The 101099-nt window shown below is 40.7% G+C and overlaps 1 protein-coding gene and 1 long non-coding RNA gene across 4 annotated transcripts; both read left to right on the top strand.

Moving 5' to 3' along the window:
- The first annotated feature begins 3638 nt into the window (after window positions 1-3638).
- LOC144464535 (uncharacterized) lies at window positions 3639-8689 on the top strand. 2 transcript variants are annotated; one of them, XR_013492240.1, is made up of 6 exons: window positions 3639-4329; window positions 4445-4526; window positions 4621-4686; window positions 4905-6888; window positions 7046-7103; window positions 7425-8689. It is a non-coding gene; the product is annotated as an uncharacterized LOC144464535 (long non-coding RNA). The 2 variants fall into 2 exon arrangements; XR_013492239.1 differs by having other exon boundaries at window positions 4905-7103.
- Window positions 8690-12286: 3597 nt separating this feature from the next.
- hace1 (HECT domain and ankyrin repeat containing E3 ubiquitin protein ligase 1) lies at window positions 12287-64822 on the top strand. Of its 2 annotated transcripts, XM_033640136.2 has the most exons (25): window positions 12288-12618; window positions 17211-17265; window positions 17490-17579; window positions 19644-19748; window positions 25717-25792; window positions 26634-26765; window positions 28999-29081; window positions 29340-29436; window positions 29536-29637; window positions 29746-29852; window positions 32056-32206; window positions 34939-35013; window positions 38307-38611; window positions 43125-43193; window positions 43370-43457; window positions 45386-45497; window positions 47464-47561; window positions 47703-47790; window positions 47945-48094; window positions 50564-50760; window positions 53346-53477; window positions 57740-57838; window positions 60978-61048; window positions 61136-61249; window positions 62855-64822. In XM_033640136.2, exons 1-25 carry the CDS (start codon window positions 12528-12530, stop codon window positions 62955-62957), a joined length of 2790 nt encoding a protein of 929 aa, XP_033496027.1. In that variant the 5' UTR covers window positions 12288-12527; the 3' UTR covers window positions 62958-64822. The 2 variants fall into 2 exon arrangements, with proteins under 2 accessions (XP_033496028.1, XP_033496027.1); XM_033640137.2 differs by lacking the exon at window positions 34939-35013 and having other exon boundaries at window positions 12287-12618.
- The last annotated feature ends 36277 nt before the right edge of the window (window positions 64823-101099 follow it).

The raw sequence follows: 101099 nt of genomic DNA, 5'->3' as shown, positions 1-101099 counted from the left end.
GCAAAAGTGGCAAAGCATCCCTGCTTTAGCATAATTATGACAGCATGTTGTCTATGCAAAAGCAGTAGCAGTCTTTCATTATCTTTGTCAGTTACCTTAGAACAACACACATGAACAATATGTATGATAGACTCTTGCAGTGGGTGAGTGTTAAATATATGCCTATATGTAACATCTTCTGTTCTTTAGCTGTAGGAATATGAACATGGTTAACATAGTACATGTTTACTGTACTGTTTTTATTACATGCTTTCATTTTATAATTGTATGGTTGTTGTGATTTTATTAAGTTTTACTTACTTACTTACTTACTTACTTCCCACTTCATTAGTGCCAAATAACCTGCATGTGGTAGCAAAGTCTTTTACAGATGGACAATGCAGCCATCCAACCAGACCAGACTGTGTTGGCTCATTTGCACAACTTTCCCAGCTATTTGATTTACCAAATTCTCAATTATTTTTGATCTTTTCAAATTAGGCATTTGTCTGGAAAAGTATTACCTCCTTCCCTGACTTTCCAACACATAACACAGTATATCCTATTCTCTCACAATCCCCACATTGCAGGGGTCTAATCTCTACTCTTCATAACACAATACGTGATACTGTCCCTCACTCACCCCAAGAAGCCGGTGACAGATGACCTACGGGAGGATGTACTTCATTTAGTACATACCTCCTCTCCTTGTGCTAGGCACAGTCTGGTTGCTGTGATCATAGCATTCACCTCATTGATTGCCAGACATCTCATTTTCCTTTCTTGGAGCACCTCCTAACTTCACGAGAGTCTATGTATTTCCTCAAACTTCAGAAAATCAGTTACACTCTTAAAGGCACTCGCAAAAGATTTTGGATTTTACGATGTTTGTTTTTCTTCCTTTCTCTCTCTCTTGCTGCTTTTCAACTCATCTATTCATGATCATTATGCAATATTGTATGTACCTCTTTTGTAATAGTTGCCAAATTAATCCCCCAAAGATCTGGACTCAACAGTACAAGTGGGATGGGCGGTAGGCTTGGGCTGGGCCGGAAAGGAGCCAGTTATCCTCACAGTTATACTCATTTGTCAAGTGCATCTGTTTGTCAAGTGCATCTGTCCTATGCTCAGCAGTACATTGGTTGCCAATGTACACTGCATACAAATATGCTGTCAAATGAAATGATTAATTCTGGTACCACTACCATCATTTAAGCAGACTAAATTTTTACTCTCCATTAATTCCTCAATCACCATACCATTAACATCATTACAACTACCCCATACTGTACTGTGAACATTAAAATCTCCACAGCATATCACTTTCCCTCCTAAATGTACAGCTAATTCATCCATTAACTCTATTGATGACCTATTACATGGACTGTAAAAGTTAACAATTTTGATATTTCCTTCTTTTGTCCAAATTTCAATTATTAAATACTCCAACTCTGAACCTTTCCCCAAAACTCTGTACTGTATCCCTTGCTTCACAAATATTACACATCCTCCTCCACTTCCCTCCCCTCTATCTCTGCGGATAATTGTAGCCTTTAATTACAAAATTCAATGATGGCTGAAGACAGGTTTCTTGAACACATATTATTTCTGTTTGTTTTTTTATATCTTTAATGAATCCTTTCATTTCATTCATTGGCCATTTGCTATGAGACTTCTTGTGTTCCATTGTAGAATAATCAGCTTGCTTTATCACCTGAGCCTCCTGGTTTCCCATCTGTTTCAAGTCTTTTGTTAATATGCTCCCAAGATACACCTTTCATACCAAAAAAAAAATAAAAATATTTTAATCTTCTCTGTTTTGTGTTTGACTTGATCAGTACAATTAATTACATAGGCCATGAACAAAATCAGTTTATCGACTGCCAGTGTGTTAGCTTTCTCTGTTTGATCTTCCTCTGATCTAGGGAACAGGTTCACTCTGTCAGTGTCACCCCTTCCCCTTTGTCCTTGTACCCTCTTCACTGCTTCTGCATAGCTTATGTTGTTAACTGCTTTGACTTGCTCAATTTCCACAGCCCTCTTCCTGACTTCACAGCCACCAAATGTAACCCTGTGTTGCCTACCCAGGGGCGCCGCCAGGGATTTTGGGCCCCATGAAAAGAATTTTTACTGGGCCCTATACATAGAGTATTTTTGACTATCATTCCCATATTTGTGAAAAAAGAACAATCTCTTCCTCCACTTTCATATTCCTCCCTGAAAAACTTGAAGAGGATCCTGGACCTGGCTCTGTAGAGTGTACGTTATAGGGCTGACCCAAAAAATTCGAAGTTTCGTTCGATGGCAAGGGATTCGATTGTGAAAAAAAAAAAAAAAAAAATCGAATATTCAGCCTTTTTTTTTTTCTCCCGTTTTTTGGGGGGGACGTTGAACGCAACACCATCTCCGAAAAGGAAATAGAAAGCCCGACGTGCAATGAATGGAGAACTATTATCCTGCTTGAACACAGACAACTAAATTCTTTCAACAATGTGACTCAAAATAATGATAAAATAGATTTTATTGATCTAAGATAATATGCTGATGGTGACATTTTCCACCGGTCCGATGCGCACTGAGTCTGGTGTCAGTGACATGTTGCTCTGATTGATCTGATTGCTATGATTAAATTCTAGGGTTGCAAGAAACGACCTTTTTGCCATAATTTGTAAGTTATTAGTTAGTTATTTAGTTTTCACTCAGCAAAAAAAAAAAAAAAAAAATGTTGTTTGCTTGCGCATCCCTAACTAAAATGATCACCTTCTTCTGAACATTAACTTTGTCCCTGGTCTATAAAAAACAAAGTTAATATTCCATAACTTTCCACCACGTGAACCACTAACAAACCCACCTTGCTTTTTGACATACTGGGAGACATAATGTTGACCCTTTGCTTCTTTCTCCTCTCTTAGCTTCCTTCCTTTCTTTCCGTTTTTGGCTACCTTATTTTTGAGGCATATTGCTGCTCCGCCTCCTTACCCGCTGTCTGTGACAAATTACCAGCACACTGCAGCTGATCCAGTCGGACTGAACCATTTTATGTAAATTGGGGGGGGGGGGTTAATGTTTCCAAAACAAATAAAGTTATTGTTACCAGTACATTGTAAATAAAATATATTTGTGATTATAAGTTAGTTAATAACTTAGTGTCATATTATTTTTTTGTCAGTATTATAATTTTATTAGGGGTCTCTCTGGGCCCCTCTTAATCATGGGCCCCTAGAATCCTTCTCCTTTTTCCCCCCTTTTCGGCCCCCAGTGCCCACCACAATTTAAACATTTATTTTGTACATCAGATCTGCATTCCTTAACTCTATGTTCACCTCCACATTTGGGACACTTCTGTTTTCCTTTACAAACTGCTATGCCCATACCTCTGGCATTTATAACAGTGAAGTGGGGCAGGGATATAGGGCCTAACTGGGAAGCTCATACATCCTATTTTCACTTTTTCTGGAAGTACAGAGCCCTGAAACTCCAGAAGCACAGACATACTGTCCACCCCTTTTTTTTTTTTTTTTTTAAAAAAAGATATTTTAAGGATATTTTTGGCCTTTAATTGATAGGACAGACAAGTGTAAAAGGGGGAGAGAGAGAGAGAGACATGCAGCAAAGGGCCACAGGCTGGAGTCGAACCCAGGCTGCTGCAACAACAGTCTTGCGATTTGTGTTACTTTGTAGTGTGGACCACAAAGGAAGCAATCATCATCCCCATTCCCAAAGACCCTGCATGGTGTGGAAATCTCCAGGTCCTGGAAAGCCTCTACACCCAGCACATGCTCCCTGTGTTGGTCAGCAGAGAGGAGGACATGTAAATAGTGTTTTTTTTATGAAATCAGTTCTTTGTTCCATGTTTCAGTTCCATGTTCTTTGGGAGACACCGGATCAGCGTTCTTGTCGCATCTCCTGTCAGTACCTGTCAACAAAACAGGGAAGCTAATGATCCTATTGGTTGCACTGAGGTGGACACCATCAGGGAAAAGGAAGCAAGGGCAGTCCAACACAACTTGGTGGTAAACTATGACAGCCGAGTTAAAGGCGATGGACATAACATGGGGTGTCTCTGCCAACATTCCTACCCCTTGTAGAGCATTCTGAGGAATCTAAGAAGCGGAATTCTTTCAGAAACATTATGTTGGAGTCTAAACAGAACATATCTGTGAGTATACAAGAGCACATGGACCCATGTTTACACTGACCTCAATGCATAAAAGTGTCAGAAGAAACATGGAACAAAACTGCAAACCCAGCTCTCACCACCAGTCATGAAGGACTGAATGGACTGTTTTCAACACACTCTCATAAAAAATAATCAGTTCGAGGAAGCACCCAGATGTTTCATTTACACAGGTGAGCAGAGATTACATCATGCCCTTTTTACACTTAACTATGAAGTCTTTAAAATATGAGCTTTTGATGCCCTGTGACTGAGGTTTGATGTGTATTATGTTTGTTTTCTGTTCAGTTTTAGCCCTGAATGAGCAAACTTGATGATGATGTCCAGTGTCTTCAGAAGGTCATTGCCTGACATCCTAGTCACAGCCATGGTGAGAGACTCATAAATGAAATACAACACTTTGAACTAGATTTCTCAGATTTTTAAAGGAATTGTGCAAGCTTCTAATACTTTGTCATTTGCAGTAAATCACCGAGAAGAGAGCAGCAGATCTTTTGGAGGCCCTGTATAAACATCTCCACAATAACCAGGTAAGTGGCTGCAACTGCTTTGACAGTTTTTCCTTCACTCATTTATTGTTGATTTTGCCTTTTTTAAGAAATTGACTGACAATAAAAATGTAGACCTCTAAATTTTAAATAAATACACCTAAAGTAACATAATAAGAATACTGACTATTCTGCTAGCCTTAACATAAGTGGATAATATTTTTCAAAATCGCATGTATGTAAATGTATTCTTTTAACAGACGAAATGTGTGGAGTCGCCTCTTTCAGTCACCAGCATCTCCAGCACCGTTGGATTCAACAGGAGCATCTTCCTACCCCGATCCCCCTCATTGTCTTCCTCTCCTCTTACGTCCATCGGCACCCTCCTTTAACCATCCCTCACCACCCTCCTTTAACCATCCCTCACCATTCCACCTCCCACCCTCAGAATTCCCCTCACTACTCCACCTACTCCTGAGCAAACTTGACGATGGTGTCCAGTGTCTTCAGAAAGTCATTGCCTCACATCCTAGCCATGGTGAGAGACTCATAAATGAAACACAACACTTTGAACTAGATTTCTCAGATTTTTAAAGGAACTGTGCAAGCTAACAACAACAACAAATTATTGAACATTGTTGAGAAGTAATCATCAGAATGTGTATATGTGTATATAATGACTAAGAGGATAAAAGTAAATGGTAGAACAACTAGAATATTCTGGTAAGTTCAGAAAATTGCATCACTTTACTGTAATGAAACCTTTAAAACCAGGAAAAGACAACACCTATGCCATATCACAATATTAAAATAGAATTTGATCTGTATTAATCTATGTGCCTTTCTGAGTTTTTCAGGGAACTGTATGTGGAAAAGAGAGGGACAGAGGGGCTAAAGCATGACTGGTAAAGTGTAAACACACACACACACACACAGAGGACACCAGAACTGAAGTACTGATCCCTGATCTTGTGACCCCAGAAATTAGACAGCTGTCAAGTTATCATTTAAACTTCAGCATGACGTGTTTTAATCATACTGTTATCTGTTATGTTTGCAGCATCGATCTGACTGTTTGAAGAAAAAAACTGAGAATTGAATCGAGGATTTGGAGAATTGTGACACCCCTAATATACATACATATACATACACACTCGTAGACTCACACACATATATACACTCTCACACACAGGGTGCTGGCGACTTCTTTGATTAGTGGACTTTGCAAGTTCACCAAGGCACAACAGAGCTGCACTAGCACATTTGCAGAGTTCTTGAGGTGAGAGGGAATGAGATCCAGAATCCTGAACTCTTTCAGCCTGGCATTTGCCCTCTCAATGTGTATGCGGTTCCTAGCAATCTCCTGTGTTGCTCTTGCCTCACTCTCACTGAACTTTGCCTTGTTTAGGAATGGTGGAATGTTGACGATGACTTCTGCAGGCACAATGCCTGAGATGAGGAACCCCTTATCGGCCAGAATAAGGTCACCAGCAACCAGGTGCTCCAGAATGCCTGACTGCTGCATGATGGCCTTATCAGAAACAGACCCTGGAAAAAGTGGACTGCAAAAATGAATGACGCCATTTGGGGCAACAGAGATTAGCACTTTGAATGAGTGCATCCCTCTGTATGACGAGTACGTCAAGTTTGCCTGATCCATCTGACTGGGGGCGGCAATTTTGATGTCAGTGCAGTCGACAATCATTCGACAGTTGAAGGCCGAAGACTGGAAGAAAGCAGGCATGCTCCTCTGATTTTTTTGCCGACTGGGCATGATGGACATCATTTCACTGAACAGCAGTTTGTGGAGGACATGGACCATTGTGGTCACCACATTGCTGACAGTGGCAGTACTGCACTTGAAGAGTTGTGCCAGATGTAGATGGGGATAATCTTGGCGAATCTTCATCAATGCCATGAAGACCTGGTCCTCCAGCAGGATGCCCTCCACTTTCCATCCGCTGTAGTAAGTGATGGAGCCCTCAAAGCATTTCACCAACCCTGCCACCCTATCAAACATGGCCTTGTTGGGAAGCCCTGTTTCCATCCTAATGACCTCATCTGACAGCCATGCTGCACTGTATACTGTGGCTCTTGGTACAGGCCCTGACTGCACACTGTCATCCCCTGCCTGGTCTTGCAACAGTCCAGACTGTATGCCACAGGGTTCGGGGTCTGTGTCAGGCACCTTCGTGTAGTTGTGGTCAAGCAGAGATGTTGGGTCAACTGACTGGTTTGCTGACGGTAAGGTGACACAGCTCTTTGTCCACTGAAAAAGACATGGCCCTTTGTCTTTTCCATGAGGAAAATGGCAGCTGCATGTGCGGGCATTTGCATCAGGCTCCCTGTCTGCTCGTCTGCAATGAGAAAATCATATAATGTGTCACTACCTGTTTTTCAGATACCTGGTGGGTGGGGCAGTGAATTATCAGTGCTGACAAAGAGCTCCTATGTTCTCGGTATGGTATATAAAGTTCTGGTTGCTACTGTGTCTCTCTCTCTCTCTATCTCTTTCTTTCTTTCCTTCCTTCCTCCTTTCTTTCTTTTAATTGATTGATGTATAAAACCAATAATACTAAAAATAAATAAATAAATATTGCAGTGGCAGCAGGGTTAGTGCATGTTGGTGTTCCACAAAGCCATAACCTTGCTGAACACAAACATGTACTAACCCTGCTGCCACTGCAATATTTATTTATTTATTTTTAGTATTGTTGGTTTTATTCTGGTTTTATTCACAACAGTGCAATTCTATGTATGAATGTTGAATGTGCTCCCAGGACACAGCCCCCCTGCCATTGAGGTACCCAGCATTGCAGCAAAACAGCTAAGCAACAGCCCCAAACCACGACCCTGGCCCCCACCAGGCCTGGAACATCACCTCAAATGCCCTGCAACACCCGCCAGCCCCCCATTACACAACATTGAGTGCACGCCACCACGCCAACGCCAGAGAGCAGCCGCAGAGTGCAGGAAGCCTCACACCACTGCCCACAGAGGCATCTGGGCCCCGGTGCCTACTTACTTTGTTCAACTTTTGAAAATTCTAAATTCAAGTTCAAGTTCATAATTCATAGTTCATATTTTTATTTAATGTGAGTGGAGGCCTCAGATAGGCCCATGCGGGTCTCTTGCCTCTACTCTTCACAAATTTTGTTTTTTGTTTTCTGTCAATAGTTTTTTGTTGTGTGCTGAATAAATAAACTAAAAAAATGTTTTGTTTTGTTTTTAGTTTTTTTTTTTTAAATGTTGTCTCCCACTTTGTCAAGGCCTTATGAGCCAGGTTGTGACATATTAGTATTAATAATAAAATTAGTGGTAATATTTGAATTAGTAGCAGTAATATTAGTTTTAGTATTAGTGTTAAAGTTCTTTTGAAAGAAGTGTTTACCTGAAAAAGTTTATTTTCTGATCTTCACACCTTGAGTAGCGCGTTGGTTTCCATCATCATAGTGTTTGGCTGGATTGGTTTTTATTTTATTTATTTACAACACACATACAATACTTACACAAAAGAAAAAACATAAATAACAAAACCACAGTCAGAAACATAATTAAACAAATTACAACAGACATTACATATACACAAATACAAACACACATATACTGTATGTACATACAGATATTATATGTAATTGTAATACATAAATAAATCACTACTACCCAATTCAAAATGTACTTTCATCCGAGAGCAGAAAATATTAACCCAAATATTAAGCTGTGATCTAAAAATCACTGCTCTGTATCTCAAGTTTTTGATATTGTCAGGATCTCCTATTTATTTATGCCTGAGCTTTTAACTCTAGCTTTCAAAAATGTTCTCCTGCAAATAGAATTGTTCGAGAAATCATATAAAGGAACTCCGAAGGTGATTTTTGGGAGCATCAATTTTGCTAAGTAGCACAATAGTGTTCGTCTTGATAATCCGACACAATATTGAGAGGTGATTAAGGTAAAAGGATTGCTTGTTCAGATAACCACCTCACCACCTGCTGCCAAAAGAGAGAAATGGTTTACATTTGTTGAGCTGCAATAAAACAGAGAAGTGATGCTTCACTTGTCTCTGCTCCTACACTTTACTATAGAGGCTTTGTGAGATCTGGCAATATAAAACATTGGATCTGCTTGAAACATTTCTTAGCACTGATAAGTCTGCTTAAAAATATGAACAATACAAGGCAAAGAGTCTAAAGGCCCTGCCAGGGACCATACTGCTCCTAACAGGAGATTCAATGGTTCTAGCAACCATATATTCATCGTTATCTTTTAAAAGTTCTACATTAAATCAAATATCTGAAACTCAAATAGTAAACAATTATAATTTGGGGACCACAGCTTGTTTGTGTTAAGGTCAGGTAATAAAAAAAAGTTTGGGAACCACTGTTGAACAGTAATATTTAGTGAATGTGCTTGTTTCATAATTTATATGTAAGACAACAGTGAATGGACTTTCATGCATTGGAATTAATTAATTCAAATGAATTGACACTTATATTGATTTGAGATAAAATATTGGACATCATGCCATTTCTCTGATGTCCAATAGAGGTTAACTGATCTCCACTGTGCATAGCATTAGTTTAAGGCTCTTATCTTCATGGACTCCTTATTTTCTGTGGCACATGTACAGGCAAGGTCGACAGCCAGGAATGTTGTTGCTGTGCTGTTGTGTTGTCGTCCTCCACTCCGTGGCCATCACATGTATTTTGTTTTATTGAATGTAATACACTTTAAATGTCAAACTTCAATAAATGTTGGTAACACAAATATTGGTTGTAGACTCAGACTTTATTGCTACTAAACTGTATTGATAAATTTCATAACTTAATGAAACACAACTTCATGTCATACAATAACATGAATTTGTAATTACTTAAAATAAGAGCATTGATGAGCAAGCTGGACATGAATGGAGCTGAGAAGAGAGAAGAACAAGGAAAACATTAGATATATTTCTGTCATATATAAATTAGTGATTCCATTTCAAAACAAGGTGCAGCTCTTACAGTGTTTAAAGATGATTTCATATGACTTGTGCTAGATGTTACACTCATTACATGTCTATATACGGGGTGCATTGTGCCTTTGAGGTATATATGATGTAAGCACATCAAATACATACAGTGGTAATCAGGTTTCCAGAGCTGGTCAGTCCAGTGTGCAGGTTCCTCAAGGTCTCAACAGAGTTTCAGGTGAAGTTAAAAAAAGAAAATAAAAAAGATCAGTTAATACACCTTCAACACTTTCCATAATGCCTCCCTAGCATACAGTATCTCACATAAGTAAGTACACCCCTCCCATTTTTGCAAATATTTCATTATATCTTTTCATGGGACAACACTATAGAAATGACACTTTGATATAACTTAAAGTAGTTTGTGTGTTTCAGCGTGTGTGGCACCTTGATGAAGAGCACCAAGACAGCTGTCCCTTGCCTACAGTCAAGTATAGTGGTGGCAGCATCATGGTTTGGGGCTGCATGAGTGCTGCCAGCTCTGGGGAGCTCGGTTCATTTAGGGAAACATGAATTCCAAGCAGAGCATGATCGCCCCTCTTCAGAAACTGAGCTGCAGTGCAGTTTTCCAACATGATAATGACCCAAAACACACCTAGGAGATGACAACTGCCTTGCTGAGGAAGCTGAAGGTGAAGGTGATGGACTGGCCAAGTATGTATCCAGCCCTAAACTCACCTGTGCACCTGTGGGGCATCCTCAAGCTGAAGGTGGAAGAGCGCAAGGTGTCTTCACATCCATCTGCTCCATGATGTCATCATGGAGGAGTGGGAGAGGATTCCTGAAGCAACCTGTGAGCTCTGGTGAATTCCATGCCCAAAAGGGTTAAGGCAGTGCTAGATAATAATGGTTGGCACACAAAATATTGACACTTTAGGCACAATTTGGACATGTTCACTGTGGGGTGTACTCACTTATGTTGCCAGCTGTTTAGATGTTGATGGCTGTGTTTTGAGTAATTTTCAGAGGGAGGTAAATCTATACTACTATACAAGCTGTACACTGACTACTTTAAGTCATATCAAAGTGTCATTTCTATAGTGTTGTCCCATGAAAAGATATAATGAAATATTTGCAAAAATGGGAGGGGTGTACTCACTTATGTGAGATACTGTACTCATTCAGTAGTATGATAATTATAAATTAATTATCATACTACAATATTGCCATAAATGAGACTGACTCACCGTAATTAAAGACGTCCAGAATATGTCATGCAAGGAAATCCCTGAAATGCCTTGTCTTTTTAAGGTCGAATGAACTCTCTCTCACACACACACACACACACACACACACACACACACACACACAGACAATGCTTTTCACATTAACCTTTTCATTCAACTGTATGTGACCCTAACACTCTTCCTACATTCATGACAAACATTACGGATAGGGGTAATAATACTGTTACAATATATTAGGCCTATATATGACATGATATCGCTAAATGATAACGTTATCATTAACTAGGTTTTACCATAGACTGTATATAAGAAGGGGTTTTACTCACAAATATAGCTTAACAGTTACCTGATTAGTTCTATCCAGCAAGTCCTCGTCTTTTTATCAGTTGGGAACAGATAAAAAGAACAATTCCCTCTGCTGGAGTGACTGCAATATTTTTTCCGATCTAAGGTCCCATGAGCTCTACAGGAAGGGGCGTGACTTCGGCACTCTATGCAGCTATAGAGCTGAATGAGTGAGCACCACTGGTGAGCCAATGCACCAATCTTTTCTTAAGACAGGGAATGTGGGGTTCCAAGAAGTGAAGAAAGAAAAGGGAAAGGAAAAAATGAGAGAAAAGGAAAAGAGAGAATGAATAAGAGACAGAAAAGGGAAAGACTTTTAGATCTTTATTAAAAACATGTCCACTAAGCACTAATTACAGCACTCTACACCAAAAACCCTGCCCCACCACCACCACACATGCACACACCTTAAAACTCCTTACACTGACATCTTCTCATATCCAGATAAACAGTTTAGTCCCTTGCAGACTACAAACAGCCCTGTCTACACACTGCATCCTCTTAAACATGTCCGGGTTGTTAACGACAACATAGTATTGATACTCGGCTCTAAGGCGTGCAGGGACCAGCCCTCTGAACAATAACTCAGGGTTCACTTGCCCTGAACCCTGCAATCTGTTACGCCTTGTGAGCCAAGCGGCCAATTTAACACCTGGGCCTAGAGCCCCATAGAGAACGCCAGGCCCATCTTCCCACAGGCAGCTCCAAGTACAAACAGCAGAGATGACACAAGACATTCCACAAACACATGAACAGACTCAGGCAAGAGAGAGGAAATAAAGAAAGAAATAAAGACACAGAAAGAATTAGATAAAAGGGAAGTAAATTAAGAATGAAAGAAAAAAAAGGGGAAAGAAAGAAAGGCAAAGAAAGACTTTGTCAAACAAAAAAAAAAAAATCCAATGCTGCTCGAGGGTGACATGGTTGAAGAGAGGAAGGGGAGGGGGTCCAGAGAGACTGCTCGTGGATAAGGCCCAGAATTTGGTGTTACGCCCCTGCGTCCATGACTACAATGTGCAAAAACTGCTGGTCTTGTTCTTTAAGCCCAATGGCCTTTGAAACTACATCACCCACACTGCACAGCGCTCAACGTCATCACAACAGGAAGTACAAGACGCTGGGCAGTAACGTTGTTGGTGTCTGAGCAGAGCAGTGTGGCAGGGAAAAAAAACTGTAACGTTAACGTTACTGTAAATCTGTGAGTCTGTCGGAGAATCGGTTCCTCTTCAGCCAGCGCCCATGGACGACGCCCAGGAACAACACACCCCCATCAGGAACAAATAAACCGTCAGGGCGAGGCTTTGTTCCCTCGGTTTATCCCAGTGGACCGTTCACCTATGATGGAACGGGCGATGGAGCAGCTCAACGTACAGCTCAACCGGCTGACCCGTTCCCTCCGCCGGGCCAGGACCGTAGAACTCCCGGAAGGTAATTATTTCAAAGGCTCGAGCCAAAACAGCGTAAGCAGGCACTTTAAACAACAGTGTTCACGTGCTAACACCGTCATACAGAGGTGTCATAGCACCCTGCCTCGGCCTCTGCCAGACACACACTGATTTTATTCTACAGTCTGTAGGTACACTCATGTCAGTACACACCTGGTTTGTGTTTAGTTTGACTGTTAGCTGTGACAGCCTAGCATACAGGAGCAGGTAGAGAGTGTTTCACTGTTTGTTTCATTCAGTCTGACCTGCAGCAACTGAGGCTGAATTTAAATAAATAAATGTAACTTTATATAGTTTGCAATATGACGAGCTCGTGTCCATATATGGTGTCTTATTACTTCTGACTTGATACGAGGAGCCAGGGATATCTGACCTGTAGTCACAAAGGTGCCACTGAAATACATATATAAGGACTGGACAAAATATTGATACCATATTGTGAAATGAGACCAGATACCGTCTTACATTTTGGATATGATAATATCATACGGGACTGTTCTTTACTGATCAGAGGAGGGGATGGCTGGGGTGTGGCTTTTTTTTTTTTAACCCTCTCCTAAGCTAAAAATATATTTTTGAGCCTCCCTAAATTACCAGTGAAAAAAGCATAATCCTCCCTCCACCATAAATGAGTTATTAGGGTCCGGGCAGCTAAGCTGCCAGGACACTATTGTAATCCTAGGTATTCTTCTTCTTCTTCTTCTTCTTCTTCTTCTTCTTCTGAGGAAATCATACTTCCCATGGGTGAAAACTCACCAAACAGCACAAAGGTCCAGTCTCATGCCAGATATCCTCAGCTGTAAACTCAAGCCAATAGTCCTGATGGTGGCGCCACAGCAAGCGTCTAAAGTTCAAAACTTTGAAAATTCATAACAAATCAACCATACATGCTACAACTTCACAACTTTCATCAAACTGTAGCCCCAATACTGAAGAAACTTTGGTACACACAAACCTATTAAAAATTATTAAGTTCATCACTCTGTTTTTTTCAAAAACTGTAAAACTTCTTAAACCTATCTCCTCCCACAATTTTTGCTCAATTGACACCAAACTTGCTACAGAGCATCTTCAGACTGTCCTGCAAAAACTATGTTTCTCAGATTTTTGATTTATCAAAAATTGAGCCTACAGTGCATCAAAATGTTTGACTGTAAACGGTACTGTAAACATATACATGCAAATTCTTGCTAAATAAATCTTCAATGTTCATGAAAAAATGACAAAATTCTAGAGTCATGGTAGATGATGTGTGGCAAATTTCAGAATTTTATTTCAAAACTGAATTTTTGACAGCATTTTGAATTTTGCTCAAATTCACAACATTGGAGTCAATGTAAAAATGGCAATTTTAAACATCAATTTTTCACTTATGGAGCAAATCAATCAATGTTACAAACACATTACCAACATCTCCATACTGTCTAGATGCAATATGTGTATTTTCAGATTTGTCTTAATAACTGAATTTTTTACAGTGGTTTCAAGTCTGCCTTTCCATGCACGGATGGCTGCTTTCCTACACAACAGTGAATGGCTTACTTAGTTTGTGAAGCCACTGTTGAGTTGCTACTTGTCAATTAGCTCAGAGCGGTAGATGACCGGCTTAGATTCCAGAGGTTGCGTGTTCGAGCCTCAACTGGTGCAGAATCCACATTGTAATGTAAACATCTTAATCATCTTCCTGTGCTCCAGTTTATTGCTTAGAATTGCCTGAGCCTGACTCATCAATTTTCAGCATTTACAAGTCTATTTTCTGCTAGAAAAAATGCTTGAAAATAAACCAAACTTTGCACAAAGATCCAGTGTCAATACTTCAGTGTGAAACCATCTGAGGCTTCTCACTTTGCACATAGCTCAACTAGTTAAACATCAGTTTTTCACTTATGAAGCAAATCAATCATTGTTAAAATAAATGACCAACATCTCCATGCTGTCTAGATGCAATATGTGTATTTTCAGATTTCTGTTTCGATAACTTAATTTTTTTTTACAGTGGTTTGAAATCTGCTTTTCCATGCATGGACGGCTGCTAAACCTGCAGTTCGTGCATACGATATTTTTGGCCAAATTTGGAATGTGACTTAGAATAGTAGTAATATTAGTATTTTGATGAAATGTCACTATTGTGATGTTAAAGGTTTTTTTGGGGGGAGTTTTTCCTTATCTGCTGTGAGTGACAGAGGGATGTCGTATGCTGTAAAGCCCTCTGAGGCAAACTGTGATTTGTGATATTGGGCTTAATGAATAAAAAAGAATTGAAATTGAATTGAATTAAACTGATTTGGCAATGTTTTTTTTCTGACAGAAGCGTTCATCACACGATGTATCTGAGGACTGTCGGAAATTTGAAAATCCATCAATCTTTGCCGTTCTTGGCCATAACAAATGGTGTAGTTTTGGTGATTTTTAAAGAAAACATGCAAAATATAAGTTCCTCCACAGCATTTTAAAAAAATATTTAAAACACACCTCCCCTTTTTGCACCACCCCTCCCCCCTTAATGTTAACGAACAGTCCCTAAGTGTCACCTTTCCTGGTCTCAAAGGCTGTCACACATGATGTGTTCAAGGACCGTCCAATATTTGAAAATCGAATAATAATTTTTGTTTTTACTAAGGCCAACTGTTTTCATGTTTTCTTTGATTTTTAAAGAAAATATGAAGGCATTTTTTTTTTGATAAATCAGTGGTAGAGTAAATACAAAATACAACCATTTAGGCCAAATTCATATGCCCCTCCTCTAAGCCAAAATAAAAACATAAATCCCTTCTTAGTACCCAATAGTAACTAACAGTCCCTAAGTATTGTCTTTTCCTGGTGTTAAAGGCCATATTACAATAAATTATGTAATTTTCTAAAATTACCAAACTGTTGTAACTGTTCTATTATTTATCTTTACCCACTTACTCATTATATCCAAATTGCTAATGATTACTATTTAAAAATCTCATTGTGTAAATATTTTGTCAAAGCACCAATCATCAACCCTACAAAATCCTCACAATATTATAATTGAGGTATCTGGTCAAAAATATTGTGGTATTTGATTTGTTTCATATCGTCCAGCCCTAGGATTTACATGAACATACAGTTACCCATGTTAGTTTGTGTAGGGTTAGTGTTTGGGAATGGTAGAGCATCTTACATAAAGCCTGTTTAACTGATGTTGTGAATATAACATAGAAAAGTGCCATCATCCTATAAATAATGAAGTTTGCTATAAATATGCATTTGTGCATTTGATACATTTTTTTGTCAGTGTGCATAAATTAACTCAGACAGGAACACTGGGTAAATAGAACTCAGCGCATCCTCTTTGACCCCCACCTCCTATTGCTTTGTTGCTGTACCTCCATTTCTTCACTATGTTGTTTCTAACAACAAATTCATCTATAATCTCAAACATCACTGAAAGAGCAACAGTCTCCTTACCTGCAGTTTTTGAGACCTTAACATTACACACATAGCACTCACCATAGCAAATGACATTGATCACCCCCTCAATCCACAGTTCACATCCATCAGTCAGGTCACAGATACAGAACTTATATATAGGGTAATCAGTTTATATGTTATGGAGGTCCTAAGGGGACATGGGGGAGAACAAAAGTAGATGGGTGAAAAAAAGATGAGAAAGAAAGAAAAAAAAATAGAGTGGAGAAACTTTTGCGTTTCTTGAGTCATGAGTTATTTTGAGCCTCCATGCATATCTTCTGCAGCAGCACAACATGCAAAGGGCTTGATAAAGGTGAATATCACCAGTGCATATGGTGGTGATTATTAAATAATCTCTCAGTCAGTCACATCACTGGCCTTTGCACTGCAGTGTGTTTCATTGATGAAACATTAGACAGTAAGTTTGCTCAAAAGAAAGATGGAAAAGAGGTTGTGATGAGCTCTGGTAACTGGACGTCTTCTCCATTTAAAAAAAAAAGCAGAATATCATGTTATAACTGATGAGTCTGGTGTGTGTAGAGGTCTGTATGGTTATACTTTAGCAGCGTGGTTTAATTTCCAAGTGATTTAATGAAGGTAAACAGTGAATAGACTTGTGTAACGACCTTGCATCAGTCAGAACGGCATCTGTTTTTGTGAGCAACACATAGACTGTTGACAGATTGCTATCAGGTACCTGTGCTTCAAACAAAATATTTGCAGAAGACAACAGATCAGTGCTTGAAATATGAATGATTTCTCCAAAATCAGCACAGAAGATGATGTTTGTGGTTATAGTAGGAAAGTCAGTTAATCAGTCTGCATTGATCTATGAATGAATTTGTGAATTGAATGATTTTTTTAATGTCATTGATTACTTGTTAAGTTTAAAGCCTATCACAAACTCTGAGAGCCTAAGGAGATGACTTTAAAAGTCTTGATTATGCTATCAGTGGTCCACAACCTGGAGACATTTAGAATAATATAAAATTGCGGGAAATCCTCATTTTTGGGAAGTTAGAACTAAGAAATGGTTGCCATTTGTTGCCAGTTTGGAAGTGCTGAAGTTTTGTTCGGTTAAGTTTTGTCAAGTTAAAGTCTGATAGTTTTCTTCCTCCTCTGTTTCCCCCTCAACAGACAATGAGACTGCAGTGTACACACTTATGCCAATGGTCATGGCTGACCAGCACAGGTAAGCATCAAACCACGCTGCACAGCATTAGCAGTGTATTAGAAAGATTCACACACTGTGATCTCAGAGCTTGAGGCAAAATGCATTGTAAGATGTTAATCTACTTTAGCTAACAAGTCATGTCTTTAGTGCCTTCTTCACATCTGTTGTCACTGAGCTGTAGTGAACATATGTATTTGGCCCCAGACGAGATTGTTTACTTGTTCCATCCTGTCTCTTTAAAGGTCAGTGTCAGAGCTGCTGCTTAACTCCAAGTTTGATGTCAACTACGCCTTCGGACGAGTGAAGAGAAGTCTGCTACACATCGCTGCCAAGTAAGATGTTGTTCACTCTGCTCTCATTTAAAGAGTAAGTACGCCCTGGATTTCTGCCAGGAGTCTTCTTCTCATCCAGCATATTTAAAAAACATTACAACAAAGATGGAGGAGTAGGTGGGAGGAAATGTCTGTTTGACATGCAGCCTTGTGCCTAAGTAATTCATGATGACACAGGGGTTTATAGTAGAGCTAGACCAATATATTGTATATTTGCTAGATCATTGATTTTTCCAACGGCAAAATGTCCTGCTAGGTTTTTCTGTACAAACAAAATTTAGATGTAGATATATTTCTGTCAGATTTTTTAAATATCAAAATATTATTACAGTATTACTACAAGAGGGATTTGATGTTCTCTCCAATTGGGTGGAAAAATATACAGTGGCATGCAAAAGTTTGGGCACCCCTGGTTAAAATTTCAATTACTGTCAACATTTTAAGCAAGATCAGTGTATTGTTTTTGTTTTGTGCAATTTTAGAGTGAAAAAAATGAAAGGAGCACCATGCAAAAGTTGGGCACCCCAAGACATTTGAGCTCTCAGACAACTTTTACAAGGTCTCAGACCATAATTAGCTTGTTAGGACTATGGCTTTTTCACAGTCATCGTTAGGAAAGGCCAGGTGACGCAAATTTCAAAGCTTTATAAATAGTCTGACTCCTGAAACCCTGTCCCATCAGTCAGAACCCATGGGCTCCTCTAAACAGCTGTCTAGCGCTCTGAAAACTAAACTGATGCCCCCAAAGCAGGAGAAGGCTATAAGAAGATAGCAAAGTGTTTTCAGGTGGCTGTTTCCTCAGTTCCTCTGTTTCCTCAAACATCACACCATCTGTAAAAAAGCTGAAGATGAAGACAGGGTGGCTTCTACAACAGGACAATAATCCTAAGCACACCTCAAAATCTACAATGACTACCTCAAGAGGAGCAAGCTGAAGGGTTTGCCATGGCCCTCACCATCCCCCAACCTAAACATCATTAAACATCTGTGGATAGACCTCAAAAGAGCAGTGCATGCAATACAGCCCAAGAATCTCACAGAGCTAGACGTCTTTAGCAGGAAGAATGGGTGAAAATCCTCCAAACAAGAATCTAAAGAAAAACCGAGTACAGACCATGCAGGGTGCCCAAACTTTTGCTTCAGGCCCTTTTCCTTTTTTGTTATTTTGAACCCGTAAAAGTTTGAAATAAAAAGTAATCTTGATAAAAATATTGAGAAAATGTTTCATCTTTCACTTCATGCCTTTTGGAAATCAGGTCATCTTTTACTTAACTATTCACAACAAACGAAATTTCGACCAGGGGTAACAAAACTTTTGTATGCCACTGTATGTGCATATATTAGCATCAGCAATCGGCCAAAATGAGTTGGAAAATATCAGCATATTGGATATCGGCAAAAATCCAATATCATGTATCCCTACTTTGAGTAATTTTTTAACCAGGTACTTCTTTACTTTTAGTTGAGTAGGTTTTTAAATGGTATTTTTTTTTCACTTTTACTTGAGTCATTTTTATGGGAGGGTAGTTGTACTTTTCAGTACTCTGCCCACCATTGTTCATAGATAAAGTTTTTCATTGAAAACATACACACCTTCACACTTCATTAGTCATATTGCCCAGATGTAAGAGTATATCCCCTGATCCTCAATCAAGCTCATCTCAATAACCAAAGGGTCAGTTCATCCAAAATGTAGAAAACATAGAATTTGTAATTGGGGTCTATTTTTTTAGGTGCTTTCCTCAATAGTTCTAATGATAACTGTCTCCAGTGAGGTGTAGAGATTATCCAGAGTGACGGGGACAGTGTTTCTGGAAAGATATGTCTGCTGAAAATGCTTTTCAGTGTTAGATACCACTAAAATAGAATGAGAAAGTAAATCTGTGGTAACCATGTCTACCTCCTGGTGTTTATAATATGGTTACATGCTTAGTTTGAAAGCCATGCTGAATGGATAGTTTCTTGATGTGTCACATATGGAGCAGATGTGATTGTGAGTGCATGCAGGACAGTTGTGTTGTGTGCTGCTGTGACTGTAAGCTGCGATGTGTTGTCTTCGTACAGCTGTGGCTCAGTGGAGTGTCTGGTTCTGCTGCTGAAGAGAGGAGCCAACCCAAACTATCAGGACATCTCAGGCTGTACCCCTCTGCACCTCGCTGCTAGGAACGGGTAAGGGCTTCATACATCCCTACTGTTTACATGTCTGTGTTGTGTTCAGATTTCGTTCAGGGTCTGTGAGACTTTCAGTGGGCTCACTTTTACAGACATACAGTCCTGGCCTTTTTTTTAGTTATTTGTTGATTCTTGTAAGGTCCAGCAAACACACTGAATGCATTTTCTTCCTCATAAATAATCCAATTTATAATGAAGTGCTGTTTATATCTGTGTTTGCTGTCGTGCAGTCTTCTGCCCTGCCTTTTATTGGCACTTTGCTGCCTGTCTGGGCACATTAAAGCCACCTGTAAAAACCACTGGCAGGAATGTGGATGGCGTCATGCATGTGCATGTGTGCATGCATTTGCATCCTCATGCTTGTGCACGAAACAAACAAAACGAGGGCCCACTCATGAAAACGCAGCTTCTGGTTATTTCAAGGAAACTGTTCACGTTGGAGTTTGGAATTCTAAGATTTTTGATCCAAACCAAATGCAGAATTTTGTATTTGATAGCATAAATAATATGTTCGCCTTACAATAAAGCATATTTTACAAGCACAGGTACAGTTTTATTTTTTATCCATTATATCCAGATATCAGTCTATGACAGGATGTAGTATGGCCAAAATTCTCTCTGTGGTCAAAGCTCACACCTTATTTAGCATGCAGCTAAATGGAACAGTCATGTTTTATACATTTGGAACATTTCTTTAAGAAAAAAATTATCCCATGTTTTTTGCGTGACTGGGTGGATACGTTCTATTAGACAGAGAAGGTTTTAAAAGAAAAAATTACCAACAAATGTTCTAAAAGAAAATCAACACTCAGCAGCATTGATTTTTTTCCCCCTCAGTATTTCTAGAACATGCGCTTCAACTAGTCGCAGCAAAGTCTGGTAGCTCTGCAATTTTACTTAGTTTTACTGAATTTTTATTATATTTTTCTCAACTACTAATGGATACTTCTGTGGAGAGAAGAGTTTATTCAAGAGAGGAGCTTTTTTCGTTGAAACGGAGCAGGTCTGGAGGACACCATCCTATTCCAGCTGAGATGAAGAGGTGTTTTTGTGGTTGCTGTGCTGGTGCAAAGGTGAAGGCTTGGAAATGGAGATATAAGCCCTTTCTGCCATCAGTCATCATGGGAAATGTCAACTCTCTGCCCAACAAGAGTGATGAACTGGAGATATTGGTGAAGACTCAGAAAGTATACCGTGAGTGCAGTCTCATGTGTTTTACGGAAACGTGGTTGAATCAAAACATCTCAGACTCCAACGTGGATCTACCTGGCTTCACTCTCATACGATTGGACAGAGACTCTAAAGCTAGTGGCAAGAAAAAAGGTGGGGGCCTGGCTTTATTTGTGAACCAGAGATGGTGCAGTTCTGTACATATTACTGTCAAAGAGAAGATGTGTTGTCCAGATATTGAACTTTTGGCAATTGGTATGAGGCCATATTATGTACCAAGAGAATTCAGTCATATGATAACAATACTTGTGCACATCCCACCCAAGGCAACTGCTGAAGTTCCATGTGAAGTTCTCCATGAACTCGTTGCTAAGATACCTAAACATCCTGAGGCACTATTGATAATATCAGGAGACTTCAACCATGTTTCCCTCTCCTCTCACCTGACTGGATTTACACAGTTTGTTAACTGTCCAACCAGAGAAAATAAAACCCTTTATCTGCTGTATGCCATTGTCGAAGAAGCTTACAGAGCCACTGCCTTACCACCACTGGGCAGGTCAGATCACAACTTGGATCTTCTGCAGACATGTTACAAACCCCGTGTGTGGAGGCAGACTGCAACTAAACTCACAGTCAGGAAATGGACACCAGAGGCTACTGAGGCTCTAAGTGACTGCCTTGAATGCACAGACTGGGATGTGTTGCTGGAAACAGAGGAGAACATCATGGACATTGATAGACAGGTTGACTGTTTTACTGATTACATCAACTTCTGTAGAGACACAGTCATACCTACAGAGACTGTACACTGTTTCCACAATAACAAACCTTGGATTACCAGTGACATAAAGACAATCCTCAATGAGAAGAAGGCAGCTTTTAGAGATGGTGACAAAGCACAGCTCAAACAAGTGCAACATGAGTTGAAGAAGAGACTTAAGATGGCAAAGGTGGTATACAAAAAGAAACTGGAGAGGAATCTACAACACAGTGACATCCGTGAAATGTGGAGAGGAGTCAACACCATCTCTGGTTTAGGGCTTTGACTCCGAACTTCGTTATTCGAATATAATTTGAATATTTACAAAAATAAAGATATTCGAACGAATATTAGGCAGCCCTTAATATTCGAACCTGATGTGGGCATTAACTGAAAGAGATGAAAACAATGATGTCAACTGATCTGAAGGCACGATATGGCCCCGACAAAGATGCATTCTTCCTACTGAACACAGCCAGCTACCTCGACCCGCGTTTTCACCGACTGGTTCATTTGGAACAAGAGTCGCAGCAGGCAGTGCGAGATAAGGTTCAGAGGGAGCTTGCCGAGCTCAGCGAGCAGACAGGCAGAGAGGAAGGCCAAGAGGAGAACGCCACAGCTACGGAGCCACAGCAGCGCAAGGAAAAGAATGCTCTTAGTGCAATGGGGGACCTCTTTGGCGATGTGTACTGCCAAAACTCGGCAGGAGGTAATAATGATGATATTATTATCAATAATAAATAATACAGAAACTTTTAAATTATCGAGTGCCTTTCATAACAACTCAAACTCACTATATAGCCCTACATTGGAAATATAAAAAAGTGCATTATAAAACGTAGCCTAAACAACACATTAACAAAAACTAATTTATTTTTTAAGTCAGACCGAATGAAGATGTGCTCCAAAGAGAAATGATGGCCTACGACAGTGAGCCCCCACCCCCGTCTGACAGCAACCCGCTGTCCTGGTGGAAGGAGAGAAGCCTCAAGTACCCCCATCTCGCCCAGCTGGCACGCGGCTACCTGGCAATATGCGGGACATCTGTGAGGGCGGAACGAGTGTTTTCCACAGTCGGGAACATAGTCACAAAGCAACGCTCTTCTCTAGAGCCAGAAAATGTGAATCACCTTGTCTTTTTGGCGAACAACCTAAAAAAGTCTGCAGCCAGATAAATTGTAGCCAGCCAGATAGCCCATAATGGCGAGTTCTAATTTAGCCTAGGCCTACATGTTTGATTGTTGGAGATATAGCCCTGCATCTCGAAGTGTTCTAATCTACATGATTGATGGGGATTGGGGAGGAGAATGCATCCCGAGTGTTCGATTTACATCTCAAAGTGCCTTGTTCTTGGTAATTGCTGTCAGATCGCTAATCGCTGGTAAGATGTGCTCGTTTTGAATAGGTCTACCAAATAGGGCCTACCTTTATCTATTTTGTCTTTTCAGTACTTAGCCTGAATGGCTTATTTTTTATTTATTTTTTGATAAGAACAGTGGATAAAACCCAGGTCTGACTTTTAATAAAAATAAAAAAAACAGTCGTTGAGTGTTTTTCTTCTGAAAACATCATTGCCTGCCTATTGACATTGATACAATGCCCTCTGGTGGACAGAACATATACAACTTAAGTTTGATACCAATATAGGTCTTACTGAAGGCATTTGATGGTCAAAATACTATTAATAAATATTTGAATATATTTGAATATTAATATTAATAAACAAACGAACTTCGAATATGATTTTTGGCCAAAAGTCAAAGCCCTACTCTGGTTACAACAACAAGAAAAGACAGCCAGTGGTGGGTGATGCAGAAAGAGCTGATAAACTCAATCAGTTCTGCAATAGTTTCAATACGGCAGACACTCCCACTTCCAATGCTGCTTCTCCTCCTCCTCCTCCTCCTCCTCCTCCTCCTCCTCCTCCTCCTCCTCCATCTCCATCAAAGACAAACTTGACCCCCTGCAGTTTGCATACAAACAACACATTGGAGTGAACGATGCTGTCCTCCACATGCTTCACCGTGCCCTAGCTCATCTGAAGGAACCTGGCGCTTATGTGAGAATCATGTTCTTTGGTATTTCAAGCGCATTCAACACCATCCAACCCAACATATAGACAAGCTCACAGAGATGGCAGTGGATCCTTCTTTTATCTTCTGCATCACAGATTACCTGAGTAGAAGGCCACAGTATGTCAGGTTGGGGAACTGTGTTTCTGGGACATTAATAAGCAGCACGGGGGCCCCACAAGGGATTGTCCTGGCTCCATTCCTGTTCACACTGTACACGGCGGACTTCAAATACAACTCTGAGTCCTGCCACATCCAGAAATACTCGGATGACACTGCTATTGTGGCGTGTATCAGGAATGGGCAGGAGTCTGAATATAGGGACCTGATAAAAGCCTTCAGTGACTGGAGTCACAAGAACTGTCTCCTACTGAACACCTCCAAGACCAAGGAAATGATCATAGATTTCCACAGGTCCAAGCCCCCTCTTCAGCCAGTGAATACCTGTGGGGTGGACATCGAGGTGGTGCCAAGCTATAAGTATTTAGGTGTACACCTGGATAATAAGTTGGACTGGTCCCTAAACACAGATGCTCTCTACAAAAAGGGGCAAAGCTGCCTCTTTTTCTTGAGGAAGCTCAGATCTCTCGACATCTGTAGTAAGATGCTGCAGATGTTTTATCAGTTTGTGGTGGCAAGTGTGTTGTTTTATGCTGCAGTCTGCTGGGGAGGAAGCATCAGACACAAAGATGCAAGGCAGCTGGACAAACTAGTCAAAAGAGCTGGCTCTGTGATTGGAGTCATGTTGGACGCACTGGAGGAGGTGGTGGAGAGATGCACACTGAAGATGTTCGAGGCCATCATGAACAAGCCAGATCATCCACTCCACAATACCTTGATGGACCAAAAAAACTGTGGTGTACGGCTCCTCTCTCTTTGATGCAGGACAGAGAGATACAGAAGTTCCTATATACCAACAGCCATCAGGCTTTATAATTTTTTGACATATAATAGATGAGCTGACAGATAATTTAATTTCCCCTTGGGGATGAATAAAGTTATTCTTAAATGATGTAATTTTCTCATAGTGATGTCACAGTACAGTATCTCTGTGCTGAAATACATTGGTGTGATGAGGAGGAACATAAAACTTATGGACACACAAATCATGAATGATCCAGAATCCAGAATGTGTTTTCTTTAATTTAACATAATTCCTTTATAAAAATGCAGTAGTTATGGAATATTTGAGTTTTACATCATATGAATGTGAAAAGTGGTCAGAGGGACATGAGAAAATGAAAAAATCTTAAAAGAAAACAGATGAAAATATAAAAAAACCCATAGTTTTCTGATTACTTTTTGCTTATAAAAACACTTGAATTAGTGCCATCCGCCATTGAAAACAATTTTGACAGTTTTATACCGCCTAATTTTGTGCCTTAAATGTTGGGAATCCGAACTTAGAGTTTTCATTGAATGACTCGCACTACTGTAGGTTAAACAAAAAAAAAACGGCCACAAGATACCTTGAAGTCTCCTCTAGAAATGCTGACAGTGGGATTAGTGTGTGACAGGATTTTGTCCTGAATTAGGCCCCTCACTGATTATTCCAGTAATATGGACCATCCCAGACAACCTCCAGCCAGTTTAGTATTGAGGGGTCACATGTGGTCACATGTGGTTATTAGCTGACACTGCATGCTCTGTAATCTGAGCTCACCCAGACATCCAGTGGCTGGCAAGACCAAAATATCAGCAAACATAACATTTTACCCTTTCACATCTTTCCTGTATTTCTGCTGCTGGATTCCTCTCATACATTATTATATGGTTGACACTGATGAGAATGTAACTGCATGGATTCATCACTCAGATGATTCTTTTTAAATACCTGGGTATTAGACTCGTAGATTTTATTTGCATGTATCATGAACTGAAGATAGTCATGATTGTTGACAGTGTTGACTGTGTGTGTGATGATACTGATGGTTAACCCTGTCCTTCACTGTTCCCTCAGACAAAAGAAGTGTATGGGCAAACTGCTGGAATATAATGCTGATGTCAACATCTGCAACAATGAGGGACTGACTGCTGTGAGTGGACTCTTCTCCGGTTGTGCTTCATGTTTCTGTTGAATGTCTTAAAATCAATGCAATCATCATTGTTAATCAAGTTATTGTAGTGTTATCTCTGTGACAGGTGGTTGTTTAAAGGGACAGTTCACCCCAAAAATACATATTTCTCCTCTTACCTGTTGTGCAATTTATATGTCGAGATAGTTTTGGTGTGAGCTGCCAAGTGTTGGAGATATCTGCCTTCTCCCAAAAATAATGAAACTAGATGGCACTCAGCTTGTGGTCCTCAAAGTAATGATAGATTTGAAAAACTCATCAGCATTGTCTCCTTCCAGAAATCATGTCCTGGTTAGAAAGAAGTGTGCATCTACAGCTAGCTCACCTCACAGTAGTGAACTAGCTGGCATTACAGCTCATCCGAGGAGGACGCCATTAATGTGCTGTCACAAGGTGGAGCCTCTCATCCATGAGTAGATGAACACTACCTTTTGCAAGGTGATATGGTTGATGGGTGTAGTTGGGTAGAAAGAAAATAGTTCCAAAATAAAACTGCTCTCAGCAGGGTCTGTGGATTATCTTGAGTAACTTGGTCATTATCTCTGGAAAGGGACATTGCTGTTGAGTTTTTCAAATTTGTTTTTTGGTCCTTTGACAAGCTGAGTGCCATCTAGTTCTATCATATTGGAGAGAAGGCAGACATCACTACAGCTGATATCTCCAACACTCCACAACTCACACCAAAACAGTCTAGATTGATAAATAGCACCACAGATAAGATATGTAGTTTTGATTTTTGGTAAACTGCCCCTTTACCTCCTGTAGTCAGGATAGTGCTTGTTCATGTAAACCAATGCTACAGATCCACTGGTTGGCAGTGAATGGAAGAACTGAGCTCCTCCATGATCTGGTCCAGCATGTGTCCAATGTGGATGTGGAAGACGCCATGGGACAGACAGCTCTACATGTGGCCTGTCAGAATGGACACAAAACTGTGAGCCAATTTTAAAATACCTCTTTAATTAAAAAGCCATATAGAGCACAGGACTCAAAGCTTGGCAACAGATGTCAGTCTTTGGCTGGATCAGTTCAGTCCACTTTAGTCCATTTGTGCATTAGGAGCAGCATGGCTTCTAGGGGCTGCTTGCCAGGCTTTTAGGCCTTTATGGCCGGTAGTTTGAGGGCAGTAAATATTGGGTTTTACTGGCAGGGCACAGTTGTTGACAGAATTTTGCATTCTCTTTGATCCAGGGGTGAAAGTAGATTGAAGTTCATGCTGTTACTACTACTCCAACCTTTATCGCTTCATGTTGTTCTCCTCCTGCCTTTAGCTTCATGGATCCCTAAACATACATGTCCATTTTTTTAATGCCTGTATAGTGTAGAAAGAAATTAACACTTAACATCATGTTTAGCAAATGATTCATTTGAATGGTCAAAGTGCCACGGAAGTGAATATTGACAAAGCTTTCAAAATCATAACAATTTGTTTTGTTTTAAATGAGGAGAAAAATACAACTAATTTTAATGGACTATAGTTGAACAAGTCTCTGTCTTTGAATTCATAGATCATTGTGCTCAGAAACAAATAGAATAACTACTTCTTGGTTGTATGCCTCCACTAACCAGTCAAATTGCTGTTTACATCTATGTCTGTCCAGATTCTTATATATCCATGACAGCTGACAATGCTTCAAATATCAATGTCACTGCAAAGAAGCTAAATATCTTAAAACGTGGATGCTTCACACACATCTTTAACTCAGCAGCACAATACAATCAGCACAGATTTAATGTGGACACCCAAGATTAGTGTCACCAAATCAGTATCTGACCAAATGTTCCCCTTCTGTACCTGAGATGTGACGTTGAATAATGGCCAGAAAAGTGTTTTGCAGAAAACAATGATGTCACAGTAAAGTTGACCTTTTGAAGATATAAAATGTCATCATTTCATTTTATCCTATTAGACATTTGTGTGAAATTTTGTTATCATTAGCAAATGTGTGGTCGGCTTATGTTCTGGCCAAAAACATGTTTTTGAGGTCACAGTCACCTTGACCTTTGACGGGGTGGATGGTCAACCTGAAAATATAATGCCTGCGACCACTGGTGCAGAGGCATAAGAGTTTCTAAGATCAAAGTTATTTAATATTTGGGGACACTACACTTAATGAGAGTAAATTTTTCCCCAAAATGCAAAAGCACATTTTTCCAAGCTGTTCCAAGTGTGGTGGTGTAACCAACAGGAGAGCATTGATGTGTGTAGTGATTTTTGGGACATAATACTTTATAAGAATTAAGCTTTTGAATAATTTTGTAGCATCTCCTTTCAGTGTTGTACTTTGTAGACAGCCCCTGCGTACTTGTCTCATAGCCAGATGCACACAGGGCAGTGTTACTGCCCAGCTTGAAGAACGCCTTGTTTTGATGAAAATTTGGTCATAGCTCATTGTCTACCTAACTACGATTGGAAAGAAACTTTGTCTGATAACAATGTTTGCCCTGTAAGTTATTGATCTGGGAAGTTTGAATCTGTGGTTTCTCTTTTCTACAGTAACAAACTGCTTCAGGCAGACAACTGCTGTCCCCTCCTTTCATTACAGTGTGTCAGCACTGAATCTTTTAGTGGTACAGTGTACCAGACTGTACCGCCTACTTTCACCCCTGCTTTGATCCATATTACCGGTGGAACTCTGAGATGAATCACAGCCACTGGGTGCTTGGCTGTAGTTTTGGAGCTAAAATGCAACTTGGCTATGGATGTGGCTGTTCCTGTAGCTGTAATTGTGACTGGCGGGCTGTAATTTACAGCACATAAGATTGTAAAATTGGCCAAGTGTTGTTGTAAAGCCAGAGGCTCCTGCCACACATCCTTGTCATTACAATCATTAAATACATGTGTGTCACAGTGTCATAAGGATGCAGCCTTGAGGTTAACTGCTGTGAGCATAGCATGAGCCACCCACAACAGAGGGCTCACCCACTTAGGCTGTGCGCACTACTAGTGGATGGAGCTGCTGTCCATGCCTGGCTCTCCTCCAGATATATGAATAATACACCAGATATTATCCATTACAGAGATCCTCTCATTTTACAACCTTTTATCCTATCGATAATTCAGCCATTACATCATGAGAATGTAGACCCAGAAATCATTTCTGTAAATTGTTACTATCATCCAGTATATCAGTGTGTGATGTGTGTGTGTGTGTGTGTTTGCTCAGACGGTGTTGTGTCTTCTGGACAGTGGAGCTGACATCAATCGGCCCAACGTCTCTGGAGCCACACCCCTTTACTTTGCCTGCAGGTGATGTCATCAGTGATGGTATTGTAATGCTGATGATTCATGGTGTGGCACTGATGCATATACTTAGACTCTTAATTTCAAGAAGGACTTAACCAACCGGAGTTGGCTTTTTACAGTTAGTAACTGACATGTTACAACCTGGAATGTGAGGGATTGAACTATTGTAAAATACCCATGGATAACGCTTTGTATCATAGTGCCAGTATTTGACAGTCCGTTACTGTAGTTGTATGAAACTTGTCTTGTGTTGTTCTGTAGTCATGGTCAAAGAGACACAGCGCAGATCCTGCTCTCTCGAGGTGCCAAATACCTCGCTGACAAGAATGGAATCACTCCTCTGGATCTCTGTGTGCAGGTGAGTGTGTGTTTTTTGCCTCCTTTTTACCATCCACGACCTTTACACCTTTTTCTGTTAGTGTTGTGTGTTGTTACTGTACCTCCTGTGCGTGGTCAGGGTGGATATGGGGAGACCTGTGAGATCCTCATCCAGCACCACGGCAGACTTTTCCAGACCCTCATCCAGATGACACAAAATGATGATATGAAGGAGAACATGGTAGGACCACGTTGTCTCTACAGTCATTCAGTCCCTGTGCATACACTTCTATTGATGTGTGTGTGTGTGTGTGTGTGTGTGTGTGTGTGTGTGTGTGTGTGTGTGTAGCTCAGGCAGGTCCTGGAGCATGTCTCTCAGCAGAGCGACAGTCATTACCAGAGGATCTTGACCAGTCTTGCTGAGGTGGCTACCACCAATGGACACAAGCTTCTCAGGTATAACTTTATATATTTGATTCTCATATTTGCCTCTTTTTCTTGTTTGTTATTGATCTGTTATACAGAATGTTTTGACGTATTCACAGTTTTAGAGGCAGGAATCATTTGACATGTTTTGGGAACCACTTCTTGACTTTCTTTCAGAGTGAGATGTTCAGATTGGTATGAATCTCATGTCAGCATAAAGACTGTCAGCAGGGAGAAACAGCCCGTTTGACTACGTCCAAAGTTCAGAGTTCTGTGTTTAACGACTTATATCTATGTATATATCTTATATCTTGTATCTTAGGGATGGGCGAAAGAAAAAGATTTGAAAAAGATTCAAAGCTTTAGGGCTTCAAACGCAGCGAACACAGTGACATCTGGTGGTTTGCAGAACGTACAGCAGCCCTTTAAGACTGACCGAAGCACCACAGCCCCTCTCAGAATTTAATAGTTTTATGTGTGCAGTAAGCCTGTGTGTTGTCATTAAATCTGAAATTCTTTTGATCAGAATACTTTTTACCATCAGCTGCATCAAATGTAGATGCAAGATTCCTGTACTCATGGAAAACTTGGAAAAGTCATGGAATTCACATTTTCCAGGCCTGGAAAAGTCATAGAATTAGTAAAAATCATTGACAGTTTTAAAAAAGTTGTGGAATTTTGTTGTGTGTATAATGACATTGTTAAAGTTATCTGCTCTGGATAACCTTCAACATAACGCAACATAACGTCAATTGTATTTTCTGAAGCTATCAATGTAACAGCTCAGATATGCATCCATGTGTGACAACATTTTGTTTACCATCACATACCTTTCCTCGTTTTCTCCCTGCGTTCTTACTCTTCCTCCACGTGTGGCAGCTAGCTGAAATTTATGTTTGAATTGAGTTTGAATCTGATATGTTTGAAGAACGCTGGGCAAGTTTAAATTTCTTATTATGGGTCCTTAAAGTCATAGAAAAGTTTTGAAATTTTCTCCATGAAAATGTGTGGGAACCCTGTTGATGGTATTGTGCAGAATGTTACAGTAAAATAATTAATTAATGCATTATCCACAAAGCCTACATACTGTATAAAACATTTTGCTGACTTTAAACCTTAATGTACTGTATTGGTATAGTTTATATGAATTGCAGTGTGATATGATTGGAGAATGATATTCATAATATTAGCTTTTTATTTTTATTTTAACGTAATTACCTGGTATCAAGTGGCAATGTTCTCATGCTCATGAATAAACACCTTTCCAGTGTACATCACCATATTTCTGTTATTCTTCTCAGCATAGTAACATAGTAACATGCAAAACTTTTAAACCTGTCCAACTGAATGAAGCGCTTTCGGTTGCACCAGTGACATTTGACGCTTCAGATGTCATCAATCACGTGGTGTTCTTGATTTGATACAAACTCAGACACAATGTATTGAAACAGTGTGCCTCACAGGAGTGAAACAAGTTTTGTAGCTTTGGTATCATGAACCCATCTCTACTGTTTCTCCTTTCTTAAATCACATTACATAAATGTAAAAATAACAATTTGTGGTCTCTATCATTCTATCCTGTCATGCTTGTGATGTAGATAAAAATTAAAACCAGTACAGATTATAGATTATTGAACATTGTGTGTCCTGGTCCTTCGTGATTTCAAACTGTCTCTTTCCTAACAGAAGCCTTTCCTCTACCAGGATTCACCTCAATAACCAATTTATTATTTTAAGATTTAGAATTTAAGATACAGATACATATTAAAAATCAAGTCACCGACAGTCATAGACACTTAACTAGAATCAATAGATTGAATGTGTGACTTTCTGTGTAATTCTGAGTGTTTCAGTGATGGCTGATGGACAGAAGGGAACTGTTTTCCCCCTTTAGATATTTCTCAGAGGTTGTCTTTGTGTAAGACAGCAGTGTGACATCAGCATCTCACAGCGAAGCTTTAAAGATCAATGCTGAGAAGAAATAGAGGATCAAAGATGTTCTCACAGAACAAGTGTCCCCTGTTTTACTCAGTTGAATCAGAGTGATCAGTACTCCTCTCCCTCACTGACTGCAGACAGACTTGGAAACAATTACAAATGGCAAAGATTACAATATCGTGCCTCCCTGTACTGCAGCTGTCTTATCTGTGACAGTGTGTTTGATTTGATGGAACTGCATTACAAACTGATTGTTGAGTGGTGCTAAGATGTGTTTGACTCTGTCCCTCCTCAGCCTGTCCAGCAGTTATGAAGCTCAGATGAAGAGTCTGCTGAGAATTGTTCGTATTTTCTGCCATGTGTTTCGCCTGGGGCCTTCATCCCCCAACAATGGCAACGACATGGGCTACAACGGCAACAAGACACCTCGCAGCCAGGTCTTTAAGGTTAGTACAAGCTGTATAGAAAGTATACTGTGATCTGTAAGGGCTGTAAAACCACTGAGTAGTCTGCTGGGATGGAAGTAGTGTATGTTCTGTGTTATTTGCAGTGTGAGATTCAAATGTAAGCAAAAATTAAGTAAATATTGAGGCACAAAATAGAGAAATCTGCACACTGTTTTGCCCCCGATTCTTGTAATAGAGTGCAGAAGTCATGCCACTTCTGGTAAAGCTCATGGGACCTTAGATTGGAAAAAATATGAATGGCAGTGAATGGGGAGAGCAATATTATCTTTTGTTCCCGTTTGAGTCGCGACATGAAATCTAAATATGTTGTTAATGAATGTAAAACATAAATTTTAAGGTCAAGAAAGTCATACTTTGTGGTAAAACTGTTGAGACGAGGATTCCCTCCCCCGTGATGCTGCATATGATCTTACATTATGCTCAAAGAGTGGGACTTTGTTTCATATTTGCCGGGGTAGTAGCGATGCGCCTCTTGCTCCTTGGTGCTATATATACCTTGCTGGTGGATGTATTCTCAAGATGGCGAAACGTTATGGAACTACCCAGAGGACTTACCCGCACAATGTACAAACAAATCCGAAATTCTCCTTTCACAAGAATAAGTCAGATTATTGGTGGAATAGTACACCAATGATGACATATTTATGAATGCAGACATCGATCTTTGCCAGTAAACAACTGAAAATGTTACACAATGTCCCTTTAATACTTAATCTTACTACAGACAAATATATCAGAGGCGACATATGAACAATTGGAAGCAGCCAACATGCTTTTTCTTATTTTGCACAATGAATGAATATTTCAAACACTGAAAAGCATTCTGTATAATGTCTCCATCTCCTGGTGGGCCATCACAATAAGAGTAGACATGCAAAATATGATGTCAATTCCACTACAGAAGAGACTTGATGATCACTAAAATTAGGTGGGGGAAAAAAGTGGATATATCAATATCGGTATCAGTTATCGGTCAAATGAGGTATTATGTATCTGCATTTTGGATATCGACAAAAAATCCAATGTAATGGAAAAGTAATGTAACGGAAATTCCTAGTAACGGAAATGTTATTGCAGAAATACTGAAGAAATTAGTTTATTTAGATACAGTGTCACCATTGCAGAGTTTGTCAACAAGAGAGCACTCACAAATAAGTAAATGTTACTTTTAATTATGCGTGACAGAAGAAGACAATGGACATGTCAACCAGGGTTGGAAATTAGCACCAGCCACCAGTCAAATGCTGGTAAAACATGCATCGAGTGGCGGCTGAATTGGCTTCACTCATCAGCCAAAAAAAAGGTGATATATTGGGTAGCTGGTCTATTGTGTAATCTACCAGTGGCAGTGGCAGGTGGACAAAAAAGTTAATGTCCAACCCTGGTTAAAGACGCTCAATGCATTACACGTTAAATGTGTTAAATGTGATGAACACGTCTATTGTCATTTGTGAGTGCCAACAAATGTATTCGTTTTTTTTGTGATTTATTTTTTGTTTTTTTGTTTGGACAGCACCCATTATAGACCCATTACAGACCATTATAGATCACAATGTGTATTTACAACAACTTCCAGGTAGAAAACCCTTACGTCACATACATAATATCAAACAGCGCTGAGCAAATGCTGCCGCACATGGTGAGTTTTTAGTCACCTCAAGAAAGGCCCACCCAAAAAAAATCAACACCAGTTTAAGTGTACGGTGTATTTAAAATATTTTCACTGCTTTACATCAAAGCCACCAGACTGAAACGGTAATTTTACTTAGCTCAACTGGTCTACCGTGTCCTCAGTTGGTTAGTGTACGGTAAGTTGAATAGATATTAAAATATAGCGTCCTTGTCCACAGCAGCACATTGTTTAGCATCAGTGCTGACAGGTCGGACCACAGTGATTAACTGAGTATCTTTTAAATGTTAGTTATGGCTGAAAATGACAACAGAAAAAGACAAATGTACTGATTGCTGTTTTTTGTGCAATGTCACATTGATTTGGTCTTTACTTATGAGACATTTAAGTTGAGCCTGCCTGTTCTTTTGTTTCACCAGAGAGCACTAACATGTTTATTTTTGGACTGTAGAATGTCCTGCTCACTACATATCTTGGTCACTAATTGACGAACCTCATTTATGTGACAGTTATCGAAAATGTTTGTGTTATGAGTTTGTGTTATTTTGAAAAGAATTTGGAGTTTTCTTTTTTTCTTTTTCTTTTTTAACTTTCAAATATCAAGATTGGCCTCAAAATAACATACTCCAGCTTTTGGAGTTTGTAATGAAACTGTTACTATGTGGTTTAAGTACTGATGTTTAGCTTATTACTTTTGAAGTTGATGAAAGTGGTGAAAGTAAGCCAAAACAATGAGCTAAAAGACTCAAAAAATGCCACTAAGCTGCAGAGTTGGTTATAAGTCATTGTGGGTTTGTCCCCACGAGTGACCCCTTTCATATAACACTGAGTCATGTGAGCCTTTGTTAATATGAAAACATTGATGACTACAGCACTCATGTGTAGGGTTTGAAAATGTCTGACTTTGCCATGTTCTGGTGGTAGTACAAAAACAGCAGAGGGGCAATAGTGAAACTTTGTGTAGTGTATTGCATCTTGTATTGAAAGCTAGTTGGCAACAGTGGCACATGATAATACTGACTCGACTTTGTGTCCTTTCAACTACAACAGCAGCAATAAGAACTGACTCCATTGGTTACAGATGTGTGTGAGACAGATGGAGGTGGAGACGGTACAAAAAGCTGAATGTTCCTGGACAGGTTCTGCTGTCTTTGATGTGAGACATGGATATTTTTTTTATCATTTGCAGTTAATCATAAACCTCTGCATGTCAAATACACTGATGTGTTAAAATCTGGGAAATTTGATCTGTGGAAACCTTCCTACCGTCAAGGTAGTTGGAGCTGGGTATTTAAATTTCATCTTCCACTGAATGAAAGTCTGACAGGTGATTTACTCTGATATTTAATATTCCATTTGAAAATGATCGGTACTTTGGTGGGTTTGGACAGAGTTAGGGTTGGGCAATATTGATAAAATCTGCTTTCATGCTATCAAGGTCCTTCCAATCCTATAAATCTATTACGGTCATAAAGCAGTTCTGCTCAATGATTTGAACTCTGCCTGCAATCACCTGACCCAACAAATTTCTTTTAAAGTAGCAGTGACTTTGGCATGACTCTTTAAGTTTGACAAATGTCATAGCTTATAGTATACATATTTCAGAATTGCTCAACCCTAAATAGTTGTCATTATCTTGGGGTTGGGATTGTGTGATTTTTTTGATTTGCATCAACACTACTCAGACTGACTTCTAACTTCACCCCTTTAACACACAGAAAGGAAGGTTTAGATACTGTAGTGTTTCGGTTTGCTATCTGTGGCACACGTTTGCACGTCCATTTGCTAACTGTAAAGAGCCAAAAATCTTTAATTAAATGGAGAAAAGAAAGCAAACCAGAACAAAATCACCATAAAAAAAGTTCACAGTTGATGTGGAAGATTTTATTTATTTCATTTATGCTTTATTTAGCCAGGAAAGTCACATTGAGATATATATGATTTGTTCTTCCAGGGAGTCAAGACATTTAATGACATTTAATGATTCCATAGTTAACCTTTTATAAAAATTGTTGTTGTAAGACTTAAACAGGATTCTGTACCGACACTAACTTAGAAACAAAACCTTCTCATCATGCAGCACATTTGTTTAAAGGGTATTTTCATCCAAATAACAAAAATCTTTTAGATTTCACCCTCCACCCAAATACAGTAAAGATGAAGAGTATTCATAGGGATTTATTCTCCAATAGCAAGTAGTTACAACAAACTCAGGACCACAGAATGTGGATTATGCAGAGAAACAAGGTCACTGTGTCTGAAACGAGATTTTGCCGTTTACTTTTTTGTGCCTCCATGCTGGCGATAGCTACGGCCGCAGGTATTATGTTTTCGTGTTGTCTGTCCATCCGTGTTTATTCTCGTCAACGCAATATAAGAACAGAATTTCTTGAGATTTGGCACAAACGTTCACTTAGACTTAACTATGAACTGATTTTGGCTTTCAAATGTCAAAGTCACTGTTACCATGTCTGTATTATTCTCATGAACTCAATATCTCAAGAACACCTCGAGGGAATTTCTTCAAATTTGGCACAAATGTCTGCTTGGGCTCTGCTATAAACGGATTAGATTTTGGTGGTCAATGGTCAAGGTCACTGTGACCTTGCGTCCAGCGCATTCTCATATCATGTGATATCTCAAGAACACCACAAGGAAATTTCTTCAAACTTGGCACAGAAGTCCACTTAGACTCAACAACAAACTGATTAGATTTTGGTAGTAAAAGGCCAAGGTCATCGTGATCTTGTCGGTCTTATTCAAGTTAACATAATATTTAAAGAATATCTTGAGGGAATTTCTTTAAATTTAGCACAAATGTCCATTAGAACTCAAGGATAAACTTATTACATTTTGGTGGTCAAAGGTGAAGGTCACTGTTAGCCCAAAAACATGTTTTGGCCATAACTCAAAAATGCACAGGATAATTATGTCAAAATTTCATAAAAATGTCTTTAATGATAAAGGTTTTTTTGGGCCATTATTCAGCGTCATAACTGATGGACAGAAGGGGAGACATTTGGTTAGATACTGAATCTGGGGTGTCCACCTTGAAACTGTGCTGATTGTACAGATCTTCTGTGCTGCTGGGTTGAAAATGTGTGTGTGAAACATTCATGTTGTCGAGTGTGTAACTTTTTTGCAATAACTTCCACATTTAAAGCACTGTCATGGCTACATGAGTGTGGACAGACATGGATGTAAACTGTAACTGTAGGCATACAACTGCGAGGCGGTAATTCTATTATCTTTTTTATTTTTTTTTAACTGTCAATTTTCCCTCTTATGAGCTCTTCAGACAGAATACCATTCACCTCAATTGAAGGCAAATAATCAGAGACAATTAGAGACAAATATCTAAAAACGTGGTCAAAGAAAACACAGCTATCTCGGGCGAGTTCACAAAAGGGTTGCGCAGCTTTTGTGGCTGTCTCAACCTGCACAAATAGGACGAAAAGAAGCCATGTAATTCTCAAAGCACCTGCAAAGGGTCAAATGCAACCCAAACTGCACTGCCAAGCAAATAGCGTCTTGGTGCTCCTGTGCTATGTATTTAAATTAAATTAATTTAATTTAATTAATTTAATTAAATTTAAATTACATGTATTTAAATTAGGTAATTTTGTGCAAAATTGGCCCCTTTCTACGCAAATTAGCATTATTGCAAAAAACAGTCCAATTCATAAAGAGCAGCACTAATAGCCACATGCAGTTACAATGTAATTATTAGCATCTTCAGAGGGTTGGTGGTAACTGAAGGGCACTGACAGACTTGGATATTAAGCCCAAATATAGTTTCTGCCTGTCAGGTATAAATTCCTTGCCTGAAGTGAACTGGTCAGGTCCTGTCACTTCAGTTTGAAAATTTCAGTTTTCTTTTTTTCTCTGCCATTGTTCTACCTACAAAATTTATACTTTGGCATATGGATGATTGTATCCAGTGACAACACTTTATTTGTGTGTTTGTGCTGTAATGTCATTAGCGCAATGTCTTTTGTGAATCAAACCTTGGCAGCGCAAACAGTTCCAAGTGATGTGCAATTCATAGTGCTGTCAGCAGCCACCATCCACTCTGTGAATTCACACCTCTGTTGCTACTGTAGATGGCACAAGAGGTAAGAAAGAAAATATGTATTTTTTTGCGATTTGGATGACCTGACAATAAAAAGCAAACTTCTCTGCTGGTGCAACTGACAGGGTCCTCAGATCTTTGAAATCCTGATCCTGATTTCAGCGACCTTTAGTGTAGTCAGAACGTTCTTTGCTTGTAGTCAGTTGGACAAAGGGCATTCTCTAGAACTTTTTCCTCTTTGAAATTTGTCTTCACTCAATCCCAGATTCTGTGGAAAAGGTGAAGGCTAAAGTTACTCTTCATATATCTTCATTGATCACTCTCTTTGTTTTCTCTTTGATCCTGTGTACCTCTCACCTATTGTCTGTCTCTTTTAGCCTTTGGAGCTGCTGTGGCACTCCCTGGATGAGTGGCTGGTGCTTATCTCCACAGAGCTGGACAGGAACAGGAAGAACCCGTCTTCCTCCTCATCCAGCAGCGAGATAGCCTCTCTGCTTCTGAAACAGCGAGAGGTCGACCACTCCGGGTCCACACCCAAACTCCCCTCCTTACTGGACCCTCAGACTGTCATGGAAACAGAGGTCTATGCTGACGGCGAGGATGTCATCTCCATGACGGCCAATCGGCTCAGCGCTGTGATCCAGGCCTTCTATATGTGCTGCTCCTGTCAGATGCCACAAGGGTCTGTGTTCAGACTTCACTTGTCAGCTGTCATATGTAGTCAGTACACAGGAAAAAGTTAAATTTTGGTTCTGTACATCTGGAGTCTGTTAAGATCACAGCTGTGCTACTGCTACTACTGTACAGCCACTACTACTCTTGGTACTACCACTGCCACTACTGCTATACTACTACTGACACTAATACTATAGCCACTACTACTACAGCAACTGTACTACTGCTACTACAGCCACTACTAATACTACTCTTGGTACTACCACTGCCACTACTGCTGTACTACTACTGACACTAGTACTATAGCCACTACTTATACTACTCTTGGTACAGCCACTACTGCTATGCTACTTCTGATACTTTTACCACAGCCACCACTTCTATTACTGGTACTACTGCCAGTATACGGCCAGTACTAGTATAAAGCAGGGCTCAAAGTACCACATGCATATGTACACACAGAATTTGAGCTGTGCACATAATTCTCAGCTCTACATGCACTGGTACACATAATTTGGTACAGGTGTCAACTCACACATTGACCACAAGACTCACGCAATTATGTTCCGCCTCGTTAGTTCACCGCATGGACCGTTTAACCTGGCAACAACTGCAGCCGGCTCAAACGTGATTGGTCAATATCACGCGGACTACAAACACCCTAGCACCGGAAACCAGGGCTCTTCCGCTTTTCTTCCGGCGGCAAGATCTCCGGGGTTTGCCTACAGACTCTACATTCACTGAATATAGAGACTACAAACTGCATAAAAAGCTTCTGTAAACATTGGAAGATGGTAATTGAAGCGTAGAGGTAAATAATCAGTCAGTTAATATCTATTTATTTAATAACATGGAAAAAAGTGTACACCAAGAAGACCCAATATGAATAATTTAAAAAGGTCTCCATTTAAGGTTTGCTGAGAAGCTGCTTAAAATGCAACTATGACCATATAAAGTTTGAAGTAGTTTCACTGAACTTAACTAGCCTGGAAATCCAGACCCAAATCTAGAAAGATTTAGGGTCTGGCTATGAGTAATGTAAATGGCCCAACTCGAGGGGCGGCACCAAGCATGCATTTGAAAATATCACTGCACACAATTGGATAACACCACGACCAATCAGAACAATACACGGGGTGACGTATCCAGAGCACTACCAGTGGAGCTAACTGGTAGATTAGACTCTTGCCGTATCCGGTCGGCAAAACAGCAAAAACGTCCTTCTTGCAAAGGAAAGATTTGTGCGCCCTCTTCTGTTCCTCTTTTAGAGAAAAAGCCAAGTCTAACTCGTTCATTGTAGCGGCCAAAGCCGTTTCAAACAACTGGTGTTCATCCATAGCCATCTTTCAGTGTTTACTGACTGATTCCGGACTTCGTCATCGCAGCGCTGTCGTCATCTGTTTAGCTCACCTCTGGCCCGCCTGTATCAGATACACCGATGTGATTGGTGCAGCTCGGCTACGAGGGCATGGGTAATGAGCATCTTTACTGATTGCCAGAGTGACTCGCTGAGCAAATTCAAATTGTGCTCTTGCGAGAACTCTGGATTTGGAACTTCACTGTAATTTTGGTCAAATCCAACCATGGTGGAAATGTGGATAAAGGAGAACAAATAAACCACATGGTGCAATAACAAGATTTTCTGGTCCAAGTAAGAATATTTTGGTGCCTGTAACTTTAAAAGTCAAATGCACTCATGCATGTACACAGAAGAAAAGTATTTCTAGCTCTGAAGCCTGCTTTAATACCCACTGCAACATAGATCCAATGTGATGTGATGTCAGTGATCTGCTCACTCTTTTCTTTATGCTGCTGCTGTTTGTAGTGTCTCATAAGCTTCATATCCACCCTGCATCCATCTGTAGACTCAGAGTCCACAGTAACACATTGTCTACAAAGGCTGTGTAGTGAAATTAATGCAAAAGCAGCAGCTTCCGTCTTACGTCAGCGACACACCACGTGTCACCACAGCCATTGACAGAACTCACAAACACATCCACTGTTGTTAAAAAAAATAAATAAAAAAACATTTCAAGCTTAAAAAGACCAACCACATTGCTGTTATGTGCTAAAGTGTGAGTGAAGCTGTTACACAGCAGGTGTAAACAGCTGTATTGACAAACATACAAGCGTATCTGTTCTGTCAAATGCATGCAAGGCAGACGAATGAGTAACACAGCTGAAATGTGTCCTCTGTAGACAGCTCAAGTTCCCCTGCTGAGAGGTGTCACTCCTCAGTCTCTGCTGTGCTGAGCCTGATGTCTTCTTAGTGACAAGGAGAGATGTACTATATGCCTCAAGTGCATTTATCTCTATTGATAGTCTGCATTCAAATGGAAAACTAATGCTTATTCTGCTAGCACACTGATGGATTGCTACTACTACTACCAACACTTCTACCTTTTTTGATTCCTGATAAAGCTGTATATATATATATATATATACAGTACAGGCCAAAAGTTTGGACACACCTTCTCATTCAATGCGTTTTCTTTATTTTCATGACTATTTACATTGTAGATTCTCACTGAAGGCATCAAAACTATGAATGAACACATGTGGAGTTATGTACTTAACAAAAAAAGGTGAAATAACTGAAAACATGTTTTATATTCTAGTTTCTTCAAAATAGCCACCCTTTGCTCTGATTACTGCTTTGCACACTCTTGGCATTCTCTCCATGAGCTTCAAGAGGTAGTCACCTGAAATGGTTTTCCAACAGTCTTGAAGGAGTTCCCAGAGGTGTTTAGCACTTGTTGGCCCCTTTGTCTTCACTCTGCGGTCCAGCTCACCCCAAACCATCTCGATTGGGTTCAGGTCCGGTGACTGTGGAGGCCAGGTCATCTGCCACAGCACTCCATCACTCTCCTTCTTGGTCAAATAGCCCTTACACAGCCTGGAGGTGTGTTTGGGGTCATTGTCCTGTTGAAAAATAAATGATCGTCCAACTAAAGGCAAACTGGATGGGATGGCATGTCGCTGCAGGATGCTGTGGTAGCCATGCTGGTTCAGTGTGCCTTCAATTTTGAATAAATCCCCAACAGTGTCACCAGCAAAACACCCCCACACCATCACACCTCCTCCTCCATGCTTCACAGTGGGAACCAGGCATGTGGAATCCATCCGTTCACCTTTTCTGCGTCTCACAAAGACACGGCGGTTGGAACCAAAGATCTCAAATTTGGACTCATCAGACCAAAGCACAGATTTCCACTGGTCTAATGTCCATTCCTTGTGTTTCTTGGCCCAAACAAATCTCTTCTGCTTGTTGCCTCTCCTTAGCAGTGGTTTCCTAGCAGCTATTTGACCATGAAGGCCTGATTGGCGCAGTCTCCTCTTAACAGTTGTTCTAGAGATGGGTCTGCTGCTAGAACTCTGTGTGGCATTCATCTGGTCTCTGATCTGAGCTGCTGTTAACTTGCCATTTCTGAGGCTGGTGACTCGGATGAACTTATCCTCAGAAGCAGAGGTGACTCTTGGTCTTCCTTTCCTGGGTCGGTCCTCATGTGTGCCAGTTTCGTTGTAGCGCTTGATGGTTTTTGCGACTCCACTTGGGGACACATTTAAAGTTTTTGCAATTTTCCGGACTGACTGACCTTCATTTCTTAAAGTAATGATGGCCACTGGTTTTTCTTGAGTTAGCTGATTGGTTCTTGCCATAATATGAATTTTAACAGTTGTCCAATAGGGCTGTCGGCTGTGTATTAACCTGACTTCTGCACAACACAACTGATGGTCCCAACCCCATTGATAAAGCAAGAAATTCCACTAATTAACCCTGATAAGGCACACCTGTGAAGTGGAAACCATTTCAGGTGACTACCTCTTGAAGCTCATGGAGAGAATGCCAAGAGTGTGCAAAGCAGTAATCAGAGCAAAGGGTGGCTATTTTGAAGAAACTAGAATATAAAACATGTTTTCAGTTATTTCACCTTTTTTTGTTAAGTACATAACTCCACATGTGTTCATTCATAGTTTTGATGCCTTCAGTGAGAATCTACAATGTAAATAGTCATGAAAATAAAGAAAACGCATTGAATGAGAAGGTGTGTCCAAACTTTTGGCCTGTACTTTATGTATGCATACTCAGTGCACTACTCAGTTTTCAAGAACTTGAAATAGCTCCCACTGAGATCTGCACTGCTTTGTCTGCCTCCTGTTTGCACTTACATTTCACTCTCTTTGTTTAAACTTTTCTCTGGGTCCATAATTATACACAATTCAGTCATTAACGATTCTTACTTAACAGTCAGTAGAGGCCTGTTATTGACCTGCCTGCTGAGCTGAGCTCTCTCTGTTTCTGTTGATGTTGCTCTCATCTTCTTTACTCTGCTCTTTATCACAAAGTGATGTCTTCTGTTATGATCCAATATAATTGTCAGTGTAGGAAAATTTGCCATTTCAGATAAAACTGAATGATCTGATTGTAAAACAGATGCTGGTACTGAGATGGTAATGCTGTCTCTTTTTCTCTCTCACTTCATCTTCCTCACTCTTCACCTCCCTCTCCCCTCACCCAGAATGACGTCTCCTCGCTTTATCGAGTTTGTCTGCAAGCACGATGAGGTGCTCAAGTGTTTTGTAACCAGGTGAGTCAATGTGGCCCTCTGCCATACTTCAGCCTCCCCGCACAGCACCCAGAGCCTGAGGATTGATCTAGCAGCTTCTTTCCTCCTAATTTATTTCCGCTCTTATCTCTCTGTACTCTTAGTCCCTCGTCATGTTTCTTGCTCTGTTCATCCCTCTGCTTCTTTTTTTTTTTCAGGAATCCAAAGATCATCTTTAACCATTTCCATTTCCTCCTGGAGTGTCCAGAGTTGATGTCACGCTTCATGCATATCATTAAGGGCCAGGTAAGGATTCATTTACTAAAGGGTTTTAGAGCCTTTACATGGCAGCACAAGTTTGTAAGCTAAATTCAGTCCACCGGAAAACATGGTCTGTTCTTCTTCGAGCAAGAGATAACAGTTGTTTTTCATCAGAAAGTGCACACTTGAAGTATGTAACCCACAACATCCATAAACCTTTTCTTATCTGTATGTTGATTTGAATGTTGTCGCCTCATATTTACTACAGTTACACACTGAAACATTGCAATATAGTAGATCTAGTGTACATATAAAGGTAGTAGCAAAAATACTTTCATAATCTTAATATTGAAATTCAGTCATCTACCTAAAGGGAAATTTTACAACCTGGACCTTGTTTTACCATGTTTTTGTTTCAAAGGTCAAGAGCTAAGTTCACTGTGACCTCATCTGTCTCATAGTAAATGCGATACCTCAAGAACATCTTAAATGAATTCTTTCAAATTTGGCACAAACACACAATGACGACTCAGAGATGAACAAATTAGATTTTTGTGGTCAAAGGTCAAGGTCACTGTGACCTTGTTTGTCTCATTCTTGTGAACGCGATATCTCAAGACCACCCTGAGGAAATTTCTTAAAATTTGGCACAAGCATTCATTTTGACTCAACAGTGAACTAATTTGATTTTTGTGGTCAAGGGTCAAGGTCACTGGGACCTTCCATACATCTCATTTTTGTGAATTTGATATCTCAAGAACGCCTTGAGAGATTTTCTTCAAATTTGGCACAAATAGCCACTTAGACTCAAAAATGAACTGATTACAATTTGGCGTTCGAAGGTCAAAGGTTGATGTGACCTCACAAAACATGTTTTTGGCCATATCTCAAGAATTCATATGCTAGTTATGTCAACATTCTCACACAAATTTTGAAAAAGGATAAAATGATGACATTTTATATTCAAATGGTCAAAGGTTGAAGTCACTGTGACATAATTTTCTGCAGTTTTCTTTGTCTTTATTTAATGTCATATCTCAGGAACAGAAGGGGAGACATTTGGTCAGATACAGAATTGGTGACACTGATCTTGGCTGTCCACCTTGAAACTGTGCTCATTGTATAGATCTTCTGTGCTGCCTGGGGGAAGATGTGTATTTCTAGTTATTAAAGGTCCTCACAGAGAATGTACACAGGTGGTCAAGCTGATCAGGACCTTGTAAAATCAGCCATCATTTATTAGCTCCCAAACTGAGTGAAATACATTAAATTTCCCCCATAGGCCTGGGCAGCTTGATTTGTCTCTCTTGTATGCAAACTACACTGTGGCTCAAAAGTATGTATCTTATTCTTAATTCTTTCCTTTGATAAGTCAGAGTCCCTCTGTGTCTGTATGTGACTGTCTTCAGGGACTTTATGGAAAGTGACTTTGAAAGTCCCCTGTATTCACTTCAGGATCATTTAACAGTGTTACAACCATGGCGATAACACTTGTCTTAAGTTCCATTTATATGGCTTCATAAATTTTAAGTGCTGCTCCGAGTTGTGTGCTGTTCCCTCACTCTTCAGTATTCATATTTGAGCTGCAGCGTTCGAGCCTCGTTACCCATGGATTATGGCTCGCCTGGGAGTAGGCCCTTGTTTTAATTACAGACTTTAACCTGGTGAATTTGATTTCATCTCCTGATTCCTTTCTCAGTACGCCCTGCAGCCCCGGGGGGAAAAGCCTTTCTCTCTCTTCCTCGCTCATCCTTCACTCTACCTCCAACGCTTAGAGAACAAAGGCATATATTATGCAAATAGACCCCAGCTTCATCTCTGTATTACAGACGAGTATTTCAGCACTGAAGGCTTTCCGAGTCGTTGGCTGAGACTGAAAAATCCACAGTCTGAGAGTTGAAAGCACATAGAAGTGGTAATTAGTTTAGGAAAGTGCTGTGCAGTGTGGGATGAAGTCTTGTTTTCCCTCTCAGCCCTTCAAGGATCGCTGTGAGTGGTTCTATGAGCATCTGCTGGCCGGCCAGCCAGACTCAGACATGGTTCATCGTCCGGTCAACGAGAACGACATCCTGCTCATCCACAGAGGTAGAAAATGTCCTCTTTATATATGAACAGTGTCAGTGTGTGGTGGGGAGAAGATCACAACCAAATCCATTCACAGATGTAATTTACACTCCAGTGTAATGTTCCCTGGCTTACTGGCAAATGCATACAGAATGAGTACAGGTGGATATGTGCCAGTTGTTGCTACAGTAGAGTGCAGTACAACATTTAGTGTCATTTCAAGACCACATTAATGTCAAACAAACACCGGAAAAACCTCCCTGAAATAAGTCTTATTAGTTGCACCCTGCAGGTTGAGGCATGTTTTATTTTAGGCACTGCATGATAAACATGATTGGAGCTCAGTTAGTGTAGTAGTGTTTCTGCAGTCACAGGTGAGATGATAAAAAGCCATCAAGAAGGGCAGTTTAAATATATAAAGCCATGAATTAATTATACTGTGAGACATCTTTTAGTACATTGTGACTGCTGCAGCCTTTGTGCAAAGTTATCTATCAGGAATGAACACTTGTATGCTGGCTAACAACAGTGCACTGCTGGCACATCTGCTCTACCAACACAGAGGTCTAATGGAAATGAATGAGGGGGCTGCATTTTTTTTGCACTGCTAATGTTGATTTACACAAGGCCTTAGAGTTTGAATCCTTCAGAACTCAGTCCTAGTTTACTTTGATTGTAACTTAGACACTATATGCAGGAAATGACAAAAGGAACCTTAATTATAAACATTCAATGTTCAAGAAAGAGTGTCACATTTTTTCAGAAAAATGTAAACTTTAAAGGAGCTGTTTGCGACATTCAGAGCATTTCTATGATTAGTCTGATGAGTCTGGAGCGGGTTTTTTCTACACACGGTTCTCATCATGGAATAGTTGACCTGACAGCTATCAGCTAACTGTGCTAACTCAGTTCAGTTAACAGCATTAACAACAGAGACAGTGCTGACTGAGCTAATGTTGTTACCAAGGTGGGACCAGAGGGTGGGCATGACGTTTCCTTGACAACACAGTCACTGAATGCAGTAGAAAACAGTGACGATGAGTTGGCCATTGGGATACATGCATGCATGTGTGGCCAGACTGACTTACCACAACAAAACACATTTCAGCATTTGGCCGTCGTTGTCTTGGGTTTATTGAGCCAGAAGTGACCATATGTGGACAAGAGGGTGGCATTAATGCTAGCTGTTAGCTTGGTTAGGACAGTTCAATTGCAGCTATGGTTAGCTGTGATAATGCTATCGCATCTGTACTTTGTGAATTGGAGGTTAACTAACCCCCCCCCCCGTATCTTAATGTGGTCATGCAATTAATTGTGCATAACTTTAAGCCTTCAAAAGAAAAACCTGTGAGTTACATAAAAATTTTCCCATGCTGTTGACAGGCACAGGGAAAATTAGCTTTAAAGACAAAAACTGATTGGGATTGACTCACTTTTGGAGCCAGCCTCATGTGGCCATGAGAGGAACTACAGTTTTTGGTACTTTGCATTGGCTTCATTTTTCAGCTTCGAAATTTGCTGCTTAGGTTTACAACACAGAGAGAACGTGACTACATTTTCTGCTCAGGATGGTATTACTACACTATGTCTTTACATGGCAAACAGTGGATTGCTGTTATATTAATGCCCTGACTGTCGCAGACAGAACATTGAGGATCTAGTCTGTTTGCCGTTCCCACAAATGATTTCCAACATTGTCCACTATGGTGGCTAAGAGTGGTAGGATTCAGCTACAAAATTATGGATGCTGCTTGGTGCAAGATGTTGTGATAAGGTAATGATAAAAAAGAAAGTTTTGCAGGTTGTGAATTCCAATAAACAAGACATAGTCATCTTTTAAATTGAGTTTGTCCTGTCAGTAAAATGGAGAATAGAAAGCATGTGGCTCCAGCTCTGACCACCATATTGCCATTTGTTCCCCACATCTTTTTCTCCCTAATGTTTTGTTCTGCAGTTTACTATTTCTACTTTTTAATCTCACTAACAGATTCCATATTCAGGAGTAGCTGTGAGATGGTTTCCAAGTCCACCAATGAGAAACTCAAACAGGGTATTGCTGTTCGCTTCCATGGCGAGGAAGGCATGGTGGGTTTCAAAAATCATGACACTGCACAAGTGTTCAGTAATAAAACTCCTTCTGTTGGCCTGTTTCAGTTGATGGATCAGCTGCCCCATGTCTCAGTGAATCCACAGCAACGTGTTGTGTTGTTTCTCTGTGTGTTTCAGGGCCAGGGTGTGGTTCGGGAGTGGTTTGACATCCTGTCCAATGAGATCATCAACCCAGACTATGCTCTGTTCACCCAGTCAGCTGATGGTACAAGACATATTTCCTTACTGTGATAACATTGAGTGTGACAAGCAGAGCTGTATCATGTAAAATGAAGGGTGTGTGCGTGTGTGTGTGTGTGTGTGTGTGTGTGTGTGTGTGTGTGTGTGTGTGTGTGTGTGTGTGTGTGTCTCACCTACAGGTACCACTTTTCAGCCCAACAGTAACTCATCTGTGAACCCAGACCACCTAAACTATTTCCGGTTCGCAGGTCAGATCCTGGGTCTGGCTCTGTACCACCGACAGCTGGTCAACATCTACTTCACCCGCTCTTTCTACAAACACATCCTGGGTATGTGTTGACACGAAACAGACTAGTGCATTAGTAAATATGGACATTAATCATTCAGACACTGCTGGAATCAGCATGACTTCAGGCCCTGACACACCAAGCTGACGGTCAGCCATTGGTCAGAGTTGAGCCATTGGTGTGTTTGCCGCCCTCCTGTGGTGTGTCCCACACCATTGGCCCTTGTTGGTGCTAATTGGCCTTTTTTCCCGCTGATTCATTTATGATTTCAGTTATATAAAAAAGACACTTCTTCAACTTAAGATCCTGCCTCAAAATCACAAAGAACTATATCAATAGTAATCTCGGTGCTTGTTATCTGTATTTGGGTTAGGGATGTTAGTTTTGGTTAATTTTGCTTTCAGATGCCCATTAACTGGCATCTAATTGCTTAGTTATTACCAAAAAAAAAAAAAAAAAATCAAAATGACATGTAATGTAAGAGGCCTAATTTCTTTTATGCCGACACTTTATGACTCAGTGAACTTTAGCTCAGCATTTGATGGTGCTATCCATGGTGGTGAAATTTTAAGGATTTTCATGTAAATGTCTTCCCTTCCCTTTTATTTACTGTTTGCTTTGCTGACAGACAGCTGGCTGACTGTGTTAACATGTGAAAGACATAGTGCCCATGCGCCCCACTGAGGCTGAGTCCTCTGCAGTGGCCCAGGTTCGATTCCGACCTGCAGTCCTTTGCTGCGTGTCATCCCCCCTTTCTCTCCCACATTTCCTGTCAATCTACAGCTGCCCTATCAATAAATGCAGGAACTGCCCGAAGAATAATATTTAAAAAAACAAACACAGCGCTCTCTGCCCACCCTCTGATCTCCACTGGTTAGCTAACTGCACTGTGCGCCACCTGGGTCAGGCAAAAGCTAGCTCAGCGTTTACAGCTGGTAATACTCTCCTGACACATGTCGATGGGACGCCGTTGATGTGGAAATATGGTGGCCACTCTCTGTTAATATATGTTAGCACTACTAGCTGTAACTGTGTTAGCAGAGCTAACAGTGATAACATAGTTAACAATGCTAAAGGGAATGTTTTGCTCAAAATACACCCTTTTTTTCTCACTGAGGCAACCGGAGGGGAGGTTGGAGGTGAGCTCAGTGTTTCCACAACAATGGCATCCTGTCACCATGGGTCGGCTTGGGAACTGAAAGACCCTGGTGGTGTGCAGCGTGGCCAAGGCTAGCTAATCAGTTTAGCATGAATTCCTTTTTAACTTGGTTCTTAATATGGTACAGCATAGTGCTAAGACTACTACTGAAATAGAAGTTTGCAAAATTAACCTATAGATCAACATGCATAACTGGTCATATATTTTCAGCAGTTAACAGACTAACAGTTAACCATTGACATCCCTAACATGGGTACAGTGCGAACAGGAACTCTTAGTAGCTCATTCAGTATGATGTTCACTGACTTCACAGCAACATTATATTTCAAGATTACATCACTGAGAGCTTTTTGAATCTCATAATCAATCACATTAATCAAAGTGGAAATAGAAGAGCAAATATTTTGAACATTACAAAGGCTCTGAATGTTGTTATGGTTGCTATAGCCCTGGAACTCTCTCCTCTGTCCAGTCATAGACAGATATTTTCCCTGTTGAAAACCTGATGAATTGGAGACAATAAACTCATCATTTCATGTCTTTTAGAACTTTTTTTTTCTCTTTTAACGCCAAACTCTTCTTCAGCTGTCCTTCACTTATGTTAAATGGACTGCACTTGTATAGCACTTTTCTAGTCTTCTGACTACTTAAAGTGCTTTTACACTGCATGTCACATTCACCCACTCACAAACACATTCATTCACTGGTGACCAAGGCTACCATACTCGGTAAGCATTCACATGCAACCAAACACCAATGGAACAGCCTCGAAGAGAAATTTGGGGTTCAGTATCTTGTTTAAGGTTACTTGTGCCAGATACTTGAAGAGATACCGAACATGCCGATGGGAGAAGCCAGGGATTGAACTGCCGATCTGCTGATTAGTGGATGACCCGCTTTACCCCCGAACCACAGCCGCACCCTGGTGGCCAATGGGTATACAGAATGCACCGGTTCATGTGTCTATTGTCCAAATAAAGGCAAAAAAATAGTCAGAAAAGCTTTTATAAGAAACATTTATAGAACCACTGGCATAACAATCTGTCATTTCTAAGAAGCCTAACTTGAAAGTAATAATATATTGTTCAACAATTTGGTAGCAAAAACATGAGGTGACGTCAAGAGAAAACGTAGCAAAAACAGTTTGAGGGTAAAAGCATTCAGTGTTGGGAAAGATTGATCATTTTTATTAGTTTTATATATTTGTAGACTAGATGATTCCACTGATGTTTTGATCATATTCTTCATAAGTATGTTACTCAGCATAACACTAATAGCATTACTATAATGTTTGTTTGTTAGACTGTGTTAGTTACTAAGTTTGTATTGTTGTCTGTATGTGTGTTTTCCAGGTATCCCAGTGAACTACCAGGACGTGTCGTCCATTGATCCAGAGTATGCAAAGAACCTGCAGTGGATCCTGGACAATGACATCAGTGATCTGGGTCTGGAGCTCACCTTCTCTGTAGAGACGGACGTGTTTGGGGCCATGGAGGAAGTGCCGCTGAAACCTGGAGGGACCAGCATCCTGGTCACCCAGGACAACAAGGTCAGCCCCCACAAACACAGTCATGCAGTATCAACAGAACGCAGCAACTTGTACGTTTACTGAAAGGTCAAGGTTGAGTGGCAGGTATTGATGCCTTGACATATTTTCTAATATTTTTATAAAGTTTACTGGAAAACAACTTCATATTGACAGTAATTATAGGTAAAGAAAGAAAACCCCATCAGAAAAGTGTTTCTCATGTTGGGGTTAAGGTCCCCGTAAGGGGTTGTGAGGTGATTATTGGGGAGGGAATCAATAAAAACAAAATCATGTGAATGCTTCAGGTATTTGCTTTTTTCTTTTGATTGCATTGTTGATGAAAAAAAATCAGGGAGACATTGCTTCTTGTGAAATGGTCACAAAAAAACAAAGGTCAGCAAAAAAAACCAAAACAAAACAATAGAGCATAGTATCGTGATATTTTGCATGGCAATATTGTATCGATACACAGACGCCAGGATTGATCTTTTATAATATACATTATTAATTTTTGCAAACACACGTTTTGATACAGCATTTGGTGCTAGAATAATGAAATCATTTGCTTTTTCAGTCCACTAGATGGTACTTTTTTTTTTTTTCTCTTCCTGGTGAGGTCAGCAGTAGGGCTGTCAACGAATATTCTAAATTCGAATTTAAATTTGAATTTGAAAAAAAAAAAAATGGACCTTCGAATGTGAAAATTGATATTCGATTGTGGAGAAGAAGAAAAAACACCACCGCAGCTGTCCTATTTGCGAGTGGGCGTTGGCATCAGACGCGCATTTCTCCAGCCTGGTCGACAAGCGGTTCTGCTCCCAGCTGTTGTCTCCGTCACCTGGCTTGACACATTCGGTCGCGGCTCGCGCAGAAAATAGACCAGACGCCGAAACGATTGCTGCAGGGCGTGAGCCGGTCACGGTCCGGTCATGGTCCGGTGCTCCGAGGCTATTCGCAGCGCTTCCGCAGGCGGTGTGGCCACGGGTCAGAGAGGGGGGGGCGAGTGAGAGGTCCGCGGTTGTTTATAACGTAATGTTATAGATAATTGTTTTATGTGTTTTAATGTGTAGGTATGTAAATGTTTTCAAAGACATTTATGTGGAAATAAAAATACCTACAAGTAGTTACGTTTCCTTGTATTAATACATATACAAGTATGTTTCCTTGTATTAGTTTGCCCTCTTGTGGACATAATGTGGAAAAAAAAAAATTCGAATGGTTAGAATTTTTAGAAGGAATATTCAAACGTCATTTTTGAGCAATTTTGACAGCCCGAGTCAGCAGAGGTCTCAGTCAGCGGCATTTAGCAGGAAGTTCATCAAAACAAAGATGGAGGCACTGGAGAGAGAAATTAGAAATGCACCATTGGCATTTAAATCTGGACTTATTTTGGATTTTTTAACACAAAAGGAAAGAGGGACTTGGATATGACACAAGGGATTTGCAAGCAGTGTCATATGAGGATAAAATACTCTGGGGATACTACGAACACGAGGGCTCACCTTGTACTCCGCTATCCAGAGATAGTGTTAGCTGCTGACAGCCAAGCTGACACTAAGCCTGCTCTGCCGAAAAAATCAACCAACACTAGACACGCATAGCTTGACAAAACTACCATCTAACTTTGAGAGAGCTAAGAAAATAACACAGTCCATCACCTACTTAATGTGCAAAGATCTGCGTCCATACAGTGTTGTTGAAAACAAATGCTTTTGTTACATGCTAAAAACACTGGAACACAGGTACTTGACGTCCCGATGTGTTTTCACCGACACAGCCGTACCCAAGCTCTATAGAGAAGTGAAGCATAAAGTTGAGGAATTTTTGAGTACAGGAGGAAAGGTGGCATTAACTTTTGATGCCTGGACTTGAATGTTTCATATGTGACTATAACAGCTGTCTCACGTTCTCCAAACTAGAGCAGAACACAAAAGTCACAGCGGAGCAAACTTTTCATGCTTATAATTGGTTGTATGGTAATATGGTAAAATGGTGTTGGTCAGTCTGTTTGCTTTGCATCACATTTTGCTGCAATAAAAATGATTTAAGTCAGATGCTTTTCAAAAAACTAAATAGAAAATAAAAAGTTTGTTAATGTTAGTTGTAAGAAAATGTTTTTTTTTTGTGGCCCGGATACAATTGCCTGTGCATGCCATTTCTTTTACATTTTCTATTCTAGCCCACGGTTTGTACAAACTAAGATGGTACGTTACATTTCTCCACTGGTTGCCTGGCAATTTCTGTAAAACCAGAAGTTGACTTGTTTTAATCAAAAATCTTTCAGATTTTATAGAGGTGGTTGTTTTGATTGAAGTTAAAGTTCTACTCTATTATATTCATCCATATTTGGTCTCCTCTGAGCAATTGATCTCTCTCCTTCAGCTCATTGCCTGGAAGAGTCCTAATTAGAGGATGCAGTACTGCAGTGTTCCTGCAGATGGCACTGTCTTATAAAGCAAAAACAGACCAACAGCAGCTGAAAGAATCATTCTAAATGAGCTCTGTCTCTTTCTGTTGTCCATCAGTATTTCTGAGGACTTTGATCTGTGTGTGTGTGTGTGTGTGTGTGTGTGCGCGCGCGCGCGTGCGTGCGTGTCCTCTCTCAGGCCGAGTACGTCCAGCTGGTGACAGAGCTGAGGATGACACGAGCCATCCAGCCTCAGATAAACGCCTTCCTGCAAGGATTCCACACCTTCATCCCCCCCTCGCTCATCCAGCTTTTCGACGAATACGAATTGGTTAGTCATCCTCCCCCGACCTCCCTGTCTTTCCCTACTTTTTTCTCCTGCTCCTCCTCCTCCTCTTATCCATCGTCTTTTACTGTTGGCTTTCTCCTTGTACCCCCTCCGTTCGCGCGCTCAGTTCGCCTGTGATGCAGGGATTGATTAGCTTCATCTGTATGGGGCGGGGTGGGGGTGCTGGGGTCACCTTGAAGCCCATCCCTCTTCTCCAACTCCATTAGAGGTTTTTTTTTCTGTGTTGGCAGATTTCATGTCCTCACTTGTACAAAGATCAATAGTGTAGCATGATGATTATCCCGTCTTGGATTTGTTGGACATGCCTCGGCCATGCTGTCATTGTAGGGCAACTGACGACAGACCAGCCTGTTTTGTGTTTTCACAGTACAACAGCTGTTTCACTCTCACTCTGATTTCAGCCCTGTAAATGTGCCCAGGGTTTAAATGATGGCAGTATTCTATATTTTCATTATTTTCAAAACATCCCATGTGCATGGATAAAGAGATATAGACAGACATATGTTTATTGGTTAATTGTGTCCTTTGTCAAAATAACAATCTCTCCTACCTTTACCTTCCTTTCTGAGATCTTTCCTTGTTTTATTCTGGTTCCAAGAAGATGGCCTCTGTTTTTCCGAGATGAAGAGACAGCTCGTTACCAGTCATCCAAGTCTCAACATTTTGAAGCTCTTCACTCAGACACTTTTTCACAACTGCTAAATCTTAATGAGACACCAGAGTAACTAAGTCATCCGTATGAGGGACCCCAAACCTTATAGTCAAATATTCTCCAGAAGCTATTAAAACACATAAAACATGCACTGTTGCACTGAGTGACATGTTCCTTCCAAGAACACACACACTTGGTTTATGTTGAATCAGATTCACACACAACATCCTGCTGCCCCAAATACTCAATAAAGCACCAAATGTGGATTAATCCACTGCTGGAAATAGTCCCCAGCAAATTCCAGTTCCAGTTGGAATTCCACAATTTCCTCTTGTTTGAGTAACCCCTGTAGTGCTCTTATTTGGTCAGATTAGTGATCATTCTCAAAGAAAACTATGTATTGCATCATGTTTTTAAAGATTAATATCAGAACCCACAGACAGGGTATAGAAGTCCAAAATAATTGAGACGGACTGACACAGGTTGATGTGGCTCTGCACATGGGATCTGTTGACATTAAGAAAAATATAGAATGACACCAGACTCAGCATTTGTCAAAATAAGCTGAAGTTCTCAAATGATAAATGTTGTCTGACCACAAGCAGCTGTACAAGAAGGAAATAGAAAAATCAAATGGCCGAACACCTCGGTATCAATATTTCAGCAATACTGTAAAGTTAACTATTGGTGCTTTCACCAGATATTTACACAATGATAGAACAGCTGCAACAGTCTGGTAAAGTCATCATCACTCTACTGTTATGCAGCCTTAAAAACCAGGAAAAGACAATGCTTAGGATATTACGATACCCAAAATTTAGGACGATATCTAGTCTCATATCATGGTATAGATATAACAATGTGCTCAGCCCTATGAGTACTGTACATTAATAAAAGAGGCTTTCACTGAATTGTTCCTGATTTAAATTAAAATCATGTAAATTTTAGAGTTAATAAGGTTACAAATCTGACCAGACATGCATTACTAGCTTTTCACTGCTTGACAGTTTTCGTTACTCAGTGTTACAGACACATGTTGGTCTGTATCAATGAATAGGGTTAGTGTTGTTACTTCAACAAAGTAATGAATTACAGAATAATTTTAAAGAGTAATGCATTACTTAACTTATTTCCAATAGAAAATAATTTGTTACGCTACTTGTTACATTACTGTCATTTTACTCCGCCGCATTGCCTGAGACGCACTGACATGTAGCATGTTAACAATAATATAACATTAAACATTACAAATGTCCACATATCAGAACAAATCAAGCATCAGGAGAATCAAGACGACATTGCGGCTTTAAAAGTCTCAAAATAAAACTATATTAATATATAAAAGAGGCTCCTAACACTGCTCAGTACAAATATTAGTTTCCTCAAAATAACATATCAGTAGGTTGGCTTGAAATAATAGGGGATGTCCCCTACAAAGAATTTACATAGTCAGATCTGATTTGTCAAGTTTTGCCTATAGTCAACTAATAGTCATGTTTTTTTTCCTGGCTTGCATTAATCCATATTCTCATTTGTGACATCAGTCTTTGTTTTTACCACCCCAGACAAAAGAGCTGAAACACCTGGGGCAATCTCTAGCTCACCTGGTAGGGTGTGTGCCCCCATACAGACAGAGTCCCGGGCTCAATTCCAACCTGCAGCCCTTTACTGCATGTCCTCCCTCTCCCTACCACCTTCCTCTCTCTATAGCTGTGCTATCAATAAAGGCAACAAAATGATAAAAAAAGAGCTGAAACACTTAGTTAAACAATTTGTCCTTTTGACTTGGCATAAGAATTTATTTTATAAGAGAATGTGTTCCATCCTGTACTGTTTTGTGTGTATAAGGGGTGTGTGTGTGGGTGCGGCAGTGGTGCTGTCCACAGTACTGACAGGGAGCAGAGAAGATCAATTGACGGACAGAACAGTTTACTTGGTTTGGTTCCTGCTTGCTCTCCATGGTTGTAAACAGAACTTTTGACTTTTCCCGCTGATTTTGACAGTGAACCGATCCTAAGTTAAAAAATATATATATATTGCCCTCTGCGAGTGCCATGTTCATATGTGGGTGCTGTGATTAATACATTTACACCAAAATAGGTTATATATTAGGATTTATTTGGATAAGCCAAACAATTCATGTAAAATTAGACATTCAGCATTCCCATATAACCTGTATGGATGATTCATCTGTGAGACTGGCAGTCAAATAAGGCTGCTTAGTTTGAACAGTCGACTATTAGGGATCACCCCCACATAATAATAAAAGAGACTGTCCTTCGTAACATTAGATATTGACAGGCATAAATGATAAAAAAAAAAAAATCTTGAAATGGCCTATAACTAACTATAATGGCCTATAACTAACTAACTATATTTAATGGACCGAACTCACTCGAGTGGCTTGCTTACCAAACCATGACTTCACAGCAGACCAGTCAAGCTAATTTGACCTGTTGATTGCTAAAGCAGTGTTAATTCCTCATGAGGACGACTCTCTCAATATTTCAGTATGTAATAATCAGTATTTAGTTATTATAACTCAACTTAGGCTGGGTTCAGACTACATGACGTTTTTGTATGTTCCAACAGACTTTATGTCAGATTAGGCAACTGTGGAGTCGTGAAATCTTGCCGTGATTTGGCCAACAGACATGTTAGACTCACCAGGTTGCTAAAGTGCCTCTGCTGCTTCATGCCATAATTTTTTCCTTTTTACTCTGTCGTGGTAACATCACGAAAGGAAATATCAAAAAGGCTGGGGTGTTGTTGCCATACAGTTGTCCACAGCAGCAGATCGCTCTGTGTTTCTATTGGTCAAAGAAAAGTGGTGGAAGACAAAAAGAAAATCAAATATGCTAGACATAATGTCAGGACGTCATGAGGCGTCCCAGATGTGGCATTGTTGTCGTCCACTATGACACACTACACAGGATATAATGATGGATTATTGCGTACGACACTAATTGTTGCTCATGATCCAAACAGACACCATACGCTGCCGCCGTGTTGGGCTATAATCGGGCTGATATTGTGTAGTCTGAACCTGGCATTATTCAGTGTCATTACTAAAATTCAGTGGTTCTGCCAGCAGTTTAAGTCCCAGCATACAGCCAGCTGAGTTCTCAGAGCCACAAACGTCCTGGAATCACATTACTTTACTTGAAACTTCAATTCAGATCAGCAGTACGCAGTAAGGTTTACAGGTTTGAAATGTGAGCAAAAGAGAGCTCTGGTATCAGATCAGTTCTCAGTGTTGGCACATACTCTGAGGTGAGCTATGGAAATCTGTATCAGAATCAATGCAGGTAAAGGGCTATCTTAGATAATCAGTTTAGCTCAAACTGCAACATATTGATTGTATCAGATGTGGACGGTATCTGTAGAATCACCAAGGACCATGGGATTTCTGCTGCTACTAATATGAACGTGTTTTTAGCTGGAGTTTTATTCATGCCGTGTGTGTGTGTGTGTGTGTGTGTGTGTGTGTGTGTGTGTGTGTGTGTGTGTGTGTGTGTGTGTGTGTGTGTGTGTGTCTGTCTGTCTGTCTGTCTGTGTGTCTGTGTCTGTGTCTGTGTCTGTGTGCGCACAGGAGCTCCTGCTGTCAGGGATGCCAGAGATCGATGTGCAGGATTGGTGCAGGAACACTGAGTACACCAGTGGATATGACCCTCAGGAGCCAGTCATCCAGGTGGGCTTCTTTTCTGCCAGGCTCCCAGGGGCTGAATCTTCTCAGACTGAATTACCTGGTGACAATGATGTTTACCAGTTACTTACACCTTATTGTCTCTATGGATTGATTTTTTAAAAAAAAAAAAAAGGAATTCAAGGAAAGCAACAGTGTCTGTTAATATGTGTTTCGAATGTTCAGTGAAGATTGTTTCCAGAGTGTGACAGCAGGTCATACATAAGCTCGTCTGCTGTCTCCTTCCTCAGTCTATACCTCTCTAGGATGTATGTAGGATCTTTCCCATTATATGTGACTAGGGATGTAACGATTACTGGTAAAATGATAAACGGGGGTAAAATTCCAGACGGTTAGTATTACCGTTTCAAATTTTAATTATCATGAAAACCGTGTTTGATTACCGCGCTTTGATAAACTCACGGTGATACTGCTCATTGCCTCTGAAAACATGGCGGAAGGCATCGAAGGCACCTGCACAGACAGTGCTCCGGAGATTTTTGTGCCGTGACAGACATGACACACTACTCGTTGGTCCACACTAATTATCCCCAGTCGTCTTTCACAACGTGTGTGATGTCATTGGGTTATTCTTGTCCTATTTTATTACTTTTACTATTATTTTAGTCACTGTGTGTGTTCATGTGCCAGCCGAAATGTTGTTGTAGTAATGTAAAAAAACGCCAGCAGATGGCAGGAGATCCATTTGAAGTACCATACGCTAACATTCAAGTTACTGAATCCTCCACAACAAGTTCCTACAAATGTTTCACAATAAAAGCCTATTTAGACAATGGAGGGATTCTCTCAGCCAAGGTTATAAGGGGGCTTTTAATTTGAAACAAATTCAGGAAGTGTTGAGTTTGAAATGACGGTGCGATGCATTAACTTTAGCAAGGCAACGGGAGCGGATAAAAAGTAAATATATAAACACACAGAGGGATTAATAAATAACGGACCATCTATAATGTAGTTTGTTTCAAATGAAGCTGGGAGCCTCTGCAGTTGTGGTGAGTAAAAGCCCTGCCCCTATTTTTTAATGTCCGTCTCCATTATGAAGAAATAACATTGTCTGCTAGCTTGATGCTAATGGCAGTACTCAGCAGGTTGACAAAGTGCTTCTGCTGTTTCACACCAACATTTCCCCCTTTTACTCTGTGTGGTAACATCCCTAGAGGAAATATTAAAAAGGCTGGGGTGTTGTTGTCATACAGTTGTCTATGGCGGCAGCTAACTCTGTGTTCCTATTGGTCAAAGTGACGGCTGTGATGGGAGTAACGTTAATCGTGAACGACAAACAGAAAATCAAACATGCTAGACTTTCTGTTAGACAGAAAGTACATTGTGCTCTTTATTCTATTTGTTTTTCAAAATAAAACTTGGGTAAATGATTTCAGTGTGTGCATAAGTACTTTTTCAATATTTTGAGCACATTTCAACAATACCGCGATAATAATGATAACCGTGATCATTTTGGTCACAATAACCGTGATATGAAATTTTCATTTTTGGGCTGGCTGTGGCTCAGAGCTAGAGCGGGTAGAGCAGGTCATCCACCAATCGAAAGATCGGCGGTACGATCCCGGGCTCCTCCAGTCTGCATGTTGAAGTATCCTTTAGCAAGATACTGAACCCCAAATCCCAATGGCTGTTCCATCGGTGTGTGAGTGTGTTAAAACTGAGTAGCAGGTGGCACCTTGTATGGTAGTCTCGGCCACCAGTGTATGAATGTGATGAATGTGTGTGAATGGGTGAATGTGACTTGTAGTGTAAAAAGCGCTTTGAGTGGTCAGATGACTAGAAAGGCGCTATACAAATGCAGGTCCAATGCAGGTCCATACCGTTACATCTCTGTATGTGACATCACCATGCAAGAGTGTACACACAGCTTTTATTCATTAAACTTTGTATTTTTGCATTTTTAAAACTGTGAATTCTAAACTGCGCCTGAACCTGGATGTAATCCTGGCAGATGCCTCTTAAAACTCCAGCTGAATGAATAAAGTGATTGTGTTACATCAGCCCAGCACTTTGAACATTTGAGCATCATTTTATATTTTGAGCAAGTTTAAAAGCAGCCAAACATTTGGGCAGTTTCTGTTTTCAGTTGTGTGATTAAAAGTCCACAGCCTACAGCAAAAAAAATACTATAGACCAGTGACACTCAACTTGCAGCCCGTGGGCAAAATATGGCTTGCAATAGGGTGCCAGGTGGCCCACAGATCATTTTTTGATTTACAGTTAAACTGCAATTAATTCACACTGGGATTTTTTATTTTCTTTTGTACTTTGAATGTAAATAGGGTGCCAGAGTGCAGTGAAAGCATAAAAATAGAGCTTGTTCACCACAACAAGATCCCCTGGACCCTCCAACCAAGATCTAGTGTAATTATTATATGTTAATTACTAAAGGGGGCAGCACGGTGGTGGAGTGGTTAGAATTGTTGCAAAATAGAGCAAAAGGGTTCCTGGTTTGAAACTGGAGTGGTGGGTTCGAGGTGGGGGAGCACCTCTGCGTGGAGGCTGCATGTGCTCCCCGTATCAGCATGGATTTTCTCCGGGTACTCCAGCTTCCTCCCACAGTTGAAAGACATGCAGGCTAATGGGGGACTCTAAATTGTCCGTAGGTGTGAAGGTGAGGGTGAATGGTTGCCTGTCTCTATGTGTCAGCCCTGTGATAATCTGACAACCTGTCCAGGGTGTACCCCCACTTTCGCAGTTGTCATTACAGGGGAATATAGCTACAGAGACCAAAATTATTTTTTGTACAAGGCTGTAAACATGTTTATTTCTGCTGTGAAGTGGGGCATTTTAACATGGGCGTCTATGGGGATTAACTCGCTCTTGGAGCCAGCCTCAAGTGGTCAGTTTTTGGCACTTACACATTAGCTTCATTTTTCAGCGCCAGAGGTTGCAGCTTGAAAATTACTCCCAAGTTAAAGAACTAATTTAGTAGAGAAATAATGAGGATGATGTTGACAAAGATGGTTGATTAAGGAGAAATAGTTTCCCAACATTGCTCATGTCCTGTTCTGCTCTGGCACAGGTTACTAGAACTGTATTTATTTAATTTTGCAGAAGCACCTTAGCTGATTGTGTTTCTCTGCCTGTTGTCATCAGCTAACCTGTCTCTGTTTCTTTGCAGTGGTTCTGGGAGGTGGTGAACAGCCTGACACAGGAGGAACGAGTTCTTCTACTTCAGTTTGTTACTGGAAGGTTTGCTGCTGGATTTCCAATAAAGTTCTTAATATAGAAAATTGTATAACTGTTTAATAGCTGCAATAAAGTATCCTTCTCTATCAGTTCCAGGGTTCCTCATGGGGGCTTTGCCTACCTGATGGGAGGCAGTGGTTTACAGAAGTTCACCGTTGCTGCAGTGCCATACACCTCCAACCTACTGCCTACCTCTAGTACCTGGTAATGACTTTATCTCTCTCTAACATTTGTTCTATTGAATTAGTTCTCCTCTAGCCTGTTGTCCTTTTGGATATGTTTAATCTGTTGATCAGGACTTGTCATGGTCTCATGGATGTTTTGACGCTACAATGAAAGAAAATTAGAAAAGTCATGTTCACGTGTGGGAAGTTGGGCAGCAGTTACTCTATATGTTGAATGAATACTGTCATCCAAATCAAGTACTCGCACTCATGCCCATCCTTGATTTAAACACTGTTAATGCCTTCTCGCCGGTGATAGCTGTAGCCAGAGGCATTATGTTTTCAGGTTGTCCGTCCGGCCCATCCTTGTGAACACGATCTCAAGAACGCAATGGAATTCCTTCAAATTTGGCACGAATGTCCACTTGCACTCAACGATGAACTGCTTAGTTTTTGGTGGTCATAGGTCAAAGGTCAAGGTCACTGTGACTTTGTGTGTGTCATTCTCGTGAACGGGGTATCTCAAGAATAGTTCGAGGGAATTTTTTCAAATTTGGCACAAATGTCCACATGCACTAAAGATTTAACTGATTAGAAGTTTACTGTCAAAGGTCACATTTTTGCCCATAACTCAAGAATTCATATGCTAATTATAACAAAACTTCACACAAATGTTTAATAGGATAAAATAAAAAAAGTTATCACATCGATATAGAAAAGATCAAAGGTCAACTGTACTGTGGCATCATAATGTTCTGCACAAAATACTTTGCTGGCCATTACTCAACGTCATATCTCAGGAACAGAAGGGGAGACATTTGGTCAGATATTTAATTGGTGACACTAATCTTGGATGTCCACCTTAAAACTGTGCTGATTGTATAGATCTTATGTGCTGTTGGGGGGAAGATGTGTGAAGCATCAATGTTTTCACAGACATGGATGTAAACTGTAAGAGAAATTTTGATTGGAGCGTGGAAGCATACAACCGTGGGATGGTAATTCTTGTTTCCTTATATGTAATTGTTTGCCTGACATGAACCTTCCAAACTTTGAGTTAAATCCATTAATTGTGTTGTGCATACACAGTATTTGATTTGATATCAAACTTTTCTAAATCCCAAGGACTGTACTGAGTGATTGAATTCTACCACAGCTCTCTTGTTTCTTTGTGCTCAGTAATGACTTGTTCATACAAGTGCTCACAGTTGGACTCAGACTGATCTTCAGTAGTCAAACAGCTCTACTTCAGGATGCTGTTATTTTTTAAGCGTTGTAATGATCTCCCTCCTTCAACCCTCTCAAACAATAAGGAATGAATAAACAGACATACAGACTCAGTTCAAGTCGCTCTACAAGCCTCAGCTGAGGGACACTTAACAAATGTGACTGAGCACTAGAGGGCAGTATGTCTCTTCAGTGTAGTTGGACCTGGGTAGTGGCGTCCTCCAACACAGACAGCAGAGTTTGAAAACAGGGAGAGGTCTCTGCATGCTTCAGTGTGCAACAGGTAATACATACGGTTGCAGCCCTCTCTTTTAGATAGAAGACAACACAACTCCTCCACCAGCCACATATATGTCATCATAACCACAGAAGTTTGACCAGGACTCCACCTCACCCTCTTTTTCTGTGCTCTCTACAGCATCAACATGCTGAAACTCCCAGAATACCCGAGCCAGGAGGTCTTGAGAGACCGGCTGCTGGTAGCGCTGCACTGTGGGAGCTATGGCTACACCATGGCGTAAACATCCCATCAGTTCCTGCTGCTGGCAGGGTCTGCAGACTCATGCAACACTCCTTCACAGACACTCTTTTTGTAGTCAGCCGCTACTTTTGCTGGACAAAAAAGGGAAATCCAGATTGTTATTAAAGAGCTGCTGAAGAGGCACACAGACTGATGGAGACCACAGGCTCTGGATCTCCACACCTGTGCCACAACTTCTATTTTTTCAATTCAAGCTGGTCATTTATGCAGAGAATAATTCAGTATCTTCTAAACTGGACTATTTTTCATATATACATTTATTTAAGAAAAAACTGCATTTATACCCCTTCAAACACAGGTAATAATCACATATTCATGCATGCTTACTGAATGTCAAATATTTATTTTGTTTACAGAGCTTTCCATATGGAACCAGTGTAGAATTAATCAGTTTCAAACATGGAATCAATCAAAATGCATCATATTCATATCCTGGCTTCACAGTGCAGGTTTCTTTAATGGACCAGCATCAGGCTCACGCATACTGCTAAGTCTACAGTTTGTTTTGACTAATTTTAAGACTTTTATTTTTGTTTTTTGCATCCCTCTCACAGTTTTAACAGTCCTTGTCTTTTAGGCTAGCAGCTCTTCTCCTCTACCAAAAGCACTTACTGTCAGGGCTGGCATTATCAAAGGTTTAAGATGCCAAGCTGCCAATGTGATAGCTGATTTTAGTTTTTTGATACTTTATTGCACTGTGAAGAAACCAAAAACCTTTATTTTGTTTAACAAAATAAGCCAAACGTAAGAAAATCCAGTAAAAACCAATGCACTGAATGGCCAAAAGTGTGTGGACAGCATAACATTCACGCCATGCATCGTAGTTGATTTTATCATTCCACAACCAGAGGCGTTCATGTGCTGCTGTAACAGCCTTCACCCCATCTCTCTCAGGCTGAAGGAATTTGCTCCCATTCAGGAGCATCAGTGAGGTCCAGCACTGATGTTAGCTGATCATGCCTGGCTCTCAGTCGGCATTCAAGTTCATCCTAAAGGTGCTGATGGAGTTGAGGTTAGAGCTCTGTGCAGGCCAGTCAGGTTCTGAGAAAACCATTTCTTCATCAGGCTGGCTTAGTACATATTGAAACAGGACAGGGCCACACATAACTGTTGGAAAAGTTGGAAGAATACTACCATCTATCATTGTATGCTGTAGTATTAGCATTTACCGTTATTGGAACTAAGGGGGCCCTAACCGAGAGAAACAAACCCAGGCCAAAATGCATGTAGTATGTGGACGGAAGTGTTCCAATGGCTGCATCCAATGATTATTTCATTTTTGATTAATCTATTGTTTATTTTCTCAATTAATGTATTAGTTGTTTGGTTTATTAAACGCTGAAAAATGTTGATCAGTGTTTCCCAAAGCCCAGCCTGACTTCCTCAGATTGTTTAGGTCACAACCTAGAGATATTCAGTTAACTGTCACAGAGGAGGAAAGAAACCAGAAAATACTGAATTTGTATATTATTGGTATCAGCCAGTATTGACTTTAGAATGAACTATCAGAATCAGCCAACATGCTTTTTCTTACTTTGCACAATGAATGAATATTGCATACATTGAAAAGCATTCTATTTCACGTCTCCATCTCCTGGTGGGCCTTCAGGATTATGCATAATGTGATGCTAACTTCACTACAGAAGAGACTTGATTATCACTAAAATTAGATGGGGAAAAAAGTGGATATATAGATATCGCTTATCGTTCAAATGAGTTGCTGTGTATCGGCATATTGAATATCGGCAAAAAATCCTGTATTGTGCATCCTTAAAAATTACTCAAGCCAATTAAGGACATGCTTTTCTTATTTTGCACAATAAATAAATATTACATACATGGAAAGGCATTCTATTTCATGTCTTCATCTGATGGTGAGCCATCACAATAAGAGTATGCATGTATAATATGATATTAATTCCACGGTAGGAGAGACTTGATCACTAAAATTAGGTGGGGAAAAAAGTGGATATATAGATATCATTTTTGCTTATGGGTCAAATGAGTTGTTATATATTGGCATATCGGATATCAGCAAAAAATCCTCCCTGACTAATGATGTCAGTCGGTAAAAAAATAACACTGGCCAGTACCAATACAGTCAGTGCTTTCATTGCAGGAAAACAAAAACTATTTTTTATTTTTTTTACCAAGTGAGTACACATATTAGAATGAACATCAAGGATAAATATTAACTAATTTCTCTGCAAAAAATAAGCTGAGTGAATCAAAGACTGGCCTTATCCAGCTGTGACAGAACATGTATTTGCAGAAGAGAAACTGTAGGTGTTTGACGTACTGTATGGTCAAGGTGTTTTCCATTGTAGCTGCATGAGCACACCCCTCCATCCCTGCAGCATCAAATGCACGTGGTCTACTGTGTGAAACTCTTTTTCGTTTTTGAAGTATTTTGCTGTCATCTTTCTTTGTGCTTAATGAATGCATAGCAATCTTCTTTAGTGATCTGTCTGTGTTTGTCCCTATTAAGTAGACTTTCTCAAGAAGCAATACAATAACTCCACATGACAAATGTTTGGCTTGCAGTGCCAAAACCTCAAAGCTGAAATCCTTTTAAAGACTTTCTCTTATTTGTATTTTTGCCTAAACAAACATGCTGAAATGTATTTTTATTCTGAGAGATGGGATCATGCCATGAGGTTTTACTTGTTTCCTCGTGTAAAGGGAGTGAACATGTTGATTTAATATTTCATATGATCTTTCAGTATTGTTTTGAACGCCTTGCCTGAAATGTAAACTGCTGTTAATGTTTAATATGGAGCCTTTATAGATATTTCTGTATGTCTTCAGTATCAAATGATGTATTTTACAATGAATACTGTATATGTTGTGCTTTGAGATATTATCCAATAAAACTTGTTTTGACAATCCAGGTGATTTGGTGATATCACAAGCAAGCTGCTGAGGAGAATATATATCCTATAGTTGTGAAGGGATTTAAAAATACAAAAAGAGGCACTGGGAGTGAGGAGAGGGTAGAAGGAGCTTGTGTGTGTGTGTGTGTGTGTGTGTGTGTGTATGTGTGCGGGTGGGCGCACACACAGCTGTGTGTTTTCCTGGATAAACATATGTGGCCGCAGCGTGAGTGCTGTGTTGGGTCACCAGTTTAGAGCAGCAGGTCTACTGGTGCTAAATGGCCCCTAACCACCATTCAGTGAGTCCAACATCTGCTGCAGCTCTGTCCTAACAGCACATTACACTGGCTGCGACCTCGGCCTGTCTCCTCAGACTGTTAAAGTATCGGAGGAGACAGGCCGAGGAGACAGGCCGAGGAGACAGGCCTGTCTCCTCAGACTGTTAAAGTATCGGACCAGTATGGCTTTTTGAAGCCCAGTATTGGTACTGCACCAGAAAACAGCATCAACCACCAGTCGGATCAGTGCCTGCAACAGAAATATTAAAGCAACAAAACATGATTCAAAAGCTCCAAAATGGGAACGCATCAAATAAATCCTGAAAATGAAGTGCCTATGGAAGCATGAAATAGTCATAATAAGATAAAATATCTTACTACCAACTGCATACGTACGTTTTAATATTGAAATTACTACTGACATATTTTACTTAAAATCTATCTAGCTAAAGTCATGTGGGTGGAAATCTTTTGTACAGTACAAATTGAGATATCCAGTAATACACATTCCAGTTGCTTTAATTCAGTTTGTCAAATCCTGAATAAATATATATATATATATATATATATATATATATATATATATATATATATATACAGTACAGGCCAAAAGTTTGGACACACCTTCTCATTCAATGCGTTTTCTTTATTTTCATGACTATTTACATTGTAGATTCTCACTGAAGGCATCAAAACTATGAATGAACACATGTGGAGTTATGTACTTAACAAAAAAAGGTGAAATAACTGAAAACATGTTTTATACTCTAGTTTCTTCAAAATAGCCACCCTTTGCTCTGATTACTGCTTTGCACACTCTTGGCATTCTCTCGATGAGCTTCAAGAGGTAGTCACCTCCATCTCGATTGGGTTCAGGTCCGGTGACTGTGGAGGCCAGGTCATCTGCCGCAGCACTCCATCACTCTCCTTCTTGGTCAAATAGCCCTTACACAGCCTGGAGGTGTGTTTGGGGTCATTGTCCTGTTGAAAAATAAATGATCGTCCAACTAAACGCAAACCGGATGGGATGGCATGTCGCTGCAGGATGCTGTGGTAGCCATGCTGGTTCAGTGTGCCTTCAATTTTGAATAAATCCCCAACAGTGTCACCAGCAAAACACCCCCACACCATCACACCTCCTCCTCCATGCTTCACAGTGGGAACCAGGCATGTGGAATCCATCCGTTCACCTTTTCTGCGTCTCACAAAGACACGGCGGTTGGAACCAAAGATCTCAAATTTGGACTCATCAGACCAAAGCACAGATTTCCACTGGTCTAATGTCCATTCCTTGTGTTTCTTGGCCCAAACAAATCTCTTCTGCTTGTTGCCTCTCCTTAGCAGTGGTTTCCTAGCAGCTATTTGACCATGAAGGCCTGATTGGCGCAGTCTCCTCTTAACAGTTGTTCTAGAGATGGGTCTGCTGCTAGAACTCTGTGTGGCATTCATCTGGTCTCTGATCTGAGCTGCTGTTAACTTGCCATTTCTGAGGCTGGTGACTCGGATGAACTTATCCTCAGAAGCAGAGGTGACTCTTGGTCTTCCTTTCCTGGGTCGGTCCTCATGTGTGCCAGTTTCGTTGTAGCGCTTGATGGCTTTTGCGACTCCACTTGGGGACACATTTAAAGTTTTTGCAATTTTCCGGACTGACTGACCTTCATTTCTTAAAGTAATGATGGCCACTGGTTTTTCTTGAGTTAGCTGATTGGTTCTTGCCATAATATGAATTTTAACAGTTGTCCAATAGGGCTGTCGGCTGTGTATTAACCTGACTTCTGCACAACACAACTGATGGTCCCAACCCCATTGATAAAGCAAGAAATTCCACTAATTAACCCTGATAAGGCACACCTGTGAAGTGGAAGCCATTTCAGGTGACTACCTCTTGAAGCTCATGGAGAGAATGCCAAGAGTGTGCAAAGCAGTAATCAGAGCAAAGGGTGGCTATTTTGAAGAAACTAGAATATAAAACATGTTTTCAGTTATTTCACCTTTTTTTGTTAAGTACATAACTCCACATGTGTTCATTCATAGTTTTGATGCCTTCAGTGAGAATCTACAATGTAAATAGTCATGAAAATAAAGAAAACGCATTGAATGAGAAGGTGTGTCCAAACTTTTGGCCTGTACTGTATATATATATATATCTGGTGAAGTAAAAAAAACAGAAATGAAAGACAGAAAAAAACCCATTAAGGCTACCAAGGATACATATTTGGGTTGTATTTTTGGTAGCAATAAAAGCTGAATCACATGACAGAATGTGATCTCGTTAAACAACCTGATTATTTTATTTGATTTTTGGACAGTGAGTTTTCTCTTTTTTCTTTTATCCATCATATTTTTTTTTTTTAATCTCTTCAACCAAATCACTGGAAGTGACGCTAACATGAACAGCCACTTCCGGGTAGACAATTCATTTGAAAGGCAGAGATATGTAAAATTGGCAGACTTGTTGATTTCTGTTGTCAACTTCAGCCATAACTGTAACATTTAAAGATACATAGTTAAACATGGTGGTGAGACCTATCTGATGCTTCTGCTATGCTTATTTTATGTACTTTGCTAGCATCATTAATAAACCAGATCTCTAAACAATGTGCTGCTGTGGATGGGGCTGCAGCGAGATGTATTTTAGCAACCTAAAAGATACACCAAAATCAGTTAAAGTGGACACTATATTTAGTTTATGACAATCAGGGCAGCAGTAGATGAGCAACTCCCCTGTTTTGCAAAGTCCAATGATTGATTTTGTCGATGGAGTCTGGTGGCTTTGAGATAAGAACTTCAGTTCCCCGTAGGAAAAGGCTGTCTAATGGCAAAGGGAAGCAGTTAAAATGTCCTAAATCTAGCAAACACTTGAACTGATATAATTTTTTTTCTGGGCCTTTTTAGGGTGGTTAAAACTCACCACTTGTAGCACTATTTGTACAGTGCCATTTTATTTAATGTATGCGACACAGGACTTTTTTGCTCTGGTGTGCCAAGGGGACTCAGTAGTACCCCCTAGAAAATGAAGCAGCCCCTGTAGAACATGCAAAAAAAAGCCCCTCTCAGGGGCTAGTGTCCAAGCCTGACATAAATGATCATAGGAATTTAAGAGAAGAACATCAACTATTGTGGTCCAGACACTCATTAAGCCACTGTGCAACACCTCTAGCATGGTTTACTAAATTAAGCCTGAAACTATTGTTAGTATAGTTGTAATACTGTAAATATCACTGAGCCTGTTTACTTTTAAACTTGTTAGTTGTTGATCTGAACACAAGCCAACAGCTGAGACACACTGCTGTTCTCATCATGCATCTCCAGCTGACCACTTTTGTTAAGATTTTGTAAGTACCTACGTCACTTACACATGAGCACAGATATATATACGTAGATGCCGCATTCAACGGCACTCCTCATTGGAGCGATACATCAACGCGGCCGCCATCTTGCCCAGGTGGAGCCGCACTGCCTAATGCATGTATGTTTATTGAGGCAGGAGACTATTTATGATTAAAATCATCATTACTCGCTGAATTCTCAACCGATTTTCATGCGGTTTGGTTTGTTACAATCGTCAGACTCAGAGTTGGGTATAACTCGTTACAAAGTAACGCCTTAGAGTACTTTGATTACTTTTTGCAGTAACGAGTAACCTAACGCGGTAGTTTGCTGTTTAAGTAATCAAATGCTTAAGTACATTTTCAAACAAGACATCAGTTACTTCCGTTACTTTTAGAACGCTGGTCCTCAGCTTTGAAACAGCAACGGCTGTCGTTTGGTTCTAATAACGGAGATAACGTTAAACCTATCAGTCTGAAAGAAGCCAGGGAGCTTGTGGCTCGCTACGTGGTCAAAGAAATGCTGCCGTTGTCTATGGTGGACACTAAATAGGTGGAGTAGGACTCGCTGACAGACATATTTCAGACTCAGGACTTGCATTATGCCTGGTACACGCTACACGCTGGTACTCACCAATTATCCCCGGTCGTCTTTCACGGCGTGTGTGATGTCATCGGGTTATTCTTGTCCTGTTTTTATTACTTTTACTATTATTTGTGTCTGTTCATGTGCCAGCCGACATGTTGTTGTAGCCATAGACATATATACATAGACATCGCATTGACTGCCGCTGTCTATTGGAGCCAACGTCCTAGCCGGCTGCCATCTTGGATGGGTCTCGCTTCGCCTCCACAGTGCATTCACTTCTATTGAGGAAGGAGCTGTATGCAGAACTAAAATAGAATAACTCACTGAATTTTCAATTGATTTTCAATATACAATATACACAATACAAAACATAGTATAGCATATTATGTATAGCACACCTTTGTGCACATATTCACTTTTCCACCAGCTGTGCTGCAAATATCCCCTGCTGCTCATCCTTTTTTTACTACTTTTGAGGGATCACAGCAGTCAGTGTAATAAAAATAAGAACTTTATTAATCCCCAAAGGAAATTTCAAAGAAGTCTGTAAGATTATCTATTTAACAAAGAATTATTAAGTCTGATGGGTATAAAAGAGAATGAGTGTGTGTGAGAAATAAACTCAATCAACAATCAAGCTTTTCTTTATTAAAATATATTAATAAATGTATTAATATGCTATGGAAGTGAATGCACTGTGGAGACGAAGCGAGACCCATCCAAGATGACAGCAGCGCTGGACACGCTCAGGCAGTTGATGCGGCGTCTACGTATATATGTCTATGGTTGTAGTCACCTAAAAGCATCAGCAGATGGCAGGAGCTCCATTTGAAGCGCCATACGTAAACTATCAAGTTAGTATATCTTCCACAGGAAGTTCTGACAAATGTTTCAGAATAAAAGCCTATTTAGAAAATGGAGGGATTCTCTCAGCCAAGGTTATAAAGGGCTTTTAATTTGAAACAAGTGTTGAGTTTGAAATGACGGTGCGATGTGTTAACTTTACAAAGACAACGGAGCAGATAAAAAGTAAATATATAAACACACAGAGGGATTAATAAATAACGGACCGTCTATAATGTAGTTTGTTTCAAATGAAGTTGTAGTTGTGGTGAGTAAAAGCCCCGCCGCTATTTGTTAATGTTATTACTTTATGTCCGACCATGAAGATGTACCATTGTTTGCTAGCTTGATGCTAATGACAGTAACGTTAACTCAGCGGGTTGACAAAGTGCCTCTGCTGTTTCACACCATCATTTCCCCCTTTTACTCTGTGTGGTAACATCCCTAGAGGAAATATTAAAAACGCTGGGGTGTTGTTGTCATACAGTTGTCTATGGCAGCAGATCGTTCTGTGTTTCTACTGGTCAAAGTGACGGCTGTGATGGGAGAATTGGATCTCAGTGAAGGGCAAGTGGTCCATAACTTTAATTTTGGAGACAAAAAGATGTAGGCTTAGCGCCCTGTGGTCCATTGCCCAATAGGAAATGTAGAATACTCAAAAGTACTTTAAAAGTGCTTGAGTTACTTTTCTCAGGGAGTAATGTTGGAAGTACTTTTAAAGTAATTGAGTTACTTTACTCAGGGAGTGACGCAGTAAAGTAAAAGGTTACTTTAAAAAAAAAAAGTAACGCAGTAACGTACTTTGATTACTTTTAAAGTAACCCTTACCCAACACTGGTTATGATACAGGATACTTGGTTAAATAAAAAATGCAGCTTTTCATACCAAAATATTTGATCTTATGTGGATAAAGTAACAGTAATAGTTCTACAACACATTTAAACTAAACTTTCCCCATGTAATAAATATTCTTTTTTCTTACTAGATGTACAATGCATACCATGATGTCATTTAATTATTCATTTTGATTATAAATGTTTATTCACATTTTAAGTCACACAATGTGCAAAAAATAGTGTATCAGCAGGGTTGTGCCGAGCTGCAGTGTAGTTACACATTCTGATTAACAAATGTTGGTTTTGTACAAGTGAAAATAAATGACGTAGAGCTGCATGTTGACACAAAATTTTGCTTTAATCTCATATGTATAACACCACAGTGCTCATGGGAGCCTGGACACAGAACTGTTTACATTATTAGGTCATATTTACAAAAAATACAGTGTACAGTAGCTAGTGTTATTTTTAGGAGTCTGCCCAGTCCTGTCAAAGTCCTCAGGTCTGAAGTGACAGCTGCAGATGACTGAGGAGTCACTCGGGACAAAGTCCTTTCTCCTCACTGCTGCTACCCATGCCCGTCTCCTGTCTGTGTTTTTTAGGAAACTACACACAAAATAAGTGTGTCAGAAAAACACAGTGCCACATAATTTGTAGTTACAATTCAGGCCACAAGTTAACTACTAACGTTATACTGCGTTATGTCACGTTGGTGCCATGAAACAGATAGTTGACAATTTGGAATAACACATACACCGACATAGCTGTTTGACAAAGCATCATAATGTTATAAGTAATATTATATAACGTTAAATGTTAACCTTTTTTGTTTAAGTTGTGTGACATAGCGTTAGCTTAATTTGGCATTAGGACCAGATCAGGACAGTTACTTTACTTGATTAGCTTAAAAGAAGGATCACTTTTTGAGATATATATCTCATTAAACATGTTTGTAACAGTAAAATATTGTAAAACAACTTCTTACCTGTGGAATGTTATTCCCTTCTGCTTGGTTTTAACACTTCTTTCGTTCGTACACGCAAATGCAGAGCAAAAATGTGGCATTTTTGCCTAGTCTGACACGGGTCTGAACCGGTCAGAGCACCTAAGCAAGATGGCGGCGGTATTGACGCATCCCACAAGCCAGGGTGCGGCATCTAGGTATATATATCTATGCACATGAGGGTCAGAGGACCTTGTGCCCAGTGCGATCACACTCTCACTAGCATGCTCACTAGTCATAATAGTTGTTGTGTCAGTACAGCTGGAGATATTGCTGTCAGCAGAATCCAACATATAACAATAATAATAATAATACATTTTATTTGTTAGGGCCCCTTTCAAGCCACTCAAGGTCGCCTTACAGCAAAGCTAAAAAAAAGCATACATCAGACAAGAAACACAGCATACAAAACATCATACAAATACATTAAAGGCGTTGTATGTAAGAATGTGGCCAAAACGGTTACTGCATTCAAATTCAAAATACTGCCGCGAGTCGTGTCCGCCCCCCTTCCCCTACAGATTTGAGGTTGCTGGACAGCGGCACGCTGGAGACTGATTTGTTTGCCCACGGGCGGCTGCCGTGGCAGCGCCGCGTCGCAGTGTCTTTGATCTTCGGTTTTCCAGCGGACCGTTCGAGCAAGTCTGGTTTCTCTGCCGCTAACACTGCTGCCGGGATACAGCTGAGGAGGAGCCGGCTGCTAATGATATGTACCGGGACACTGCTAATGCTGCTTGCCGTGCTGCTGTAGCTTAGTCATAACTGTAACTGATGCTGAGACTCTACTAACTGCGTGACCAACCTGATCTCACAGAAATACGTGAAATGACCACGACCTCTTAACACCACATTCCGTGGTGGCAGCACGTAATGGGTTGAAATTACGTGCTGCCACCACGAAAACAATGCCAATGTAAAGTCAATTAGGATCCTCTCCCGTGGTGGACACACGGATTCCCTGATTCAGTCACGTCACATCAACCTCGTTTTCCTCAATGATATCTTTAACATTCCTGTATACACACAAAAACGCGCAAGTGTCCTTGATAACTCAACAATATGACAGGTTAATGTCAAGGCCATAAAATAAAATAAATGTATTTTGCCAGCTTTTGATAGCGTGGGGCTTTAAGAGCATTGTGCTGTGGGCGGATGGGGCGCGTTCCACTACTGTTTTGTAGCTGCTGTCCGCCGTCTGTGGGCTTCATTCCATTTCAGATTGCCATCCGTCTGCCGTAACTGAATCCAGACGCCACTAATAAATAAATAAATAAGAAGATAAAAATAAGGCTGAGCACGGAAGAACCAGAGAGGAAACACCATCACATGGAGCCGTCTGCCCCTGGCAACCCGGCCACCCTCCACTCCACCAGGGGAGAGTGGACCCCAAGCCAGCGCCACAGAACCAGCGGGGCAGCCGCTGCTGCTGAAAATTATACATTTTGATACAGGTAGGCTATATACATATTGCAAAACTCTGTAAAAGTACACCAAAGCATATTTTCGTTTCCAAATCTTTATTTGAAAACAAAACCATTCATACGGTCAATAAAAACAAATGTAATCTCAATGTGACCACGCCAGCCGGCGGGACTGTGGCTGAACCACTTCCAATGTTCATTCATTCATTCATTCATTCAATCACGTGTTCAATGTGTGTGTGTGTATGTGTGTGTGTGTGTCAGAGAGGAGTATCAATAAAAAAAGTAATTATTTCGGTGTTTATTTCTTTTATTCTTCCGTTTTTTTTTAATTAAAATGCGTAATATAGCCAACAATATTATAGACCAAATGTTAATCTAATTATTATTGTAGAACGTATTTAGCAAATCACCACTCTCAACTGTAGACAGTAGCAAAAAAAAAAAAAAAAAAAAAGGGCATTATAAAAAGCCAACAAATAGTGTTAATTAACTGACGTGAGACATTGAAGAGGTTGTCTCCTATAGTCTGTAATTTTTTATTTTTTTTTATCATAACTTCTCGGAAATTACTCAAAAGTAGTAGAACATGCTAAAAGTATATACAATAATAGGCTAAATAGTATCTAAGCAATAATAAAGTGTCTAAACAATAATAAATATTATCTAAGTTATCTATTAGGCTACCATTCCACTCTGTACATAGATTTTAAAATTTCAATATGATTTTAATATTATTTTTGCTTATTTCATTATTGTTATTATTGGTTTTACTTTTTAGTAGTATTGTATTGTCTGAGGATGACTCATTTTAGTAACTATCTACAGTAAAAAAAATAAAAACAAGCAAAGAAACAAACAAAACTCATTTTATACACGGGGCCTTCAAAGTGCTCTCTGAAACTACACCTGGCATGGCTTGTGTCCAAAAAATGAAAAAATCTAAACTTTGTCGTAGAGCTAAACCAACTACATCATTGGAAAGGTCTCAACCTGGACAGTGACATATGTCAGTATGAAAGATTCTACATGGCTCCTGCTTTCAGCCATTGACCTTTGAACCTTGACCTCAGTGCATGTTTGAGGGCTTATAACTCAGCAACTAAAGGGGGTACAGACATGGGACCAACTGTTATAGAGAGCTCTTGACCTCAGCTATCATGTGAGTGTAGTCAACAACTGTGGGTGCTGTCAGATATGGATAAAATATGGATAAAATTAATTTTCACCCATTTAGAAATTAGATATTTAAAATCTGATTTCACAAATGTGTTTACCATCCCCTTAAAGTCCACAGTGTACTCTCAATTCAGTATTTACAACTTCCAAATCTGGGAAAAACACTTAGATTTTTAAAAAACTACAATTCCCTGGGACCGTGCCATGCAGTTTGATACATATCAGCAACATAATTGTAGTTCTTCTGATTTGCAAAGTAGGGTTCTAAATAGGGTTGTAAAAAGATATATCTACTGAATATATCTAATATCAAGTAAAGCCGAACTAGTTATTACACTCCACCTAGATGAACTATGTTAAGAAAAAGTAAAGATGTCGGCTAATTTTTGATATTTTAGCTAATACACTAGAAACAGCGTTTTTGGGACAGTAGGTTCGTTTGCAGCTTGTAAAATAGGGTTGTAAAAAGACAGATCTACTGAATAAATCTAATATCTAGTAAAGCCGAAGTAGTTATTACACTGCACCTAGATGGACTATGTTAAGAAAAAAAGCAAGGATGTTGGCTAATCGTAGTTATTTGAGATAGTACTCTAAAAACGGCGTTTTTGGGACAATAGGTTTTTTGCGGCTTGTTGTAAAACAGGGTCGTAAAAAGATACATCTACTGAGTATATCAAATGTCTAGTAAAGCTGAACTAGTAATGACACTGCACCTAGATGAAATATGTTAAGAAAAAGTAAGCATGATGGTTCATTTCAGATATTTTAGCAAGTTCTCTAGAAACGGCGTTTTTGTGATTGAATATTTGAATAGGCTATAACAAATATCACATTATCATTATTATAATTATTGGTGGGAAATTATAACAGAGGAATGTATTTGCCGTTTTAATATCAAGAACACTTACGTGTTTTTGTGTGTATACAGGAATGTTAAAGATATCATTGAGGAAAACGAGGTTGACGTGACGTGATTGAATCAGGGAATCCGTGTGTCCACCACGGGAGAGGACCCTAATTGATTTTACATTGGCATTGTTTTTGTGGTGGCAGCACGTAATTTCAACCCATTACGTGCTGCCACCACGGAATGCAGTGTTAAGAGGTCGTGGTCATTTCACATATTTCTGTGAGATCAGGTTGGCTTGACTGGTAGATGGCGGTGGGTGGCGCAACAGGCCAAAACACAAATTCAAAACATAAACATGATTTGCAGACTGTAAAAATGTTTTTTAAATGCAAATATTGTGGCTGTACTATTGTTGTCGGTGAGCTCAGTATGTTATATGAACATTATTCCTTAGTCTCTGTGACATATTAGGAGGATTTTACGACTATTTGCTTTAGATTTCTTACATATAGCTCCTTTAAAATAGAGGGGAAGACAGTAAGACGGTGTAAGAACATAGTGCATTTGATCAGGTGGAATGGGCAAGTCTGAACAGATGTGTTTTGAGTTTGGATTTGAACAGATTGACAGATGCGGTGTTGCGGAGGTCAGGGGGGAGTGAATTCCAGAGCTGGGGAGCAGAGCGGCTGAATGCTTTGCTCCCCATGGTAGCCAGGCGGGCGGGGGAACGGAGAGGTGGATGGAGAAGAGGATCTGAGTGTGTGAGCGGGTGTGGCAATGTGGAGGAGGTCAGACAGGTATGGAGGGGTGAGGTTGTGAATGGCCTTGAAGGTGAGCAGTAAAATCTTGTATTGGTTACGGTGTGTGATGGGGAGCCAGTGGAGCTGCTGCAGGACGGGTGTGATGTGGTGAGTGGATGGGGTCCTTGTGATGATACGAGCTGCTGAATTCTGTACCAGTTGTAGTTTATGGAGAGTTTTTTGTGGAAGGCCGCACAGGAGGGAGTTGCAGTAGTCAAGCCGGGAGGTGACAAGACTGTGGACCAGAATGGCAGCTGTGTGAGGTGTGAGAGAGGCGCGGAGGCGGTTGATGTTGCGGAGATGGAAGTAGGCTGACCGGGTTATGTGTATGATATGAAAAGTGTAAGAAAGTGTGCTGTCGAGGATGACACCCAGATTCTTGACCTGTAGGGAAGGAGAAATGGAAGAGTTGTCAATAGATAATGTGAAACTGGGGGATTTGGATAGGATGGTTTTAGTGCCAATGAATAGAACCAGGATTTTATTTCAAGGAGGCAGTCAGTGAGGGAGGAAAGTGGGAGGGTGGAGTCGGGTTTGGTGGAAATATGGAGCTGGGTGTCATCCGCGTAGCAGTGAAAGTGGATATGATGTTTCCCGGAAGATGTAGCCAAGGAGGAGTAAGTAAATGATGGAGTAAATGAACAGTGGTTACAACAGCTTCAAAACCAGCTACAACTCTGCCCTTAGCAAGAGTGACCATCTGCTGTTGACCAGTCATAAGACTGCAGTGTTTCTATCTGCACCTTTTAGTACCAGATCAGTGTGCTAGGTACCCCAACAGAGGGGTGACCAAAAATGGGGATGGTAAGGTACAGTTCCATTGGACCCAGCCACAACCTTTCGCTGTGGAAATGGAAAAAATGCCTGCTGAACTAAATCATACCAGACTGCTTGGTGGAAACAGGGCTTTAGTTTAACTTGTTGTAAAATGGGCAAGATATAGAGCATTAGTCACCAAAACACCCACCATGCCCTGCACTGATCACATAGACCTTCTCGGGAATGCATCAGGATGCAGTGGTGTTCACATTACAAAAGATATGTGGTCAAATGTGTCCCAGACTACCTCAACAAATGGTTTGATTGAGTGGATCACTTGGTGTTAGTTTACAGTTGTATTTAGCACTGTCCACTTGTGATCAGATCACCCAAGACACATGTTAATACCAGTTACTTACTGTCTTTTCATGTAACTTCTAATGCTCAACATTCTAAAATGAGGTGCTACCATTGCAAAGCATTACAAAAATAAGCCAGCTTCAGAAGAAAAAAAAAGCTTTTGGCTCTTAGCCCAAACCAGACAGGTTTTCACTGGTGGTAGGATCTGATGATGTCACTAGGATCAAAACATAGTGACCAGAAAATACAAGAATCACTGTTGGCAACACCAAACAGATAATATTTGATTTTCTAATGACAGGAGGCTCTACTGACAAACCCATACATCTGTCTAACCTTATTCTTCATCACAGTACCTGGTCCCCATGGCAACCCCTCCCCCTCACCAATAACGGACTGCACTCTTCTTTAAACACAGGATGCTTGCCATAGCAACACCGTCCTCACAACATTAGTCTGGTATTGCCATGGTCACAGCTTTTTAAGTGCTACCTGTTTCCTGCTGCTAGGCCTGAAGCACACAGGATACACAAAAGCCAGGCTTTGACTGAGCTCTGACATTTGCTGTTGGCTTTGTGGCCCTGTCAGCGTCAACGGCAGCATAGTGCACCTTTACCTTTATACATCTACACTATACCTACTGTACATACCTTTTTTTTTAACTACTATATGTTGGTCTGCAGTACAGCGCTGTTTTATGTAGCTGTATAACGTGAAAAATGACTTCCCTTCTCACTATGTTTCCCTTGTGCAGCCCTTTAACTCATTCAATATACATCTGTATGACTTTAGGGATAGATATACAGTCCAATGGAAGGTGTGAACAGTATCTTACATAGCAAAATGGTGCAGGGAATATGATTGGTCTTTAAGCCTAAGATAAGTGTCAGGGTCTTTTGCTGTACACAGTGTACCTGTTATAGATGAGCCCACATAACTACCTGCTTTTTGTTACTGTTCAGCCAACATTCAGGTCATATGGGGCACACATTGCATGAAATGTTAAAGCCCCCCTTGAGTACACTTTCTGGATAGTGACTCAGAAAAGAACTATGTTCACAAAATACATTGTGAAATAGTGTTTAAAGGACTCAGTTGCTGTTGGGTTTAAGCAACAAAAGTACTTGGTTAGGTTTAGAAAAAAGATCATGTCCTGGGTTAAAATAAGTATGTTTGTCACATAAAAAATAACGTAACATGATGTAAATACATCACACGAGTGATGTCATGTGAGTCATATCTGTGTGTGAAGACCGTACTTAAATTATGTACTGTTGAGTGAAGAAAAAGTTTACTTTCAAACAGGACGTAGGTATGAAAGTTACATAACATTACGTTAAAACAACACTGACTTTTGGTTTTACACAGAAATCTTGTTTGGTTTGACCCATCCTACATGGACCCTCTCACTCTTCATACCGAGTCAAGGGTCAAGTACGGCCACGGATAGGTTTACAGTGGAGTTAGTTGAAAGACACTTGCATTAAAGAAATGTTTTCAAGTTTCACATATAGTAATGAAACATTTGTTCAACCAAAATAGCCCTTCTGTCTTTACTGTACAGGTCATTCTGATTGATAATAATGATAATTATTGTGTAATACCGTGAAACAGTGATGTTTTCTGAGACGGTTATCATACCGTTGCAACTCTACTGGAGAGTCTCATAAACATGTCTTTGGGTGATTTTGGCGTCAATGTCACACGCCAAATGGTGTGACAAAGCTATAGTATTTGAGGACCTGAGAATAAGAGATAAGAGCAACGAACATATCTACATGTTAATAATGATTGGTTGGCATATATCATCCTACTTGGCATGAAGATTGGCTATCATCCTCAGTTCTCATATCAGCTCACCTTGGCCAAATTGGAACACGGAGCTTTCACACCTGACCTGTTTGGTGTGTTTTAAATGAACTCTGCTGTGTTTTTTAGGGCTCACTTAGAGTGTTGTAAGTGCAGTCAATTGACAAGAGGAACTGCAGACAAAATTTCCAGATCACTTGAAAAGTTGGGTCTTGGCCTTCAACTGAACTAATGCGAATCCTATGGGCTGTGAGAGCAAAGCAGGCCAACCAGGATCTTGCGATGGTGGTATCCATGATATATGAAAATCAGCACAGAGCAGAGTCCTGCAGCGGGTCGGGTACCCACAGAGTAACACAAGTTGAACCTTAGACCTTTGTCGTCACAGTCTTCACTGACATGGAGGACTACGGCGATAAAACTTTACAGCCCAAGGATGAGGTGGCAGCCTTTATTGAGTTCAAGACACCCAAAGAGGATCCTTTCGAGGTTTTATGGTGGTGGAAGGAGCGTGCTAAAATGTTTCCTAACCCAGCAGTGATTGCGCCAAATGTTTTCACCATCCTGGCATTGAGCACAGCCAGTAAAAGAGACTGTTCCCTCTTCTGGGTTTGTGATTTAAAAACGTAGAAGAAGCTTAATGTGAGTGACTGTAGCCTGTTTGTGTTTAATTATGGGTACGGGTAGGGTCACTGGACTCTGGTACTGAGCTTTATGGGTATGGGCGGGTGCGGGTTTTAAAAAAGGGACTCATGCAGAACTCTAGCAGAGAGCGCATGGATTTTCCTTGATCAGTCAGAGAGTGAAAGGAAATGAAAACAGATGTGTTGTCTGCATGACTTGCTTTCAGGACCCAACTCAATTTCCCTATGTTGGTCTATGGAGTGCTGATGATGCAGCATGATGATCACCAATCAATAGTTATCTGTCAGTCCATATGGGAAATGGACTGCATTTATATGGCACTTATCTAGTCTTAGCAACCACTCAAAGCACTTTACAGTACAGGCATTATTCACACACACATTAATACACTGGTGGCTTCTATACCGTCCTCACAACATTAGTCTGGTATTGCCATGGTCACAGCTTTTCAAGTGCTACCTGTTTCCTGCTGCTAGGCCTGAAGCACACAGGATACACAAAAGCCAGGCTTTGACTGAGCTCTGACATTTGCTGTTGGCTTTGTGGCCCTGTCAGTGTCAACGACAGCATAGTGCACTTTTACCTTTATACATCTACACTATACCTACTGTACATACCTTTTTTTTAACTACTATATGTTGGTCTGCAGTACAGCGCTGTTTTATGTAGCTGTATAACATGAAAAATGACTTCCCTTCTCACTATGTTTCCCTTGTGCAGCCCTTAAACTCATTCAACATCTGTATGACTTTAGGGATAGATATACAGTCCACTGGAAGGTGTGAACAGTATATATCTTATAGCAAAATGGTGCAGGGAATATGATTGGTCTTCACACATTCATACACTGGTGGCTTCTTTACAAGGGCCTCTAGTTTCCCGGCGCGGCGCAGGGTGGCTAGTTTCGAGCAGCCCAACCTGAGGCACGCTCAGTTTGGTAGTTTGGCTAGTCTGAGTGGGTGGAAGTTCGCTGCATAGATCAGCCTCTCATTGGGCGGAACGAGCCACCCGCAGAAGTCCCGCCCTACCACCTCCGGTTGTGTAGCAGTTTTCAACCGTTTTCCACACGTCCTTTACTAACTTTTGCGGTGTTTGATCTTGCGGGGATGTAGCCATTTTTCTGCCATGGTTCATGTCCTGTAGGCGATATTTTTGTGGGCGTGTTACACCAAAACTTGTTTCCCCCGGCAATATTTTTGCAAGAATCGCCCAGAATGATTGTGATTGGTTGAAAGAAATACAAGCAGCCAGGGCATTTTTTTTTCCAATCTTAAAGTGAGAGTCGGCCCAGCCAGACCTTTCTTTTCTTGAGAAAGGTCTGGTGAGCGAGACTATAGTTTGGCAGACCGAGATGCGCTGAGATGGGTGTGGCGGCACAGCAGGGGGAGGTGTCGACAGATCCAGCTTGGCGCAGTGCCAGTTTTGTGCCAAAAGGCTTCGCCGAAGGTGCGCTAAAAGCTCGCCAGCTGAAACCAGGTCTACTGTAAGCGCAGGTGGAGCGCAGCCGGTGTAGGGGAAGTCTGGCTGACCAGCGGACAGTGCGCACACGTCACCAAAACCTCACAGGCAGGTTTCCAGAATGTCAGGCACATTAACGATGCAATAAATACCCAAAAAACCACTATTCAATGCAACTATCTGCAATCAGCACATAAATGTATCTCTATATCGACTGTCCCGTCACATCTGATGTCAGATCAAAGGGGACTGCCACCGTTTGGCACGTTTGGCACGCGTAATGGAAACCCAACCTGATTTGATTAACACAGCCTGCAAACTATGAGTTCACATCCCTCTCAGCCAACCACAAACAGCCACAGCATCAGATAGGGAGTATATATTCAGCATCTGTCATCTTAGAAAAGTCAAAAGAAAAGAAACAGAGTGAGACTGTGAGAGAGAAAGAGAGAGTGTACGCGCACGAGAGAAACGCTGTCAACAAATTGTAAGTTATGTTCGGTGTCTTAAGGGTTTACGTGCTTCATGTGATTGCCTATACAAATGTTAAAATGTTCTTGCTTAACGTGATCTACCAAGATGGAGTACATTATTGCGAGGACGAGGAGGACGACTTACGCAGAGAGAGGCCTAACTGCAAGTGCCGAATCAGCAGGAAGAGGATCAGGGCGCACGGGAGAGGAGAGACCACCTGGCTGCACAGCTCTGTCCTTAAATGTGAGTATTTCCCTGTACATTCATTCACACATTTATGGTGTAAATTTACTCAATCACATTAAATATAGGCTACAACAAATCAAAACAAATTATTTCAACGTTCAATTTATTTTATTTATTGATCCCCCCCCCTCTTCCTTTTCTTCCTCTCCTCTGTTTAGTGACACCTCCACGTGTGCGGACCAAAACATCAGTTTCCTCCTGCTGCTCTCTTCTGCTATGGCGAATTGAGTAAACTCTCATTATGCCTTCGCACGGCGCATTTAAGGGCGAGGAGAGGGGCTCATTTGATTGGTGTGATATGAATCGGCTGTGTAAAACCCACTCCACGCCTTCTCTCCTCCCTCTTTCCGACTTGCGCAGGTAGGAGGGACGGAGGTGGGAAAGAGGAGTAGCCGCGCCAGAGCGCATGGTGTGCCAAACTTGCAAAATCCACCTGCCCACACCCAGTTGGCGAAGCGCAGGTGCGCTGCGCCTCCGCCTCGCCCGGTCTGTGAAACTAGAGACCAAGATGTCACCTGCTCTTCAAATAAACATTCACACGCACTCACACACTTAGGGCACAGCCACCAGGAGCAATTTGGGGTTCAGTATGTTGTCCAAGAACACTTTGACACGTGAAGGACTGAACCATTGACCTTTCGATTGATAGACGACCACTCCACCTCTTGAACATGAGCAAGACTGCAACTAAAAAACAATGATGGATATTTTATATGGATATGGAGATATATTATTTTATACTCGGTCAGGACCAAGTTAACCAAACTACATGCATGAAAACAAAAGGGGCACCAAAAGCGGCCCTAGTAGAGTGATGCAGAGATGATGTTTATTTGAATATGGCAGAAAATAAGCTGTGTGGAAAACAAACATTAATGATACTTACAAATTTTGTTCAGCAAGATCATCTTCACAAATGAACACCACTTTTTATTATAATTGAATCCTAAATGCAATCACCAGAAGTAAAAAACGAACGTTATACCATCAACGAACGACACCACGGTCGCATGACTTTAACATTGCCACAACAAGACTGTAAAGTTGTGTTTGGCATGCTGCAACTCTGTAGTCTCCTTTAGCCACTACTTAGCTACCGCCTTGTTCAAGACACGTAAAAGTGCACTGTTTTTGAGTGAAACTTGCCCTGTTTCTATTTTATTCCTTTTGCTTTCATTGGAAATGCTACAATGGATAAGGAATGGCTGATTCATGAGGTTATAAGGAGGAGTTAAGGATACCTCCTCATTTCTCTACAAACACCCAAATTAGTTGGCATCTGGCTAGAGGGAGATCATCAGGGGGCTGAATGTTTCTGGTAAGTATTGTGTGGGATGCTCAGCATAGCTTGCTAGCAAGTTAGCTTGTTTTATAAAATGGAGATGGAGGTATGATATAGTATCTTAGCTACAACAATTATATCTATGAGTTACCTGCTACAGTATTGTTGTGAATATGAATCATAAGGATGCAGTACTCACCCATCTTTTCAGTGGTTCTACTTTGAGACCACAGCTGCTTGGTAAATTTCTGCTTGGTTTGTTTACATCTACGTCCCCCATCAGGGGGGTTAAGGGGTACAGATGATCCTGGTCCAAGGCCAAGGAGAGGCCCATAAAAATGTGTATGGTTGACCCTTAATATGGATTAAGCACAACAATTTACTTACTCACTTAAATCACTGACAAGTTATATGTAAATAAATGTATTTTTATCATTAAAACACATTTCAATGTGTCATGTGATACTCGCACCCCGCTGCAGGTACTGTAAAATGATGCAGTTCATCTGACATGGGTCAAGTGTGTGATGCGCAGAACTCTGAGGCGCCACCCATTTAAACATGAGGCAGACAACAGCCCGATTAGCTACCAGCCAAAAAAGATGGGACACGGGCACGGGCAGGGCTTGACACGTCAGCTGTGGCATGCCCACAGCAGACCACAACCATTGCAGTAAACTTAAGCTGCTACATTGAACATCGAAGTGGTGCTTGCTCACGCATACACCACACTGCTCAACTATAATTTTAGTCTATTTTCCCCATCTTTGCACAGCTCCAAAACTATATAGAGCTGTGCAAAAAAAGGGAACAATGTGTTTAAAGGGACATTGTGTAAAATTTTCAGTTGTTTATTGGCAAAAATTGATGTCTGCATTCATAAATATGTCATCACTGGTGTACTATTACCTCCACCAATAATCTGACTTATTCTCGTAAAAGGAGAATTTTGTATTTGTTTGTACATTGTGTGGGTAAGTCGTCTGTGGGGTTCCATTACGTTTCGCCATCTTGAGAATACACCGCCAGCAAGGGACATACAGCACTGCCTTCGGCATTTTCGTTGAGAGCCAGGCCAGCACTGCGTGACTGAGGAGCCGAAGGAGAGGAGCAAGAGGCGCTTCGCTACTACCCTGGCAAATTTGAAACAAAGTCCCACTCTTTGAGCATAATGCAGGATCATGCACATGCAGCATCATGGGAGACGGAATCCTTGTCGCCAAGAAAGCGCAAAAGGGAATAGAAAAGGCAGCGTGTCTGGCAAATTAAAAAAACGAAGGCCCACATCGGAGTAGCCTTTCCCAGGTAGAGAGAGCTGCTGAGGGAGAATGGTAATGCAATCACAGGCCAGCGCTGCTGTTGGCTGTTAGCCGCTGTTAGCGGCCAGTCGCTAACAGCCTCATCCCTCTCCTCGCATCACTGCGCCGCTGTTAGCTGTTAGCCGTTAGCCGCTGTTAGCTGCTGTGAGCGCTGGCCTGTGATTGTATTACCTTTCTCCTTCAGCAGCTCTCTCCACCTGGGAAAGGCAACCCCAATGCTGACCCTTGTTTTTTTAATTCGCCGGTCACGCTGCCTTTTTGATTCCCTTTTGCACTTTCTTGGCGACGAGGATTCCGTCTCCCGTGATGCTGCATAATACATGATCCTGCATTATGCTCAAAGAGTGGGACTTTGTTATGCGGCAGTAGTGCCGCTGGCCACTAACAGCTGTTAGCGGCGCAGTAATGCGAGGAGAGGGATGAGGTGTGTGAGGTTGAGCCACTTGTCAGTTGTCAAAGGACAAGACGTGATTGGTTTGTTTCAATTTACATCTGCCCCAACAGTCCTACGTTGTAAACACAGCCAGCATGGTGAGGAGGGGGTTTGTCAACTGGCGTCGCGTGTGTCTGTGTAGGAGCCTGAATGAATACATGAATACTCCATGTAGTATCGGATGACATGGTTTCATCAATGTTATCATAGCTTTTTGGTACACAGCGGCTACAGTTGTTGTAATACGTGTTTGAAACAGTGAGGCGCTAGAGTGCGCCATCTCTTTGAATGCAATATATGATTTCAGCGTTAGATGGGAGAAATTCCTACACACTGTGGCTTTAAAAATGACCACATTGTACCAGAGGCAATGTAAAGCAGCAGTGCAATCTTGTGTGTTTTTACATGTCATATTAAAACAAATCAATCAAATCGATGCATCCTGTTGGCAAAATGATCCATTTAATAACTTCAGAGCCAGTTAATGTAGTTTATACAGTATGCTTCCACACCCTCCATAACCAGATCTATTATCACTCAGCAAAACTCAATATACACACAGTGAAACTGGCAGCAACCACACGTTGCAGAGATAGAGTCAGTGTAGCAGGCAAAAATTCTGTTCCGTTATGCCTACATGACACGCCACATCCATGCCCCATGTATTTTGGCCGTAAGTCAGACTGTCTCACCAATGATCAGGGTTTCCTAAAAGAAAAGGCTGGGGTACAGAGAGAACAAGAAAATGATAGGAGCGAAGAGACAATGGCCAAATGTCTGGCTAATGTGTTGAAGCTGAGGGTGAGGAGTGAGGCAGACTAATTTTTATCAAATAAAGCCTGCCAAATAATGCTCTAAAGTTGCAATAAATTTTAGTGAGGGGAAAAAGGAACAATGCCATTTTTCAAAATGGTGTATTTAAATATTTCTGCATACTGGGGTCCCTAAACAGTCTTGGAATTGCATAAATTGGTTATGACTGGAAAGCAGAGTTTTCTTTTTATACTATTCCAGTTCAGTACACAATTTGACCAATTTTTGATCAATGTAGCCCTCAAGATTGAGAACATTATTTGTATACTCATGATTTCATCTTTAATTTAACCTTGCAGTAATTTCCTCAATCAATGTTTGATTTTAATGTTCTTTTTTCCTCTTTCATTCAGTGAAAGGCATTTTTTTTGGCAAAGGACACATGTGACTACTTCTGCTTTGAAAAAAAAAAGGTCCCAACACAGAGTTGATACAAAATACACATGGAAATACGATTAATTGGATTATATTTGCAGGAAGTATAACATTTTGCATAGTGAGGGAAAATGTTGTCCCCCTGCCCATGTTTCCTAACTTCTGGCCTGTTTACATGACATGACAGAGTTCCATATTTAGACCTGCTGTGGACAGGGAGTGTCTGATTTAACACGGTGCGGCACGACAGTCAGACGCTCACTTACTGTTAGGACATGGTGTAACTAATTTCTGGGTTTTAGAACTCATTCCTGCACCACTCTGTGGGGCCTGGGGATGGTTGCTGACACAGGCCAAACCCGAAAACCCTCTTTGATTCTAATTGCAACTCTGTATTCATGGGGCCTTTATGGAGCTGAAGGACAAACCCTATTGCACATGCAATGCCCACATAGACATGTTATCTGGTATACTGGCCCAGTGGATCTGCTGCTGGATCCCCATTAGCTTAATGAACTGTGTTCATAAAGAAATAGAGTCTTGGTGACTTTGATGGACTAGAGGGCGGCACTTAATTTTGGACACATTTAAGCAGCGTGTCATGCATATTACTAGATATAATTGGCCTAATTTATTAACTTGCTTAATCTAACCCATACTTAATTAAGTTTTTATAGACTACTGGCCTAATTCAGAGATATCAAAAGAAACCCTTTAGCAAAATTTCACCTCAACCACAGTCAGCACATGCAGTCCTGACGTGATGGACAGAATCAGGTAATGACCTGTGCTACTTGTTATCCATGGTGAAGCCACATTAAACACTTAAAACATAATAGAATAATACATTTATTTATACCATATTTCAACTTCAAAACACGTTTCTCTGTGTAACACATTGTGCATCCTTGCCACATTTTTGAAACAATACCCAGTCAAGTAATGTGACCGTGCCCACTGTGCCCACCTGCTCCTCTCAGGCTGTAAATCTCACACAGGTGATCCACTCCCTGTGCCTGAACTCTAAACTCCTGCTTTTTATCTGCTGGCTGAGGTTTTTCCTGATTGCTCCATGTCTTCATGACAGAGATAGATTTACTTCTCCAGCTTTCCCCCTGTGGAGTTATTACCTCTGAATCCATGCACCCTGATTATATCTGTTCAACCCAGTGCTCTCTCACACAGGAACACACTCAGGCTGCTGCTCTGCTGTACAACAACACCCTGTTTCATTCTGCAAAACACCCTGTCCTGCCTCTTTCACCACATTCCCTATCTTCTGACTCCCTCTTTCCGCCGCCTATTCTCATTTTACAGCACACACACACATACACACGTATACACACTCGATATTCAGCACACATGCTCCAGAAATCGCTCACACCAGATATTCATTGCACACATACAGTATGGCCCTTTTGCTTGGAACAGTGCAAAGCAATGAGGCTGAAAATGTGGTTGTGTACAATGTGACTCCCTCATCTGAGTGACCACACTTTGGCATATTTCACAAAGGCAATGACCTACCAGCAGGAGAGTCAGACAAGCACATACAGAGCACTTCAGCTGGGTCAGCGGCTTTTAAACTGTAGCAGATAACTAATATTTTTGTATTATTATACTCATTCATGTCAGTCATCATTACTGTATGTACATTGTATGTATGTATTGTTACTTAAGAATTTAGTATTTTGCCTAGAATGTTAATCTTGGTGTTATTCATGTAGCTGTAAGTTTGCTTTATATTATCAAATATTCATTACATTTCAGGTGGACAATACTGGAAGATATGCAATGTTTTTCATGGTCAAGTCAATTATATTTATGTAGCATAAAGTCCCAGATCACAACTTCTTCTTAAAGGGCTTTACAGTCTGTACAGCATATGACACCCGCTGTCCAGGGTAAAGCTCCCCAAAAAACCTTTAACTGGGAAAAAAAGAGCAACAGAGGTCCGTCTTCCTTTGTGCAGTACTGTAGATGTCATGTGCACAGAGTGAACGGACATAACAATGGTAAAATGGAAATGGAAAATCTGAATGAGAATATTAAAGGGAAATTTCGGTTTATTTCAACCCATCTCCTATCGTCCTAAATTTGTTTCAAGTGACTAGTGACATGCAGATAATAGTTAGCATGTTAGCCGTTAGCCTAGATACAGCCGAAGCGTCAGACCTGTTAAAACGTAATTGAACAGGCATCCTTTCAAGTGCAAAGTTAGTCCACTAAACAAGCTTTTTTTCCACAAAGACCGCCTCATATCGTTAGGATAAATGTCAGAGAACATATAGAAAACGACATGTAAACGTGTTGTCTTACATTACCGGTGTGCTGCCATGTTTGTTTATCCCTCTAGTTCTGCTTTCCAAAGCGCAGCTGAAATATTGCGAGAACAAGCAGCGATCTCCTGATCAGAGGAGGAGGAGGAGAGAGAGAGGCGCAAAAGGTAACGTTAGAGGACGAGAGAGGAGGAATGGCTGCCACAAGGCTTTAGCTCTAGAGATTGGTGGTGTACCTGTGATTGCTGTGCCCCAGTGCCCACTGAAGAGGAATGCCTCTGTTGCAAGGAATGGGACCGGTTGCAGCCTTATTTTCATGGTCTGGATGTGACCGAGGACGAGACACCTCCACCTGGAGTAACGTTAGTATCCAGCTGGGTTTTATCTAGAGCTGGCGAGATATATTTCGGCTGCGCTTTGGAAAGCAGAACTAGAGGGATAAACAAACATGGCAGCACACCGGTAAGATAAGACAACACGTTTACACGTCGTTTTCTATATGTTCTCTGACATTTATCCTAAGGATATGAGGCGGTCTTTGTGGAGAAAAAGCTTGTTTAGTGGACTAACTTTGCACTTGAACAGATGCCCGTTCACTTACGTTTTAACAGGTCTGACGCTACGGCTGTATCTAGGCTAACGGCTAACATGCTAACTATTATCTGTATGTCACTAGTCACTTGAACCAAATTTAGGATGATAGGAGACAGGTTGAAATAAGCCGAAATTTCCCTTTAAGTACATGGATTGTGAAAATACAGTAAATGTAGAATGTGGATCCAAGAGGATGTCGAGAAACTGTCAGATTCACAGAGAGAGAGAGGGACAAGTACACGTTCACACAGAGGGAAAGGGACAAGGAAACATTCACACAGAGGGAAAGAGAAACAAGGACACACTCACACAAAGGAAGGAGAGAAGGACACATTCACACAACAGGAAGGAGACAAAGACAGACTTGCACAGAGGGAGAGAGAGAGAAAAAAGGACATATTCACACAGAGGGAGAGAGACGAGGACACATTCACACAGAGGGAATAAAAAACAAGGACATATTTACATAACAGGAAGGAGATAAGGACACATTCACACAGAGGGAGAGAGAAACAAGGACACATTCACACAGAGGGAAGGAGACAAGGACACATTCACACAGAGGGAAGGAGACAAGGACACATTCACAGAGGGAAGAGAGAAAAGGACACTTCACACAGAGGCAGAGAGAGACAAGGACACATTCACAGAAAGAAGACGACAAGTACACATTCATACGGAGAGCGAGAGAGCCATGGGCACATTCACAGAAGAAGAGAGAGACAAGGACACATTCACACAGGGAGGAAGACTAGAACACACTCACAAAGACAGAGTGAGAGAGAAATAAGGAAACATTCACACAGAAGGAGGGAGACAAGGACACATTTACACAGAAATAATAGACAAGTACACATTCATACAGAGGGAGAGAGAGACAAGGACACATTCACACAGAGGGAAGGGGACAAAGACACATTCACAGAGGAACAGAGAAACAAAGCCACATTCACACAGAAGGAGGAAGACAAGGACACACTCACAAAGAAGAGAGAAACAAAGACATTATTCACACAGAAAGGAGACAAGGACACATTTACACAGAGAGGAAGGACGGAAGGACAACATTCACATAGAGGGAGACAGAGAGAGAAAAGGGACACCATTCACACTGGGGAAAGACAGAAGGACACTGTTCACACAGATGGAGGTAGACACTGACTTATCTAACTTTATCTTCCAAAGTTACAGTCTTTTCAGCACAATTCCCTTTTGTTTTAATATCCACCCATCCTAACTCAGCAATGAAAGTGTCTGGGGACGCAAAAAGGATGAATTTTGCCCTACAAACACAAACTATTAAAGATATCCACATGACTTGATTTACTCATACTGCTGAAGTCTTATAATGGCAGATGATAAACTTTGGAATGTATTTTTGCAAAGAATAAGGCCTGCAGATTTTATCGCCTATCACTGAAATTCAACATTTTGATTGACAGGAGAAAAGATTATAGCAAGCATATCTGTTACAATGCACATATGACCTGACTGTTGTTTTAAGACAGACATGAGAAATTGTTTTTGACCATAGAAAAGTTATTGATAAAGAGTTAGGTAGGTAGGTAGGTTTATTTTGACAACAAATAAAAAACATACATGAGTAACTGCAGATCAGTTTCATATACATTAAAAATCGTTGAGGATTAAAATACACAATAAAGCCCAAAGGCTTATTTCCATTGTGGTCCTCGATGACAATAAAAGCTGGCAGTTGTGTCAATGACAGGCAAGAGTGGCATAGTTAAAAACAAACAACCCCCTTAAAGCTTTTTTTTTTTTTTTTAATAGGAACCAGAGAGCACAGAATCTTCAATTAGTCAGCCATTTCCTAAGACTGAATTTAAAATATCTCTCATTTGAAATTAATTTGAGAGAAACAGGAAGATCACGCCACAGGCAAGCTGCAGTGTATGAAAAGGTATTTTTTCCGAACTTAGTTTTGAATTTCAAGGGAACAAAATTTGTTTGGCTGCCTCTGGTATTGTGAGAGTGTGTAGCTCTCACTGGATTGAAAAGGTCAGCAAGGTAGGGAGGAGCATTTTTAAAAGCTATTTTGTGGACAATGCTCATTTTAATCTGCACCACCCTTTTTTCCACATTTAAGAAATTAATCATTTTGAAATGGACTGAATCCAAATGAGTGCGGGGATGCAGCTTCAGAACAATTTTAATTAACTTGTTTTGAGCAGTCTGCAGTTTGTTTTTAAGAGACTGTGCAGTGCCACTATACCAGAAGGTGGCAGCATAATCAAAATGGCATAGTACTAATGCTCCAGCCAAGGTTTTTAAAGTTGCTGAATCCAGTATATTTGCATTTCTTGCCAGAAATTTTGTTCTGTTGATAATCTTATTGTGTGCTTTCATGGCCATATCATCTCCTGACAAAATATTATCTATAACACATCCAAGGTTTGCCGTAATTACTGACTGCCCGAATTTTACCTCAAAATTGGGTGAAATTCTCAATTTGGGTCTAGTTCTGAAGAGAATGGACTCAGTCTTTCCAAGGTGAAGAGAAAGCCTATTATCGGAGAGCCACCCCGCAACTTTTTGAATCTCCGCGCTTAGTCTGTCTTCTATAGTTGCTTTATTCTTATGAGATACCAGCAATGCTGCATCGTCTGCATATAAAAATAAATTGCATGCACATGCCGAGTTCAGATCATTAATATATACTAAAAACAACAGTGGACCCAAAACACTCCCTTGTGGGACACCACATGTCATAGCCTTTGGGATGGATAACGTTCCATTTATGTCTACCCTCTGGTATCTGTCAGTAAGGTAGGAAACTACCCACTTCAAAGCACTGTCACTAAAACCAAGAGCTCTTAATTTGTAATTTAAAATGCCATGATCGACCGTGTCGAATGCAGGTCGAGCATAACCATTCCACAAAGTTTTCCTTGATCAATTTCTTTTCTAATTTTATCAGTCAAAAACAACATGCAGGACTCAGTTGAGTGTAATTTTCTAAAGCCTGATTGGAACTGATAAAATATCTTATTTTTATGTAGGTACTCTTCGATCTGTTCATGTATGATTTTTTCCATAATTTTGGACACTACACATAGGATAGATACAGGTCTATAATTACCCCCATCAAGCTTTCTGCCCTTCTCGTAAAGGGGTAAAACTCTGGCCGTCTTGAAATCAGATGGAACACTACCTTGTTCTATAGACAAATTTATAATATGCGTGAGAGCCGGGGCGATAATATCTACTGCATCTTTAAGGAACCTAGCTTGAATATTGTCAAGGCCTGTGGCTTTACTAATATTAAGTTCTTTAAGTCTCCTTAGAACCTTTATAGGACTCACTTTGCTAAATGAAAAAGATCCAGACTGGATGCCTTGTTCTGAATAATACTTCTGCAGATAATTCTGGGATAAAACTACTTTATTAGTATCAAGAACCTGAGTCTCTTCTTCTCTTTTACGCTGTGAGAGCATTTCCATACTTTAAAGATCAGCAGCCCAGATAACAGCTGTGTTTGACAGCCTCAAACTATCACACTCTAGCTGCCCCAGTAATTATTACTGCAGGCAGCTCAGTCCCCACTGGGGATGAATGAATGGTTATTAGGACTCACCTTGTCCCTTTGGTACCTTCAATTGGATTATGGGTGAAAGATGCAGGGATGCATGCATTCATGGGCGCTTAGTAAGCATTTAGGAGGCTAAGATGCACTCAGACAGTCAGCAGGAAACTGCCAGCTGATTTAAATTTGCATGCATTGATCATAGTCACAGGTCTCAGGGTCATCCCGCAACTGCAGTGGCAAGATGTACGATGGGAAACACTCAACAATGAAAGAACCAATGTACTATAAAGAACCAGATACAGTGCCATCTAATTATTGTTGTATATTCTCTAACACATACTGTAGACTCTTCTGTCGTGTTCTCTCAGAAAATAGCTTTTCAGTTTTTTATAAATTCGATCATTCTTCAGGGAGTGCAGATAGATAACTCAAGGGAGTAGTAGCTGCTAACAACAAAGGGGCAGGGCTTTGAAGGGTCAATTAAGGGCTGTAAAGGTATGACTCTCTTAGTTGGAAGATCAGATTCAAGCTAACTGGATCTATCTCATCAGCTAAGATTCAGAACATTAAATGAGGTCCAAAATGAAATCGTTTGTGTTTCTGTTCTTCTGTTTAGTTGTTCCCAACTGTCAGGCTGGTATGTGCAGTCCCCTAAGGATCTTTAGTATCTTTCATCAGGTATGTGCAATGCCTAAGCCAGCCATTGTCCTTTGCATGGCCACAAACTTAACCTGAATGCCTTCAGTTGCCAAACCCAACAGGGATGAGGGCTGTCATTTATTATCCATCTTTCTCAATGAAAAGTTGCTTGAGATTCATCTGCAGTACACCACTCTCATGCATCCATATCTGCTCAAACTTCTGCCACAATCTCCCGGAAGCAAAGTGCTGTTTAGTTTACACTAATTAAGAATTTCTTTGAGTCCCTTTAGGTATTTCAGTGGCAACTGTCTCTATGAGATCAGAGTGTCAGGAGAGCAAATCTCCCTAAAGTCAGTTCTTGTGCCTCGAGATGTCTGGCATCATGACTGTGCTTTGTGATGAATCATACACTGGCATGAATCTTGAAAGTACAACTAACGCTACCTACGGATAGACTTCATCAAACAATTAACTCACTATGGATCCCAAAATGCAGATAGATCCCTCTGACTCTGGCAAAAATCTGTTTGGAAGCAGTTCTTCTCGAGCTGCATATTCCCCTCTGCCTCATTGGTAACTCCCCTAAAGCTGCCTAAAGGCATTTTTCCAACTCAAAACTGATCGTAGACTTCCTCTCCTCGGGCGTCTGCAAGGGTCAAGAATAGCAGTAATGAAATGCGTAGAGGCCAGCTTTAAACCAATCCTCATCTTCTGCTCCATCACGCACAGTTCCCCAGCAAACCACCACAGCGCACTCATGGCGCGCCCTCCTCCTTGCATCGGCTACCGGCTCTGAAAAGGAAAGGCATTCCTTTCAACCACAGCAATAATAAAGCCAGGTTGTTTCAACTTTAGTCAACCTAACCAATACTCCAAAGACAAAAGAATACCCCAGGAGTGAGTCCTAAAACCTGGAAATTAGTTAACGTATTTGCACTCTTAGTTCCCTCATCTAAAAGTCAACAGATTTTTTAATGGTGCAAAAGAACAAAAGTTTTGCTCGTGGGCCTTTAGGACAGTCCAGTAGAAAACAATGCAATCAAACTGATTTAGTTGCTGACGCTTGCATCCAGTTAAGATACACGGTTAACCTTTTAGCGCTTCCAGTTCCAGTTCCAGCTTGAAGTCGATGGATTTTTTTGAATGGGTCTTTGGTTAGATGCCTGAAATAAGGTCTGTGGTTAACACAAGTTTAAGAGACATTCACATTTTGTTCTACGACATAAAATACATCAGTAAATACTAGGGTTGGGAATCTCTCTGTGATAGATGATTCGATACGTATCTAGATACACGGGTTACGATACGATTCAAAAACGATATATTTTTAATACAGAACGATTCGATACGATTCGTTACAGTGTAGGAATGATACGATTCGATATGATTCTATGGTTAACATTTGTTGATGTGGACATTAATCATACATTATAAAATAAAGAAGCCAATTCTATAAAAGTGACATTCTTACAGTATTTTCAAATTTGTAAAAGACCATATCCCCAAGCATTGTTGCTGTATGGCACTGGCAAAAAATAAAATAAAAAGACAAACAACAACGAAATCACATGTCAACTGTATTTATTTTTAGACATGGACCAAAAAAAGTCTTGCTGAATGAACATCATTTTGTTGGATGGGATCAATATAAAAATGAGAGGAAGTTTTAAACTTTAAGTGAAGTGAACTTTAAGTAAAATTTAAGTGTTTTATACCTACTTGTTGTGTTGTTTTTATGGTATTGTCTGTGTTTTTGTATGTATCTTATATGGACTTGAGTCTGGAATAAAGTTTATCATAACGCTGTACAATATAAACATAAAGCAGAATAAAATAATAACATGCAATGTAGGGGCAGAATCTGACATCTCCTGTTATTTGTTGATATCATGGACTGTGATGACTAGCAGCTTATCACTGACAGCATGTCAGACTATTTCTCTGTGTTTGCTACACTCTGTCATTTATAAAAAGATAAATCACTTTTCTATAATACATCAATGATATTTCAATGGAATAAATTACTTATTGACTTATTCATACTTCAAAAACAGCATCAATAAGTGATTAACATAAGGGGGGATCAAAATAAAATAAATAAATAAAATAAAAATCAACCAGCCACCCTCCTTCTCTGACAAGTAAAGAACAGTCCCTAAAGTGCGGTGAGGTTTGTGGAAATGTGAATGGCTCGTTTCTCCTCTGACACGTCACATACCTGTGTGCTGCCAGGGCTTGGCTGGTATTTTTGGGCAGTCATGACACCGACGAAAGACTTCTTGGACCTGGAGCCGGGCTTGTCGATCGCTGGTAAGCCGTTATCATGCGCCGCCGTATTTGACAGGAATACGTATTTCTGTCTGTGTCTGTGACCCCGTGTTCAACCCACAACCGGCAGGATTCGCCTTTAGTTTCTGCTGCGGCTTGGCTGCTCCCTGGTTTATCCAACCAGCATTAGCTTCTGTTCCTCATCTCCACCGGTCAAGCTGGCGCTGATGTGTACATCCATTATCGTTGTCAGTAATGCCTGCTACAGAGCATGCCGCCGGCTCTTGTGTTGTTTTCGAGATGCAAACTGTTTAAGTCAGTCAACTGATTACTAGTCTCACGATACCCGAATCCATGACTCTACAATCGATTCATCTAAGGATTCATGGCTGATTCGTATCAATTGAGGAGGCTGCTACCGACGCAGCCGTAGCCGTATCTCTTGCTTGTCAAACCGATAAATACAGATAAATATCATCCCTGGAGCACTCTCTGAAGAAAGCCAACACTTCAACACAAAAAGAAGAAGAAGTAAAAATGCAGAAGAAGAAGAAGAAGATACTGTATTAATGCCACATTTCACTCTGTTGTCATATACACACACAGGCCCGAAATACACACACATGCACAAACAGGACCTAAACATAAATTCAATGGGGGGATGTCAAGGTGAGGGGGCTGCCTTGGACAGGCACCCTGAGCAGTTGGAGGTTCAGTGTTTTGCTCAGGGGTGCCTCAGCACTGCCCAGGAGGCAACGGGCAACCCCAAGCGAAGTCCCTATGAACCGGGCTACTGCTGCCCCAAGAGCCTCTCCACGGCAAGCCAATGATCCCATGAAAATGAGATCTCAAACTCAGTGGATATTACTTAACTTCTACACCTAGTTTCTTTTCAAAACACCCAGTTTTCAATAGGTCATATATCTTCCAGAGCGTCTTAATCTGCAGTAAATTAAATGTTAAAAAATGAGCTTTGCTCTGAGCATAGAGCTCCATTCTCTGGTGCACCACTGAACCCTTTGTTGTTAAGATTGTACTTTGCACACAGGTGGTGTTTGCAGCAGATGCAGGTATCAGCTTTATCCCCCTCAGACTCCCCTCCTTCCCCCTCCTCTCCAGTTCCCCCTCTCTGAGTGCTCCTCATTGAAGCAGACTGCAGCCTTCGCCGCCGCTTACCAGGATCGGGCTGCAGCCGTAACACACTCTGGCATCCTCGCTACAGGAGCTGCTTTCACTCATTAATTCACTCAGAGCTGTGCCAGCCAGGCCTCAGAGATAGGGCTGGGGGGGCTGGAGGGGGGTTGAGTCACAGCCCTGCAAGGTAACAAGAGGAACAGGCTTTGCCACAACATAGCATTGTCACTCCTACTGAATATTCAGAATGTGTCAGCTTGTCTGAATAGCACTTGCCACTCTGTCTGCTCATAGTCAAAGGAGAGTCTCCAGTTGGTACACAGGAACCCAAACCAGCGTTTTAATACACACACTCTCCCTTCATTTGCTCCCTGCTCGTCCTGTTGAGTCAATGCCATTCCAATGCAGTAGGGACCTGAATGGCTTTGCTTTATGCCTCACCACACCGGTAAAAGTCTGAGTGAAAAAGTATAATTGCAATTTGAAGCCAAGATGCTCTTCTGTGTGTTTAGAAGTTGTAATAGAATCTCACTGGTAGATGCACATAACAGGCAAAGTTGGCAGACTTGGCTGTTAAAGACAGGATAAAAATATGTAGCAGCTTCTTTTCAGTCTGACAGTTATTACGGATTTGTCAACTAAACATTATGATACTATTTGGCATATTCTTGACCTGGGCTACCATTTTGATATTATCGTTTTTCTGTCATATTTTGACATGAACTGGTATATATTTTCCTTTTGTTTATCAGCACATATCTCACCTTTGGCTTGTTCAAGTCTGTTTTCCAGTGCAGTGTTCTCCTCTCCTCATCCTTTTGCGGCCAGCAGCAATGGGCTCATTACTGCCCCAAGGCCAGAGGGTGAAAACACCCACAGCTATTTGACAGTTGGTTAGATGGGTCAGCATTTCCTCATTCAATTGTTCGTATGATATCCTACCAAAATGCACATACAAGGGTTCATATGATATTTTATGAATTAGCGCCCCACAAATGGCATTATGTCCTTAACGTAACATTACTGAGATTAGGGTAAAAGCATGTTACTGTGATTAAGTTTAGGAAGAGAAACATGGTGAGGACATACCTTAAAATGACCCAGAGTTCACCCAAAGTTCACTCTGGGGAGAGTCTCATTTTGTGACCCATCCACTGTCCCAAACTGCTTCCTGACTTGACCGCTTGGGACCGCCTCCTTCTTTACTCCCATCAGCGCATTGGTCATGTGATCCCAGCCTTCCAAAATACACGTTATGTACGAATAACTGGCTCATCATTACGTGGGTTATGTATGAATTTGGGTGCAGGGTACACAAACCTTAACAAGTGACACAAAGGTGAGATTTATGCTTTATGAAGTGTTTCAAATTGCACTTTTCAGTTTTAGGAGAGAAGACTTCAAGGGTGAAGACTGATGCTGTGTCTCAAATTTGATACTTCTCTTAGTACACTTACATGCAGTACACTGCATACATTATGTACTTAATTACATAGTGTGCAAATTTTGACAGGCTGGTGTTATCTCAACGCAGCCATTGCGCACCTACTAGAAATAATGATCACAGGACCTGGCAGCTTTGATTGGTGAATTGCAACTGGGTTGAAGCATTATTGCTTGCATTTGACAAAAGGTTGTGACTAACCAAAACATATGCTTGCTATATCTGCTTGTCACCAGCTGATCTACTGCCACATTTTGCTAAAATTTACAACTTGTCAAGCATCTAACCACAAATCAAATACTAACATTTTCCAGAGTGAAGACGATAATTTCACATGCAAAAACACAAAATGCGACTTAACGCCTATAGACTGTATAACTTAGGCCACAGCATATATCATGTCAATGCCTGATGCCCATTTGTGTTATCATTTTGTGGTACCAAATTATTAATGTATTAATCCAAAAAACAAACAAAATGATGGCTATAGTGGTAGTGAAAAATGTATTTGTAAATTTGTACAATAGCATGGTGTTCACTGCAGTAGTTGTCCGACATTACAAGAGTTTGAAATGTGTAAGTGTTCCGGCACCTTCCACTATGTAGGCAACATGATGACCATTGAGGGGAGGAAGTGTCCAGTGTTCAACACTCAACTTTTTGACCGTTATGAGTGCACCATCCCAGCCCATTCTCATTCTGAAATCATCTAATTCTGCTGCTTAGTCAGTGAAAGCAGCCGTAAGGCATGGAATGATTCGCCACCGGCCGGTTTCAGTTTGTAACTTGCCAGTAACAACACAGTATAAGGAGTTGGAAAGTCATGATGGGGCAGGCAGAAAGGAAAATGGATGGCTCCAACAAACCCCAGATTTCACTTGTGAGCCTGCTGTTCACTTTGTATGTGAATGTTGAGCCAAACCATAAAGGCTCGACATAAAGGTTTTTTTGTTTATAAACCTAACCACATGTAGTTGTTGCACAAGGAAATAAATGTTGAAACAAAGTATTTTTACCAACATTGTAAGTGTATTTTGATAAAGGCTATGCATCTAAGGAGCAGAAACTGTTAATTTGTTAAGTGTATTTTCAAAAGACACAATGCAAGTAACAGGCGTAAATTGACATGCTGTTTCGGGATGTCAACAACAGATGCAGGAAGTTACCTTAAGTGTCATATTTAGACATGAAAGTTTACTGGGGCGTCGGTAGTGTAGTGGATAGTGCCGGTGCCCCATGTACAGAGGCATTGCCTCGCTGCAGCAGCCGCGGGTTCAAATCTGGCTTGTGGCCCTTTGCTGCATGTCAGTCCCCACTCTCTCTCTGTCTCCCCATTTCACCTTCTGTCCTGTCAATAAAGGCAAAAAGCCAATAAAAATAATCTTTAAAAAAGACATGAAAGTTTACTGACAAAGAGGCGATACTTGACGAGTTGGGGTGAGAATGCATAGACCATCCAAGTACTCATGGTGCCCTGCATTTTGCCTTCCCTGTGTGAATGCACTCATAACCTCCAAACAGCAAGTATAAAAAAAGTTTCTGATTTGAGACATAGCACAAGTTGTTGGTTTGGCAAATTTATGTCTGGTTGACTGCCCCACCTCAGATAAAGAACAGCACACAACTGCCTCCCTGAACATTTCTGCAGAACCATCTGGGACTGTCTCCCACACAGAGGATGAAGCGTGTCTCCAGGTGGCAGCCTCGACTCAGAGCATCTTGTGTGGACACTGGAGGGCAAAGATGGAAAACGAATGCCTCAGGTTGTTTGTTTATGCATGGATCTTCCTCTTCTTTTGCCTCTGGTCTCAAAGGAGAGGTCAAGGTTATGATCAGGGTCACCCTCTCTGCGCTTTTTTTCCCCTGCCTTACAGCACTATGAAAGGGTCAACCCATCAAAGAGCAGATTAACTGGTCTATAATGTGTATGTGTGTGTGTGTGTGTGTGGATTCTCCCACACCCTGGCCTTGCCTCTTTTTGCTCGGCAGTCATGAATATACATTAGTGCCGGAGAGCATTGGAGGGGTCATTGGTTCAAAACAGTAATCGTGTTTCTGTATTTGAACTCTCTCCACCTCTGTTTGACATTGGCACTGATGTTTCCGCTCATGGAGTGAGCTGGGTTGCAGTTTCATGTCACCACACTCGCTGCCACCCCTCATCAGTTGAGCTGGGCCTCAGGGTGTCTCCGTCAGGCCTGCAGGCCACTGACATGCCATATTGATTGTGATTGGCA

Source organism: Epinephelus lanceolatus, chromosome 10 (genome assembly GCF_041903045.1).
Source record: "Epinephelus lanceolatus isolate andai-2023 chromosome 10, ASM4190304v1, whole genome shotgun sequence".
Lineage (NCBI taxonomy): Eukaryota > Metazoa > Chordata > Actinopteri > Perciformes > Serranidae > Epinephelus > Epinephelus lanceolatus.
This window is presented reverse-complemented; position numbering and strand designations above follow the sequence as displayed.

Coding starts and splice junctions, on each gene's coding strand:
- hace1 (XM_033640136.2), top strand. CDS start 12,528: ATGATGGAACGGGCGATGGAGCAGCTCAACGTACAGCTCAACCGGCTG. Junction 17,266..17,489: donor GTCATGGCTGACCAGCACAG/GTAAGCATCAAA, acceptor GTCTCTTTAAAG/GTCAGTGTCAGAGCTGCTGC. Junction 47,562..47,702: donor TCCATGGCGAGGAAGGCATG/GTGGGTTTCAAA, acceptor TGTGTGTTTCAG/GGCCAGGGTGTGGTTCGGGA.